This window comes from Neovison vison, chromosome 5 (genome assembly GCF_020171115.1).
Source record: "Neovison vison isolate M4711 chromosome 5, ASM_NN_V1, whole genome shotgun sequence".
Classification (NCBI taxonomy): Eukaryota; Metazoa; Chordata; class Mammalia; order Carnivora; family Mustelidae; genus Neogale; species Neogale vison.
Window position 1 is genome coordinate 103,651,103 of NC_058095.1, and position 127,010 is coordinate 103,778,112.

Here is a 127,010-nt window from a genome sequence, read left to right on the forward strand (position 1 = left end):
CTTTTGGAAGGCAGAAAGATGGCAAAGGTACTAAGGCCAAGAAATTTCATTTGGCCTTTGAGTTCACAGTGGACTGGGAGGCTGGGGTAGGGGAGAAGACTACATCCCGCCACCAATCAGTTAAGAAAAGTTGGCCCCAATCTCCTTTCCTGGAACAGACACATCTTCTCAGTGTGGAGCCTCCCCCTTCACAGCCATACTGTCAAAGCCAGGCGTCCGCACCACCAGCCACCTGTAGTAACTAGCAGTTCTCTTGAACTTCTGGATGCCTGTGCCACTTTGTACCTTCCTCCAAAGGACCCAGACACCTTCAGCTCACACCACAGCGGTCCTCATTTCACATCTGGTTTCCTCATGTATCACCCACTGCCAATGGGACTCCCTGCCTTCTTTCTTCTCTCACACCACCAAACATGATCTTCCTTTCCATTCCACAGAAATATCATTTTCCAGTTTAAGGAAATGGAAAAACATCCTAGATTCCATGTATGTAATTTATCACAGTGTAAACTTTTTAAAAAGATTTTATTTAGGGGCTCCTGGGTGGCTTAGTCAGGTAAGCAGCTGGCAGCCTATGGCTAAGGGTCATGATTCCAGGGTCCTGGGATCAAGCTCCAAGTCGGGGAGCCTGCTTTCTCCCATTCCCTCTGCCTGACACTCTGCTTACTTGTGCTATGTCAAATAAAATCTAAATAAATAAACAAGAACAAAGATTTTATTTAGAGAGAAAGAGAGCAGGGAGAAGAGTAGACGGGAAGGGTGAAGGAGGGGGAAAAGACTCTCCAGCAGACTCTGCCTTGAGTGCAGAGCCTGACCCCACGACCCTGAGATAATGACCTGAGCCGAAACCAAGAATCAGACGCTTCACTGACTGAGCCATCCAGGTGCCTCCATCAGTGTTCTACACCAAAATAATACAAGAGCAAATTGGAGTAAGGCACCTGGCATGACCACACCCTCATTGTGGAGGTCATGGCCCTACCGGGCTACAGGCTCCCAGCATAATGAGCACTGAAAGATCAAAGCTCAATGCGCATGCAATGCGTCTACTACGGAGACTGCCACTTAGTGCGATACAGGTCTCAGGGCCGTCCTCCGCCTACCCAACCGCTCCAACCAGCATGCCTTTAACGAGCCCATCACTGTTGAGGGCCAGCTCAAATACCAGACAAGAGCTGACACAGAGCCCTTCAGGGCGGCAGGTCCACTGGTCAGGAAACAATCCTAGGTACGCTTCCTGGTTCTACCGTCAGCAGTCTGCTCGCAGAGGGAACGGGGTACAGCCCAAGAAGTTTCTCCTTTCACCTTAAGCGCCAAGCTCCAGCCCTGGGCTGTCAGGAAAGCTTCCTGCTGCCCTGCATCCTCTCATTAAGTGATGTTAGAACTTGGGAACTGGTCTCCATAAATGACACAAGAGGCAGGATTCTGTGTATACGCACGGAGGGTTATGAGAGGAGCCTGCCGGCTTGAGTTCTGATGGTATGATCAGGGCACTTCTCTGCATTTGGGCTAAATCAGTTTTCAAAGTGATCTGTGTGTGAGCCCCAGGGTCTGGGAGTAAATGCTTTTTATCTGTTCTACATTCCGACCTTTCCGGCTATCATGTGTTTTGAAGGGTTCTATTTGCTAGAAGCAAGGAAAACCAACCAACCTGAAAGCTGGACTGACCTTCTGGTGCTAAAACATTATAAACATTAGAATAACCTATCTCCTTGTTGCTACTCTAACTCATTCATTCACTTGCCTTCTAAATGTGTCAGGAGCAAGGAGACAGCGCTTGGTCCTGGATTCAAAATTGTAACCGTATTAATCTAGCTCATTCCTCAGGCATTTTCTGAATAGAACAATCATATAAACCTCCAGTCTGTGGCCACTTCAAGGACACAATCCTCCGCCTTCAGCAAGGGGTGCGAAGTAGGGACAGGAGCCACATGTGGCCCCAGAAAGCCACTGCTCCCTCCTCACCAGCTAACGTCTGCTGGGTGCCCTCCCAGCCAGGACCCTTCTAACTTGCCCTTTCACCTTTAGCACACTCTGTTTCGACACGAGATTTAATATGCCTAGGAATTACTATACAAAATGTAGTTTCAGACATTCCAAAGACAAAGTACTCCCGGGCCTCTGATTATCAAGAATTTTTACTTGTTTGACTCTTGGGGCTTCAACTCTTAGGGGGACGATTTCCTGCTGGCATCCCCTCACCCCACCCCCCACACCAAGGAAATACCAGATTTGAAGATACCATGGCACTGGGGCTCACAAGGTTTAACTCAAGCAAAAAACCAAAAAACGAAAACAAACAAAAAAAACAACAAAAACCCACTAATAACAGAGCTTATTCTGCATAATTAGTAAAGAAAGACACCAAACCATTTAAACATAATTTATGTACATTTATGGCTTTATACAATAATAGCAAAGATTGTTCTTGTGTCTGTAAGTACATCAGCATCATCAGGCACTTCTCAGAGGGTCTCGGAACAGGAACACGGAATCCGCACTGTTACTGAACTCGAGTAGTGAAATGCGGGAGGGCGTGGCCGCATCCTGACGGACTCCTCTGGCCACCTGGCCACCATGCCAGGCTGTGCGCACCGCCCCTAGAGGAGGAGGCCAAGAGTAATGCAAGGCTGTTTTGTTTGCATAAACCACATAGCATTTTTTAATGAATGATTACTCCCAAACCAAAACCACAAGAGAAACTTCTCATTTAGAAGTCAGTTATAAATTAAGCACTCTTAAGAGCTGAATGTGAGAATTTCAAGTAAGTCTGGGGGAGGGAGAGGGGTGTTGGTGACATATACCCAGCAGTTGTTGAACAAGTCCAAATTGTATAACTTTTGGAAACTTTTTTTTCTTTCCCGTTTTAAGTGTCCTTCTCCTCTTCTTGGTACGTTCCATTGATTTACTGCCCACTGGGATACAACATCTGCTAATTAATTTAGACTGTCAGTTTGTTGAAGCAGAATTTTGCAAGTAATGCAATTATTACCTAAATATATTCCATACGTCTATATTACGGAAACAATACTTTATATTTAAAATATCAGAATAGCTCTATAATACAATATGCTTTTAATAACAGTACAAACCAGAGGAAATAAATCAAACAAGGCTGCATAGGTGATATCATTTGCACATTTCACAAAGCAATCATGTACAATAACTGATATACTAATTACTCCAGAAAGTCAGTATTCGTACAGAAAAAGAATTACCAGAGGTCACATGATGTATGTTTTCAAAATAGACAAGGTGCCTTTCACTGGACTTCACTGTACCCCAGAGAGATACCCAAGACTCATGTCAGAATCTCGACACAAAGAAAGAATTGGAAGGAAGGAAAAAAAAGATATTTACATAGACTCAGGAGGAAGAAACATCTTTTTAAAAGTTACTCTAGGATGTAGTAAGATTTTAAGAGTGATTTCAGCTGTAGTTGCCTCTTTAATGAACAAATGGGGGACTCTAAGGCTCGTTGTATGAGGGCACAAGAGGAGGAAAGAAGGTGGACACAGAAACAGGATTGGGAATCCAAGGACTCTGGCACCAACGAGTTCTATCACATATGCAGAAGGCACTGCTTAGAGGAACGATGGTTTCCAAAACCAGACATTTTGGAGTGGCCAACAGTGAAGATGGCTGGAGAGGAGGTTATTCAATGAATTTTCAAAATAGCAGAAGTCACAGTGGAAGCTTACAATAGAGCTGGCCTCGTATAGGAAATCTTTCAGGAACAATTGTGTTCTTGTTAAACATGTAGGAAAAACCAAGCCAACAGATCCGCAATTCACATGCAAGACAAAGCAAGTGAGATCCAGGCTAAGTACACAGAAAGAGATCAGAGCCCTCTCAAAAATGCAAGAGGAACACTTTTGTACACCTGCTCCTTTTATTGTGCTGATTAAGGGCATTCCACATGACTTGAAAATACTGCTGGGATGCAAAGCCAATTATCCTGGTCTGTCAGTTATAGGTAACTGCAAAATATTAAAACATAATGACACAGAATTATAGCTGAGGTTGCTAAAGGCTAAAGAAATCCCCCAATTTCTAACTTACACTAAGAGCTTTGAAAATAAATTCAAGAACAACTTACAGCTGGTTTGTCGGGTTTTCCAATTAACTGCCCCAATTTTTTTTAACAAGCTCTAGTCCCTTTGGTAGCCATCTGCACTCAGGGACACGAAGTGCTCTGCACATCAGTAAAGTCCTATTTTAAATTTTCCTCCTTCTACCTAAATTTCCACAGTGCACTACGTAATCTCCAGGACAGAAGGGAGGGAGGGATAAAAGTGTGTGAGTTTTAACATAATCCTTAAGAGGCAGAGCTACAAAACCAACCTCCACCTACACCAAAATAAAAGCACAGAAGGATGAGGGGAAACATGTGCTGAAGCTCAGCGCAGAAAGGTTAGGTTGACCCCAGCTCCCAGTTCTGAGAGAGGAGTATGGCATGGTTTTAGACGCAAGACTCCCTTTCTGAGCCACAGACAGCATCACGAGGCCCCTCGGGAGCAACTGAAGGAACACAGCACACAGGCATCTATCAGAGGACTCAATGCTCTGCATGCACTTAGTTCACGGGAAAACAGGAGCAGATGGGAGTATTTTCAAATACATACATAAAAAAAAAAGTATTAAGTTCTCCTAGACATGAAACGCAAAATGTCTGTAACTATACATCACTCTCCTGCCAAAACAGAGCCCGAAACGTTGAGTATGCAAGTACTAATTACAATGATTTTAAGATTAGTCAGAAACACCGCGTAGCATCCCAAAGTGTACAAACCAGTTAAACATGTATAAAATTAGTACTAATCCAGTTAGAAATACAAAATGAAAATTATGGATGCTGCCTCAAATATCTGGGATTCCACAAATTTACAAGCAGACTATGTAACAAAGTAGACTCTAGTTTTAAGAAAACATTACAGGTTCAATATCTATTCCAAAATGATCTCAAGTCCCAACGATAACATCAAAAATCATTTATCTGGAAATTAGAACCATTTAAATGTTTGTACAAATTTGCAAATAACAAAATAACAAACAAACAAACAAAAAAATAGAAAAGACCTGTACAAGGCTGGCATTTAATCTACCCCCCCCCAAAAAAAAACGTGTTTGACAAGTCCATGAATTCAGCAGACTGATAACAGGCTATCGGTTCTCATGTGAATTGTGTGGCTGTGTGAACAGGCCCAAAGCTATTCCACGGAGGCCCAGGATGGAGAGCTTGGTTCTCTGTGGTTCATCTGTTCAGCGGCACACCGGTAGTACAAACGGAAGTCTAACTTATCAAAGACATGAGACCATCACAGTATTACAAAAAGAGTATAAACTTTCCTTGGACCAAATGGATATATTAAAAAACAAAAACAAAACAAACAAACAAAAAAACCCAAAAAAACACACAAATACAATTCTGTAGCTACTGCTTATGTACAAAACTTGAAAGCACACCAGGATTCAAACGTCTTTTCTGCAGTTATATGGTGTAGTGAGTTTGGCACTTCATTGTAATGAAATTTCCAATGGCACAGTCCTTATCTACAGCAGCACAGAACCTGCAAACATCGGGCAGACATCCTGTACAGGAAAAGTGTCTTCGCTGCCAAGTCTGACGAAAGGAAAAAAGAAACTTTTTTTTTTTTTTTTTTAAATCAAGAAATGAAAAGGAGGGGTGAAGGACATCTTTGGACTGCTTCTCTCAGTTCCTGCTGTCAGACACTCTGAAGTACTTTTAAGTGTAGCCTAGAAAAAACACACAATGAAAATACAGCCAAATTAAAATCAATTCAATTTAACATATTAAAGTGACAGACATGCTTGGGGGTGAAGGGAAGCTACAGCTTTCTCAACAGCTCCAACATCATTGGGGGGGGCATTCAACTTAAGAAAAAACTGCAGTAGTTGATTTGTATCAAACATATTCACTTATGGAAGAGCTACTAAAAAGATGCGGCCATCTAACGGTCAGAAGAAAATCTTTAAAGCAGTCAAAGGAAGCTTCCTTATGCTTAAAAAAAAAAAAATAATAATGAACTGTAAAAAGGGCAGAGAGCGCATGCTAAAAGATGCCTCTCTGCAAGGAACAGCCAGCTGACATCAAAGGAGGCCCAAAGGAGATACACGGCAAGTTACTGTGTTCCTCTCTTTCAAGCTCTGGCTTCAGAAGGTCTTTTGATAGTGGGGTGATCTTACCTGTTCATAACTCACTCTTAGCCTGACACCCAGCTATGTGTCGTCGTCTTGACGCTGTGTGGGAAGCTTTGGTTGGGCAACACATTGTCAAAGTTAAAATCCAAAGTATCTCCATCCATGAGGTCATTCCGAATGATGGACTCCATGTCACAGTCCAGGCGCTCAATAAACATGCCGTCCAAGTCACTGGGGAGCTTCTCCTGGTGGAGAATGCCCATCCTGCCATAGCCATTGCAGCTGCTCATGGAGGAGTAGGCCCCCAGGGTGTTCATCTGCATGGGGTGGGACAGAGGCACTGGTAAAGCTGTCTTCACTGGGGCCAAACGGTTCATACCCGAGGTGTGGGGCATGGTGTTGACCGCGTGGGGCAAGGCACGCCCATTAACTGCAGATGTTGGCTGGCTATGTCCAGGGTGAGTGTGGGAGCTGGGGTTCATCATTTTGTTGTGAGAGGCCTGGCTGCCATAGGTTGACATGACCGAATTAGGGCCCATCAACACATTCTGACCAAGGACCCGGCTGTTGGGTTGGGCGACCCCAGGATCAACTGCTGTCATAATGTCATTATGAGGAGGAGAGTCAGAAGTAAGCAACTCCTTCAAGAGTCCCGGCGCACAGTTATACTGATTCATACCTCCATAGCTCGATTTGTTGTCCTGAAGTGTTTGCATAGGCATTTGGGGCAAAGGACTCATGCTGGACTGGCCATATGTGTATTTTTGGTAGTTTGGGCTGGGTGAATTCAGACTGGTGTTTGGCGGTGCGAATGAATAGCATGGTGTCTGCTGCATCATGGTGCCAGGTGAAGACTGGGTGGAAACAGTTAATGGCGTTGGTGATGAGAGAAGGTTGAGATTATCCAAAAGATTTTCCATATTTTCAGGATTGCTTATCTCAGACAGACTCGGTAGAGTAGACGCCATCTTTGCAGCAGATGGCGGGTACACCATAGAATGCACATCCCCATCTCCAAGATCATCCTGTTCGGTCATAATGGGAGAAAGTCTCCCACTAATAGTACTAGCATTTGAGCTAGTTCGAGGGCGAAATGTACTCCAGTTATCAAAGTCATCGTTGCTGTGAGAGCCAGGGCTCGCGGGCCACTTAGAAAACTGAGATCCTGGGCTGTCCCCAGCACCCTCCTGGCCAGACTGGAGGGATGCTTTCTTCTTAGCAGCCCGCCCCCGGCTCTTAGCAAATTTACTGTTGTTGTCCATGGAAGCAGCTCTTCTCCGGGGGGATTTTCCACTCTTGCCTCCCTCTGGATTGAGCATCCACCAAGAACTTTTTCCAGTTCCTTCATTCTGCACGCGAATGAACTTGCTGTGTAGGGACAGATTATGGCGAATTGAATTCTGTAAAGCAAAACATTATGTTAGAAACACAATACTTCTCCAGTTGGAATACCTACTATTCAGTATAGGTAGACAAGTAAAAAAAAAAAATTTAAGTGTGTGGTACAGATTTCAATCCATACAATCATATGGGTTCTGAACTTCACTATAAAAGAGCTCAAACCAGTACAAGAGAAACAGTATCTTATCTTAAAAACAGCATGTGCATCTTACTGTAATGAGGGGACAAAATTAAATAAGCACTATTATAGGCATCTTTTATATAGCTATATTTTATAAGGCAATTACACGAACTGGTTTTAAAGCCACTTAAGTTTCTGCTTGGCTACAATGCTAAGCAAACAGCACTCCGTAACTAAGTGCTATCAAAAACCCTTCCCGTTCTACCGCCCCTAAAACCACTGCCAGTTCTCTTCAGACTGCACATATGCCATTTACACAAGTGAGAAGTTTTATATTACTGGGCCCACATGATTATGGAAAAGAAAGAAGTGAAGCAGGGTATATTCTTAGTTAAGAATTAAAAGCCTGAAAACTAGTTAGACCTAAATTCCTTTCTATTTTTCAAATCCATTAGGCAAATATAGGTGAACATAAGACAAACAGGATCGTATTTCTTATTTTAGAAAGTTGAACTGCCAAAAAGGAGGAGAATTTAAATGCCAGTATTGTTCACCAGCCCCCCTCCTCCCCAAAACAACCAGTAGTACATGCCAACTAAATGAACGTCAGTCACTGCATCGGACGGAGGTCAAGCTCTGTCCAAAAAGACCCCCTGGGTCAGGAAGAAGAAGCGTCGGCAGTACAAAGTGCCATGCTTCAGCCTCTAAGTACAGGGGCTCCATGGTTAAATCGTGCCACGGGTATGCCTAACACAATTAGTAAAGAAAATCAACTTGACTTTAGGAGACTGCTTGGCCCCTAGATGACTTAGGCTTCCTTAGCTATAAAACAGAGATAAATAATAAACCCACTTAGGGTTTATGCGAGAGATTGAATGACAAGAGTTTATAAAATGTCCGATGGTGTCTGGCACATAGTAAGCAGTTCCCAAGAAGTAGGTACCAGATCCCAACTTTGGGGGCTCAAGGATATTGCCAATCTGAACCCTGCTCCCCTCTTCCAATTCACTGGGAGTGTGGGTTGGTGTTTAGCAGTAAGGCAAGCATACACCCCCACAACTCCAAACATATAGAAGGCCAGAGACCGTCTCAAGCTTGGGCAAAAGCAGCAAAGCTAGGCTGCAAACAATGAAGACCCAATCTGATTCCTCTAATGGATGCGTGGTGAGACTGCCAGCACCTGGGGAGCCCCTGGGACATACGGAAAAGAAACAATGAGCTCCAAAGGAAGGATTCCAAGGGTCTCCTGTCCCTTGTCTTGTAGCTTTTTGTTCCCCATATAAACAGGGCACACAGCAGACCCTTCCTAGCTGCTCATTCAGCAGCCTCTGTTATCAGGGCCCTGAGCCCAGGTCCAGGAGGATTCTGGGGGTCCTAGACACCTGGGAGCAGGGCCTGGTGCATGACTTCCAAGCCTTCCCTGGCACCCTCTGCCAACCGGGAACAAGGCTTAGCAGACTGAGCCCCCTGGACCTCTTCTGGCCCCTCTCCCCGACCACAAGAAAGCTCTGGCTGGATCGTGGTCAGCTGGGGATGCAGCCACAATGTCCACATCCTTCTGCCACCCATGTGGGATGTAGATGCTTGAGTACCTATCGCTGTGCCGGAAAGCCTTTGCACAGCAGGATGAGGCAAGGCTTCAACAAAAACGATGAATTCAAGTTCTTTCTTATTAAAAAGAAACTGGAAACAGAAAAGAAAAATAAATCTCCCTTTCTAAAAAGAGATGCGAAGTCTGAGTAGAGTAAGGCCAGACAGCCAGGGCTGAGATATCCCTATTTCAAAATGCCCTCTGACCCTCTGTACTACATTCCACCCAAGAATTGCAACAGCGCAGCGACATGACAAGCCCTTCTGCCAGTGCATACCGTCAGTGTGGGGCAGACACGGGGCTTTTGGGCTGGACGCCGCTGGGGTAGGTGTGCAAGTGGGTGGCAGCCAGTCTCTTTTGTTCTCTAAACTTTCCCCTTCCTTCCCATCTCCTGACCTATCCCCAACTCCAGACAAGCTCTGAGGAAGACTTTAAGTACATAAGAACCCCTAAGAGAGGCCGAGGACTACATTTCTACAATGGTCTATTTTATTCCCAAAGTGACTCCAAACCCTGCAGAGGTATCTTAAACACACACACCTATGTATGCTCCAAGAGCCACAGCCTCATCTCTGGGGCCCACTAACACCACCAGCACATCAAGTTCTAAATCCGTCCTGAAGGAAGCAGGGCCGGGGATGGGGGTGGGGGGGTGTAGACCTGGAAGGGAGCCAAGCGCTCCGCCCCTGTGACATGTTCTATAGAGTGGAAGTCTGGACGTTTGCACAATATTCCATCATGACTATCTTGTTCTTGGAACACAACAGACACACAGATAAGCCACACGAAATCTCTGGAGGAGAGGAAGCTTGACTCCTGTCCTTGTCACATTTAGTTAATGATAAAGGGGGAAGATCCTCCCAGATAACGGCTTCCTGGCTGTCTGCACTGCCTGAGAGGGTGGTGCAGCTCTCCAACACATGATAATTATATCAGGTCATTGGGACTGCAATTAGGGGACATTTTTAACAAGACTGCAGAATGCGTAATGATGAAATCTTTAGAAAGTTTAGAAAACCTTCAACTAACTCAGGTGGCACATACACTAACTCACTACTAAGACTCAGACCTACTTCCCCCCGCCAAAAAGGGGGTCCACAGCAATCCCTTACTTATCAAAACATCACGCTCCATATTTTTCTAAGAGGACATTTCAGGTCGCTCTTTGAGTAACAGAGCTGTCTTCTAACTTTGCCAACAATTAGAAAAAAATTTTTTTCCAAACAGGAAAAGGTTTGCTGTGCAGGGCTTGTTACAAAAATTCCTGTTTTTCATACAGCCAGCGGGGCTCTGGTGGAGGGGGCAGGGGCGGCCAATAGGTAAAGCTTGTAAAAATGTGTGCTGCTATTAACAGTAGTATGTCTGCGGATGCCTGTGGGACATGGCTGCGGGAACGACAGTGCTCCCATGAACCATGCAGCACAGCCACACATGACTGCCGGTGCTTGGAGCTACTCAGCTCTTGATGAACGAAACAGTACCCGAGGACCGAGGCAAGCTGTGGAGACAGAAAACTCGGGCACTGCAAGCCACTTACCCAAATCCTGAATTTTTACATGACGCCATTCAGTTTTTTCCCCCCACAAAAAGACACATCAGCAAATTTCCTCTCCACCAGCTGTATTTCCCTGCAGCCTGGGCTTTTTACTAATGCTGAGCTGGATTTCCTCTGCACATACCCTCTCCGCAGCCTGCTCCCCAGACTGTGCCCCCAAGCAAGGCAGCATGTTCTTCTTGGGAAGTCCCACCTGAGACCTGAGGAACCCAGTGGGTCGTGTTGGGGGCAGGAGCAGATGCACAAGGTATGTGTTCACTCTTCGGCCTGCTTCTAACTCCCAGGTGCTCGATTTCATGAGCTCTATGGATTCCAAGCTGCTTAAAGGCCAAGGGCTGAAGGACGATTTTATTTCCTAACCTGAAAGTTCCTAGAAGATGCTCCGTGCGCATGCACGCACAAATACACACGCTTTGCACACAAGACATGTCTGTTGACAGTTGTCCCAAACTCATCACAGGGAAGATGTAATGTCTTACACGTCTTTACCCATCTGTCCATGCACTGATTCATGGCAAATAACATTTGTTGGGACCTATGCTGTGCTAGGTGCAAGGAAGGGCAAGAGAAGGCATTAGGCAGAGTCTGCCCTCTAGGTGTTTTATGATCTATGATCTACCTGGGGCAAGAACAAGTCCACCTGAACAGCCACTTGGGACAAAAAATGATGCACAAAAAACTGTCCAGGTGCACTGACATTGTCCTGCCAATGGTCACCACCACCCAACCTCCTCCAACTGCTCTCTCAGCCCAAACGTCCCTCTCTTCTGGAACCATCCCATTCTGACACAGGACCTTGTTTACTCACCACAATTACGATTCTGCCATGTGTGGTCCCTTGAGGGAGGGCCTGGCTCCCCACTACACTGTAAGCTGCATGAGCTCGGGCCCTGGTCTGTCTTCTCATACACTGTATCCTCACAGCTCCAACACCAAGAGGGACCCAAGTATCTGTTGAATGGGTTATGTTAATGGGTTCTGCGTTTACAGGGTTGTTGTGGAGATGAAATGAGATAACACATGTAAAGTGCTTACCTCAATCAGTGTTAGCTGCCGTTATTATTAGGATGATGGTACCTACAAAATTACACTTCTGTGTTTTAAAGACTTATCTATATTATAACCATTGGTCTTATTTATGATCATACCTTGCACTGTTGCCACTAACATAAGACTTTTACATATAAGGTACTGGAAAAGAGTACTTGGGGTAAGAGCTAAGACGTTTTCTCTGCACTAGATAGTGTCTCGAGTGCTGTGGACAGGTGTTAATAAGGAAGGAATTCAGATACCAAAGCTGGTCAATTACTACCCTTGCCAGCAAGTGTCACGAGAACCCTGATCTTCTCAAAGGTGTGGACACCGAGCCTTACATGTGGGCATTACACACAGCTGTGGGCTTGCCACGCTCTGGGATAAGCCAGCGTGTGATGGGGAAGCAGTGGCAGGGATTACATGGGCCACAGGCCAGTCCACAGACCACAGTCTGGTATCTCCCTCAGGGGTGGTTACGACTGAGCCCTGCTGGTCCTCTGCTCCCTGGCTGGAATTAAGCTAGGCTCTGAGGCTGGCCCCTAGAGACCCTGAGGACACAGGACAGGAATTGCCCCTCTCTAGGATGCTCCCAACCCTCTGTCTAAAGCAGTGATCAGAGAGTCACTGAAGCACAAGCAGGAAGAAATCTTCACACTTTTCATTTACTTTTTTTTTTTTTAAGATTTTATTTATTTATTTGACAGACAGAAATCACAAGTAGGCAGAGAGAGAGGAGGAAGCAGGCTCCCTGCTGAGCAGAGAGCCCCCTGCGGGGCTCGATCCCAGGACCCGGAGATCATGACCTGAGCTGAATGCAGAGGCTTAACCCACTGAGCCACCCAGGTGCCCCACTTTTCATTTACTTTAAGTTTTTTATTCATTTTAAATCTATAATTGCAAATACGTTACATAATGTATGCAATGTATTGCTGTACTACAAATTAATAAATGGAACATCGGAGAGCGTATGTGATTTTTACAAAAACATTTAGACACTCCTAGTCTATTATAGTAGGCTTCTAGTCTACCAGAAGCCTGAATAAAGAAAATCTATGGAGCAGACCAGCCCCAGAGTCAAGTCTAGCAAACTGTTTGGCCCCCCAGACCTGGGTTGAAGAAACAGTCTAATCTAGCCCTTGGTCTACGTCCCCCCACCGCCCCTGCCCTGCCCCGGGCTCCTTCCTGACCACTTCTCTGTACCCTAGACCCTCATCATCCTGAATTCTGCTGTCTAACTTAGGCTGGCTCCATCTAGCCTCTCCACTGGTGTACATGGAGACCATCACCTCTTGGCCATGGCTCTTGCCATCACTCTACTTTTTTCCTGCTTGGCAGTTCTACGACTACTCTGGTCTTTGTGTTTAACCAAAAAATAAAACAAAACCATCAACTTAAGATGGCCTTCATACTTTATGTCTGAATTTTACTTTATACACAACTGCTTTTAAAACCTCATCTGGGGGCGGCTGGGTGTGGCTCAATGGGTTAAGCCTCTGCCTTCAGCTCAGGTCATGATCTCAGGGTCCTGGGATTCATCCGGCTCTCTGCTCAGCAGGGAGCCTGCTACTCACCCCCCCTGCCTGCCTCTCTGCCTACTTGTGTTCGCTCTCTCTTTTTCTCTCTGTCAAATAAATAAAATCTTAAAAAAAAAAAAAAAAGTCCTCATCTGATCCCACACTTGGAAGATCATCATAAAGCAGATATTACTGAACCTGTTTTAGAAATGGGAAAACTGAGGCTCAGAAAATGAACTGTCCAACCAGGATTCAGACCAAGGAAGGTTTCATGAGTCTGCCTGTAGCACTGCTGCCAGCTAGAAAACCCACCTCCCTGGCTCCTCCATCAGTAAGAAGAAGCAAAAGAACATATTTAAGACTAAGGTTATATGAATGCATCTTGAGGTAGTGGAAATAATTCTGCTTACAAAGACTAGTTTCCAAAACTAATTTTCTGCCTCACTGGATAATAAATTTATAAACTGTGATTTGCTTTAATTCTAATGGGTTACACTTTATGGCAGAAAAGCAGCTAAGTGTGAACTTCAGGTACCAGCAGCACCCTGGGGAAAGCGTGTGTAAAGAGGCTGTGGGGACCCAAAGGAAAATGGAAAGGCCCCAGGGGCCCCTGCAGCCTAGAACTGCCCATCACCCTGCCACAGGGTGGGTGTGAGCGACAGTCACCAAGTCAAACAAAAAGAACTTCAAACTGAGACACTGGAACACATGACTAAATGAACTTGTTGTTCTAGAAATTCTAGAAATTCTTTCAAAATGCTAGACAAACCAGATTTTTCCAAAAGCATTTTATCTAATTTCTGTGAACTCTGCCAATGCATGTAATTGTTCTGTAGACTCCCAGCATGGACTTGCCTCCCTCCTCCTGCTTCCTCTCTTTTACACCATCTCTTCCTGCACTTCTACGAGTGAAAACAAACTAAGGAGAAAGTCGGAATAATCTGTATTCAACAGAGTTCCCATTAGAGTTGCTAATAAAACAACTTTGTAAAATAATCCATTTTGCCTGCAAACAGAGGGAAAACATGTGACCGTTTGCCAACTGTTCTTTTTACAAGTGACGTCAATAGACACACTATCAATAGCCAGCATATAGATTCGACTTTGGAAAGTGTTGTAATAACAGATTTGCTGTGAATAGCTAATCTACATGCTCACACATTAGGCTCCACAGCATTCAGCTCTTCTTCCAAAAGGCTGATATCACTGCCCAGGAACCTATCCTTCTTGTCTGGACACCAATGCTCCCATAGGCCACTCTCCCCCCGGGGTCTGCACTGAGGAGGACTCAGGTGTCTCCAGTGAGCCCAGGGCTGTGAAGAAAGGACTCACAGCCTCATAGTATTTGCAAACTAGAAGGCACTGGGAAGGTCATCCGGCCTAACATCCCCATTTCACATTAGGGAAAAGAGAGTTCGGAAAGATTAAAATACAGATGAAAAATTTATGAATGTTCATTTACAAAAAGCAGAAGCACATGGGGCTTTACTCCGAGAAGAAATGTAGCACAAGTATGAAGAACGTGCACCGTTCTTCCCCTAGCCAAGCCAATTCTTAGCTATAGATTCTCAAATGGCTACAGATACACATTTAGCTCTAAACAGCTTTCTCTGACTCAAATCATTCCAAAGAAGGAAAATATGACTACATTAGAGAAGCTCCAGCAAAAAAAAAGCATGTGGGAGATTATGCTCTCATGTAAAACACCACCAAAAAGACAAATGTAAGAACTCATGAGCACCCTTAGAAGTTTCACGTTTGCGGGGAAGCACAGAGAGGCAGAACCCAGGGTCAGGCTGACTACCAGCCCACCCTGAGTGAGTGCCTTGATCTCGCTAAGCTTCAGTCTCAGTCTTGCCATTTGTGAAACAGTGATTACACAGGATTGTCACACAGGATGCTTAGGGACTGAACAGCAGCATGTGTATAGAAAGCACTTAGTGCACCCCTGGACACAAAGCTGAGGAAATAAAGGTTGGCTATTTTGTGATAGGAAGCAAAGGGATATATAAACAGGAATTTTAAAGCTATCGTGAATGGCTACAACTTGATTAAAAACCATTCATCACAAACTTCCTGTTTAACAGGCTGCCAGCCTTCCTCAGACTTGTTTCCATGTCCTCACAACTGAACTATAATCCTTCTCTTACAGAAAAATTGTTCTCGCCCCTTAAGATTTTAAATGCAAAAATGTGATTCTTTAACTAGTCTGTTCTGTTGGCTTTTTGGATAACCTATGTCATAACACATGTGTGCCCATGGGGCTGTTGAAGGAGACAGACCAGCTGATTGATGACAGATTATATTCAGGAGGGCAATTATTAGCTCTTTCTCGTTTCTTCTCACAGAGGTCACTCACCACCGTTTACTTTGCTGAGAAGAAACCCTATAACAGCCCTTCAGAGGTGGGGGATTTCACAAACACACTGCAGGACAAAATATCTGTAAAAAAAGGTAAGCTACATGTGAATGGGACCACAGTACTAGTAAACAATGAGGGAAGACAGGCACTCCCAGCCTTGAAGGAAGGACAAGAAGAAACCTTGCAATGCAGAAAACAGATGACCATCTGAGGATGTGAGACGATGCTTGCCTGATCTTTGACAAGCTCTCATATTAGTCAAAAGCCTAAATATTTCAGAATAACATGCCAGCCAATAACCTCAATGGTTTAGGATTTAAGAACAAATCTTCAGGGATAGAACAGAAAATTTACTTAATGATAACAAAACTCTCACAAGCTTTGATTTTTCAGAAGGTAATGATCAAAAAGAAGCAAGTGCTTCCCCTTGCTGTGTCCTACAGCAAAACCCCGTATCAAAGAAAGTTACTGTCTTAGGAAAAAAGGGTAAAGCCCTTAATTTTCAGAACATGAAAGGAAAGTCTTTCCTGTACCATTTAACGCCCATGTCTTATATACCATCAGAAACTAGGAACCCCAAAATACAAAACTCCAAAAAAATCCAGGTAAGATTGAAATCTTAGCTATAGCTATAGCTATAGATACAAGCATCTTTTCTCATGTTCCAGATCATGGGGTGTTTATCTTAATCACTCTCCTTCTAGGACTTCCATAAATGTTGCTAATGTGGACCCCTGTTTTAAGTCTAGAAAACAGAAATTACCTCGGGCTGTCATACACTTAGGCCAGATCACCACAAAATCCAACAAGGCCACTCTCCAGTGAATGTCATCAATCCTGGCTAATTAGGTTCCAGTGGTGGACAGAGAGAGACTAAATTTCATTTAGCTAGAATTCTCTTAAACGTGTGTGTGTGTGTGTGTGTGTGTGTGTCTGTCTGTCTGTCTTTAAGTGATCTATAGGCTAACTAAGGATTTCAACATAGAACTTGTTTCTCTCGGGATTAATTTCGTTTCTGTGCAGCGTGTAGGCATACCTGGCAAACCTTTAACCCACCTCCTTCCTCAGGGAGACATACAGACCAGGCTTTGGCAAGTGAGAGCTTCAACTCCCCACCCTGCCCATTTAGGTGACCTAAAGGAGCCCATCCTTTTCTGAAACTTTTATATTTTCAAGATTGGTCTCTGAGCGCAGTGTGGAGCCCAACCAGGGGCTCAGTCTAATGACCCTGAGATTATGACCTGAGCAGAAATCTAGAGTAAGATGCTTAACTGACTGAGCCATCCAGGTGCTCCTGAAACTCCAATTTAATTGTTCTGCTCAGAATATGGACTTCTTGCTGCTGCTGCCTATGACTGCCTCAGACACTTAAGGCTGTACCACAGCATAATGTTAAGAGGAAATTCATTTGTTGCTGAAGTGATCCTGCTGTTTCCTAATTAAACTTTTTGTCCACTTTGTAGGCTATACCATTTTTCTCATCCTCAAAGGCTCTACAAATGCTCTGCTTTACAACGCAATTAACTACCTCTGTATTTGGCTACCAGAGTAAGGTAAAATAAAAACAAAGAACAATTTAGAAGTTATTTTCTTCTGATGAGTAACACAGATTAGGCATAAAATGAAAACAGCACAAACAGTTTGATCAATTTTCAAGTTTTCTAAAGTTATTAAAGGACCAAAGTGAACATTAAAATATATTGTTGAGGTTAGTGATGAGTCCATCCAATCTGTTCATGTTAGGTGAAATGTTTATTCTGGTTATGTGCCCCAACTCTTGGCAAGAGCCGGTGAAAAACTTTATGAACTGAATATAAATTCAAAGGTAAGAACATCGAAACTTTGATGGATTAAAATCTCTAGAATAGGGGCACCTGGGTGGCTCAGTCAGTTAAGCGTCTGCCTTCAGCTCAGATCATGATCTCAGGGTCCTTGGATCGAGCCCCACATCGGGCTCCCTGCTCGGTGGGAAGCCCATTTCTCCCTCTTCCTGCCGCTCCCTCTGCTTCTGCTCTGTCAAATAAATAAATAAAATCTTCAAAATAAAATCAAATCTCTAGGACAATATCCCATCCATAGAATATATGATCTAGAATTATTTTTTACCCTAAATATGTTTACTGCCTGGAAAATCTAGGGGAAAATGAATCCACTGAATGCATAATCTATCTACCCAAGAACTGCTACTCTTAGTGCACAGAATTTAGAAGTATTAAGTCAAAGTGTCTTTTTTCTATTTTGGAACTCAAATATCACAAATCCAGATTACAAAAAGAATGGAAAGAAACTGCAAAAATAATATTCTGAATTATATATTATCTACAAAATAAAGTTTCCTTAGTTATACAGAATCTTGAAAATAACTTGCTTGCCCAATACTGTGGCTAAGGGGCCTAAAGCAACAATGAGTTATGAATGTTAAGCATACATTATTTTTTGTTTGGAGCCACCTCCCAAAAACTCTTGTCCCAAATCAAATAGCTATTAAAAAAAAAAAAAAAATCACTGGCTGACTTAATACCAAAACCTAACATAACAGCAAAACCATTTGGGCCCTTCTGCTTCATGATAAAATAAAATCTCCCCTGCCATGGGGGCCTGGGTCCAAGCCAGGGCTGTTTCCAAGCATGCTGTAGATACCCAGATCCAATTCAGCAAGCAGACCACATGCTGCATAACAGCCCTACTCTCCACACCTTCTTTCCAACCAACTGAGGCTCCTTCAGCACCACCAGCAGTCCAAAAGAACCCCAAATGTTTCAGAAATGCAGCCTTCATTTTTACCTAAAGGCCTCCAAATATCATAACCTTCAAGGCCTCCCACAGTGTGTCCACCCCAAAACCACACCTGCCCACCAGCACAGATCCTCTAACCACCTCTCAAACAGCATTTGTACAGAGGGCTCTCCGGGCAATACAGTACTGTGCTTACTTGTAACACTGGCTTTCTTCCCCATCGTAAGCACCCATGCTATGAGCAGCAGTTGCCTCACCCCTGCATAGTCATGGACACGCCACCAGAAGTTAAGTGCATTTAAGGTTAGTGGTGCCCACTGGATCTGGGCACCTGACCTGTCAGGTCTCGGGTCAAGATGAAGGTCAATCCTGGGAGAAGTCCTGGGAGAAAAGTCTTGGCCAAGTTCACCCTTGGGTTCAGGGGAAGACCCTAGCCTTCAAGTTGAGTCTGCCCTGGAAACAGATTTAGATGACCTGGGGACATCCCACTATGAATCCTTTGTGTTTCTTAGTTTTTGAGCTCAGCTGCAGGGCTAGGCAGGTCCATATTCCAGAGAGAGAGGAGAGAAATCCAGGCAAGACAAAAAGGATCCCAAACCACCTGAGGACTCCCACCTGAGCAATCAGCAAACCTTTACATCTGCAAAGTTTTCCTTGCATTAAATTTTTTACTCTAATGCTGCACTTTGAACTCATGTCCTCTTTGGAAACACGAACACTGCAGCTAAGAATTAAAAGTACAAGACTGTGTTTATAAATCACCAAAGATAAAAACCTCACAGCTACTTCTAGTAGTAATAAATAGTGTTTAGGAAGGCATTATCTTTTAAAATGTACTAACTACACATAATGCTCATTTGTTGTTTTTAGCTGAAAAAGCAAAGGAAGAATTTTGTTCAGTTAGCTCTATCTTAAACACTTAGAGAGAAACCAGCAAAGGGAAATGAATAAATGAACCACTTCCTAGGATGATTCAAACCAATGGAAAGTTAAAACTTCTCACCTGAGCCCAAAGTTGGTGATACACCTTAAACTTCTCTTTGGAACTCATTGCTCCCTGTTCTCGATCTCAACTCCCTCCAAAAGGGAACTGTGAATAGCAACCATCATGCCTGGAATCTTGCACACAGTACAAATGCTTTGCATCTCTCCCAAGCTACTGCACTTAAGGATACTGAACCACGGCTAGGATCTATACCACGATTTATTTATGTAGTATATATTCAGGGATGCCCTTTCCTCCACTTAATCTTTAAGAATTACGTATTTGCCAATAAGATTCAGTATTAAGGGTCTTCTCACAGGGCAGGTCCTGTAACTGGGTCCAAGTTAGGTCACGGACTCCAAAGGTTGACCTGACAGGACAGGTCAGATGGTGCCCCAGGGCCTCGCCACCATATCACCCAAAGGAGCATTGTGATGACTGAGCACATGTTTGAAAACCATGAAGACTATTCAAAATGTAAAAGATACTAACAACTTCCACCGCACAAGAGAATTCTTCTGTAACTTGATATTCCAGAACAGAAGTAATAAGGTTTTCTAGAAGTTGTCGCTCCTGTTATCACGGATATTTAACTACAAGCAGTGACATCTATCTAAGAGACAGCTTCAGCATGTCACCTCCTCTCAAAGTCATTCTTCTCTAAACCAATGGCAGTCTCTTGGTATTAATATTTTATTACTGAGAAAAGCAATTCAGTCAAATTCTCTTTTTTAAAATGTTTTATTTGTCAGAGAGAGAGAGACAGAGAGAAGAGTGCATGCGGGGGGACGGGGCAGAGGGAAAAGCAGGCCACCCACCAAGCAGGGAGCTTGATGCAGGACCCTGGGATCATGACCTGATCTAAAGGCAGACGCTTAACTGCCTGAGCCACCCAGCGTCCCAACTGAGTCAAATTCTGAAAACCTAGTTAAGATTGTAATGGATAGCTTAGAATTGTTACCGAATTGAACAAAGTTTGAAATAATCATTCTTCAGTGCAACCCTAGCCCCAGAAGATAAACATTTCATCTTAACCATTTTAAAGTCCACAATACATTTCTATTAAGGAATTCAAGGAGATAGACACCAATATATTGGATAACCATTTCAGTCCTCAAAGTAGCTATAAATTAAGCCAGAGTATCATACAATTTTAGAACAAAACCTAATTTTCTAGATTGGGTTATGTGTGTGTTTGCGCACAAACACACCTGACTGTTCTAAAAAGACCATAGGATGAATGAGGGTTGGAATAGAACATGCTCAGTCAATCCCAGCCCACTGTCAGGGGAGGAGGGGCACCGTGTACCAAGAAGGAAGGATCTCACAAGACCTGATGCCAGTCACTTTTATTTACCTTTGTTTTGAAGTTGGGAAATCCATCCAAAATTAATCAAGAAATTGAGCAAAGCCTAGTTGAAATCAGTCTAATGCAAAGCATTTAAATCTACTGACAATCTTACTAAAATAAGAAATTAATTTATTTACATTCATATTTCTGTTTGAAACTTGGCCAAACTAAAAAGCAACCAAGCATGAGCTTTCCTGTTTCCTGGTTCCTGTATATGTATACGCGTATGTATATGTATATGTATATGTGTATGTGTATAGTATGTTATGTGTATGTATATATGGGCAACAGCACAACAGAGGAGGATTCGGATTGCTGAATAAAAAGGGAAAGGGATTCTTAATGTGAGGGCAGAGTATGAATCAAAGTTGACAGCATACCGCGTGGTAGCTAAGAGCATGTGTTCTAAAACCAGAAACCTGGACTCGAGCCAGTTGCCACCATATACCGCATGTGGACTCCTATGCAAGTGACACACATTTTACAGTATTTATTTTATTGATTCACTGTACTGATTGTTCAGTATGTGCAAAGTGCCCAATAAATATCAGCTAAGTAATATTTTTGAGAAAAAAATATCTTAAAGCACTAACAGAACATGTCTGTAGAAGTCAGAAGAATGAGTTCAAACAGAGAAAGAGGGAAAAATGGTGGGAAATTACTTTTTAAAAAGACTAGGAGCAGGACACGATATGGTTCAGTTGTTAGGCGTCTGCCTTTGGCTCAGGTCACGATCCCAAGGTCCTCCGATGGAGCCCTACATCCAGCTCCCTGCTCAGAAAGGAAGCTTGCTTCACCCTCCCCTGCTTCTGTTCCTTCTCTCGCTGTGTCTCTCTGTCAAATAAGTAAGTAAAATCTTTAAAAAAACAAAAACAAAAAACTAGGAGCCAGGATCTTGCTGTATTGCATCCAACATGTAATAAAGAGCAGACAAAAGATCAGAATGAAGTATGACGTGGAACCTGGAGTAAAGTACCAACCCACCTCCCTATAAGATGGTGGGAGGGAAGAGTCTGTGTCCTGCTTGGAAAGTAGAGGCTTCTTTGTCCAAAAACGTAAATATGTGTGGGTGCCTGTATTTTAATATGCATATACACTTTTCTTGCTAAGCAGAAGCCTCTCAGGGAGGTGCTATTTCAGCACCATTCTTCCCCACCCCAAGAGGTGTCCTTGGTTCCACCCGCTAAGGGGACACGGCCACAGCTCTCGTGGAGAGACCCGTGCACAGAGCCGGCCTCACAGCTGTCATCCTTGGGACCCAATCTATCGGAAAATGATGAAGTTTTACACCCAAGCAGCTATGTGGCTTTTGTCTCATGACTTGAACAATACTTGGTTGTTCTAGAACTCATGGCATAATCTCTGATTTTTTTCCTAGTCACAGGAGGGCAGGATCCGGGGGGGCAGGAACATTTGTTTTCAAATCAAATTTTAAAACTCTCCCCTCCTGAAGTCCAGTGTGTTTTCATACTTTCATCCATCATTCACAACATTTGGCATTCAAATTCCATTCTCACTTTTTCAAAGATTTATTTTTGTTTCTTGAGGTCATTGTCTGGGCTCAACCATAACATCTTTCAGGTTGTTTTGAACTGCTAAAGGAAATTAAAGGAAATAATGCCCTACAATGTAACCACGAACTGTTTGACATAAACATGGATAAAACTACAACAAATTATTCACTAGTTAAGTCAGTATTCTGGTGCGGGTACATGAAATCCAGGGCCCAAAATGGCGTACTACAGCTGACCACAGTGATGGGACAGTAAGCCCAGATGGCATCTGGCTCCCCAACTGTCCCCCACACAAACACTCCCTCCCACCTTCATGGAAGGCACCACACACACACGCACAAAGGAAAGAGGTCTAAATTTGGGGAACTTATTATTTATTAGCTGATTATGCCATCAGAATTTGACTGTAAAAGCACATGATGGTGAGCATAAACCCTACCACCCTGGGCCAACCCCACAGACTTTTTCTTCTTCCACGACAAAGACGCCCAAGCCTTTACCTGCTTCCTGCCTCCTTTCCTTTCTGTCCCAAAGTAAATTAGTGCCACCCAATTTGCAATCAGGTTGACAAGTCACAACTTCACTAGCAAACAAAGAAACAACAGCAGACAGTGTAAATATTTTACAAAATGTAGGTCACATAGTGTCTTGTGTTCTCTCATCACTTTTCCAGAGGGACAGCTCAAGACCACTTGCTGGGAAGAAGGTCACGCCTTAGGTTGTTAACTTTCCCATCTACTTCACAGCGCCTTCTCCCAGTCCGGCCTCCCACTGGATCATTTTAATATCCACACCAAAACAAAACCAAACAAAACACTTGCAATTAATTCAGTTTCTATTTTCTGATTTAAAAATACTACTGAACTATAACTTTTGATCTACACTCAATTCCTGGAACAGTTTAGGATGAAAGTAGGTAGATTCTCTGCTATTAGGAAGGAAACAGAAAAGGTGGGGGGGGATCAGGGGCACGTAGAAGCTCAGTGTGTTAATGAGCCTCTGCCTTCAGCTCAGGTCATGATCTCAGGGTCCTGGGATAGAGTCCTGCATTCCCACGTTGGGCTCTCTGCTCAGCAGGGAACCTTCTTCCCACCCTCCCCGCCCTACCCCCCCCCCACCTCTCTGCCTACTTGTGATCTCTGTCAAATAAATGAATAAATAAAATATTTAAAGAAAAAAGTCAAGTGTGATATCCAAGATCAGTTCTAAGAAGCTGGACTTGCTTCCTTGGTCTGAGATTTCAATGCAAAATAATCCATCATTTCTCGCTGGCTGGAACAATTCACTTCAAAATAAAGGAGTTTTGTTAGAAGTTCTGCTTCTGCTGAAAGGAAGGAGCAAAGCTGATTAATGAGATGTCTGCAGAATCTGCCACTTGCACCTTTATCATCACCCCCAACATTATAGCCAATCTAGTAAGAGTAACAAGTGTAAAGTTGACTATTAAATATTAAAGAAAGCTGGGGGTAGGTGTGTTGATGCAGTTGGCTTCATACAGGGAATGTGCCTTGTCGAACGTGTGCCAAGATGCAGCAGCATGCTGTTCTGGTCCAGATTTCTTAAGTCCATCCTTGCCAACAGTGCAGCTGTCAGGTAGGTTACAGTTCATGGATCTTTACCTGACAACCCAGACAACTGGTCCCAGAATGCTGATCCCGTTGATTAAGAACCCTCCTCCGTGAAGCTCCTCCAGATCCCTGCAGATTAAATTTTCCTCTAACCACTGAGGTCTCCTGGCACACTTCTAAAGTAAGCCCAGGACTGAGAAGCACATTCACAGTACAGTGAAGCATCCTGAACATTAGCTCCGAACAACCATGATTCCTCTCAAGGTGGAAAGAGCTCATTGAGGACATACAGTCCGAACATGTGGTCACAAAAATTCTTCACACTAATACACAAAGTAAAGCAAAAAACACCCTCCAGTATACTTTTTGTTTGGTAGATGCAGTAACACATACCCTGCCCTACACATACCAACACTCACACACACACACACACACACCCCACCCCCACCCCAGTGATTCTTGACAGACTTTGCTGTGAAACCAATGTTTAGTGGCACACACTTTGAAAAATGCTGCCCCAGTGGCAAGACGATGGTGAAAAGGAATACCTAAGTCTAACTCTGTCTTTGTATGTAGCACTTTGAACACATTTTATATCCTGTGTCTCAGCTTTCTTGTCTACAAAGTGGAAAAAATAATGCTTTTCCTAACTGCCTTTCATAACTATCCATTATGAAAAGGCATAATGGATACCACTGCTTCAAAAAGCATAAACCAAGTACTATGCATTTGTGAGATTTTAGGATTGTGTCCAGGGCAGAAGGGGACACTAATATGAAGCTGGAGAGCTGCCCCCAAACTTCCTACCAAAGAACCAGCTCTCCCAGTTACCCTGGAAAGCCCAGGTGCACTGTGAACCATACCTCTTATTCTTGGAGGAATGAAGGAGACACTGACTGTCCCACCAGGTCAGATTGCTCTGTATGAAGCAGGTCTTCCATAGAACCCTCCCCCAAAATCACACAGTTAACAGTCAGCAACGGTGTCTTCAAAATTCACAAGGCAGGGGCGCCTGGGTGACTCAGTCGGTTGAGTGTCTGCCTTTGGCTCAGGCCATGGTCAGGTCAGGTCATACCCACGTTGGTATCCCTGCTCAGCAGGGAGTCGCCTCCCCTCCCCCTGCACATTCTCTCTCTCTCTCATAATTAAATCTTTAAAAAATACACAAGGCAGAGCTACCAGGGAAGAAGAATGGGCCCATTCTCATTTCATTTCCAAATCTCTTCCATCTCCCTAAATGCTTTTGTGAGAGGGAGACAGACAAGACACAGGAAGCAGAAGAGAAAGGAAGAGGAAACACAGGAGAACTGTAGCAGGCTGACTTGCTTGGAAGACAGCTGAATTAAACAAATAGCAAAGAATCCTGAGAGTTCTCCTGGGTCAGGAAAACACTCTTGGCTGTGACACCATTCCTCACACTGTAAGAACTCTGACGTGAGCAGAGGAGAACAGAACCTGCACACGGTCTCTCCTACGAGCACAGCGAGTAGCAGAACTAGTATTGAACCAGACTGGGCAAAAATAGTGATTAGAACTGGAAAGTCTGCATACAACATTTGACAAGGAATGTCAATTATGACGTCCCTGAAACCTCTAGTGCATGTTTTATTAGAATCTGTAGCTAATACAAATGGTGCTCTTTATTGCCAGTTACGTAAGATCTGCATTGTCAATTATTTCTTTTACAAGATATTTTAATGAATATAATGATGTTGTCTCTGGATGGGCAAGGTTATGGGGATTTTCACTTTCTAGTTTACCTTTACATGCTATCATTTTTGCCACTGTTAAAAGAAAGAGCCTGTATAACTTTTATAATCGGAATAAAGCTATTTCCTTTGGGGGGTGAAAGTGGAGGACAAATAAAATACTTAGGCCTATTCTTTCAGGCATACATTCAAAAAATAAAAATAACATGTTAACACTGATTTCCTATCAAGTGCCAGGACCTGTATCAATGTGATAAACACACACACACACACACACACACACACACTCTTACATAATCAAATAAAATGAAGTTCACAAACCATATCCTAAGATTTTTGTTTTTCCAGGAAACAATAGTTCTTTCCTTAAGCAGGAAGCGGAAAAAACAATACTGTTACACAAAACTGGTAGGGTACAGTGGTTGAGGAACATGGGCTTGTTATCAGATAAACCTGGATTCTAACCCAGTCTTGGGACTTAGCACATGTGTGACCTTGGCTGAGTCACTTAACCTCTCCATGCTTCAAAGGCCTCATCTGCAAAGTGGGCATAATACTTGCCACTACAACACAGGTTTTTTATAAGGATTAAAATTACATAATCGCACAAAGCACTTGTTAAGAACAAAATGTCAAGCAAATGTCTAGTCTCTGACTACAGGCAAAGGCTACACTTCATCTGACCTCACATTACCTCTCTGAACAAATTCAAAAAGCACCCAGTGCTGATTTGTTCTTTTAGGCAAAACACATCCAGGGTACTGGTTCTTAATGTTTATACAACCATTATTAGCAGTAGCAACAAAAGATGCTGCCATTTCAAGGTGAAAGTCATCCAGGGCACAATCAAGCAAAGTAAGTTCAGCCAGAAGCTCAAACACACATGGCTTCAAAACAGCCTCTCCTGCACCTCTTAGTGCTCCTGCACACAGAGCGAGTGCTTCAGTTAGGGAGACATGGGCCTTCCTGTGTTAAGGCCAGGAGAGCATATTGGAAGAAATAACAAGAATGACAACATTAAATCAAATGCTAGGGCACTTTCTTGGAGAATACAAGAATACAGAAGAGGATTTAGGCTTTCCACTGAAAAGTGTCGCAGGATTGGTGATCCCTTCCCTTATCTTAGACAAACCCTGAAGAGACACTGCTTGAAGGCAAAAAGGTGAACAAAAATAGAGCACAACAGCCTTCCCACTTGTTGCTGAAACGCATTCCTCCACCTTTGAAAAGATACTCATGACGGCTTGCAGAGGGCTGCCCTCAAAGGAGAGTACAAATTGCGTTTAAATTGGGAAACCAGCTGCTCCTTGATCAGTCATCCTTTTATCAACAACAGAACTTTAATTAGCCCCCATCTGCTTCCTGTTTTATGCCACAAATCTTAACTTTCACCTGTTTGGACCAAACTGCAGTAACTATACCCACAGTAAATAAAAGCAATTAAATTTTCATACAACATGCAATTAATTCTCATTAAGCTCATATTGGGTTATTCAAAATAGTGCATAATTCAAATCAACTATTTTCCCATAAATAACAATGTTCTATACTAAAAATTCAACAGAAACTCTCTCCCACCCACATCTTCTTGAATTTTTTCCATTAAGAAGATTTTCAAGCTGTCTGGCTTCAATTTCCTGATTTTACTGCTAAGTATGCGGTCATGTCAGGTCATGTAACAACAATGGATAAATCTTAAAAACATAATGCTGACTTTTAAAAATTAAGTTGCAGAATGATACCTATGTTAACTGACAACATTTATGTAAATGTTATGACAACATTTATGTAAAGGGAGGGGGAGGCAGCAGTGGCCATTCCTCTATAGGGCAGATGGACCTCCATGGATCAGCCCAGCCAGGAGGCAGACTTCTTGAAGGAAAGGGACCCTCCAACGCAAGAAGAAGTAGGCAAGATGACTGACATTTCTTAAAACCTGGCAGGGTCACGTGGGTGCTAATTATGTTAGCCTCTATGCTTCCCTATATGTTTAAAATAGTTCAGGGGTGCCTGGGTGGCTCAGGGGGTTAAAGCCTCTGCCTTCGGCTCAGGTCATGATCTCAGGGTCCTGGGATCAAGCCCCACATCTGGGCTCTCTGCTCAGCAGGGGAGCCTGCTTCCCTTCCTCTCTCTCTGCCTGCCTCTCTGCCTACCTGTGATCTCTGTCAAATAAATCAATAAAATCTTTAAAATAAATAAATAAATTAAATAGTTCATAGAGTTTTAAGATCAAGACAAATGGAGGATGGCCAGCAGCCAGCAAGGGAAGGAGAGCTAGCCCCTGTACTTTCTTGGCCCCACCACACAGGCACACACCCATCTGACTGCTGGGGTTTGAAAGGCTCCCCAAATGATTCTCATGCCATCCCCAAACTCATCCCTTGAGAAAGGCTGAGTAACAATCCACTCTCAAGGGCAGGGACGCTGCTCACTCATCTCGAAACTGCCCACACTCATCTATCTAGTCGGTACCTGAGATGTAAATATTATCTGAATAAATCAACAGATAAGCAGAAGAGGATTCTTCGTCCTATTATCTAGCTCAGTAACCAAGCACATTAAGTCAATTTTCCTCTCCTGAAGGAGTCTGAACAGAAGAGTAGTTATCACTCCAAACCAATAATCAGAATCTTCTAGAAAGCATGCTGAAAACAGAAACACTTAAACCTCTTGGCTCAGGGGCTGGGATTCAACAGGTAAAGAATGAAACAGGACCAGGAACCTGTATTAAAATATTCACCAGGTTTGAAAACAAATGGACTAGCTTAATGACCAACCTTCCTTTCAGTTCTGATATTCTAAGAAAATAACTCAACTGTGTTATTTCATATAAATTCTGATTCAATAGCAAGAGGATGAAATCCCAGATACTCTTATTAAGTATCTTGTATGATAGGCGAGTTTGAGAAATGTGGTGTTAGTGGTACTTTGGGTCACTAACACCAAATAATAAAAGGTTATTTATGAGTATGATGTTATTTAATAAATGATTAAGAAAATATGTTTAAAAGTATAATTATACAGTTATGGATAAAAGCCAGTTAATTCTGAGATCAATTTTTAAATCATCATTGTTTTCCAGAAAGAAAAACAGAAGCATCGTTAGTGAATGAGGACGTGTCAACCTCACCTTTCAACTTCCTGGAATTTTCCTCCCCCGCTTTCCCCTTTAATATTTCCCTTGGACACACACACAGCCAACTTCACAATGGAGTCCTTACAAGATCATTGCTCCAGATACCAGCAGGCCAGTCAGGGACTCGGTGGGAGGAACGTGACTGCAGCCTGACCACCCTGGTTTTAATAGCTCCTGCTTCGCAGAGAAAGGGTAATGATTTCTTATTAAACACTGATAACAGCTAAAATTCCTTTACATTGACAACAACCTGAGTGACTCCAGGGTGAAGGTGGACTTCACATGTGCTCTGAGGAAATGAAGAGTGGAACATACTTTTCATGGGATCAAAGGTTCTGCAGACAACTGAGCATCAGTCAAATAAGCCTGATTTAGGTTAATGCAGAAGAGGAGCACGAAACCCCATCCAGCCAAGTGGATCCAAACCAACTGCCAGTTTTCAAGGACTGAATGCAAAATCTAAATAATAAGGATATCCAGATAAGTATAAAACTATCCTGGTACATCAGGGCTCAAATCACATCAAACAGCTTCTGGGGTCTTTCAGTCAGTGCATCATTTTAACTAGTTCCACGTTTGAGACCAATTCAAAGAGGCACTACTTTCTTAGTGGAGCCCAAACCCTTTCCGTGTGCACCCAGTGAGTCATGAGCTCCCTCCTCCTTGCTTCATGCCTGTAGGCCAGTCTTCCACACACAGATGCACCCACCTCTTCTCCCCTAACTCCACCACTGCTGCCATGACATGAAGGTCTTAAAAGAATAAATGTGGGAAAGCCCTCAGGCCAAAAACTCTGGATCACAATCCATAAAGCAGTAAAATCAATTTTGAGGACTGAGGCCAGATTTTTTTTAAAATTAGTAAAACAGAGCATATCTCACACAAAAGGGCAAGTACAGTACTATTTTGTAAAACTCTTGTATCATATGTGTGCACATGTACACTGAGTCATAATATGAAGCGGATTTCTTACTACACATCGGGCTGGGGGAAAAACTTTGAGAAAGCCACAGAACAGAAAAAAAGTACTATTTTCTGGAGGACATGTTTTCCCGCTCTAGAGAAGGTTTATTGACAAAGCTCAGTCAAATGGTAGAATAGCTACGCCAGGGCTTCTGGCAATGTCCCATAACCTTCAGGGAGCTCCCACTCTGCACAGGCAACAGAAGGGTCCTCTACTCGTGGCCCAGAAGGCCAATGTGCTCCTTTCCCCCTGAAGCAAGGAAGGGTGTACAGTGGGAAAGGGCTGTATAGTACCATGCTGGGCAGTTTTTAAGCAAGTAACTTCTGAGCAAGTTATGTTCTTATCAACAGAAGGAACAGGGCATGTTAAACCTTCACAGAGTGCAATTTTAAAGTACTATTACTTAAGCCTTTCATCTCTCCCTCCATCTTTTCTCTGGGTAGGTGCAGCACAAGGAAACCATGGCTCAGGCAAGTGAGGAAAAAAATGAAATTTGGATTATGTTTACAGCCAAGGGAAGGAGGAAAGGAGACACGCTGAACAATCCTCTACTGGAAACATTGCTAAAGTGTTTTTAAACTGAAGATTATACCACCACTTAAGATATTTTTTTCTCCACTATTTTGCCCAGCATATTATAAAACTGCATCTAGGACTGAAATAGCAGATTGCCTCAAGAGCAAATGACAATATTTGTACCAGAAATGTTGGCAACCAGTGGCACAGATGGGTTTCTGCACAGCAATCTTCAAACTGGGGCTCCAAGAATAACTCCACCTACTGCACCAACGCTAAACTGCTGAATCCAAAGTCAGAAGGGCTCATTATTCCATATTTTCCCACCACCTCCCTCTGAAAGGCACGTGTACCTACCTGACCTCCTCTGCCTGGGAAAGGTACAAAACACAGAAGGAAAGAAAAGAGAAGACCAGTGGGAGAAGTTCCCCAGGCACCAACCATACTCCGATGGTCAATGATCCAAAAGAGGCAAGACACAAAAAGGATGATAAAACCCAGATAAGCCAGTTATTTACATGAATAGTTTTTATCTTCCCCTACAAATACAGAAATAATAAATAAATAAATAAATAAAGATTTATCCAAGTTTCATCTTCTCTCCAGGATTTGGTACCCTCGTAAAACAAAAAGTCATTTTTGTTAAAAGACAACACAAGAACTGAGGGAGAACCTGGCACCACCCATAATAATTACTAGGATGTTCCCAAAGGCTGTCAGTCAACACCCACAGCACAGCTCAGTAGATGAAAACCCAATCTCCTTCAAATGCTCGAAGGAAACAGACACCTTTAAACAAAGGAGCTGGCACTTCCACGTCTGCTCTTACCAACTGCCCACTGAGATGCACTGTTGTTCCCCTATTCCTCTGCAATTTCTACCAAACGGTCGAGAAAGGCAAATTAACAAAAGTCTTTACTTAAGGAGACATTAATTATGAAGCTTACCCAATTTAGAGTGTTGTCTTAGGCATGCACGGTATCCTTTGCCTGCTTTTGAAAACTGCTAGCAGTTTGGTAATGGAAATTGGTCTCCGCCTCTGCACAGACCACAGGGTTGTCCATTAGACAAGAGAATCAATGTACAAACTGTTTCATGATATAACAGTGCTTTCTAAACTACCTTCAAATTACATAATGCAGACTACAGAATACTACATTTATGCTCCATATCCCCACATCTCCTGTGGTATACACAGAAAGCCTATAATCTCACAGATTAAATTCAAGGAACAGAAGTTTAGGGGTTTGGGCAAACAGAATCCCACATTTAAATAATTTAACCCTAAAGAAGCTGAGAAAGGAGGATTAAGGTAGGCTGACCCCTCTCCTCCTCCCCAAACCTTTCCTCTCCAGCTGATCACAGTGTGTTCCTAGGACAGGCTCTGGCTGTAATTCCCTGAACTACACTTCTCAGCAAGGTCAGGTGAATCTGGAGAACAGAGCTCTTTCATTACCACCTCTGATTCACCTGATCTGAATAAGCCAAGTGATGTCACAAGTGAAACTAAATTCCCTACCAACCTGTCACCTTCCACTGAGTTAGCTAATTAAAACAAGGGTGTTAAACCCTCTACAATCGCCAAATGCTCACAGAATCCCAAAACCCAGATATCCCCCCAAACTACCCCGCCCCCGACAAACCACAGCCAACATTAACCTTTGGAATACATCTTCACCCTTCTATTTGAATGAGTGGATAAGACTGAGGTCAAGGGGGGAAAGGATTTACTCCCAAGCCAAAAAAAAAAAAAAAAAAAAAAAATTTCACTCTAAGACACCCCCCACACACTTAAAAAAGGGCTGGGAAGCAATATGATGATTTCCCTTTTATCCTCCTAATCTCCTAAGCCACACTGGTGGAAGGTACCAGCCTGATCACCCTGATGAACCAAATTGTCTCCAGAGAATTCAGAATGAGCAGCTATGGAAGCTTCCTTGGTAGAATAAAGGGCCGGTCCTTCAGAGTCAACAAGACGACAGTGACTCAGAAGTGCCATTGATGTATCCACAGGACAGTAAAGGTAGATCATCAAGCAATGACTGTTAGAGTGTGCGAAACCTCATACACTTCCATCTATTCTCACAAACCGTTCAATCTAATTCTCGTCAATTCTAAACAAAAAGAGACTGGCATGAAATTTACATTTTCTCCCCAATCAAGGCCTTCCCCACCAGTGACATGGAATTTCAAAAAGAAAAAAAAGAGAGAGAGAGAGAGAGAGAGAGAAAGAAAAACTCACATAAACACAACCAGCATTATTTTTAGAAAACTTTCATTTCCATTTCAATTTACTTAAAATGTGAAACTCCCCAATAAGAGAAATATTTAATTGTCCCTAAAACCGGAAGTTGCTGCAAAATAAAATATAGTATTATCAGAGCAAATCCAAGGATCTGTGTTATAAAATATTTGGTTTTGTTACTCTCTCAGCGTTCAGGTATAAAAAGAAAACATGTTCGGGACGCCTGGGTGGCGCAATTGGTTAAACGACTGCCTCCGGCTCAGGGCGTGATCCTGGAGTCCCGGGATCGAGTCCCACATCAGGCTCCCAGCTCCATGGGGAGTCTGCTTCTCCCTCTGACCTTCTCCTCGCTCATGCTCTCTCTCACTGTCTCTCTCTCTCAAATAAATAAAATAAAATCTTAAAAAAAATAAAAAGAAAACATGTTCTAGTTTGGTTAACTAACCACTAACATAAATAATGAATGTTCCTGCCTCCTAAATAAGTCAGAATAGGTTAACAGAGAACCCTTGGAAGTTCAGAAGAGGAAAAGTGCTTCTGTAGGTCAACAGCAGGAACGTCTTCAGGAGCCCCACTGTTCTGTGTGTGGGGAGCTCAGCTGTTCAGGGCTGCCGTGAGCTAAGACAGGAAGAGGTGTCAGACTTCTGGGGCTGGCCACTAGAGCATGACTGCACAAGGCCCGAAGCAGCAGATGTTTGAGGGGGGCTTGGAAACAGCAATGTGAGGACCTAAGGACTAGAATCTGAAGAGCTACGGAAGTCACACTCTTTTGCCATAACTTGCAATCAAGAAGTTTTAGCAGAAGTCTGCAATTTTGTCCTATAGCAGCCTGTCTCCTATCTCTCCGGAGTGTTTACGGCCTTAACCCAACTCCTCCCAGTAACAACAGTATTATCTTAGGACCCTTAAGGCATGCCTGAAAACATAACAGAGAGATTCAAAAGTCATCAATTCGGTCCAAGAATGACTATTCCAGCACACTGACAAAGACCACTTAGAGAAACAAAAAACCTATTTTCATAAAACAAGGAATTGGATTAGACCAGTAACATCTAACAATATCTAAGCCAAATGATGCAAACCAAACACCATGGGAGGAATTCATACCACAACTTAAATACCACGAACAGGGAAATCCTCTCCTTGCTGAGACTCTTGGGTCCCTTCTTACATAATGAATCCTGGCTGTTACCGTTCCTCAAATAGCTTTCTTTCCAAAATGCCCATTATCCAAAGGCCCACTCCTTCCAGAGTTAAACTAACTCAAGTTTTAGAGAAGTGTTCATCTGTCAAGGGTGCAAAATGGAAACAGAGATTTCCTTCAGCCTGCTTTCAAGGCGACACAGCTGGGAAGAAGTGTAGGAGAGGATACTGTGCAGGCAGCCAAGAAATCCTACTCTGCCTGGTGTCATTAACCAGCCTGGCAATCTTGGGCATAATGTGCCTTAGCCTCTCTGCTACTCAGTCTGTCCCTCGAGTAAATAGATGGCCTCCCAAGACCTTTCAACTCCTGTAAAAGTCAGTCTAAAAAAAATAGGACCCCACTTTAGTAATCCCACCCAGTCTGAGGAAACAGAGGGAGGTACCTAAGAACACTCTGCAGGACGGATTCTAACTATCCCCAGCGGTAGCCCAGCAAGAATTATGTCAACTTAGATCCAGAACCAGCGACATCAAAGATGAACCAAACACAGCACAAATCCAGAAAATGCAACAGATAAAGGTTAGCTTTCCATCTCCACAGCACAGGTCGTCCAGCAGTCTCAAAGTCCAGAACTTGCTCCGATGGTTCAGACTTGCTGGGAGCAGAGGCACGATGAGGAAGTAGAGATACGCTGAAATGTCATTCCAGCTTCAGTAACATACCAAGAGCTGCACTGATGCCTTCTGCACAGTCTTCTTCAAGAAAATCAAATTGCTTGGGAAAGGGAGTGAACTTAATTTAACTAAACATTTCACGTGGCACCTGACAATTTTTCATTTAACATTCCATTGTATATACTGGCCAGCAAAATCCTCTTCTATGTAATGTCTACAGTCCGCTTCCTTTCATCCCTTTCTGATTTTTAAGGTGGCAGGTATTGCCTAAAACACAAGGCATTGGTTTCTGCAAGACCTCTGGAGGTCCAGAGCATGACTAATGGATATAAAACGAGCAGAGGCCAAGAGGACTAGCAGTCTCAAACTGAAATGGCAAGATTCAACAGAAGCCCATCATTTCTGCTCTGCCAACTGAGAAATAAGGAGGTCCTTCTGCCAACAACTGAGGAGGAAGGGGGAGCTCTGAGAAATCCAAGAGGGAATGCACACTTCGGAAGAGGGAATGGTGGTACCTTGCTGCTGAAGGATGGCAGTGACTTAAGACTGTTTCCTCGTGCTTCCCTCCTTCCAGACACAGAGCACCAGAACTAGGTCCAGACATGGTCCAGACAGACAGTCGCTCATGGACAAGGAAAGCCCCACAAAAGAAACCATCATTGGCAAGGAGCTTCAGCCAAACAGCAATTCTGAGAAACTGAAGCTCCAGAGACAGCCGGTAATGGAGGGAGTGACTAGTAGGTTAGTGCGCAAGGTAGCCCAAGGCCCAGAACAGGAATCCCAGTGCTGTCCTTACCCAGCAGGCCAACCAGGTGCCGGAAAGGACAGAAAGCAGAGTGGAGGCTGCCAGAGGAAGCACCCAATGGGTCCCATGAACAGAGAAAGTGTAAAACCTTTCAAGGCCAGTCATTTTGTAATTTTTACTACTGTTTTATTTTTGCCAACTCTTATTTCCTCGTGGTGTATGCTGTATTTGATTGGATAAGTGGATGAAAAGTCAGGAAATAGTTTCTTCTCCTTCCTTGGGGCATAAGAAGAACTGTAACTCTCAAGGCCAACTGGCAGAGATACAGAGTCACTACTGAACGACATCACACAGGGGACAGACTCTTACGACGCCCTCAGGTTCTCCTCGTGATATTCAGGCCCTCTGTCATCTCCTCTCCTCCAGGCGCTCAGCTGAGCTAGGACCCAGATTCCTGACCACACAGAAACTGAAACAAAGACTGTGTTGCTTAGCTTTTCTAAGTTTCAGAATATTCTGTTATTCAGTAATTGATAGCAAAAATATCCCATTTCATTGAAGCCTTCAATATAAAATTAAGCAACTGAAATTAGTTTCCTTAAGAACAAAGCCAAACAACTCAATAGCAGCTACTCTCATCTTTGGGCTCAAAAACTTCATGAGGGTGCAGGATCCTGAGAGAATGACATCGCCCTCAAGAGCTGGTATACTATGTTTTTTTCTTTTCCTTTTTCTTTTCTTTTTTTTTTTTTTTTTACTATGTTTTTTCTTAATATTTACTTCTGATAGGGCACATGAATGGCACAGTCAGTTAAGCATCTGACTCTTGGTTTGGGCTTAGGTCATGATCTCAGTATCATGGGATGCAGCCCCATGCTGGGCTCTGCACTCAGCATGCAGTCTGCTTAAGACTCTCTCTCACAGGCACCTGGGTGACTCAGTAGGTTAAGCGTCCCCCTTAGGGTCCTGTCATGATCCCAGGGTCCTGGTATTGAGCCATGCGTTAGGCTCCCTGCTTAGTGGGGAGTCTAACTCTCTTCTCCCTCTGCTTCTCTCCAGCTCATGCTCTCTCTCTCTCTCAAATAAATTTTAAAAATCTTTAAAAAAAGACACACTCAAGGGGTGCCTGGATGGCTCAGCGGGTTAAAGCCTCTGCCTTCGGCTCGGGTCATGATCCCAGGGTCCTGGGATTCAGTCCCGCATCCAGCTCTCTGCTCAGCAGGGAGCCTGCTTCCTCCTCTCTCTCTCTGCCTGCTTCTCTGCCTACTTGTGATCTCTGTCAAATAAATAAATAAAATCTTTAAAAAAAAAAAAAAAAAGACGCTCTCTCCCTCTCTGCCCTTCCCCACCTCTCTCTCACTCACTCTCTCTCAAATAAATAAATCTTTAAAAATATATATTTGTGAAGAAGAAATCTATGTATGTGGTTCAAGATTTGAAAGAAGACCTCACCATTTCAGGTCTCTGCATAAATGTACCCCAATTAAGGCCATCCTCAAATCCAGGGTTGCCCCAAACCCCACTTTCCTTGCTTAACATTTTTTTTAGTAGGCTCCATGCCCACCGTGGAGCCCACCATGGGGCTTGAACTCACAACCATGAGATCAAGATATGAGCTGAGATCAAGAGACAGACACTTAACCAACTGAGCCACCCAGATGCCCGACTTGCATAATTTTTTCCAAAGCACTTACCACCATAATATACTTCACATTATACTTATCTAATCATTATCTATCTCTCCTGCTGGGACTGTAAACTCCACATGGGTATGAATTTTTTGAGTGCTGTGTACTGCTCGGTCACCAGCCCCCGGGCTATGTGTTATAGTACACAGTGACTCCATGAATAAGGAGGTATGGTGAGAAAAGTCTCTGCATATTCTTGACAAGGTCACTGATGTAGGAATTCATATATGATACTAAATTTAAAATACTTTTCATCTTGCATGTGTTACTTTTTACCTTTTCAAGAGCTCCAAGAGAAACAGGACTTTTCTACAAAAACACTGAATCTTGCCCTCGTATATCTCAGAAGGAAGACATGTGATAACGAAGGCCTTTTCCTTCAATGACTTCTGTGAAATTCTACTTCTGATAAGAAGTTCCAATGCATTATTTTATGTTATGTCAAAATCATTACAGATATTTCAAAGTGTGGCTGCATCATCTTTCCAATCACCGTATTGTTTAAATCTCATATGGGGGGAAAAAAAACTTTAAAATTTCAAGTAACAAGAGAGGTTACACTCTACTTGCTTCAGCAGTACATATACTAATAGTGGAACGATACAGAGAAGATTAACACGGCCCCTGTGCAAGGATAACACACAAATTCATGAAGTGTGCCCTATGGGAGAAGGTACAATTTATAGTAAATTAAATGCACAGATTTTTTTTTTTAAAGATTTTATTTATTTATTTGAGAGAGAGAGACAGTGAGAGAGAGCATGAGCGAGGAGAAGGTCAGAGGGAGAAGCAGACTCCCCCATGGAGCTGGGAGCCTGATGTGGGACTCGATCCTGGGACTCCAGGATCACGCCCTGAGCCGGAGGCAGTCGTCCAACCAACTGAGCCACCCAGGCGTCCCTAAATGCACAGATCTTAACAGACGATTGAGTTTGACAACTGCATACCCTGTGGCCCACCAGCCCAATCAAGAAAAAGGACACTTCTGTCACTCCTGAATGTTTCCTTGTGTTCTTTTCCTGTTGATTCAGCAGCATTCTGCAAACTCCACTCCTCCAACAATGGCACCCTCGATTATGATTTTATTCACCATAGCTTATTTTCACAGTTCTAGAATGGCACATAAATGGTCACATACTTTAAAAACAAAAACCAAAGCTGCACAAAAAGTTATAGTTTAAAAAAAAAACAAAAAAACAGGGTTAACACCACTAAAAAACAAAACCCAAGAGGTTGTGCACACCACTGTAATATGGCCGGTGTTACTCAATCTCTCTTCCTCCTCATCCCATCCCCACAAGCTGCTGGTTATGTATCTCCTGGGGGATGCACATAACTTAAAACTAGAGCAAAGACGATTCAAAATTCTTGGTTGCTATAGGTCAATAAATTAGTTAACCCTTTACAAGTAGATTAAATGAAATAAATGATGAGGCGTGCTGAATACTCAGAGACTGACGTCTTCATCCAACAACGCTATATACATCTTACTCTTCCAAGCTGGAGGCACCGTAATGTGCAATGCCCATCTTATTTAAATCTCATGCTATTTTCACCTCCTCCTCCAAAAGCTCTCAGATGACTCAACACCAAACAAATTAATTTGAGAACCTGTGTACCTAGTCCTCTGGGGGTGAGGGGTGGGAGACAGACCATCAATACTCAGGATACAGATAAAGTTCTTCCTGTCCACAATTTGCTTAGTGAATCAGGCCTACTCCCTAGCTTTCAGGGAGTTATCTTAAATTTTGAAAAGCAACAGATCAATCCATATTTCACAGATCCAGAACAAAGAACATATGCTTTCTGAACAGCAGTGAAAGCAAGACAGAAGAATGCCTGGATTTCTACATGCCTCATATTTTCTGAATAGCTCAAATCCAACAGCTAGAACTGTAACATCAACTGAGCTCTGCCTGGTTTGTGAGCTCCTGAAGGACTAAAACTCTGCCTTACCCTTGTTCGTCCTTCTGCAGGACTCAACAGTCAGGAAACCAAACCTTTCATCACCAGAAAGAATCTACAAGTTACTTTCTCATGTTTTCCAGTCTCGATAACCCCAATTCCCATTTCCCAGTTCCTTTTAATACATTACAGTGATGGTGCGCCCCTACTGTCCTGCCATGAAGTATTAAAGGAATACACAGGGGGCATTTCTGGGTCTCACACTATTAAACATAATTAAAAGGTACATAGCTTATAATATTACCAATCTAATAAGCAATAATTTCACAGCCTACACAACAATTATGTATATAAAACTGAACACTGCTAAAATATCAACTATGCCTCAAGAATAGAAGGAAGCATTTTGAATAAGACTATTTAAAAACCTAAGATCCAAGGAGGAGGAGTACGGAATCGAGTCACACATATAATACAGTAATTAGAAAACAGTTCACTTCCAGGGTCTTAAGTGCCAGTTTACAATCATTCCAAGATCTTACTGTTTTCTCCTTATGTAATGTTAAAAAAGGTTAGCAAGATAATTATACATGTTGTAAAGAAAAGCTTTTACCACTCTAGAATGTGCTTAAAAAATATTGTAAGTTTCAGGCACCTGGGTGGCTCAGTCGGTTAACTGTCCAACTCTTGATTTCAGCTCAGGTCATGATCTTAGGGTCCTTGGATCTAGCCCCGTAGAACTCCGTGCTGAGCATGGAGCCTGCTTAAGATCCTCTCTCTCTCTCTCCCTATTCCTCCCGTATCTTAAAAAATATTTCAAGTTCAAATTTGAACCTGGTAATAAGTAATACAAACTATTGGATATTCCCATCTATGAGCTGTTTCTGTTTACACCACAAGTAAAGAAAAGGGAAATTTTTTGTTATTTGCTTCTTTTTTTCCAGATTTATTATATAAAGAATCCTCTGGCTTCCAGTAAAATCTACCACAATATAACAAAAATGCAGGCCTTTGGATCCTTCTGACATCCTTCTCTGCTCCTTAATTAGATGTTTCATTGGCTTTCAAGTGAAACTCTACTACTGGCTCTGAGATCATTTACATTTGCTTAGACATTTTAAGCCGCCCTGTCACCATTATAGAGCACTGCCTAATGAGGTCCCCTTAGACAAGGGCTAGCTTGACAACAACCCACAGCTAACACTAAAATGATCCAAGATTTCCTACTTTCTCTGAATTTAAAAATCTTAAGTGAGACTCCTCCCTAAAAATAGGAGGGGGAGAGGCATTATTTCATAAAGGGGTGCTTCTGCCTGAAGCACTTCCGAGAGAACTGTACAATCATCAAGTGGAGACTTAATATGAATTCAAATAAATTCACAAGTTAACTCTGAGTCCTTGAACATGGAATCTCCCTCCTCCTTGACAGTACAAAAAAACCACATATTGATCACTTCTAGGCTATTCTGGAGTTTAAGGAGATGTGTGAGAGCAGAAGAGCCTAGCAGAAGGCAGGGCAGTAGGGGTAGAGAAGGAAGGTAAGAGAAGAAAGAAGAGGTGTCAGGAGCTCAGGCAGACGTGGCCACAGGTCATGGAAGAGCTGGCTGGAGAGGGCAAAAAATGGGCTGGTGAGGCTCTCCGGAGTGTAGGAATCCAACACCTTCATTGTGGGGGTGAGGAAACTGAGGCCCTGGTTACAAAGGCAGTAAGTGACAGGAGTCAGGTCCAGGTTACCTGCTAAGAGGGGAGGATGCATAGACAATAAACCAAGAGGTGGGAGCCCAGAGAAAAGATGTGCTGCTGGAGAAGCCAGCGGGATACGATGAGTGGTTACCAGCTTCCCTCTTGAGTGGGATGGACAGGAGATATGTCTGTAATTTGGTTGATATTTGTATACTCTCAAGAGGCCAAGATTAACTCTTCTCCCCCCAAATAAAGAAACACCCTACTAGCTTTACATTACAAACAGAATACAAAGACAGTATAGAAAAACTGAGATTAAGAGGTTTAATAAATAATTCAGACTATGTTAGAAATGGAAAGATGCCCCTTGATGCTAAACAGCCAAGCCTGACATTTCTATTCTTTAGGGCTCAAAATACAAAATTTTATCCTTGAAATGAACTTTGTAGAGAAGAAGAAAGCTTCCATTCAGTAAGCTTAACCCTTAACTTGGAGGGGGTTGTGTACCATAAAAACCAGTGCTTCTCATACTTGAACATGCATAGGAATCACCCAGGATCTTGTCAAAAGACAGGCTGATTCAGTATGCCTGGGATCAAGCCTTAGATTCTAACAAGCTCCCTGGTGATGCTGATGCCATCCATCCAATCCATGAACCATACCAAGTATCAAGGCATAAAAAACACAAAGTATGAAAGTTACATTTCAAGGTATATTTATTTCACAACTTGGTCTGCTAGCTACAAAACAGTGACATTTTTCTTTCCTTTTTTTTTTTTTTTTTTAAATCAACATATAGTGTATTATTAGCCCCAGGGGTACAGGTCTGTGAATCGCCAGGTTTATACTTCACAGCACTCACCAGAGCACATACCCTCCCCAATGTCCATAACCCCACCACCCTCTCCCTACCCCTCACCCCCAGACGACCCTCAGTTTGTTTTGTGAGATTAAGAGTCTCTTATGGTTTGTCTCCCTCCTGATCCCATCTTGTTTCATTTATTCTTTTCCTAACCCCCAAAACCCCCTACGTCACCTCTCAACTTCCTCATATCAGGGAGATCATATGATAATTGTCCTTCTCTGATTGACTTATTTCGCTTAGCATAATACCCTCTAGTTCCATCCACGTCGTCACAAATGGCAAGATTTTATTTCTTTTGATGGCTGCATAGTATTCCATTGTGTATATATGCCACTTCTTCTTTATCCATTCATCTGTTGATGGACATCTAGGTTCTTTCCATAGTTTGGCTATTGTGGACATTGCTGCTATAAACATTCGGGTGCACGTGCCCCTTCAGATCTACAAACTACATTTGTATCTTTAGGGTAAATAATTAGTAGTGCTATTGCTGGGTCATAGGATAGCTCTATTTTCAAGTTTTTGAGGAACCTCCATGCTGTTTTCCAGAGTGGTTGCACCAGCTTGCATTCTCACCACAGTGTAGGCAGGTTCCCCCAAAACACTGACATTTGAATTCTCCTTCTGGTGATTGACTGGGTCTGTAGAAATGTGAATAGAATTTTTCAGAGGGGAGGAAGGAGTTTCAGTCCAATTAAGTATAAAAGCAGTGTGATTATTTAGTACAACAGAATTTGCTCTGGGCTCAGCGGGGAATAACACAGTCTATGTGTTTTGTCATATAACAAAGAGACAGTAAAGGTTGATAGTTATGGAATCTGATTTAAGTCCTCTTGAGTGGCCAAATGGACCTACTATTCATTTGCATGAAAGCTCATCTTTCCTTACAGAAAAGAAAGTAACACTCATCTGCTCTCAAATGGGCACTGTGTTGTTTTCCAGGAGTCCTGAGGCTTTCATTCTGATAGCCCAGCTGCCTGGGCCAAGACAATGGAGCTGGGTTGTTCTAATCTAGGTACAAAATTATTAACAGTACTACCATTTCTGTCCCTGGTCTCATGGTGCCTTAGTGAAAACATAAGCCTTCTGAAGACTATCCTCAAGTCTTTGTGGGCTAATCCATATCTGAGGAATAAAATTTTAAAACCTAGCCTTAGGATGCAACGTGGCTTTCTTTAGAGATCTTTACTCAAATGCCTGCCAGTTGCAAGTTGTATGACCTTAGATAAATTATTTAACCCTTCTGTTTCTTCCACTATAAACTGAGGACAATAGATCATGTACTTGAGCTCCTTAGCAGCTCAGGGGCTGGCTCAGTGAGGTTCAAGGGCAGGATTATCACTGTTAGGGTCAGGGCCACCTTCTCCAACTGAACCAACCAATCCCAAATTCACATGGTGCTAAATACACACACACATCACTGGTGGGCTCTCTTGTCAGTTGGCTTACATTCTAAGCCAACAACACATGGAAGTCACACTCACTTCTTTCTTTCTTTCTTTTTTTAAGATTTTATTTAGCTATTTGACAGAGGGAGAACACAAGTAGTCAGAGAGGCAGGCAGAGAGGGAGAGGGAAGCAGGCTCCTGCTGAGCAGAGAGCCCGATGTGGGACTCGATCCCAGGACCCTGAGATCATGACCTGAGCCAAAGGCAGCGGCTTAACCCACTGAGCCACCCAGGCGCCCCAGTCACACTCACTTCTTAAATATCACATAGTTCTTGATTTCTTCATAATCTCCTAAGCACTATGGTATTTAGGAAGGAAAGTCTGCAATACACACAACCGTTCTCTTCACTGTCCCCAGTGCCATCTCACTAATCCTCTTCTGTCTTCCCTCATGTTAGCCTCATTCTGTCTGAAGACAGCACAGCATCCCAAAATACTCCATATCTCCACCAGCACTGTGTAAGCAGGAATGGGTTGCCTTTTTTCTCCCAATTTAGTACTGATCACATGGGGAGGACTAATTACACAAAGCAAAACCCTGGAAGATGATTATTTACAAATATGTGTGTGAGATTAAAACTTTAAGTTCCAGTCTTCTATACATTATTATCCCAATCAATCCTAACAATAACCCTGTGTATTTAGGATCACTATTCTTATTATTACAGAAAAATCTCACAGAGTTTAATGTAAGAGACAAGTTCATGGCCACCCAGTCTTTCTGTATGTTCTTGGTCTCTAAGACAGAGATCTCTCCAGTAAGGTGAAAGGGAGGTGAACCACCTTTGTTACTGGAACCATCTACATAATTCAATTACATCTGATTCTGACAGAGACCACTGGAGCCCACTTTTATCAGTGTGAGCTGCATCCCTCTAAGTTATCAGGGCCTGTAAACCACAGCCCACCACGTGGAGGCCCTTAATCATAGTTTAAACAAGGTCTCCTGGGCACCTTGGTGGCTCAGTCAGCTCAACATCTGCCTTCCACTCAAGTCATGATCCTGGAGTCCTGGGATCAAGCCCCCCTCATGCTCATCCGGTTCCCTGCTGGGTGGGGAGCCTGCTTCTCCCTCTACCCTCCCCCTGCTTGTGCTGTCTGTGTCAAGTAAGTAAATAAAATCTTCTTTAAAAAAAAAAACACACATTTTTAAAAAGGATTTTATTTATTCATTTGACAGACAGAGGTCACAAGTAGGCAGAGACGTAGGCAGAGAGAGAGGGGAAGCAGGCTCCCCGCTGAGCTGAGAGCCCAATGTGGGGCTCGATCCCAGGACCCTGAGATCATGACCTGACTTGAAGGCAGAGGCTTAAACCCAGGGAGCCACCCAGGCGCCCCCTTTAAAAAAAATTTTGAACAAAGTCTCCTGTGTCAGACTGTAAATGGCAACGCTGTATCAAGGTTGAAGCCAAAACCCTGGTAATGGGTCCTGCCCTCTAAAGAACCTTCCCTTGAGCATGCATCAGTCCCTTCTGCCAATTCAGGGATGAAAAGAAACAGCCGGCCTTGGAGCACTCACATGCATCCTGAGAATCCTGGAGGACCCCATTCACCAGTGTGAAATCTCCCCTCTCTCCTTCTCCTCTCAAGCCCTCTGCCCACACACCCTTCTTGTGCTGAGAAGGCCTCTCGAAAGTATTAGAGATGTGCTAGAAAATCTTCATTAAGTAATTTAATACTGTGTGCGTCTGGTACCTCAGTCCCAAACAGAAAGGAATGTGCCCAAGAGCCAGCAGGCAGAGCCGCGTTCTTCCTGTTACCCTGTAACAGCAGGCAGGCTAGCAGCAGCCTGGCAGGCGCTGCTCTGGGGACAAGTCCTCTCACAGCACTGCTCTCCCAACATCAAAGGGTTGGAGCTCATCGTCAATTTGTAACTTGGATTTTTCTCAAATCATAGCCTGACAGATGTTGAAGTCTGACAGGGTATAGAATCATCCTCTACTGAGTCAAGAATATGATAAGCAAGAGGGAACAACGGAATAAAAGAGGTCCCAATTCAGAGAAGGGGAATGGAAATTTACCCCGCCATAAGAGAGAAAACACAAAGTAGTGAAATTGGCTCTTTAAATGGCATACCGCAGAGTGGCGGTGATTTTGTCAAGTATTGTTCATGGAATATGGTGACAAATGGGGAAGGACTGTCTTGCCAGTGGTATTTAGTTCAGTTTTTCTGGGTTTTTAATTTTATTTTTAAGGAGGGGCAGTCACAAATGATTGCAAGTTATTTTTAAATTTCTTTCCCTAAAAGTTCTGATTGAATTCATGACCCTTTCAACTAATACAACATTATTTTCAAGAGGGAACAAAAACAAACTGATGAAATAAACCAGTCTAGCCCACTAGTATGAAAAAAAAATTCACTTGACATTAAAACTTTAAAAGAGTTAGTACTTTCTTGAATGGGTTCTTTCAGGAATATTTACACAAATATGGCTCACCCAGTCACTATCCACCCAAACTAGTGGGGCAGTTTTCATGAGCTAAGTTCTAAGTTGTTCTTGCTTTGCCCTCCATAATGTCACTCATTCCCTGCTACTCAAAGTGTGGTCCAGAGACCCGCAACAGCACCTGAAAGCTGGTTGCAAATGCACGACCTTAGGCTTCACCTCAGACCTAGTGAGTCAGAACCTACATTTGTACACGATCCCCAGGCAATTCATACACACCCTGAAGTTTGCTAACCACCATCCTGCAAGACATTTATTATTTAAAAATCATTTAAGCCCATTTTAACAGCTCTTCTAATAAAGTCTTCCCTACATTGAGCTATATAATATGCCTTCCCCTAAGTCCCATTTACGCTTCCCTAGTAATGAGAATACTCAGGGAAATAAAAGTTAAGTTTGCATAAAATACTTTTAAAACAAAACCAAAATTCTTCTTTTGATGTGCACAATGTTTTGGGGGTTAAAGAAACATTAAAACTATTGCAAGCATTCCATAACACACCACACTTGCCACTATTTCTACTGACCATCAAAAGTATATGCTAAAAAATACAAGCAGGTATCCACATTAAATCAACAATATCAACTAAGCAATAAACATGGCAATAAAAGATTCAAGTGAAGAAAAGAATACCAAAAAAAAAGGTCTTCAAGGTCAAATTATTTGCAAATTAGTCTTGTTGGAGAATAGCTGTTCCACACTTCAGAAGGAGAAAAACAACTGCAGCATGGGTAATTTTTCCCATGTGCGAGTCTCTATGCCTGGCATTTTAAACCCATTAACTAATTTAAGCCCATCACAGCCCACAGAAGGTGGGCACTGTTCTAGTCTGTTTCACTGAGGTTAATTTACATTAAGCCAAGAGCTGATACCTGCTGGGTACAGCTATACGAATTTTTACGTGTTTATCCCCATGCAACCCCCCCGCACCCCCGCAAGCAATTCCAGAACCCTAGCAGGAGGCTCTCTTACTCAGCAGCCCCTTCTCCAGTGTTCTGCCTTCTACCACACAAACCAGTTTTCTTTACTGAAATTCAAACACACGGAATCTTGCGGAATACACCTTCCTGAGCCTGACGTCTTCCAGTGAACAGTTCCAGACAGATCAGCATGGACAAGGAAAAGGGCATGTCTGGCTGGGAGTGGAGAATGAGTAACTGTAAAACTGTAGGGGACAGGGGAGTGTCTTACAGCATGCAAGGTGGGCTGGTAGAAGAGTCTATAGGAAAGGAAGCTGGAAAGCTGGGCCTTTCAGATGGTGAGTAGCCTGGAACGCCAGCAGAGTGTCTGAAGGTGTTTGAGATAAATGATATGATTAAAGTGACATGTAAAGAAATCTGTTCTGGTAGCCAGTCCAGGGTAGAGTGAAGAAGAAGGAAACTGGAGGCAGCAAGCCCAGTGTAGAGGTCCAGACAGGAGATGGTGAGCACCACTGGGAAGGAGAGACACAAAACTCCAAGAGAGTTCCATCCTGACACTTGACAGAGGGGCTGCAGGTGACGGGAGGAGTTGTTTTCCAGAGCTCCAGGATGAGACTTTTGAAAGAATGGTGGTAAGTGCGACTCAAAATATAATGTAGGCAGTAGGGGAAACTGGTTTTAAGGAGGAAGGTGAGTTCAACACCACGTGGTCACCAGCTGGATGAAAAATCAGTCTAAAGCTCGGGACAAAGATGGGAAGACGCAGATACAGAAGAATACAGGAGGTGAACAAGACAGCAAGAACTAAATGGATCTCCAGAAACCATGTGTTTGTTCTCACCTGGCTAACCCCAGTGAGGAGAGAAACCAAAGGACTGAACCCTGGGGAACGCTTACTCAGAATAAGGAAAAGGAGTCTTGCAAAAAAGGGTGGAGGACAGGGTAGGAACTAGATAAAAATGGAAAGATGGGAGCATAAATTTAGCAACAATTCCTGCAATAGGCATTCAATTTAAAGACATTTTTTCTCAAGTACAACCACTGTAAATGCTGAAGCAGGCTCTCCAAGAAAACCCTAGGTACTTCAGAAGCTTCATTAACTCTTTCTAGCATCTTCAAGGTATTACTTTGCAAATTACTGTCTGGGTATGCTAAACTTAGTAAATTACTGTTTGGGTAGACTAAACAGCAGCCTAGTACTCCGAAAGAGTTAATGGAGCTTCCAAACTGTCTAATTTACTCCTAAGGTACTGTTCATATTTAACACCGTAGCTCAATTTGCATATCACCAATGAGGATTAAAAGGCAATCCATGAAACCAAGCATTCAAATTTCTGACCAAATCAAATCTAACAGACCCAATATTTTATTTAGACTTCCTAATCATAACAAAGTCTAGATAATTTTTTAAATGATTTTATTTATTTATTTGAGAGAGTGTGACAGAGAGAGAGCACAAGCAGGGGGAGGGGCAGAGAGAGAGAGGGAGAAGCAGACAAGCAGACTCCCCGCTGAGCAGGAAGCCCTATTCGGGGCTTGATCCCAGGATCACAGGACCCCAAGACCTGGAGATCATGATCTGAGCTGAAGGCAGCCACTTAACCAAATGAGCTACCCAGGTGCCCCACAAATTCTAAATGATTAACAACCAATCAAACAGTGGCCCTTCTTCAAGAAATCCGCTACAAATAAAAACTAAAAAAGAAAATCCAAGATCAATGCCTGCACAGAAATAATGCCTGAAAACATGAGCCTGAGCCATATCCAGTCTGTGTATAAAATTATCCCACAGGCACTAACTATAACGCAACCCCCCCCCCCCCGTTTGCCTGCTCTGCACTCATCTCCCCCTTCACCAGACTCTTAACTTCTACCAAATGACAAATAATAAATTGGTTTGCTTAAAGTCCAGCATTTAGGAGATATTAAATATGAATCCCTACAATGAGGCATGCTTCTTTTCTGTTTATTTAGCTGCTGACTTGAAGCTAAGTTTTACTTGCTCAAGCCACTTCCAGTCACGCTGCCAATGATATTTTACATTATTCCCTCAGTGAACTTACTCTATTAATCAAAAGCAAGTTGGCAAGTTTTATACATGGCATTAAGCAGTGATTTTTAAAAGACAATGCACAGAAAGCAGAAGCAATAGCTAAAACATTCAGGTGTTTCATTAAAGAAATAAAGCAGACTCTTATTTTTCAAATTTTCTTTAAGTCATTTTTATAATTATAAACACAAATTTAAAGCCAAATTTGTTCTCATCAAGTCTCCAAGCAAATCTGAACAAATTAATCTTCTGAACTGCCCAATACACTAAACACAGACACTTCAATATAACTCCATTTCAGAATACTTATTAAAATTCTCAGTGGTTAAATGGCTCTTTTTGGTCAGACTGGCACTTTTTGGTGTATGTTTTATAAGATGTTACTCGTGCTATGTTATTCTTTTGAAAACGATAACGCAATAACTAACTATATCTTTGTACAAGCACAGTTTTTAACCATTAATATCTTGACTTGAGGGGTCCCTGGGAGACTCAGATGGTTAAATGTCTGCCTTCAGCTCAGGTCATGACCCCAAGTCCTGGGATAAAGCCCTGCATCCCCCTCCTGGGCTCCTTGCTCAGTGGGGAGTCCACTTCTCCCTCTCCCCCACCGCTCATGTGGGCACACTCTCAAGTGAGTAAAAAAATTTTTTTTAATCTTGACTAGATAAATACCTTGAAATGGACATATCATCAAAGATCCTCAGTCCAGACCTGTTAGGTAATCCAAAAACAAACAAACTGTAAGGTTTATGGTTAAAAAATAAGGTGGGTGCCTGGCTGGCTCAGCCCACACAGAATGCAACTCCTGATCTCAGGGTTATGAATTCAAGTCCCACATAAGGTGCAGAGATCACTTAAAAATAAAATCATTAAAAAAAAAAAAAAAAAGGTAACTGGAACTCTATGGAAGTCCATTTTTTTAAAGATTTTATTTATTTGTCAGAGAGAGAGAGAGAGAAAGCATGCACAAGTAGGGGGAGCAGCAGGCAGAAGGGGAAGCAGGTTCCCTATGGAGCAAGGAGCCCAATGCAGGGCTCAATCCTAGCACCCTGGGATCCTGACCTAAGCTGAAGTCAGACACTTAACCAACTGAGCCACCCAGACATCCCTGGAAGAATGTATGTTGTTAATGAAATTATTATATATATAAATTTTCAAGTGAACAGGCACTGGCTGAAATCACACACAGAAAAAAACTCATGTAAACTTTCACAAAAGACAAGCATTCTGGTTTTCTTTTTATTTTCAGTTCCATCATCATAGATACAAATTAAGTTAAAAAAAATTTTTTTAAACCAGCTTCAGATTTAATAATGAACTTACATCTAGGATTAGTGAAGGAACTGGGAAGTAAACAATCAAGGGACAGTGGATCTATTTTCAGGTATTTAAACTAGTCATCTGCAAAAAAAATTAGGCCTGCTGTGCAATTGAGAAATTCTCAAAAGAAATAGGTTCATAAGATTAAAAAAAAAGCTCTCAAAGGAAATATGAAAAACCCTCCTCCTTTTTCTCCCCAGTCTCTTATGAGGACAAGAAAAAAAGTTTAAGTTCAAAGCATAAAACTCATTAATACAGATCTCTTGGGGTTCAATGAGAAGAATATGGGAAGATGCATAATAAATGTACATGTTTAATGTAAGAGAGAATGAAATTCACAGAAGCAATATAAAAGATTATTTCAAATATCAACAGAGAGGTATTTACCTTCAATTGATACTAGTTTTTTTTAAAGCCCATGTTTTTCTAGACAAAATCATTTAGAGGGGCACCTGGCTGCCTCAGTTGATAAGAGTAAAAGACTCTTGATCTTGGGGTTGTAAATTCAAGCCCCACGTTGGTCCTACAGTTACTTTAAAAAAATATAAAAATAGGGCACCTGAGTGGCTCCGTCAGTTAAGCAACTGCCTTCCACTTAGGTCATGATCCTAGGGTCCAGGGACTGAGTCCTGACAGACTCCCAGCATACTAGGAAATCTTCTTCTCTCTCTCCCCTTCCCCCTGCTCGTGTGCTCATGTGCTCGCTCTCTGCCTCTCAAATAAAATCTTTCCAAAAAATAAAAATAAATATATTTTTTAAATCACAAAAAAATTAAAAAAAAAAAAAAACCTGTTACTTTAATTTCATCCCAACACAATGCATCCTATCTAGCAGGCATGATTTACCATCTCTGGCCAGTAACTGCCAATCATTTTAAGGCTTTTCCAGGATTTGTACCAGAGATTAACAACATATTCTTTTGAGCTGACACATGTAAGATAGTCCCAAATGCAATAAAAAACAGCATACTACCAACTATCAAACCATACTACCAAGCTTGTCGACTTGATGAGCACAATTTTCTGCATGTTACTCATACTACCATAAAATCGGCGCAGAGTTCAAGGTCCCAATCTAGAGGCAATTTTGTGTGGGATGAGTAAGGGATGAATGTGAACACAACACATTCAACTCACCCACTCACTGTCTTAGTCACTCAACAGCTACACCACTGTTAGGGCCATCTCCTTGGTCATTTAACTGAAGGCCCTGCTAATAATCTTTCAAGTCTCTTTCAATTTACTATGCCTATGCCTTTTATTTGTATGTTACTTCTCTCAGCAGATCTTAAAAGATAAATCTACCACTTCAATACATGGTGATAAGGTGAAACAAGACATATCACAAAGTAGGTGATGGGGCTTTTTAGTAGTTTGTGTTTTTTGTTTTTTTAAGATTTTTTAATGGGGGGGGCAAGAATACACAAGCAGGAGGATAGGCAGAGAGAGAACCTCAAGCAGACTCCCTGCAGAGTACAGAGCCAAACATGGGGCTTGATCTCATGACCCTAAGATCATGACCTGAGCTGAAACCACAAGTCAGACACTCAACCCAGTGATCCACTCAAGCATCCCAGTAGTTGATATTCTTAGTAACACTGACCCTTAGGTCAAAACAGGTCTGTTATCCAAATCAAATCCAAACTAGATCAAAACCCTCCTTGGTCAGACATTAACCCCCCCCACAAAAAAAAAAGTACAGAATTTTTTTAAAGGAATATAGGATTTAAACATTTAACTTAAAAATATACATGTAAAAGTGCTTGAGATAAAGTAAAAAAACAAAATAACAACAACAACAAAAAGTTTCTTTGAGGCAAGGTCCTCCGGTTGGATTTCTAGTCTTTCTTTATCAATCTATAATGCACTGTCACCAAATCCTTGCACTTTTTATTTCTCTAAAGTGGAGAAGGAATCTGCCCCTAGCATAGCAATCCAACTACAGCATTCTTCATGCTTTCCCCCCAATCTTTTATAGGGTCTGATCACACCTAACTTAATAGCAACTTAAGTCTTCCCAAAATGTTCAACGTAGTTTTCCTAAAAACCATTATTTCATTCGTATTTAATGGCTTCATTCAATAATTTTTATTAATTGGGAAAACACGTAAAACTGCACAAACATGTCTGAAAAAGCACAACGAAGTTTCAAAAGAAAATCAACTAAGGCAGAGGGTAGCTCAAGCAGTAAGGGGTTTTATGGGGAGGGAATGGAGAGCATGGGTTAACATGTGTGCTGAGGAAGTGAAAGCCAACTAGAGGAGCTTCTAACAGTAGATGCTGGTGTGGCCACCAAGACATACCCTAAACACTTTTGTGCCAAACGGGGATAAAAAGGTGTTTTGCTTTGTTTTTTTAATGTCTGATTTAGGTTTAAACTGATAGAATTAGCCTGAATTGTTTCCAGCTCGATTATAGGGGGAAAAAAACAAAAAACAAAAAACAAAGAACTTGCCACCCAAGAAGCACTTACTTTATATGAACACTTTTTAAGTGTGTAAGAGTTGCATGTTACTTGTTCCTGCAAGTCCACCTTCTGGAAAATCTGAACAGTGGTACTGTGTGTGTGTGTGTGTGTACGTGTGCACATGTGTTCATGTGCACCTATGACCACATGTAACTCCCAATATTTCATAATTACCTTGACAGGATAATTTTTTTTCTAATTCTCCTAAACTTTGGAATACATAGTTATTTTCCATATGTGGTTCTCTTCATATGTTCACCTTCCTAGGTGTTCTACATATCTCTACTACAACTGAGTCAGATGCTTTCAGCCCAGTATCAGAGCAGTACTAGGCAACGACACCAAGCCACCAGCATCAATGAAAGGGGAGATACACAACCCATATGCAGATGACTGAAAGGTGAGGCTAATCATCAGAGCGCTTTCCTGCAGAAAGGTTTCTCTGAAAATGTCCTAACAGGCAATATGGCTCTAAACCAAACAGCTCTCTATTTGTTCACATATTTGTAAATATTACTGCCATCCCTAAATACAGTTCTATGTGGAAGAATAAACCACAAGCCACTGGATTAAAACATTACCCCCCCCCCCGCAGACAGACACTGAAAGTGTATGTATTTAACATTATAGAGAGTTAACCAGCTCTATGTTTCATTCCTCCTAAAATCCAACTGGTTCCTCTTTGACAGAAATTCTTTCCTTCTAAACTGCTTCAGGAATGCAAATTTTGCTATGAATAATCACATTTGTTAAATGCCATAGAAACCTGAACTCTTTTTTGTTTCCAGAATTTAAAAACTGGTACATATTTTGTGATTCACTAAAAAACCAACAAATAATACTGGGTAGTGCTGTTCCTCATTGTTTACTCAAAAAAATATGATTTAACATTTTCTAAAACTTTGAAGTTTCTAACAGCAAAAGAAAGGGCATTCCTAGGAAAACTAATTATGCTTAGTTATATTAAAGTTCTTTAAAAAAAAAAAAAAAAAGATTTTATTTATTTATTTATTTGAGAGAGAGAGAGAGAAAAGGAGAACATGAGTGGAAGGGGAAGGTCAGGGTTCCCACTGAGTAGGGAACCCAAAGCAGGGCTCAATCCCAGCACCCTGAGATCAAGACTGAGCCAAAGCCAGATGCTTAACCGACTGAGCCACCCATGAGTCCTATGTTAAAGTCCTTTTAAGTGTGCTTTCAGATTAACAAAACTGCAACTTATTCAAAATGCATGCAAGCACACACACACACACTTTTGATTAACTGTAATCCAGTTCTTTTTCTCAGCCTGCAAAACCACATGCTGTAGAAAAAGTCAATATTAAAAGAAGTAACTAAAACAGAAAAATACTCTTAAAATCCACCACTTAATCATATCATTTTGTTCCCTTATTAAGGAATAAGTGAGTAACTTCCAGGATATTCTGAGGTAAATTTCAATCTGTCTATAGATGCTGCATTACAATTCTACAAAGTCCAGCGTGTCACAGCTGGTGCTTAAAGCTAATAGTAATTGAGCCATCTGCCTTCGGCTCAGGTCATGATCTCAGGGTCCTGGGATGGAGCCCTGTGTCCGGCTCCCTGCTTAGCAGGAAGCTGCTTCTCTCTCTGTCCCTCCCCCCTGCTTGTGCCCTCTCTCTCTCTCTCTCTTAAATAAATAAAGAAAAAATCTAGGGGTGCCTGGGTGGCTCAGTGGGTTAAGCCTCTACCTTCGGCTCAGGTCATGATCTCAGGGTCCTGGGATCAAGCTCTGCATCAGGCTCTCTGCTCAGCTAGGAGCCTGCTTCCACCTCTTTCTGCCTGCCTCTCTGCCTGCTTGTAAGCTCGCTCGCTCTCTCTCTCTCTCTCCATCAAATAAAAAATTAAATCTTTAAAATAAGAAGAAAAAAGAAAAAATCTAAAACTTTAACAGTATTATTGTCAACGATACACATACTCCCCAAGACGCCTTACTCTCAAATAAATATGATGGGGACATGGCCCTCACTTTTCCAGCTTCATCTCTAGTATACCCAATTCCAACTACAGTGCACTTCTCAATTACTTTATCACTCTCATCCTCTACCACAAGCATCCCTTTGGTCACACCTGCTCCTACTACCCAGTATTTCCTCCTTTCTGGCCCAAATACTGCCTCAGCCTGTTGAAATTCTACCCTTACTTCAGCACCCATTTAAGAGGGGGAGGGCAGTACTTTTCCTGGTGCTTCCACCCAACATGACCTTTCCAGTCCCTGAAGCCCCATGGCATTCCCTTTCACATTTCTCTCTAGTCACATGCCCACCATACCTGCAGGCCAGTAGCTACAGGAGCCCTGACCAGTGGTTAGCCTCTCATGGAAGAGGCTGTGTCATCAGTAACATCACAGAGGGAAGGGACACCACTGGTGATCAGTGAATACACAGGGCTAGCAATGCAATCAACTAATGTGGAAGGATACCACAAATTATACCAATAATACTGCCATCACTAACCACTAAAAGATGCCTCTTATATCAGCTGACAAGTGTTTAAAGCTAGTTAAGCATGAACCTAATAGTCTAGAAGAGATACATGATAAATAATAAAAATATCAATAATAAAAAATAAAAATATCAACAAATCTGCAACAGAAAAAAGATACCCTGGGCGCCTGGGTGGCTCAGTGGGTTAAGCCGCTGCCTTCGGCTCAGGTCATGATCTCAGGGTCCTGGGATCGAGTCCCGCATCGGGCTCTCTGCTCAGCAGGGAGCCTGCTTCCCTCTCTCTCTCTGCCTGCCTCTCCATCTACTTGTGATTTCTCTCTGTAAATAAATAAATAAAATCTTTTAAAAAAAAAAAAAAAGATACCCTGACACAATAATACGTGGAATTGACTGAAAGGCATCTCTACTTAACCAAAATACTACAAAAAGTCTTCCAAATGTCTGATAGCAAGATAAAGCAAAGTAAAAACTGAAGATCAAAAAAAAAAAAAAAATTCCATTACTCTAGTACCAAGGTGGTTTCAAATATACCAAGTTGACAATTTACCAAAGTGAGGTTTTAACATCCTTCAATACTGAGACTATACCACACCCATCCACTTAAAACAGACTATTTCAAGAACTAGTAATATTTCAGAACAGTACACTAGCTACTGTCAGCTTATGAAAAAGGGGTTTTAAATGACTGTACATTGTGTGTTCTGTTTTTTAGAAGGGCAGGGCTATGGAAGTGGCTGTTCATCCCGAACTACCTGCGTCAGGTGTCTACCCGGTCACTCCACTCTCCTCAGACATACTATCATCTGAGGGTCCTGTGTCAGGACCATCCAATTTCGCTGCTATTCCCCACTTTCTAAAATCTGATCACATCCTGACCCTGCTTAAAACCCCTTCGTGCCTTTCTTTTCCCAGATTAGAAAGGTGAACATCAAGGTACAGGTACCACCAGGTAAAGATCAAGTTCATGCAAGGTTCTCAGATCTGACCCTGCCTGCCTCTCTGCAGCCTTGTCTCACCCTCCTGACTTTGTATGGGCCACCAAAACATACTGTGAGATTTCGTGCTTCCCAGAAACTTTCCATAAACCCCTCAAGTTTCTTCTGAGTGAGGTCTCTTTGTTCCTCCTGACCAGAGGTCACTGCTGCCTCTGGCCATGTCTCTCCCTGTGCCTTGTCCAGGCCTCTGCTACAGAAAGAGGCACATGGTACAGAAAGTCTCAAAACCTGGGAAACTGCAGGACAGGGACTGCTCCCTTCTTCTGCATCCTCAGTACTTAACAAAATACTGCAGACACAGCAAGAAACCAAAGAGTGTATGTGTCCCCATCGGTGTTGCAATCTTGGACTACTGTAACACCACAAATCCCCAGAGATAAACAACTAAACAGGAACACCAGAAAACCCTGATTCTTCTTGGAAACACTTTTAAGATATAATTCCATTAATTTCCTATTTGGGGCTTCTTACAACCTTCATTTGCTCCAATGTGCTCTACTACATGTCAGGCACTGTACTAGGCACTGTGAATGAATGATAAAGTAAACAGCACTGTCTCCACTCTCAGGGAGTTTAGATCCTACTGGGGCCTTCTACAGCCCCAAATACAGCATACAGCAGTCACTATTCCACACTACTTAGTACAATACACACAAATGATCAATCCCCACACATTTAATGCTTTTATTCTTGTCCGCTACTGAACTTCCTTTGGCCATAAAATTGTAACTGTTGCTCTTGAGCATTTCCTAAAGCTTTACACCCTTCCAATACCTGGCAACAAGGGTGGACAGGAGGTGACAATAAATGAAACCTGCACGTACAGATAAAAGAATGGAATTTAAATCCTCCTGGTAGAAAAACTACAGAGACAGAATAGCCCAACATCTTCATTTTACAGAACAAACGGCCCAAGGCAGAGACAAATTTCAAGAACTGCCTAGGGTCCTCCAACAGGTAAATGGCTAAACCAGATTTAGAATCCAAATCTCTAAATCTCAGCTCACCCCTTACCTGATAGTAACATGTCCTCTGTGATGTGTTAAATTCAGTCCACAGTCACATGAAAACCTAACTGGTATTTCTTGGAGCATGGGACATGGTAAAAGCCAAAGACAACAAGGTAGCACCATATAATCTCATAACCAAATGCTTCCTCAGCTGCTAACATTTTTAGCATTTGTGGTAAATAGAATTGTTGATCCCAATTGTTCCCATGTGGCTATTTCTATGGCCTCTTGCTGGCTGAAGTACATTTCCCCGCTCCTTGATTTCAGACTTGGCCATGACTTATTTTGGCCAGTGGGGATGGTAGTGAACCTGGCACTAACAGGCTTGAGATGATTTGCCCAGTAAGGTTCCCTCTCTCTCCTGAGCATCTATCATCATCGTGAGAGGAACTTATCCCAGAGTTACTGACCTTCCAGTGTGGGCCTCAAAGTGAGAAACAGAGCAGCCCCAGGCAACTGCATACACATGAACAAGAAATAAATGCTTGGCAGGTGCGTGCCACAGAGATTTTGAGGTGGTTTGTTATGCAGAAAAAGATGCCTGATACACTGTCTTAACCATCAAGTAAAAAATGCATACTTACGGTAACCTGTCAGGGCTGTAACTCCTTAGAATATCAGCTTGCTGTTAAAGTAGCAATTACTCTACTCTTTTTTATTTCCATTTTACTAATTCCTCAGGGCCATCTTTTATTTGAATTACCTGCAGAAAGAACAGGTCTCCAAATTACAGTGTCATCTCCAGATGTTTTACGGATTCTTAAGGTAGGCATTGTGAGAGTGGGGAAAACATATTCTGTCAGTATCATCTCATAAAATGTCTTCTTTCCCCTTCAAAGCAGTAAGATTTGTCACCCTCACAGCTAATTTATTAAAAATAATTCTCAGCTCATATGATAGGAAGGGAGTACATGCATCTTTCAGCACAGGTACTTAAAGACTTTTAAAAGGCTGCTTTAAAACCCTCAACTACGATTAATGTTAAAATACACTGAATTAATTCTGGTATTTTAAAGGGCCTCCAAATCAGGGTAATATTAAACGATAAGGCCCATGTAAATGTCCTTCAATGTAGCCATCTCTTATTCCAGCACATAGTTCAATGTTGTTAAAACTACTACAGCTTAATTAATTATAGTTATCATCTGTAATTTTTGAAGCTGAGTAGACTTGAAATAAGACTACATCTCAACCCACAGAACACTCTATGTCATCTGGAGGGTAAAATACCAAACGAGAAACCTACTGCTGATTTCTCCTTCTGGTTGCCATGACAAGGTTAATGTGTCACCTCTCTTTGTTCTTCTGTATACAAAATGAGGACATACTTCCCTTCGAAAGGACGTAACTTCCAACTTCATCCAACAGTATACACTGTATTATATGCCTGGACTATGTACAGAATTACACATGAGTCCAGGCACCTGTGAGTCCATTCATGTAATAGCACAAAAAAATACAGGTTTTGGTGTGCCTGGGTGGCTCAGCGGGTTAAGCCTCTGGCTCAGGTCATGACCTCAGGGTCCTGGGACCAAGCTCCGCATTGAGGAGCCCGCTCCCCACCACCCGCCTGCCTCTCTGCCTACTTGTGACCTCTGTCTGTCAAATAAATAAATAAAATCTTTAAAAAAAAAAAAAAAAAAGAATACAAGTTTGAAGGCATCTTTTTTTTTTTTTTTTTTTTTAAAATGTCAAACGAATTGGTGCTCTCCTTTAAAAAAATGAAGTCCATTGTGGTCTACAGATGGTTCATTAAAATTTGGCCAGGAAAACCAAGTTAAACACTGCTCCCCATTTCTGAATCAAGACCAGGAAAATGGCACGGTCTTCATGAAAGACTATTTACTTACATATATTCAAACTGATAAAGATATTCTTCAGGGGGTGGGGGAAATCCCTCGAAGCCAAATTTCTTAACCCAGAGCAAAACTCAAGGGATGTAGTAACTGGGGGGCAAGAAAGAACATACACTTTCTTTCAAGCTAACCTCTCACTGAGATTTAGCATTACTTGCAATACAACATAGTATCAGCAGTTCCTGTGACTTTGGCACCAATGGAAGTTTGGTATCTCCACATTAGAATTGCTATCAAAAATTCAAAATATTTATTTGTAATGAGTTACCTCAGAATTACGATGACTCACCAAAAGATCCTGTTATTTTAATACACTGATAAAGAAACACATCTACTGCCCTACAATAAATGTACCCACTATAACTGGCTTTCTTCACAATCACTTGTGCTGCACCCTGGGCCCCAACTCTGACTCTCCAGTCCTTATTAACTGAGGATATCCTGAATGCGGAGAGAGATGAGCACACTGGAGGAAGGGAGAGGAGAGAACAACGTGTGTGTGTGTGTGTGTGTGTGTGTGTGTGTAAAACAGTGAAATTAAAAAAGGGTAATTATGATGAGGCATCTGTCTGTTTGGCACCATCTAAAATCAGCAAGCAATAATTGTACAACAAGGGGGTGTTTAGTGTGTGAGGTTTAGGACATTGTGCCAGAAAACCTAAAGCATCCAAGTTGTAAAACATTGTAATAAGCAGGTAATCCTAGGCCCAGCGTCCAAGTTTCTGCCCTAACCTGTTCCTTATGATTATGATTTTAAAACATCCCAGTGTCAGCAGGTTCACTGTGAGTCAGACCTGAAATAATAAATGGCTTATTTTCCATCCTGATGGAGGAAATACATCATGGCTCATTGTGGCTCACTTCACTGAGGCTGTTTTTACAGGAAAATATAAAAATAACTAAGTCATTCCGCCTTACCATTTTTATTTTAGTTTTATTAACAAAGCTCTATACTACAATTCACTTTAAAAAGAAAAAGCATGTTTTCCACATAAGCTATAAAAACAATACCTTGCAAACATCTAGAAGGAAAAATAATATAAACACCCAGAAAGAAAAATTAAATTTTTGACCAACAAACACCCTGGTGGGCCAAGATAACCAATCAAATGCATTCGCTTTTATCAAGATAAAGTGCTGCTTATTTAAACTGTCAACCACATGATAATACTGTTAAAAGATGACCAAAAAAATTCGCCACCACTTGTTAAGGTTGCCAGGTTTGATAAAACTACATTTATGTATACACAAATATATACATACATTCCAGAACCCAAAGTCTTGGCTACCACAACCTCCCAGCTAAAGTCAGGGGAAAAAGGACACCTCTGCCATAATAAATGCTTATCCAATGACATCTACAGTGCATACAAAACCGTTAAGACCATCATGGCTGCAGATAAAATAACCACAGTGAGTGAGAAGGGCATTCTAGGAACAATGAGTTTGTTCTGTCCTGCTACTTAAATTCATTCTATGGGAACCTTATGGGTTCTAGAGACCACTGATGATAACACTTCAGAATGCAATCTTGTTTGTTATCCAAAATGGTAGCCAATATTAGATACATATGAACTTCATATGACTAACAGAATTATATATGGCTCTCAGTGCATAATACATTTGAATACAAAGAATCCACAGCTCTGCTGAATGTTCACATTGAGAGACTTAAGCCATCATTCCATCTCCTCTTTTTTTTTTTATTTTAATGCTTTTTATTTGATAGAGAGATAGAGTGAGAGAAGGAACACAAGCAGGGGAGTGGGGCCATGGGGGGGTGCAGAGAGAGAAGCAGGCTTCCTGCTGAACAGGGAGCCCGATATGGGGGCTGGATTCCAGGACCCCAGGAGCACAACCCAAGCCGAAGGCACACGCTTAACGTCTGAGCCACCCAGATGTCCCTTGAAAGGTGCTAAGAGAGAGAAAAACCTGCCAATGTTCCTACTGCCTTACCCTTCTCACCTGACTCTCCTTATGTCCCTAACCATGAACGGGGGAATGAGGAAAGGCAAATAGCAGAAGGCACATTTTGGAGTGCTGTTCTCATTTTCAAGAGTTTTAAAAGGCACAAACTATGCTCTCTCATAAGCCCTGTTACCTCACTCCTTTCACAGCTAGTATTATCAATACAAAAATCAAGAACTAAGGGACTAAACTTTGCCCTGCCTCCCTGCAGGAATTACCAAGGACAGAGACAACAGATTCGTAGAGGCCTGGCCAAGAACTGCCCTGCAGAGTTCCCACTCTTCATCCTGCATTTTCTAGAAGTCACACTGTGGAGACCTCGAGTCTCTTCCACAAAATCTAGGCTTCACCACCTCTCGCATGTGGTTCTATAAAGATCAAAAGGGACAGAGCAGTGCAAGTGCACAGCACACGGCAGACACTGAAATATTAAGGGAACGTGCCATTAATGTTAAAGGCTGTCTGTGAGTCTGCGAAATTAAGTATGAGGATGACACCTCAGGGTTTCAACCTTAAAAAATAGAAGGGATTTTGATATATATGTGCGCGTGTTACACATACAAACACACACAAATACATACACAAGAGCAAGAATACCCAAGACTTCTTTTCAAAACAAAGCTCACCCCACAATTTCTGCGGCCAAGGTATTTTAAAGTCCTAGGCACAAAAATTTCTTGTTTTGTTAAAGTCAGTTCCATTACTGGTATCAAGTGGTCTAGAATTTTAATGGCAACGTCTTCAAAAGGAAATGATCCACAAACTCTGCTTTCCCATACTTCTTTCCTCAGCAACATGAAGTCAAAGAAGTAAACTTTTACCAGCCGCAATTTTAAGAAACTCGCCAGATTGATCCCAAGTACCTGAACCCTGGGATCTTTGTTAAAACAAACACCTAATGCATACAAACTCTTATGTCTCCATCAGGATGATCAGCAGGTCAGTGAAACACAGCAAAGTCCAAAGTGTCCTCCTTTTGGCAGGAAGGGGCCTGTGTGTTGGGGGCAGGGTGTGAGGAACAAATGGCTAGAAGCAGAAAGAGACAGTGAAAAGGTCAGTGGCCTGTCACCTCACTCTTCCTTAGGCACATAAGGATGTGACACAGTTACATGTGGTTTGCAAGAGGCCTCCTCCCTTTACAAGCTGCTTCGCCAACCCATCCCCAATCTAAATCAATTTTTATTTTCAGTTTGGTGTTTAAAAAAAAAAAAAAAGGATTACCACACACAGAAGGACTTTAAGTCTGAGACTTTAATCACATCAAAGTCTGGAACTTCAAAGTTGCAGTTCCCACAGCAACAGCAACTCTGCTCCCATCTGCAATTTGAGTGTTACTGTATATGGTAGTCTCTCTGATTTAAGACCTTGATATGTGTGTGGGCAATGCGGCCAAGTCACAGGCACTATGAATTTGAATTTCCTGGCTCTCACTTGGCTGAGTTTAGTGGGTGATTATGGGGTGTTAGCATCAGCATTTAAAGCAGGTCCCCAAAGAGGAAGCACATTCAGGTCACTTGAACAAACATGAGTGTAGGCCACACCAGAACCATCTGCCTGACCGCCTGGCAGCCCCCCTTTTTCAGTTCTGCAGTCTTCCTCAGAGCCCAGTGACCAGGACCGCCAGGATGGCGCTCACAGCATTTCAAGCTGCACCCTAATGGCTGGCACCATTAAATGGCTCATTTTTTAAAAAGTCTGTGAAGAGCTTTAGCAGACAGAAGAGAAAGCAAATCAAAGCCCCTCTCTGAAGTGGGGGGTGGGGGGGGTGGGGGGGGTGGGGAGAAGATGGACAAAAACAAAAAAGTCCTAGCATCCAACCCAGCATTTGACCAACTGGTAGTTACCTTTCCTCTACCATGTAACACAGTGGTTTCCAAAGGTATTTTCCAACAATCTAGTTCCTGATTTCAGTGGCCACTCTGTTTCAGGAATAAGAACAAAATTCAATACGGAGACAAATATTGGAAAAGTCCCCAGGAACTGACTTAGCTTCAGTGGTTCGTTACGTGCATGTGCGCCCAGCCATGCCAGGGTGCTTCTGAATACCAAACCGAGGGCTGTACACCTGGGCCCTACTGTCCCCACCTCCTCCAGTGGCTGAAATTCCGAGGCTACACATCTCTACCCATCAGAATATGTGCTGACCACCAGCTAAGGCTACTTTAGAAAGAGGAGAGCCCTGCTAGGAATGTGGCCTCCATTTCAAAACACAATGCTGAGGCATGACGGCAGCATGTGTAATTCATCTGAAAACGCCACCTACAGAGCGGCCTACGTGACTCAAGGTCACTGGAATTGTAAAAAAGACTTAAAAACACAGTCAGGTCCCCCTCACTTTTCTAAAACTAAGGCACAGACGGCTCCTGAGAGCAAATCTTCACGTAGAGGGTTTGGTTACTGAGAATGATGCTAGAGGAATTCCAGTGCAGTGCACTCAGTGGAAGACCCATGCCCTAGGCCCTGGAGAGGCAGACTACAAAGCACAACAGCCCCCTTCTCTGGAGGCAGCCTTCCAGCAGAAAACGTTTAGACTATTTGGACAAACATGAACCAGAAAGTCAGGACAGCAAGGAAAGAACAAAAACCGACTACTAACCTACAAAGCACAAAGACCCTCTCAGACCATCATCTGGAGCTTGCTTAAACTTTGTATAAAGTAAGCTCAGTTATTTAACACTATTTATACAGGTTCTCCTGAGAACCTCATTCCTTGCTAATTTGACGACCAGTTTTAAGGAGCGAGGGATCAATCAATGCACAAATGAAGAGGGGTTTCAAAAGCTCCAGAAAGCATTAGGACACAACACAAAACAAGTGGATGTTCCCAAAGACCACCCCAATCCTCCCCAGTAAGACAGAAGGCACAGTGAACTTGGAGGTACAGAAAAAGGTATATTCATGCAACAAACAGTTGCAAACACCTACTATGTGCCAGGTTCAAAGGAATGAGCATAACAGAAAATGCTTGTCTTCGTGGCATCTGGCTCTAGAGGGGAGACAGACAAGCAGAATACATGCAGTGGGTCAGGTGACAATACATGCCACCATGAAAAATAGAGTAGAGAGGAGAATGCTGGGGAATACCTGGAGAAGAGCATTACAAACAGAGGCAAAGGATGGTGCCAAAGGCCTAGGGGCAGGAAGATGCCAGCCTGCAAGGAGGTCAATGTGATCAGAAGGTTACCAAGGAGAGCAAAAGGACGTCAGAGAAATGACTGCCGGATCAGGCCACGGGAGGCTCACAGGCCACTGGAGGAATCTCAGCATTTACACTGAGAGGGCCAGGCTGACCAGAGGCAAAGGCACAGGCAGGAAACCAGTTAGGAGACACAGCAAGCAACCGGTGAGAAATCATACGGCTTGGACCAAGGGCCAGGGATAGAGGAGGTGAGACGTGGGAAGGAAATCTGAACACTCTGAAGTTAGAGAGAGCAGAATTTGCTGATAAAAATCACACATGGGATGGAGAGGAAAAAGAAAAAAGTCTTTCTGAATTCAAAAGTATTATCTGGAATATTTACTTGAATGGAACACAAATATCTTTAGTAGACCACACTGAGCTCTCTCAGAAGAGCTCTACAAAGACACTAATGTTTGAAGAAGTATGAAGGAGAGAGATGGAAATACTAATTGACAGAAATAAGAATCAAAACAGGTACCTCTAGAAAGTTCTTAAGAAGGAAATGAGTCTTGAGGATGAGACAATGTAGGTCTAATGAAGAAACAGGGAAACAGTATTTCAGATGAAGAGGCTCAAAGAGAGGGCAAAACACACGGGTTAGGACAAGAGGTCTATCAGTAAAATCGTAAACAGGAGTAGCAGAAAGGGCACTTCGTAATAGAGAGACACCTGATGTACGAAAAGCCTGTGATCAGGAATGTTACTCTGTAAGAGGTTAAGTGTTAAAAGCTACCACAGGAATGGAACCAACCTGAAATACAGAGGAGAGAGATGAAGCTTTGTTTCTGTGCTGAAGGACAGAAAAGACCAGTGAGTTAGGGTGGATGCAAAGGCAAAGAAGCACAATAAAATTAAGACCTAAAAGAGACCCAAGAATTCAAATAAACTGGCAGTACTTGGTAGTCTGGATGGGGGGGGGGCAGGTATGTGGGAAAAGTAGCAACTAACCCTCAGTTCAAACTGCAATTAACTGGTAGTGGTTGGTTGCTTGATACAGGAAACACAAGACAAATTCTGAGTTTTTCAGGTGTTCTTTTTCCAAGTTACATCCCTTCTGCTCTAGAACCCTAACACACAAATACATACAATGACATCCCTTACCCACCTTGCTGAATCCAAATAATTTTCAATTAAAAAGAAAAAACTAAACAGATTTTTAAAAATATTATACAAAAATATTCATCTTTACGTGGATACTTTAATTAGAATTTCTGCATGGAATCCAAATGGGATAATAGGAAGAGAAAGTGTATTTTAGGGAACCAACTATCCCTAATGAATAAGGGAACTGGAAAAGGTGAAAGGTTTTTAAAAACATTTACCACAAAAAGAAAGAAAGGTGACATCACCGCAGACCACAGAATCTTCTGACAGAAAAGAAGACCAAATAACATGTCCTCGGTATGCAAGGGCCAGGTGGGAAATACAGTCCAAGCTAGTAGAGACAAGGAGCCCCAGCACACAAGCCTCAAGAGGCCAGCATCTCTGCGATCCTAACTTGTATTTGGATGAAGGAACAAAAAAAAAAAATCTATCAAATAAGTTGTTAGGAGGAAAAGAAATCACAATCTGGGGGCACCTGGGTGGCTCAGTGGGTCTGCCTTCGGCTCAGGTCATGATCTCAGCATCCTGGGATCGATCCCTCCATCAGGCTCTCTGCCCGGCAGGAGCCTGCTTTCCCTTCTCTCTCTGCCTGCTGCTCTGCCTACTTGAGATCTCTCCCTCTTTGCCAAATAAATACATAAAATCTTTAAAAAAAAAAAAAAGAAAGAAAGAAAAGAAGAAAGAAAGAAATCACAATGTAAAAACAGAAAGAGACACATTAACAATGCTGAATAAGAAGAAAGCAAAACCAAAGAGTATTTAATGTTTAATTTCAGATTTTCTAAAGCAAGGAAAGCATGAGTAGACTACACCACACACGGCACAACATGGCACACGGTACGACAAAGGAGTGTACTATATGTGAAAATATCTGGAGAGAATGGAAACTAGAGTGTAAGGCTAAGATTATCATGAATAAGAAATGAAGAGGTCAAGTCCTCTCACACATTTTGGACCACTGAACAAGTAACTGCCACTTCAACCCCATTCTCTCATTGACAAAACAGAAACCAACAAGTAACAACACCTGTCAAAATGATATTATCCACATTTCCAAACATTCCTTCCAGACCAGTTCAAGATTTAAGAACTTTAAAAGTACACGTGTAAATACTAGTTCATAATAAACACTTCGTTTTTCTAAGCTCCCAAGAGCTGTGTTCCATGTTGCGGGATTATGTTATGGTGGATGATTCTGCTCAAATGGATGATAAAGGCAGAGAGAGGAGTACTTTCATTTTATCGAAGACCAGAACTACAAAACTGAAGGTAGTACAATACTAGAAACTAAGAGCCTTGGAGACCGACAGACCTGGATTTGATCCCAGTCTGTCCTTTCTATTAACTGCATTATTGCCTGAATTATCTAAGCCTTGATTTCCACTTTAAAGAAGGGGAATATCAACATCATCTACTTTGTATGGCTGGAGTAAGAATTAGAACTACTGATGCCCTTAGTACAAAAGAAGTATCAAATAAAAAGCAGCTATGTCATTAGCTCATCTATGGCTTAAGCTCCATTTTTTTTTTTAAGATTTTATTTATTTATTTGATAGAGACACAGTGAGAGAGGGAACACAAGCAGGGGGAGTGGGAGAGGGAGGAGCAGACTTCCCGCTGAGCAGGGAGCCGGATGTGGGGCTGGATCCCAGGACTCTGGGAGCATGACCCAAGTGGATGGCACGCTTAACAACTGAGCCACCCAGGTGCCCCATTAAGCTCAATTTTTATTTCCATCAGCATTCCAGCAGTAGAAAGCAGTACAAAACTGGGGTTCTTCCAAATCCTTAAAACCCTAAAGTACTCTGTATATGACTTGAGGTTCCTTAAAAGAGATCTGATGTATTAATATTATTCCTCAGTATTATGTAATTATTTATATACAGTTAATTTAAAAGATTTGTATCCTAGCTAACGAGCTTGACACTTCTCTCTTAGGTACAGACTATATTCCATTAAAGACTTCTTAAAACATTTTTTTTTAAAGATTTTTATTATTTATTTATTTGACAGACAGAGATCACAAGCAGGCAGAGAGGCAGGCAGAGAGAGAGGAGGAAGCAGGCTCCCTGCTGAGCAGAGAGCCTGATGTGGGGCTCGATCCCAGGACCCTGAGATCATGACCTGAGCCGAAGGCACCGGCTTAACCCACTGAGCCACCCAGGCGCCCCTCCATTAAAGACTTCTTCATTCTAAAATTAAAATCTCAAATTTCACAGTTGTGGAAAATGCTACACTTATAAAGGGGGTGTGTGGACTCCTGGGTGACTCAGTTGGTTGGGCAACTGCCTTCAGCTCAGGTTATGATCAAGTTCAAGTCCCAAGTCGGGTTCCCCCTGCTCTGCAGGGACCCTCCTTCTTCTCCTCCTCCCTCTGCCTGCCACTCCCCCTGCTTGTGGTCACGTGCGTGCGCACTCACTCTCTCTCTCTCTCTCTCTCTGTCAAATAAATAAATAAATAAAATATTTAAGAATAACTAAATACAAAATTAAAAAATAAAGGGGGGTTTTATTTAAAAAAAAAAAATCTCTGATTCAAATGACTAAGCCTCAACATGACACCATGAGATATCACTCCTGGATACCAGCTCACCCATGGAGTTTCTTTCTTTCTGGCAAAAGGCAATCTGCCTTTCTCAAATCAAGATTTATCTCCACAAAAGTAACCAAACTTTCTGCCAATTCCACATAATTCCACTATTCCCTAAGCCCATTTCCACAACTACAAAACAGGGTTAACAGCAGGTAGTTATTTCAGTGTTGTTTAATGATTAAATAAAATAATATACATGAAGTACCTAGTGACAGATAAAGCAATTAAAAAAAAAAAAGTTAGCTTGGGACGCCTGGGTAGCTCAGTCGGTTAGGTGTCTGCCTTCGGCTCAGGTCATGATGCCGGGGTTCTGGGATTGAGTCACATCAAGCAGGGAGCCTGCTTCTCCCTCTGCCTGCTCTGCCTGCTGCTCCCCCTGCTTGTGCTATCTCTCTGACAAATAAATAAATAAAATCTTTAAAAAAATGTTAGCTCTTTTATTATTTACTGAAATATTTCAATCCTTAAAAAAATATTTTTTAAGATTCTATTTATTTATTTGTCAGAGAAAAAGAGCACAAGCATGCGGACTGGCAGGTAGAGGGAGAAGCAGGCTCCCTGCAGAGCAAGGACGTGGGTAGGACTTGATCCCAGGACCCTGGGATCATAACCTGAACCCAAGGCAGACGCTTAACTAACTGAGCCACCCACCCAGGCATCTGAAAAATTCCAATCCTTTAAAACTTATTTCCCAATTTACTCCTATCCTGCCCATTTCCCAAGAATTACTAAAGCTGTTAACTAAGCATGGAAGAAGAGTGCTCTACTCATTACTAACCTTCACACAGGAGAAGACCCACTAGGGCACTCCCTGCTTCCAGGCTCAGACTTGGGAGATTTAAGCCTATGCCAATCATTTTATTTGGTTTTAAGTATGCTAATGGTTAACACATTCACACAAATTCTCAGCTGAAAGAATACCTTTTATCAAGAGTCCTACTAAATCAAAACAAACCTCATTTGCATTTATTCACCTTTCCTTTAATCCTCCAATGGTAAAGTTAAAAAAAAAACAATGAAATGTAGATAAAGGGAAAGAGAACAATGAAGATAGTAAACTGACTTCTGAAAAACTACACAATCGTATTGAAATACATTTCTCTATCAAAAACATGACCATAAAACATTAATCCATTGGTAGACCACTCTATAAACACAGGCTTTTTAACGTGACCCTGAGGAACACCTGGGGCATTAGTTCTTACTGCTGACTCTTATACTAATAAACCTTTCCTTATTCCATGTGTATACCTCTGTGTATCACATGATAACCTAGAAGACCAGCAAACTTGACAAGAAGTAAAATGAGACAAGCAAGAAAACCAACAACAGGGCGCCTGGGTGGCTCAGTGGGTTAAGCCGCTGCCTTCGGCTCAGGTCATGATCTCAGGGTCCTGGGATCGAGGCCCGCATCGGGCTCTCTGCTCAGCAGGGAGCCTGCTTCCTCCTCTCTCTCTCTGCCTGCCTCTCTGCCTGCTTGTGATCGCTCTCTGTCAAATAAATAAGTAAAATCTTTAAAAAAAAAAATAAAAAAAAAAATAAAACCAACAACAGAATTAAAATTACACTGACAAGTTAGAATGCTGGGTTAAAAATCAAGATGAAATTGAAAGTTCAACAGAATTATAAAACAAAGATGTGAGAAACAGAAACACTTGCTGACTGCAAGCTTCAACTGAACCATCAGTTAGGTTCTGTTAGGGTCTTAGGCTGCATTAATCAAAGGAAGATCACAGGAAATTAAAGTCCCACTGTGCTCAAAACCAACCACATCATAGCCAGAGGATAGGTGAGCTCTTGACTGGCACACCCCAAGAAGGACACTGGTAAATGAGAGTGCATCTCATAAAAGGAATGGAGGCCGAAAGTGCAAACTATGGTCAAAAAAGCCCTCATTTCTGCAGATAAACAGGGACTAAGTGACTTCTGCAGGAGAGGCTGAAAGGAGATATAACCTAGTCTCAATTCTAAGATGTCGTGCCCCTGGACTGTTACCACATCGCAGCCTGGTAGTGCCGTCAACAGAAAGCAGAACAGTAGTGTTATCAAAGCTACTGGCAACAAAATCAAAAACACAAGAAACAATAAGTGTTGGTGAAGATAGAGGGAAAAAAAAAAAAAAGAACCCCGCTGCACTGCTGGAGGGAGTGCACACCAGTGCAGCCACCATGGAAAACTGTACGGAGGATCCTCAGAAAGTTAAAAGTAGAACTACCCTATAATCCAGCAATCATACCACCAGGCATTTACCCCTAAAAATACAAAAACACTCATTCAAAAGGATACATACACCCTTATGTTTATTGCAGCATTATTTACAATAGCCAAACTATGGAAGCAGCCCAAGTGCCCACTGAAAGATGAATGGCTAAAGATGTAGTAAGTATATAATGGCATATTACTCAGCCATCAAAAAGAATGCTATCAGGACGCCTGTGTAGCTCAGTGGGTTAAACCTCTGCCTCCAGCTCAGGTCACGATTTCAGGGTCCTGGGATCAAGCCCTGCATCAGGCTCTCTGCTTGGTGGGGAGCCTGCTTCCCTTCCTCTCTCTCTCTCTGCCTTCCTCTTTGCCTACTTGTGTTCTCTCTCTGTCAAATAAATAAATAAAATCTAAAATATATATATATTTAAAGTGCAAATTAAAGGAAAATGTGGCTCATGGTAGGGATGTTACATAGATAGCAACCTTCCCTACTGCCACCTGAAGACATCACGTGTACTTTTAAGAGCAATCCGGGACAGTATGGATTATCAGCTCTATTTTATATATGCTGAAACTGAAACAAGAGAGTTTAAATGAGGGCACCTGGGATCTGGGTGGAAAGCTTTTTTCATCTTTACTACTCTCTATTTTAGAAAATACCTGTTAGGAAGGAAGGAAGGAAGGAAGGAAGGAAGGAAGGGGAGAGAAAAGAAAGAGCAAATACCTGTTCTAAGAAATATAAATCCTCCCCCAGCTTACGATGGGGTTACATCCTGATTAAACCTTCTGTAAATTGAAAATATCCTAAATTGAGGGATGCCTGGGTGGCTCAGTTGATAAGCATCTGCCTTTGGCTCAGGTCATGATCCCAGGATCCTGAGATCATATTGGGTTCCCTGCTCCATGGGGAGCCTGCTTCTCCCTCTCCCACTTCCCTTGCTTGTGTTCCCTCTCACTGTCTCTCTCTCTATGTGTCAAATAAAATCTTAAAAAAAAAAAAAAAGTAAAGTAAAGTAAATACCCTAAGCCGAAAATGCATTTATACACCCAGCTTACGAACATCACAGTTCAGCCTTGCCTACCTTAAATGCACTCAGAACATGGACATTAGGCTACAGTTGGGCAAAGTCATCTAACATAAAGCTTATCTTAAAACAGTGTTGAATATCTCGGGTAGTTTATTGAATACTGTACTGAAAGTGAAAAAGAGTGGTCATATGGGTACAGATGACTGTAAGTGTATCTATTGTTTACCCCCATCATCACGTGGCTGACTGGGAGGCGTTGCTGCCCAGCTGGGAAAGGATCCAAATTCAAAATTCAAAGTATGGGTTTCTACTGAATGTGTATGGCTTCTGCACCACTGTAAAGTTGGAAAATCGTTTAAGTCAAACCATTATGTATCAGGGGCAGTCTGTATTCAACTAATACCAAATAAAAGAGAAATCCCACCAACAGGCATTCTAGTAGCAACAGGATATATTTTTAACTAATCCCACTACTAAGATATTGTAAAAACTTTCAAAGATACTCCCAGTCTCCTGACAAAGGAACCAAATAAGTTCACTGATCTTAGATGGTTATAATGGTTCAATACAAAGCAATAAGCTTTTATAAAATTGGAAATGTAACACTGTTCTAAAGCTGTTCTATCACTTAGAGACCTGCCCCGAACCCCGCAAGGGTTTCTCAAGGGTTATAAAAATAATTCCTAGTCCGTTTAATACTTTCTTTTCTTTTTTTTTTTTTAAGTAATCTCTACTCCCAAAATGGGGCTTCAACTCATGACCCGGATTATCAAGAATCGCATGCTCTACCAATTGAGCCAGCCAGGTGCCTCCCATGTCAGTTTAGATTCCCAAATTTTCTTGACTCAACTATATTACACAGAAAACCCAGAGGTAACTCCTTACCCTTAGTGCAGTGTTAAATACCGAAAGGAAGTTAAAGTAGTCTATATAACAAAGTTGTAAACTCCACCTACACCTCTCTCCCTTCCAAATGTGTACTGAGTTGTGGTTTCACAGCTGACAAGGGGCTCATGAACTTCCCTAAAACTGGGTAGCCAGACTCTGCTACCCAAAATGACATTAGTTGTGATTCCTTAGAGTCAGAGGACCAACTTCCCTCCATCCAAAGCTGAAGGATGACCAGCTATCAACACACGCCCAAGGGAGACTTTGCTGACAGTTGCCCTTTGTGTAACAAACTTCTATCTATCTTGCCACAAGATCCAAAACTCCTAACATTTCACCACCTCTTTCTAAACAAAGTTAACACCGGCCAGAGGTGTCATGATGTCAAGAATTAAGAAACATATGTATATGACTCGGGGACATGAACCTGCCCTTGTCCAATTTTTCTTTACTCCTCCCTCCTCTTTATTGCTTCAATTTGCTAAATCATGAGCATTACTAGAACCCTGCAATCTCTTCTGCAATTCCCCAGTTCTACCCACAGCCAAGCAATTTTATCAGCACTTCCTCTAGCCTAACCTAGACCTCTCTGAATCTCAACAAGACCGTTGCCCCAGACCCTCTCTTTGCCCATCCCGACCCTGTTCAAGTTCCCTGGACCCAGAGGGATCACTTCAACCACCTGCTCAAAAGCCTGACACTCTTTAATCTAACTGCTATGTGTCCCTTCAACTGCCAACTGCATGAGAGATGAAACTGAGAAACTGTTCAAAGGCATTACTGAAGAAAGTAATGCTTCAGTGCACGGTGCAACCAGGCACTGGATCCTGTACCAGGAGAAAAAGCACACCACTAGTAAGGATGCTACTGGGAAGCTGACAAATGTGGAACAGGGAATTAAAAAATGGAATGAAGGGGCACCTGGGTGGCTCAGTCGTTAGGCGTCTGCCTTCGGCTCGGGTCATGATCTCAGGGTCCTGGGATCAAGCCCAGCATTGGGCTCTCTGCTCAGTGGGGAGCCTGCTTCTCCTTCTCCCACTCCCCCTGCTTGTGTTCCCTCTCTCGCTGTGTCTCTGTCAAATAATAAATAAAATCTTAAAAAAAAAAAAAAGGAATGAAAAGCACTGTATTAATGAGAAATTTGGGGGGCACCTGGCTTAATCTGTTAAGCATGAAACTCTTGATCCTGGGGTTGTGAGTTTAAATCCCACATTGGGGATAGAGATTACTCTTTGGAAAAATAAAAAGAAAGAAAGAAAGAAAGAAATCTAGGGTGGCTCTGTGGTTGAGCTTCCAGCTCTTGGTTTCAGCTGGGGTTGTGATCTCAGGGTGGTGAGACCAGCCCTGCATGGAACTGGCTCAGGGAGGCATCTGCTTGGGATTCTTGCTTTCTTCCGCTGTCTTTCCCTCTGCCCTGCCCCCCATACCCTCTAAAATAAATAAATAAAATGTTTAAAAAATGAATAAAGTCTATAGAAAATATTTTTTTTTAAGAATTGTTTTTAAGGTTTTAATTATTCATTTAACAGAAAGGGAGAGTACAAGCAGGGAGAGCAGCAGGCAGAGTGGGAGGGAGAAGCAGGCTCTCTGCTGAGTCAGGAGCCAGATGTGGGACTCGATCCCAGGACCCTGGGATCACGACCTTAGCCGAAAGCAGCTGCTTAACAAACTGAGCCACCCAGGCGTCCCAGAAAATAAAATTTTTAAATAGATGATTTATTTTTATTTTTTTTAAAGATTTTATTTGTTTATTTGAGAGAGTGTGCAAGCACAATCAGAGGGAGCTGCAGCTAGGAGGAGAAGACGGCTCCCCACTGAGCAAGGACTTGATCCCAGGATCCTGGGATCATGACCTGTGCCTCAGGCAGACACTTAAACTAAACCACTGAACCACCCAGGCATCCCCAAAACATAAATTTAAACATTTTTAAAAATAAAGTAGGAAGAAAAAGCAGTAAATTTCCTAAATGTGCCGGCTGCACCATGGATATATAGTAAATACTATATATTTGAAAATACACACTGAAACATTAAGAGATGAATGAAGCAATACCATTTTATGTAAGCTACTCCTGAATGGGTCAGGGAAAAATGTGTGCATATGTCTATATAAATTTACACACACATGTATATATACATAGGAATGCAAACAAATGTGGCAGATGTTAAAAACTGGTGAATCTGGATAAAGGGTGCACATAAATTCTTCATATTTTTAAGCTTACCTTTCAAAAATATTTTTTTTAAAGATTTTATTTATTTATTTGACACACAGAGAGAGATCACAAGTAGGCAGAGAGGCAGTCAGAGAGAGGGGGAAGCAGGCTCCCTGCTGAGCAGAGAGCCTGACATGGGGCTTGATCCCAGGACCCTGGGATCATGACCTGAGCCAAAGGCAAAGGCTTTAACCCACCGAGCCACCCAGGCGCCCCTCAAAAATATTTCTAAACAAAAGGTTGTTCTGTTTTTTAAAAAGCCCTTTGAGGGGGCATGAGTAAGCTTTTCAGTGATAGATATGTTCATTATCTTGACTGTGGTAATGTTTCGCATGTGCATCTGTACGTCAAAACTTATCAAGTTGTGTACTTAAAATATGTGCAGTTTATGTACTGAGTTACACCTCAAAAAGCGGTTTCTTAAAAACACACACACTCAAAGCCTGAGGGTTTCAGTCTTCCTGGGCTGACAACTTCTCTCACCGTACCTTATGATCACATGGGCCTCTGTTCCCTTTACTCTTCACCCCTCCTTTCCACAATCCTGAAGGACTCACTGTACTATCTGAGCTTGTCTTTCTTCTGCTGTTTTGCTCATTCTTCTACTACTTTCTGGAAAAGGAATAGTGGAATTTGGACTCGCGGCCAGATGCAAATCGAAGATGTGTCAAATGCTCAATGAGAAGCCCACTTTCTGATCTGTGAAATGGGGATTATGGCCACCTACTGACAAGATGCAGTTGGCAACTGGTAGAGTGGCTAAGGTCCAAGTAACTGAGGTTGAAAGTATGACAGTACTGTGTAAACTGAAATAATACAAAATAATGTTGAGCACCATTACCTCCACATATTGAAAGCCCAAAGTTTACCCCTGGCGCCTGCTTGGAAACAGACTCCCCTCTCCCCTGAATTAAAACAGAACTGTCCCTGATCCTTTGGTAGACCATCTGTGGTCTACCACATTCATCACAATACCACATGGGGGTGCCTGGGTGGCTCAGTTGGTCATGATCCCAGGGTCCTGCTCAGCAGGGAGCCTGCTTCTCCCTTACCCCTGCTTATGTTCCCTCTATATCTCATCTTCCTATGCTTCCTATGGCTTGTGCGCTTCCTAAGAGCTCCATGTCTAAATTCAGGAACATAATGAACTGCAGTGATCCAACTGTGGTCAGTTAACAGCCCCAGGCAGTTAAGTGGCAATGTGGTTAGAGGAGTAAGCTCTCAACTGCCTCAACTTCATTTGCAGTCTGTGGGTGTATAAAGTGGCTGAATGTGGGGCCCATGCACCACAGACCCTCCTTTCACATACTGGGCTGTGGGTGGGCCTGAAAAAAGACCACAGATCCAGTTGCCCTATGGGGCACTGGCCTCCACATGGCTCCCCGGGGGACACTGTGTTCTCAAGAGGAAGCTACCGATGACAGGATTCAGGACAATGAAATGAATGTGCATCATTCTGAAACCAGAGGACCTAGAAGGCAGATAGGAACTGGTGGTCACCAAGATTTTCTCATGCTCAGCAACTCAAGCCCATCATCATATGGTGCAATAAGAACCTTTAGTTAGGTTTCATTTAGTATTTTTAACTTACTAAAGAATGCTCACCATTTAAAAACTGGCTAATCTACCTCCAAAAACTAAGGGAAGGTTTTTGGCTTTCTGTGTTTGAGTTTTTGTTTTTGTTTTTAAGATTTTATTTATTTATTTGACAGAGAGAAAGAGAGCGAGCACAAGCAGGGGGAGTGGCAGGCAGAGGGAGAACCAGATTCCCAACTGAGCAGAACCTTGGGATCATGACCTGGGCTGAAGGAAGATGTTTAACTGACTGAGCCACCCAGGCACCCAGGGAAAGAGGTTTTAAAACATAATTAGCTAAAACCAGGAACCCCAGACCTCCCAAAATGCTAGGCACTTTGTTCTTGGAATTCAAGTACTATGCAAGGGGAACTGAAACCCTGAGAATCTCGGATTGTATAGAAAATCTGCATGTAGTTTATACACACACAAGCCAAGGGGAATCCTTCAAAAACAGTCCTGGGCTATTTTTGTTCCTACTGAAGAGCAAAACTTACTTGTCGACACTGGAAAAACCAGGAGAGGCTTGTCTGGTAAACAAGAAAAGGGCCTAAAACAATCTACTGAAATACTATAAAGGCTACATCCTTTGGCAACACCACTGTCATTTTATTTGTATTAAATTTCTTAAATGGGAGGGAGGGAAGCTGCCTTGAGGTACAACACTAAGATCCCTCTTAGCACACCACTATGCTGGAGTGTGGTCAGAAGAGAAAAGGGACGTGCATTCACATAGGTGGGACTTCAGAGTCCCAAAGAGGCTTACATGGAGGCGGGGGAAGTCTTCTACCTAACATAAAGTATGCTGTGGAGGTAAGTGAGAAAGAATGAAGCTATTATGCTGAATAAAGAAACATGAAGAGGGTGCAAAAATAAGTAACTGCCAAAGTCTCTGCTCCACACTTCTCAGTCCTCTAGGGCTAGGAGAGGGCGGTCTGGGGGTCCTGTAGCAGGTGGTGAAGAAGGGCCCCCGGCAGAAGTGTTTATGCTCCAAACTTGCAGCATAACCAAAGCAGAATGGACAACTGGAGAACACATTTAAAGTCAACAGTCCATAAAAATATGAATGGGAACTCATACTATATACTGAAATTAACTCAAAAGTATCGGACTTAAAGACTTAAATATAAGAACTAACGCTACTGAACTCTTAAAAGAAAATATAAGCAGAAATCTCTGTGACCTTGGATTAGGCAATGAGTTTCTTAGACACAGTATCAAAAGCATAAGCAACAACCACAAAAATATAGATAAATGGGCCTCCACCAAAAACTCTTAAAACCTCTTTTATTTCTGGGGTGCCTGGGTGGGTCAGTCATTAAGCATCTGCCTTCGGTTCTGGTCATGATTAGAGAGTCCTGGGATCAAGCCCCGCACAATGCTCCCTGATCAGCAGGAAGCCTGCTTCTCCCTCTCCTTCCCCCCGGCTTGTGTTTCCTCTCTCACTGTGTCTTTCTCAAATAAATAAATAAAATCTTAAAACAACAACAACCAAAAAAAACAAAAACAAAACCCCTTTTTTATTTCCAAGAACACCACCACATATTCTACATCCATGTTCATGGCAGCAGGAGCAAAACAATGGAAGGAACCCAAGTGTCCATTGGCAGATGAATGGAAATGTAGTATATGCAATGGAATATTATTTGGCATTTTAAAAGGACAGACATGCTATAGTATATGCTTGAATACCTTATGTTAAGTGAAATAAGCGTATTCAAATTCAGAAACAGTAGAATGCTGGTGGCCAGGGGCTGACAGTAGGTGGGTATGGGGAGTTACTGTTTAATGGGTAAAGAGTTTCACTTTTGCAAGATGAAAAGAACACTGGAGAAAGATGGTGATGGCTGCTCAACAATATGACACTACTGAACGCCATGGACTACACACTTAAACATGGTTACAATGGTGACTTTACCTGTAGTTTACCATAATTCAAAAAAAAAAAGATAAAAATACCAAGGAAGTGAAAAGACAATCCACAATGGGAGAAATTATTTACACTGCTCGCCCTGCAGCAACGGAGGTATGGAATGGCTGATAACATCAGTATAAATCCTCGCAGCAGTTCCACATGCCGAGCTCACCCTTGACCTGAGTCTTCCAAACTCAAAATATGTCAATGTCCTTCCTATTTTCTCCCTTCTATAATCTGTTCTATGCTAAAGTAATGATAATAGCTACCATTTATCAAACACTTCCTACATACCAAACACCTCACTAGAACATTCTACATTTTACTGAATTCTCACAACTTAGAGAATTACTATTCACATTTTTCAGATGAGAAGCTACAGCACAGTGAGGTGGCTTGCCCAAGTAACAAAGTACTAAAGGCAGAAGTTGAGCCAAGCAGTGTGACCAGCAGAAACCAAGATTTTGGCCACTCCAGTCCACCGACTTCTCAGCAACTAGTAACTTTATGAGAATAACTTAAATCTATGGTTTAGAGAGCCAATACTACAGAATTTCAGAACATTCTGTTTCTCTATAAATCAATTATAGGCAAAACTAAAATTTTTAAGCACTTTAGAGTTATTTCCAAGTTACAATACATATGTTTATCTAGAGTCTACCTGCTTCCTTAACAATGATATGTCTGCCTACTTTAACTGTACTTTTTAAAAAAAATTCTTGAAATTTCTTTTTCTACCAGCACAGTACAGTGGCAGAAAAGATTGAAATACTCTCTTCCTTTCTACATGTAAGAATCATATAGACTGGGTTAGGTTAGATTAGGTTAGGTTAGTCCAAGAGCAACAGTGGACCTGATAATTTAAATGGTTACTCTAGAAAAACATGTGAAGCCAGATGAGAACCTCTGATGACATCATCATTCTCATCATCATCATCATCATCATCATGTAACTTACAGAGGAACAGTAAAGAAATAGGAGGAAGACAGAACTTTAAAGAATAAAACAGTTTCACATCCTCATCAAGAAAAACATAAAGTGTTATTTTTTAAATGTCTGTTTCACGGCCATTATGTGTGAGGAACTAAACTCAGGTGTTTCCAGAACCAGGAAAGAAAAGGAAGAGTAGTGCCCTACAGAGCTCAGAGCCTAATGAGACACAGGAAGCAAGAGACAAATCCAGGAGAATCTCCATGAGAAAGCACACCTGTTATGAGGAATCCAAGGGAAGAAATTCCATTGAGGAAATCAAAAAAAGCTTATAAAGGAGGTGGTAAAAGAGGTTGTGTGGGAGGAGGAAGGAAGCACAGTGAGAGCAATGCCCATTCTGTGAAGAACCAGGCCTGGGATGAGCATTTTGCTAACACACACCTGGGGGACCCAAGGTCTCAGAAGGCAGCAAGGGTCCTGAATGATCTACTGACCTCTTAGGACGATGAGGAGAAGAACTGAAGCAAACTCTATATCCATGCCATTCTGAGTTTGGCAGACACTTAATGATCAATAAATAAAGGGATTTTAGTGTAGGGAAAATATGTAGGTTAATTTTGCACAGAGCAAGGTTTCTCAATCTCAGCAGTATTAGCCATTTGAGACCAGATCATTCTTTGTTGAGGGGCTGTCCAGAGCACTGCTGGATGTTTTGATGTTTAGCAATAACTCTGGCCTTTTGCCTTTAGATACGCCAGTAGTGACCCCCTCCTGCCCCATTTCCACAACCAAAAGTCTTTCCCCAATTGCCAAATGTGCCCTGGAGAGCAAAATCCTTCCCAGTTGAGAACAACCAGCCTAGGCTTTTATACAACAAGAATCCAGAAATACTTAGAATTTTTTCCTTTCTCCCTCTACCTGAAAAAAATCTCTGTGGATAAAATGGATAGAGGACAGGGGAGACAGCAACCTCTGCCTCCTTATGTGGCAACCCTAATCTCAGCCCTCACAACAATCCCAGGAAGTATTATTCTCATTTCAGAGATGAAGAAACCCATACTTAATGAATAAGTTCGGCTAAGTTCAACAACCTTGAATAAATTTAGTGACAATACTCAAGGTTCTAAACACTACTTACTGCCCCAAGGAGCCCTTTTACATAGGTAAATAGAAATTCTATCACTTTGGGGCGCCTGGGTGGCTCAGAGGGTCTGCTCAGTGGGGAGCCAGCTTCCCTCTCTTTCTGCTTGCCTCTCTACCTACTTGTCATCTCGCTCTCTGTGTCAAATAAATAAAATCTTGTTAAAAAAGAAGAGATTTTTTTTAATAAAACAAGTATTACGGAGCACCTGGGTGGCTCAGTGGATTATGCCTCTGCCTTCGGATCAGGTCATGATCTCAGGGTCCTGGGATAGAGCCCTGCATCCCGCTCTCTGCTCAGTGGGGAGCCTGCTTCCCCCTCTCTCTTTGCCTACTTGTGATCTCTCTGTCAAATTAATAAACAATAAAATCTTTAAAAAACAAATATTAATAACCTACATAATCTCATGCTACACTGGCACAAATCCTGTCCATCTATTATGAACTACTTGTTTAGGAACATCTAAAATACCACCTCTTCATACAAGCAACATACAGAAGCAGTGAAAAGAAAGAACCACTGTTAAGCTAACACTTTAAAGTTATATGGGAATGAACATTATTTGGAAGCAAGATCCAAAGGCAAGTAGTACCTACCTGTGAAGCCCAGGCTATCACTGCCTCTGAACCACACAACTCTCTTCATACATATTGCAAAGCAACACCGAAACAATTTCTCTAAACAAGGGAAATCCCAGTAGTTATACAGGCCAACTGATGAGCTAGTAAGAAGGCTTGGCAATCCACAACTCCTACGAGTTGCCAGGAGGGTGGTCTGGAGCAAGCCCCAAGACCTCCCTTGGCCTCAGTTTCCTATCCATGCATTGGAGACACTGCCAAATGGTAAGGAAGACTGACTAGCACTTAGCGAAGTTTGGTTAATAGCTTAATTGAGAATTTTACCTCATCCTTGCCCTTCAAATGAGGACTCAGTAAGCTTTTTGAAGCTTAAGCTCACCCCAAGAACAAAGTCTTTTCTGTCCAAATGGGTCAGTACTTGTTCTATTTGTCAACCATAGAGCATCAGCAAGCCAAGTCCATCTGTGAAAGGAACTCCTTTCCTTCTTTTAAGCAGTATGTGGAGGGAATGACAGAGTCCACAGCACAAAGAAGTCAAGTCCACCCATTCACCTACAAAGGAAAACACTGGGCAACTCCTTCTGGCCACACTGTGAGCCATGTGGGGTCACCTGGTCATCTATTCCCAACCACTCATTAATCATCACCACAAATGCACTCTTTCCTCTCCTCAGAAGAGGAAAAAAACCACTAACCCAAAGGTTCTTTCCATCAAAGTACTTTGTCATCCTCAAGAGTTAACCAGCTTGAGGCGCCTGGGTGGCTCAGTCATTAAGCAGCTGCCTTCAGCTCAGGTCATGATCCCAGGGTCCTGGGATCAAGCCCAGCATCAGGATCCCTGCTCTGCAGGGAGCCTGCTTCTCCCCCTCTCACTGTGTCTCTCTCTGCCAATAAAATAAATAAAATTAAAAAAAAAAAATTAACCAACTGGAAGAGTCAACAAAAATTTGTCTTGGGATTACCAGTTTCTGCATTAACAGTTTAGATTCTGTTAATTAACTGATTATTATCCATTAATATTATTTTACCCTTATATTTCCAATTTTAAATTTAAGTTCTAGTTCTGTTTTTTGTGTTTTTTTTTTAAAGATTTTTATTTATTTATTTGACAGAGAGATCACAAGTAGGCAGAGAGGCAGGCAGAGAGAGAGGGGGAAGCAGGCTCCCCACTGAACAGAGAGCCCGATGTAGGGCTCTATCCCAGGACCCTGAGATCATGACTTGAGCTGAAGACAGAGGCTTTTCCCACTGAGCCACCCAGGTACCCCTTGAGTTCTAGTTTTGTTCTCCAAGAGTCCAAAGATAATCATTCTCTCTGATGTAGCACAGTGAAGTGATTGAAAGCCTGAGTTTTATGATAAATAACCAATGACATCTTGCTTGGTTCCATTACTTACTACGTAACATTGGGCAATTCATTTTGTGCCTCAGTTTCCTCAACTAAAAACTGGGGATAGAGGGCACCTGGCTGGCTCAGTCAGAGAAGCATGAGACTCTTGATCTTGGGGTCATGAGTACAAGCCCCTTGGGTGTAGAAATTGCTTAAACGGGGCGCATGGGTGGCTCAGTTGGTTAAGCGGCTGCCTTCGGCTCAGGTCGTGATCCTAGCGTCCTGGGATCCAGTCCCGCGTCAGGCTCCTTGCTCAGCAGGGAGCCTGCTTCTCCCTCTGCCTGCCACTCTGTCTGTCTATGCTCATTCACTCTGACAAATAAATAAATAAAATCTTTAAAAAAAAAAAAAAAGAAATTGCTTAAAGGAATAAATAAAAACTTAAAAAAATAGTAAAAACAAAAGGAAAAATAATTAAAAACGGGGATAGTAACAATATCTACCTGGTATGCTTATGCAATTGAATAATAAATATGCAGTCAGTCTAATTCCCATCCTCTTCTCCTTCCTTTAACAGTAAAACTAATCAACACTTGCTTGAATCCAATATACTCTCTCAAAGAGGAATGGAAAACCATAAACTTAATTTTCATTTCAAAAAGCTTACATGCTTCTAATGTGTTTGGTGCTTAAAATGTGAAAAGGCAGTCAAAATATAAAGGAAAAATAAATTACCCATATTTATACAATCCAAATACTTTCCACCATTAATATCTGGGTATTACTTCCTTCAGATTTTTGACACAACTGGAAATTAAAAGGTATTTCATACAGTCAGATCAGTTTATATACCATTTTATATTCTGCTTTTTCATGTTGCTAGGTATTTTCCCATGCCATCAGAAGCTCTTCCAAAATACAAAACAAGTCTTCCAGAATGTCCCTATCAAACTCAATGCTGTACTATTAGGAAAGATAGCTAGGTATTTTGGCTCTTTCTTTGGTTCTGATCTGTGCTTTTTACCTGAAAATATTCCATAGAAGGGACCCAGATGGCTCAGTCAGTGGGAGCCAGGGGGAGAGCCTGCTTCTCCCTCTGCCTGCAACTCCCCCTGCTTATACATGCTCTCTCTGTCAAATAAATTTTTTAAAAATATATATAAATTTAAATAAATAAATATAAATATCCCAGGGCATCTGGATGGCTCAATTGGTTGGGTGTCTGCCTTAGGGCTCACATCATGATCCAAGGGTCCTGGGATCAAGTCCCACATTGGGCTCCCTGCCCTGCAGGGAGACTGCTTCTCCCTTTGCCTCTGCCTATCTCCATCTCTCATGAATAAATAATTAAATAAAACCTATTTAATAAATAAACAAGAATATTCCATATAATCCAGAAGCCCATAAATGGAAAAATGAAAGCCCCAAACTCTTAGCTACTCTGAATTTTAAGTCCAACTGTTCTGACTAATGCTGAAGTGTGTAATATGGCGTAATTCTACAGCTCCTGCTCTAAACACTTCCATTTGTCCTACCAAGTTCCTCCCCGTGGAATTGTTAACCCCATTTTACAGATCAAGAAACTAGTACAGCAGTGATGTGATTTATCTAAATATAAATTATCTGGTTACCAATCTGAAAACAGAATCCAGGACTCCTAATATTTACCGCAATATTACAGATCTGGGTGAGGCTCTTGAGGTCATTTGATAAAACGCAAATGTTAGGAATTCTGATGGCTTTGCAATGGTCCCAACATCAGTTCAGGAACACCTTGGTAATCTAGGGACATCCTTCCAGAGGTGTAAGAAAACTGATCTGACTAAAGACCTCCTGAGCATGTTTTGCAGGCGCTGGCCCTGGCCAGCCAATTAGACTGTCTAAAATCACAGATGGGAAAATGGAGACAGAAGGAAATTAAAAAACACAATCCCAACAACCTCTGATTAAGACTAGTATTCCTCTCCCACCTCAGCTCACCTCAAATGAAGCCAAGTAGGCAAAATTTCCACATCGACTAACAGAGAAACGTGGGAACTTCACCGCTTCTAACAGAAAGGGAACTATTAGGAGGGGTAGGGAGATGATGATGAAGGCAGAGACGAAATGAACACCCAATCCAATGCAGCTGAAGAAATATTCATAGCACAGTATCTGTACATGGGTCATCCCAAGGCATGTAACAGGTCACACATGCAATGCTGGCTCAGGCACTTCCCAAGCAGTTTACAGGAGCTTGGAGCCCTTAGCACTGGAGATGCCAACTCCATAAAGCCTGCCTGGTTTGATACGGTCAAATCTCTGTAATCAACAGACAAAAATGTCCATGCCAAGTATTAAAGCAAAACAGGGACAGCATTCTTGCTCATACTCATTAAAGCACAAAAACCATACAACCCTGCGATTTTTAACTCCTTTTACTAATGTACAGACTATGGTAACACAGAGATATATCAGAATGTGAAGTCAGCCAACACCACCCATCTCCAAATTAATAATTTCTGGATTTAACACAGATGGGACAGGAAAGCTGCAAAGTCTGCTAAACCAGATTATGGCGCCACAGTTTAGGAGTCACCAATGCACAGAATGAAGATACACTTTTAACTCCACGAGGACAAGTAGTAACAGTATGCACCTAAAGGGACAGCTGGCTGGCTCCATCAGAAGAGCATGTGACTCTTTTGGGGTTGTGAGTTCAAGCCCCACAATGGTAGAGGTTACTTTAAGATCTTTTAAAAAAAAAAAAAAATGCACCCAGAATTAACACTGATACAGCTGTATTTACTTATTATCTTGCACCTTTGTTGGTTCTCCCTTTCCAAAGGTCAAATATAGGTTAACTACACATCACATAACAGGATGGATTTGATAGTGCAGATTCAATGGAAATTGACATCTATACAACCAGACTATCTGATGCCGGAAAAGCTGTTCCCTTCCCTTCCCTGCCTATCTACCGGTACAAGCTGAATTTTAGTAAAACTATCTTTCGGGGCACCTGGGTGGCTCAGTTGGTTAAGCATCTGCCTTTAGCTCAGGTCAGTCCTGGGATAGAGCCCCACGTTGGGCTCTCTGCTCATCGGGCTCTCTGCTCAGCAAGAGCCTGCTTCTCCCTCTCCCTGCTTGTACTCCCTCTCTATCAAATACATAAAATAAAAATATTTAAAAGGGGGGGCACCTGGGTGGCTCAGTCATTCAGTGTCTGCCTTTGGCTCAGGTCATGATCCTGGCGTCCTGGGATAGAGCCCCACATCAGGCTCCCTACCCCACAAGAAGCCCGCTTTTCCCTCTCCCACTCCCCCTGCTTGTGTTCCTTGACTCACTGTGTCTCTGCTAAATAAATAAATAAATGTCTTTTGGCGGGGGGGAACCTCTTTAAAAAATATATGTATTTTCAAGACAGGTAAACACACAATTACAGATTTTTTTAGCTTAAAGACTACAATACACGGAGTTTTTTCCATTTAGCTTACCCCTCTCAGTTACTCTCCTCTTTATGGGCCTTCCTTAATGTGGAACTTGCTCTGATGAGGCACCGTACTACCACCCTCCAAACACAGGTTAGAAGCACAGGTCCCTACGCCTCTACAGTCTACTACAGTTCTTCTATGTCAAATGGTGACGGCATATAAAAACTAGCACAGGCTCAAGCCACCCTCGCAGAAGCATGGTGCCCCAACCAGCAACCCCGCTGTGTACTTCACTGGTCATTCCCCACCCACAACAGAAGACTAGGTTTGGGATTCTGTTTTGTCAACACATAGAAATCTAAGTCTTCTGAAAGCCTTATTAAAGAGTTAGAACTAGTTAGCTGGGAAAAGAATAATTATAGGAACTGGCTTCCTGTTCCAGAGGGAAAATAAATTAAGCTAATTCAAGGTGGCTCCCAAATCCAGAACCAGAAGCAAGCCAGGGGTAGGGGAGGGAGGAATTAGAGGCAAACACCTAGGCTTATAGCAGTGTGGGAAGTAAAAGATTCTCAAAATCCGCAAAGGTCGAAGAGAGGCTTCTGTTTCAGATGGGTAGTTCTAAAATTTGTTCAAAATGAAACTTCAGGGGCACCTGGCTGGCCCCATCAGCAGAGCATGCAACTCTTGATCTCGGGGTTGGGAGTCTGAACCCCACATCAGATATAGAGATTACTTAAAAAAAATAGTCTCCATGATTCTTCATACCTTCATTACACAAAGTTTAAGGAACTTGAAAGCCCAAGCCAAAATTCAAGAACTAGGAAATAAATGAGAATCCAAACACTTTAACCTAACTCCTATACAATTTGTCAGACATTAAATATTCTACTTATAAATACTTTTGAATGGGATTAGATAATTTAGTGACTATTTCCCATGGCAGTAATTGATACAATAGGGTTGTTTTAACGAAGTAAAAATGTACCAGTAACCAGCAATAACCTTGGAATAAATGTTTCACCTGATTTACATTAATAGGTTGGAGAAATTTATTCAAATTAAATAAATTAGGGGGCTGAAAATAACGCAAAGAGGAAATGAAAATGTAAGGAGGGGAGAAGTAGGAGATGATCAAAAAGACCCTTTTAATATAAGCCATTTAGATCTATATCCTCAAAAGCTCAGAAGATTATGTGGCATTCTTCATTTAGTGAATTAAATGAGACCAGATCAGACAGATTCCCTACATCCCACATTTTTAACTCATCTACCCCAGGTATCAGCCTTAGATGGGCCACGAGAAAATTAATGAACAAAAAGCCTTTTAATGCAGGGGCTGGGGGGTGGGAGGGGAGTAGCCAGGAAGGGTGTCATAAACAGAGTGTCATGATTTTCTGTTTAAAGCACTTAAGGCAAAAGTGGAATTTTGTGACTTCTAAAAAGGGAATACTGCAAAAGTCTGGCTTCAACATTTCTCTTTACCTCAACAAATTTTAGGTAGTGAATTTTATGACAATTCGGAAGGAATAATTTTTGATGGAGGTTCTAACAGTGGTTCAGGAAAACAATCACACATGTAAACTTAGTAACAGCAAAACGCTCTCCTGCTCAGGGGAGAGGAGTGATATTGTTCCCTTTTGCAGCTTTCTCTGCTATTGATAGCATACTTAAGACATAAAAGCATCACAAAAAGAGATTTTCTTTCTTCCTTTCTCCTTTTTTAAAGATTGTATTTATTTATTTGAAAGAAAGAGATCACAAGGAGGCAAAGAGGGAAGAAAGGAAGCAGACTCCCTGCTGAGCAGGGAGCCCGATTTGGGGCTCGATCCCAGGACCCTGGGATCATGACCTGAGCCCAAGGCAGAGGCTTTAACCCACTGAGCCACCCAGGTACCCCAAGACTATATAATATAGTATAGTATAATATAATATATATAATATATATTATATATACAGTATATATAATATACTATATAGTAGTTTATATACTACTATAAATACAAGATTTCAAAGACCCTAAAATATCTAGTCAAAAAATTAAACCCAGATCAAAAAAATAAATAAAACTAAATATCATTATAATATTTTCCTAATATTCTGCACTAAATAATTTTGTAGGCTCAAACTCCTGTAAAGAGCACGCTTGTTTTTGAACCACACCCAGCAGAAATAATTAAGACCCTCTTTGTGTGGTTCAATTTTTATTTTTTTCCTGTCTTCCTCCACCACTGGTTGAAAGAGCCAAAATGTGTATTCCCCACACTATCACAGGAAACAAAGCAAGGGAATTCCATCTAAACTGAAGGATGTTAAATTCCCAGGCACAGCCAAGCAGGATGTCAAAGGTCATACCCCATATTTGGCCAAAGAAAAATACTATTAATATATTTATAGCTAGAACGAATAACTAAAATTCAAAAGCTATAACCTGATTAAAGATGGAAGAGGCATTAAATTCAGAAGTTTTTAAGCCTACACGCACGTGCGGTCCTGGCGACCTCCAAGCTCATCTGCAAAATAAATACGGTCTAACAAGTCATTATGCTCTTATCAGTGTGCCCCTGACAGGACAAGCCCTGCGAAGGTCTGCAGGAAAGCCGCTGCTCACTTGTTTCAAGCCAGAGTAACAAAATAGCCTGAGGGAGCAGGCCAACCTCACCAGGAGAGATGCGCTTTGCGCAAAAGGCAAGTCACAAGACTCCCAAGTTTGCTTAATAAAATTCAATGTCATTTTTTTTTTTAATTTAAGTGAGTCCCTAAAACAGTCTCAGCTTAAAAAGGCATGTAACTAAAGGAGGGCTCTCCATTTCAAATTCCAGATGTAATATTCACAGTTAAGGATCACAAAAAGAATTTTATCGGGAAAGGAATCCCTCTGATGCAGTACCTTAAAATCTGAGATGTTTAAAGTTTTCACTTTATGCCTCTGACACCTTTACTCTTTCTCCCGGTCCTCTTTAAAAGTTATCTGAAACACAAATGCGGGTGGGAAGTGTGAAAGAGCTTAACTGGAGGCCCTGAGCTGTCAATCGAAGGAGAATGACCTCAGCTCTTGACTTCCGTGACTACATGTGTTTTCCTTTTTTCTCTTCTTTCCTTTTATACAAACACAGGCGGAAGTCATGGTTAGTCTAAAAACCATAGCCTTCAACAGCTTGTCTTTGATTAAAATGTCTCCAAAATTTCATCGCAAAAAAAATTAAAAAGGGTCTTTCTACGAATGCATTCAGCAAATGATATAACCCAAGATCATTTACACTGTTCAACAGAATCACATGGCACAACAGCCATTATTTTAGTGTTTTTAAAGAAAATATAGTTTTATATTTCTTAGAAATATAATTTATAAACCATGTAATCCAATGGTAATGAATTCTGAAACTGACTCACAAACGTGCACCTTCCCTTAGTTTGCGGAGCAGAATGAACAAGTAATGTGAGCTACATATGTATCAATATAATATTCTCTCCATTTTATCCTGTATCTCTCTCCCACATCCTCTACCTTTAGCTCAAAATAAAGCGAAAGTAAAGCAATCACACTAAGGAATGCAATGACAATATTCAAACTACTTATTAAATGGCTTGAAACTCAACTAACCTAGAAAGAGGATTCCAGAATATTTACTTCTGAGTTAAACACCACAGGCTAAAAGGATCATACAGAAGGTCTGTCTCTGAAAAAGTGAAAACAGACAGTGTGGGGACTAGCCCCCAAATACACAGGACCCATCTAAACACCAAAGTGTAAGCTTATGAAAGCTGTTACAACCATGCAACCATGATTCTAAATTTCTTTTTTGGTAATTCTAAATCTGCTTTCTTGTGTTCTGGGGGTTCTGTGGGGGGGTTTGTTTGTTTGTTTGTTTTTAGAATGTCCTCTATGTAACTATTCAAAGATATCAAACAGCATTTCAAGAAATACAAAGCACCTTAAGGAAATATCCAGGAATACTAGGATATAGTATTACAGTGCTACTAGAAAGCACTGCGATCACAGCTGGGGAAGTACCCATTACAGAACCAAAAAATATGATGTAAATCACATCAAAACACAACTACAGAACCAAAAAATATGATGTAAATCACATCAAAACACAACTAATTACCGGAATTTTTAACCCTTACACCTTTCCTTAGTGTTTATTTTTTTAACTTTCCCCAATACTTCAGAAAATAGCAATAAAAACCATTTGGTGATCTCTTCTAAAATGTAAAGCCATCAAATACTGTGTTTGAAATCAGTGTCATATACATACCATCCCCCCCCCCGCCAAATATACAAATTTGCCGCCTGTTAATGCAAATATATATAATAGACATAAATCTAGGCTCTATATAATCAATTATATTTTATGAATTCTAAGAGGTTTAAGAAACCATTTAAGACATACGAGTAACAGAGGTGTAGGATCTTTCACATTCAGTATATGCAAATGTTATAATGGGACATTAAAAAGAAAGGAGAAACCAATTCAGCCCCACAGATTACATAAAAATCAGCAGGATGGTCCACAGGAAGCTTTCACATTCACTGCATGTAAATTTCAAGATGGCATGCATATCTACCCATCCAGAGAAAAAAGGTTTACATTCAAATTTAGAGAGATGCAACCAGCTTGGTACCCAGTACACAAACAACCTTAGGTAGTATTTACAAGTTTGGCAAGTTCTCCTCCCCCCACTTCAGAGCTGGCCCCTCAGACTGAGAGACAGAGAGGTTCCAGATGCAGACAGGTGATGTAACAGTTGCCTTAAGGTAGGTGGGTTTCTCCTACATTCAAATCACAGTATGGTGGGCTGAACCTGACACTGAAACTTCACTGGTGTGACAAATTGATGATTCTGCAAATTACAAGTCACAAATTCAAGAAACTACATCATCTCTGAAAAAAAATTAGAGTGATTTATCCTGATGCAACCCTACATTTAAGGTCATATGAGAACAACAGGAAAAAAAATTCCTTTCATGTCAAAATAGTACAATAACATCCACACTTTGACTTATCACTACCTCAAGAATCTGCCAAAATAAGAGCCTCTAGCTAAACCATATGCAAACCATTTCCTTTGACCTTGCTTCCAAGCAACCAAACTGTCTAAGGTATTTGATATTTACTTGTACAGACCATTCCCAAATACATATGTGGCTATTTTGTTTTCAAGCTTTGAAGGGCACAATATTTACAACCCTAGGAATTATGCAATTCATTTTAATTTCTCTCTTCAAATTGGATTTGAAATCCATTCTGTATGCAGGATGTATGTATTCTCCCATTCTGTATGCAGGGATTTCTCACCTAGACAACAAGATGGGTCCTCTCTAAAGACACCTGCATGGCAGGCTTTCTGCAGCATGAAACTGGTAGAGGAAAAGCACTAATTTTCTAGATTAAAAAAAGGAAAACTGGGGGCGCCTATATGGCTCAGTCAGTAGAGCATGCGACTCTTGAACTAGGGTTTGTGAGCCCAAGCCCCATCCATGGTGGGCACAGAGACTACAAAAAAAAAAAAAAGAAAGAAAGAAAACTTGTAGGGTGGAGGGTGTTGCACAGGGAGGAACACGGGAAGCAAAGCTAAAAGGTAAGTGCCTCCTGGCCTCAGATAACCATTTGCGAGATACTGAAATGAAAAGATCTTTATCTGCCCAAACAATCCATGCTGGTTCTCCTCTTCCTCCTTCCTTCATTAGGCCTCTCTCTTAGCTGGAGTTTAAGTAAAACTGAGAGGGTTAATCCTGCTCTTCAAGACTTTTCTCCTGCAGTTATAAAATGCAACCACTGAGGTCCCCTCCCCTTCCTGAAGTCAGGTTCCTTTAGCTACTTTCAGACTGTTAACTCAGCAAACCAGTAATTGGAGGCCTCTCACCAGCAGTGCACAGGCAGCTCTGTAACAACTTCGGGATCCCCGTTATAAGGAGAAAAACATTTTTTCTCAACTCTGATGTTTATCAGAGTTGGTACAATAAAAAGAAGAGATTCAGTAAACTATGACCCATTTTCTAGATTCATGAGGAATGGCAATTGAGAAAACTCTGTTTATCCAAGAAATGTGTTTAATCCAACAAAAGAATACAGGCCACCCCTTCTTCCCACCCTCCGCATAACAGCTCTCCTTTAATCAGAAGAGGTAAGCAGCATCTCCACAGCCATTAAGGTCACAGGATTTAGCATCAGGATCAGTTCCTAACTTAAGCCACACAAAGTGACACACTGTAATTAAAACCAGCATCATCTAGGGGGAGAAGGTAATCAAGGCTGAAAAAGATTCTGTTTTCAGGTCTCAAAAATCCATACAGAGATGTGGGAACCAGCCACACTCAAAAAGGTGGCAACCTGGGGACTCCCACGTACGCGGCCAACAGGACAGTGTACAAGGAGCATGGGTTGTAGGAGATAAGAGCACACATCCCAGGTCACAGGCACAGTGCACACCAATGCATCACAGGCTTTAGAAGTGGAATTCTCTTCTGGAGAAATGTGCCATCCACCATCCCTAAGAATTCAAGAACTCCTGTGACTTAGCGTCAGTAGGGATAAGCTACCTTGGAAAAAAATGACCTGCCCTCCCACAGATCTACAAATTGACTCTGCCTCTCCTCTTAGGAGCTAAGACCCCACATTGCTGTCCTTCATGATCACAACTAAGATAAGACACAAGTTAAAGGATGAAGATAATTTACATCTCTCTCAACTTACAGAATGAAAAGACCAAAGATGAGCTACAATTCTGAACCTCTCTTGATCTCACAAGTGCATCCTGGTGTGCTATGAAAGCTATTTTGTCCACATGGAATGTAACTTACACATTTAATAAAACCTCATAGTAGTGAGCTCTTTGTTTTTGATTCCATGTCCCTCACTCCCCAAAGCAAGGTACCTTTTAAATGATATGCTGTCTGCTACTACAGGTATGTATATAATACTAAAATAGCTTTCTACATTTCTTCAACACTTGTTATTTCTAACATGGCTAATAAGTTCTAATAGGTGTGAATTTGTGCCTTTTGCTATACCCGAGTACATTTTATATTGCATAGATCTTTAAGTTCTCCATGAGCTAGCCAGGCTCACTCACACAAGGATTCAGGATGCACTCAGTTCCATGTCTGTCTGCCTGATACCACTTTTAGGTTTAGCACATCAAAATTTAACTCCCTTTGGATCCACTGAAGTATCTCATGATTACCTTCATCCTACACTAAGGTCAGTGGGTAAAGACGTATTTTTTTTTAAGATTTTATTTATTTATTTGACAGAGATCACAAGTAGGCAGAGAGGCAGGCAGAGAGAGCAGAGGAAGCAGTCTCCCTGCTGAGCAGAGAGCCCGGATTCCTGGCTCCATCCCAGGACCCTGGGATCACTACCTGAGCCAAACGCAGAGGCTTTAATCCACTGAGCCACCCAGGCCCCCCGGGTAAAAACATATTAAAATGAGAAAGCTCTCAAGAATTTCTAGTATTTCGCTAATGCAATACTTAGAACTGATGTAAATTTTAAGGCATCTTTTTAAGCCAATATAACTTTGCCTCACAATTGCCCTAGGTATATTTTGAGATTGCTAACTCCAGCTTTAGGATTTCTCATTTAAAAAAAAAAATAATAATAATGTATAACAATGAGCTTTCTGGGGCACCTGGGTGGCTCAGTGGTTGGGCATCTGCCTTCAGCTCAGATCATTATCTCTGGGTCCTGGGATCAGGGCGGGGTGAGGACTGAGGCCTGTGTTGGGCTTCCTGCTCAGCACAAGGTGGGGGGTGGGGGTGTATGGTTCTCTCTCTCTCTACCCCTTCCCCCCCTCCTCATTCTTGCTCTCTCTGAAATGGATGAGTAAAATCTTTAAAAAAGGGGTGGGGGGGTGCGGTATGCCTAGTTGGCTCAATCAGCTGGGCATCTGCCTTTGGCTCCAGTCATGATCCCATGACCTGGGAATCTGCTCCCTCTGCCTTTGCCACCGCTCGTCTTCTCTCTCTCACTCTCTCTAATAATAAAATATTTTAAAAAGATAAAACCAACAACAATGAGCTCTCCTTGTTTAAATCACTCTCCCAGGACACAAATTATGAAGTTCAGGTTTTTGTTTTTTTTGTTTTAAATAAACTCTACCCCCAAGGTGGGGCGCAAATTCACCACCATGAGATCAGGAATTACACGCTCCACCATACTGAGACAGCCAGGCAGCCCCTAAATATTAGTTTTAAAGAGCAGACCAAACAAAAAGCTAAATATTATGTAAATGCCTACTGTTCATATACTTTTCTTATTTTTTTAGTGGGGGGCACAGGGAAGGGGTACAGAAGAAGAGAATCCCAAACAGACTCTGCCCTGAGCACAGAGCCAGACAGACACGATCCTGAGAGCCTAAGATTTCTCCTCAGATTATGAACCCTGCTGAAATCAAGAGTCTGTTTCAAGAGTCAGACACTTGGGGCACCTGGGTGGCTCAGTTGTTAAACATCTGTCTTGCCTCAGGTTGTGATCCAAGATCCTGGGATTGAGCCTGGCACTGAGCTCCCTGCTCCACTGTGAGTCTGCTTCTCCCTTACCCTCACCCCCTGCTTGTGTTCCCCCTCTCGAGGTCTCTCTCTCTGTCAAATAAATAAATAAAATATTAAACAAACAAACAAACAAACAAAAACCAAGAGTCAGACACTTAACTGACTGTACCACCCAGGAGCCCCATGCCTACTATTCATATTAAATTAATTATATAATGTGTTCCATCACCAAATTCTATGTATGAATTTTAAAGCAAATGTAGTACCTTGTCTTTATTTGCATTCCATGGGTTTCTATATTTATATGAGCATCTCTAAGAAATTGGATTTTTTAAAAGTTTTTATTTATTTATTTGACAGAGACAGACACAGCAAGAGAAGGAACACAAAACAGCAGGAGCGGGAGAGGAAGAAGCAGGCTTCCTTCTATGCAGGGAGCCAGATGCAGGGCTCCATAGCAGGACTCTGGAATCATGACACCCAAGCTGAAGCAGACACTTAACGACTGAGCCGCCCAGGTGTCCCCGAAGAAATTGAATTTTAAGAACTAAAACTGTGACCATATTTTCATAATTTCTTATTTTATTAAAAAATATAATTTCATAGAAAAATTTAATCTATAACTTTTTTAAGAGGATTTTTTTAAAGATTCTATTTATTTATTTGACAGATCACAAATAGGCAGAGAGGCAGGCAAAGAGAGAGAGGAGGAAGCAGGCTCCCTGATGAGCAGAGAGCCCAATGCAGGGCTCAATCCCAAGACCCTGAGATCATGACCTGAGCCAAAGGCTGAGGCCTTAACCCACTGAGCCACCCAGGGGCCCCAAGAGGATTTCTTTTTAAGATTTTATTTATTTATTTGATAGAAGACACGGTGAGAGAGGGAACACAAGCAGAAGAGTGGGAGAGAAAGAAGCAGGCTTCCTGCTGAGCAGGGAGCCCAATGCGGGGCTCCGATGTGGGGCTCTATCCCAGGACTCTGGGGTCACGACCTGAGCCAAAGGCAGACACTTAATGACTGAGCCACCCAGGCACTTCTGTAACGTTATTTTCATACTATATACCAAGTCCAATTTCAATATGACAATAGTCTACCTATACTTTTTCAAACTTCCTAGGTTTTACGGATCACTCAGAGAAACTGATGCTCCCCTATTTGCATGCCTTTATGAATGCCAAACCATCATTTAGAAAATCAATTTAAAAAATAATCTGATGGGAGGCACCCAGGTGGCTCCGTCAGCTAAGTGTCTGACTTCAGCTGAGGTCATGGTCCCAGAGACCTGGGACTGAGCCCCACATCGGGCTCCCCACTCACTGGCAAGCCTGCTTCTCCCTCTTCTTGTGCTCTCTCTAATAAATAAATGGAATCTTTAAAAGCATAATAACATGATGGATAGAAGAATGGCTGTGCCAACAACAGATACACAGTGAAGCAAGTACAATAAAATGTTAGTCATAGAAACTAAATGGCAGGTATACAGGTGTTCAATGTAGAATTCTTTCAACTTTTGCTTAACATTTGAAAATTTTATAATGAAATCATGGGAGACTAACATCCCATTTTCAAGGTCCATCTCAATAGCCAACACAGAACTCAATTTTTCTTGAAGGCACATAACCCTTTCTACAGTGTATTATACAGTTATTTACTTGTCATACCTCATATATCCCTACAGGATCCATGTTTGAATCATTTTTCTATCATTCAGATACATCTAATACAACATCCTGTAAACATTCGTTACACCAATAATCCAATAATCATACAACAAATGGAGAAAAAATAAGATACTGTGACCATCTCCAGAAAATAAAACCATCACAGAACTTTATAGTTATACAAATATAAACATTATCACATTGTGAAAACACAGAAAGCTAAAATAGAAAAGATCCGTAGTTCAAGAAAAACTTTTTCCCAACCATATATTTACAATATAACTGCAGGCATTAAAGTTAAGTTATAATACAAAGCAGCATGAAATCAAGAGATCACCAGGCATTCACTATGAGAAGGCAAAAATGCCTTCAGGCAGGAACCAAGACTGGAAGTTGGCAAACAGATGTGTGAGCTTTGCATACTAAGCAAAATTTTCAAAACCTCCAGTAAAGGCACAAGATGATCCAAGTCCTGGGGACAGGATGGTTTTTTAGAACTTAAAGAAGAGACCTAACCTGTAACAGGTAGGGGTCAGGAAGTCAATGTCTCAGCAGACTGAGAATGAAGAGGGGAGAGACTCCGGGCACTGAACAGCATGAAAAGAGTGTGCGGAAGAGGACGTCCAAGTCTGAAAACTAGGTAAATGGTTAACTAACTAGACCACTAACCAAATCAGGAAACTCAAGATGGGAACCTCATCTCAGAGTAAGAGGAAATACAGCATGCTTGGGTTTAAATGTGTTCAATTTGAGGTGAAAGTGGGACATTTATGGCCTTTAAGTAACTGGAGACCAGGACAATAGAGGGGTTAACTTATCTAGGGGGGGAAAAAATGAGAAAAAGTCTGCAACTTGTCCTGCGGTATCTTTAGGTTTGAGCATAGAAGAAAAAAATGATAAATAAGTGAACTAACTGGAGGAGAAGCCAGGCTATCCATATAACTGAGTGCCCAGTCAGAATGGACTGGGTGGTCAACGGAAAACTGCAAAAGGGGAAGACCTGGACACTCCCCTGTCAGCCTTAGTGACCTCCTACCATAAAGATGGCAAGCTTCAGCAATCATCAGAAACCAAAGACTGGGGGCTACAGAAGCTCATCACACAGCTCTACCTCACTTTTTTTTTTTCCTGTAATAAATACAGCCTGAAATAAAGGACACTTGTTGAATTTCTGTCCTTATTTAAAGTAATGCATTAAGGTGAAAATTCACTACATAATAAACTGGAAAGGGACTGCAAATTTAGCTTTCTGATCTTATTTGGCATAATATCAAAACTAGTTCGCTCTTCTTAAGAGCTTATGTCAAAGCTATACAAGGATGAATAAAAAAGAAAAAGAGGGGGGAGGAAAGCATCCCCCCAAAAAAGCCTTCCAAGTGGCAAGAATAATTCAAACCAAGTCTCAGTAATTACAGTGCTTACCCCACAAGTTTATAAACCATACGTAGACTGAGTGGAATAAAGTGGGATGCCATGAAGAGGGTGGTTTATTAAAAACCTGAACCATGTGAAACCACTAATATATAAAAATCCATTTTCACATTTCATATGTTTCTTAGAAGACCACAGATAACAAGCAGTAATTCTCTGCAAAGAATTTCTGCACCACTGACATGAGTTCTGTTAGTCCTTATCAGGAATTTAGCAAAAAGGGTGAATTCTTCCAAACTTTAGTGCACTTATATATAGCATATTCATTGGAACACAAGCCCTCACCCCTTAGACAACAAAATAAAAACTTTCCAAGTTCATCCAATCCTCTGACAACTGAGAAGGAACCCATACTAACTTCAGAATCTTGTACACAGCAAGAAAAGGTAGTTATCTGACCCAAAGGAGGTCCTCGAGGCTGGGCCAAGGGCAGGTCTCTACAAGTTGTTATTATGAAGGCCAAGGCAAATGTTGAAAGAACCAAGGCTAGATCCACTCTACTCAATGTTCCAATGCTCTGTACAACTAAACACTCCTTTGCTCTCGCCAATCACCACTGGGTTTATAGTGCTTCTCCAAAAGGATTCCAGGAAGCCCCAAAGTTATGGCACATACAGGGGGGAGGAAAAAAAAAACAGCTGATTAAATTCCCATGATGCCAGTTTACTGGGTAGTTTCCAAGGGCAGAGTGTTCTAGAAAAATGCAAATAATTCAGGCTCTCCAAAGAAATTCCAGGCAAATACAGACAGCTGCTGTCTTAAAAAATCATACAGAATAGTAGTTTAGGGAGCTCAGATGGAAAGGCACAGAAACAGGCAAAACACTTTCAAGCTATCAGGGAGTCTAACTAACTCACCACTGAGTATTCCATCCCCACCCCCCAGTTTATATGTCCCTTAAAAGATTCTCTGTGCAGTATATGGTATCTAGCCGTATTTGTGCCCATTGCTAATGTAATAGCTTCTAAGTTATTGTGGGGCAGGGGGAAAAAGGTCTCAATGTACTTTAACTTTTTTAAAAAATATATATGAGAATTAAAAATGTCTTCTTTCCAGTATCCAAATATTTGCCACTCTGAGAAAATAAAATCTGGGGGGGGGAAAAAACAAACAATAGAAGTCGCCACTCTGGCCACATCTCTCCCAAGGACCTGCCATAAAAACATAGGTAAAATAAAAATAAAATTCTGATAATCACCAATGAAGGGATTCACACTTGACACCGACACCGATTTTGGAATTTCTGGAAAGAAAGTACCAGCCGTAAGAACTGTCCCATTAGTCCCACACACCTTTTTCAGTCTTCAGCAAATATGCTTATCAATTTTGCTGCATTAATTCCCCTACTCATTTTTAATTCTCTTACCTCATGCTCCCTTCCCCAAATATATATACGGAAATTGTCACTCCACTGTAAAACAAGATTTTCTTTAAGGTAATTTCAGTAACAAACTGAAATTAGCCTCACCAAGAGGCCATTCTTTAAGTCAAATGTGAGTATGCAGCAAGAAAACATCTGTCATCCCTGCGCCAAGGACTCTTTAGGATTTAAATCACTCCCCTCCAAAAAGTGAATTTTAAAATAAAAAATTTTTTAAAAAGTACTGTCAGTTCATAGGCCAAATTAAGAAAAGTCATTCCAAACCAAATATCTGAGATATATAAAACAATTTAAAATTTTCTTTAGGTATCAAGTCTTACTGTTGAAGCATTCTTTTAACCCAGGTGTTCCAAATAATGTCAAAACAAAAAACAAGAATCAACTTAAAACTGCCATTAAAAGGGGGGAGGGGAAGTGGAACCAGAGCTCACAATACTACTTCCCAAGCTCTAGAAAGCTTTCTGCGGGTGGGAGGGTGGGGGAGGGGGACAGGTCATGGAAATGAAGTTTCACTATTTATAAATACTGTACATGCTTTAAAAGATCCCGGGTTTTCCAAAAGTTTTAGCTTCCACTTTGAGTGAAACCTTATGACACTTATGGCCAATAACAAAGCAAGTGTAAACAGATGTAACATACCATTCCTACAAACATAAAATGCACATCCCACAAATACAACTAGTGTCTAAGGAACTAGAAGTTTATGAACTCTTTATCAGCTTTTCAACTATTCTGTCCTATGCAAATGGCTTTCAAAATCTCTGGCAGGCCCCAGGAAGTTAAAGCACAAGAAACTGCATTTAATTAAAGATTCAGTCTAATTCCCCGTAGTAAATCACAGGAAATATTTAGTTCCAAACCAGCCTCTCCTCAGTTCTAAAAGTTAGGTTTGGGTTGATTTGCATTTTAGAATTCGATTTCTTTTTTAAGCTAAAAGTCATAGTAAAATGTGTCCCTTTTATGAATCTTTAAAAACAGATGAGTCTTTCAAATCTGAGAAACTTGGTTTTAACAAGTAACTCATTTTTATGAAAACTCTAACCAGAAGACGAGTTATGAGTTAGAATACTTAAGGTTGTTTCTTTTCTTCTTAAAATATCCTTTTACTCAAAGTGAAAATGCACTTGCTGTAATCTGACTTGCACCAACGGACTCTCACTACACCTGAAACATTTACTCACTTGAGAACAGCAGCCTGCTCCCTCCCAAGGCCCCACTTGGTTTCCACCAGGAGCTGTCACTGGGCCTCCAATTCTGAACAGATAGTAACAATTCTTACTATCACTTAATGGATCTTCTACCTACAATAAGTATATTTTTAAAGAAAAAATTATAATTCCATTTAGGTAAAAAAAAAATTATAACAAGAAAGAACCTAATAAAAAAAAGTTTGGGGCTTTGATTTGGCCTTAATATCTTTTTTTTTAAAAAGCACTTAATCTTAAAAGTCTAGGTTATACTCCTAGTTTAAGAAGAATACTCTGATTTAAGACCCTATGAGAGGCAAAACTAAATATAATCCCCTAACACCGCCCTTCTCCATCTTTGAAGAAAAGCACTCCAGCAAACTGAAGTAGATTGTATCCATTTCCAAGGACATAAAAGAATGGTGTAAGTACACACGGTACTTTCAATGTCCCCTCCCCCCAAAAAAAAATTTTTTTTAAGGGCAAATACTTTATAATAAATAGCTCAAGCAGGGTTGCCAGATGAGCAAGTCAAATACTTAAACTCAAATGTTAAGTAAAACTGGATCTGGATTTTGTGACTTGAAAGAATACATACCAAGCTTTTTGAAACAGTAAAACTGCACGTAATGCCTAGGAATGAGATTGTAAGTGGTTACTTTTACTCTAAAACACACGTTGGAAAAAATAAAATCCTGGCTCCTCCTCCAGAAACTTCAATAAGATATGAGTAAGTTAACCTTTTTGACACACATTAACCACAAACATGACAGCGTATGTAAAACCACCGTGGTGTAACCAACTGCGCAGCAAAGATCAGTCTTGATTATGCTACACAGTCAGGATAAGGGATGAGGAAGAAGTTCTCAACTTAACTTTCGTATCGATCCCTCCACCTGCGACAGTGAGAAACCGTCAGCTTCAGAAGGCCACAAGGCGAACGGACCCCCGTTAAGCCTGCCCACAGCCTGTCCTGAGAGCCCCCGGGTCTTTTCGACCCGCAAGTAGGGAAGTACCTGTCCCGGCCCTGAGAACCTCTGAGTCTCCTCTCTCTGAAAACCAAAAAAGAACCAGAAGCGCCTCACCTATAGTCCTCTATTGAAGCAGGACGTCCCCACACATTCCTTTCACGCGCACCTCCACTCCCACTCCCCCGAAACACTTGTCACAAAGACCCCTGCCACCTCTGTACTTCCACGCTCGGTAAAGCGAGAGAGAAGGTACACACATCTCCAACTCTCGTCACCCAGAGCAGCCTCTCCATGACTAATTAAAGGCCTCGGACCTTGGGCGAGGCCAAGTTTGGGGGCATTTCCTCGCGCAGAGCAGCGCTGGCCACGCAGCCCCGCGGCCGGGCCGGGAGCTGCGCACCGCCCCGGGGCGCGCGCTGGCCCTTTAAAGGCGCTCTCTTCCTACGCCTGCGGCCCCTCCCTCTCCGTCGCAGCTCCGGCTCCTGCCCCCGCCCCCGCCCCCGCCGAGGGTCACACTTGAACTTTAGCTCTCCCAGCGCGGCCCAGCGCCCGCGCTCCGCAAGCGGTGGCCGCCTCTTCGCACGTGTCGGATGCACTACCTCCAGCTCGGCTCGCCCGGCCCCCTGCACTCCCGGCCACTTCGGATAAAATAAAAACAAGGCAAAATGCACACCGCCTCCAAAAACTGCGCTGCCTGCCCCCAGGGGCCGGCTGGCGACCTGTCTGTCCCCTCCACCTACAGCTCGGTGCTTGGGCGGCGGGGCCCCGAAGAGCCCCGCCGCGCCCTCCTCCGCCCAGCGCGGCGGAAACTGCTCTGCTGCGTAGCCCAAAGCTGGTGGGACGCGCACCGCAGGAGACCGAGAGGAGCCGCCCTCACCCCCCAAGGTCCTGGAGGAAAAGGAGTAGTGGCACGAGTCCCCTCCAGTCGTGGGGGAGCAGACCCCAGTGAACCCCTTCCTCCCCCCCACCGGCGAACTTTTCTGCCTTCTCTGATGTCCACTTCTTACCGTACTTTTTTCACTCCTAATTCCCAAGTGAGCCCCCTTCCTCGTCCCGCTCGAACTCTCACTTGAGCGCGCTCACACGCACTTATTCCTGTCCCCCGACGGGTCCCGGGCAAGCCCACCACTCACGTCTGCCACTTCTCGCGCTCTCTCTGCACGCGCCGCCCGCATGCCCTGCACTTTGAGGGCAAGCAAACTTCCACAGTCGCCCCGTCATGTGCCCCACCACGACCTCGGGTGGAGGCAGGGCTCCCCGCGCCCCCTCGCTCCCTGTCCAGCCTTGCGCCCCGAGGCCACTCACCTTCCAGCCCGCCGAGCTGTTGCTGTCACCCTTATCCTTGAAGTAGGGCACGCTCTTGACCATCCACTCGTAGATCTGCGACAGCGTGAGCCGCTTCTCCGCTGAGCTCTCGATGGCCTTGGTGATGAGGTCGGCGTAGGACAGGTTGCCCCACGCGTTGCGGCGGGACGAGCTGCTCTTTCGCGGCTGCCCGGCAAGCGGCCCGGCGGCGGCTGGGGGCACCGGCGGGTGCTGAGACAACGGCCCAGGCGGCGGAGGCTGCGGCGGCGCCGGGTGCAGGCAACCCGCCTCCGGGCTCTGGAAGTCCCCGCAAAGACCCCCGGTGGCAGCAGCAGCGGCCGCCGCCGCCGCCACCGCTGCGGCCGCCGCTGCGGCCGCCGCCACGGAGCCGGGCGCCTGCGGGAAGTCCCCGGGCTCCTCCAGCAGGCTCAGGTTGCTCATGAAGTCAGCGTTGACAGCGGCCGCCGAGGCCGAGGGCAGGCCCGCGGCGGCGTCGGGGTTCGCGGCCGCGCCGCCCGACGGCGCCGGGCTGGAGGTGGCCGAGTTGGACTGGCTAAACTCCGGCCTGGGCAGCGGCCAGGTGCACGAGCGCGGCCGCGGCAGCGGCTCGAAGTCCGGGTCGATCTCCACCACCTGGGGCGCTTCGGCCATGGTGACCCCCACCCCTCCCCCAGCCGCGGGAGAGCCAAGGGGGTCGAGCGCACCACACGGGGCCGAAGGGGAGGGGGTGCGAAGAGCCGGTCAGAGATTTGGGGGGGCGAGGTCCGTGCCTCGAGCCGACGAAAACCGGGAGGAAGGCGCGGCGGAGTGGAAGCGCGAGCCCAGAACTTAACTTCGCGGGTCCATCAACATCTAGGCTCTTCCAGGTCCGCTGCACCCGCAGGACTGCAGGCCAGAGTCACTGGGCCGGACAGCGGTCGGCGTCGTACTCCTGCTGACAGGGCCCGTAGACAGGAGGACGGACGGACGCAGCGGGCCGCTCGCTCTCCCCGCGGCGCGACCGCGGCGCTGCTGCCTGTTGAATGTGGCGGCGGCGGCGGCGGCGGCTGCAGCGACTACGCTGCCGCCCGACTTACGGGATCTGCCGCCGCCCCCCGCCCGCGGCGGCGCGCGCGCCGGCCCGCCCCTGACGGACAGCGCGCGCTACCAATGAGCGCGCGGCGCCGCCGCCCAGGCAGCCAATAGTCGCCCGCCTGGGCGGGGGCTGGTTTTCCACCGGGAGGCGGCAGTGGTTTGGTGGGGGGTAGTGGGGTGTTTTTCTCTTTCACTCTCTCTCTCTCTCTTTCTCTCTCTCTTTCTCTGTCTCTCCTTTTTCTTTTTTTTGGATCTCTGTTTTTATTTTCTGCTAATTCTCAAGTGTTTCTGTGAGTCTCTCGCCCTCTCAGTGTTTTGATTGCTAGGAGGCAAACCAGCGTGGAGGCGGCGGCGACACTTTGTTTACTACTGAGGAGCAAAGCCGAGTACTCGGGAAGCTCGAGTGGAACGAGTCTCTTGCTTCGCCTCGACCTCCTCTCGGGGCCCAGAGTGGGGCGGGGCGGGGGCCGGGGGAACGCTCCTCGCTCCGCCAGGCGCTAGGTGGGCGGCGGAGGTGGCCTCGCGGAATTCTACTCAATCGCCCCCTTTTTCGGCTCCACCCACGATTCTTTTGCAGAGAAACGTGGGGAAATCGGTGGGTTTTGTGTTTGTTTTTTGTTCTCTTTCCCTGCGACCTGTCAAATTCTCCAGCCCCCACGCGGGCTGCACTGCAAACCTCCCCCCCCACCACCCCGCACCTGGGTCCCGGCGGTGGAGTCCGCGCGGCGGCCGCCCTCCCCACGCCTCCGAGCCCGGAACCCACCTGTCCGCACCCGCGAGCTGAGCCTCTGCGGTTCCCTCTGGCCGGGGGCCAGGCGTCCAGCCCACCAGCCGCCAGCTGGGTTCACTCCATTCTTGACCTAAAAGGCTAGAAATGAGGGAAAGGGGACTCAGCGCGGCCGAAGACAATCCTATTTCACATGCACACCCAGACTCAAGCATCCTAGACCTCTTTCCCTCTGTGGGAACATCTTCCCCTCGGCGGGAACCTCAGACTCTAAAAATCCAGGGGCGGCGGGGGAGGGTTCAGAGAAGAGCATGTAGACAGAACCTCGTCACTTTATTACTTATCCCTAATACACTTCCACTATTTGCTTGTTATTGCCTTGCTGTGGAGGATGGAAGTGGCAAGGTGTCGGTCGAGAAGTAAAAGCGCCCAAAGGGTAAGACGAAAGCCTTGGGGCTCAGCCCTGCCCCAAACCCAGTTTCCTCTAAACTGTTTGCCTCGAGTGTCAGTAAGCCCATCACTCACCCAACCCCACGTTTTTCCATCTGGGCTCCAGGTCCTGTGGAGATCAGTGGGGCCAAAGGTAGGAAGACAATGATCCTTGTGTGCTAGGGAGCAAAAGAAGCAGTTTTCAAGAAACAGGGTTTTTTATTGTTATTGTTTTGGTTTGGTTTTTTAGGAAGAATATGGAAGGCATATTCCATATTCGGGATGGGATCCCTCAGGTTGGAAGATTGACAGAGTCTTAAATATCTTGTGCAAAATGAGGGCTCAGTGGATTAAGCCTCTGCCTTCCGCTGGGGTCATGGTCTTAGGGTCATGGGATGAGTCCGATTTGGGGCTCTCTGCTAGGCAGGGAGCCTGCTTCCCGCTCTGCCTCTGCCTGCCTCTTTGCCTACTTGTGATCTCTCTCTGTCAAATAAATAAATAAAATCTTAAAAAGAAAGAAAGAAAGAAAAGCAAAATGACAGCTCCAAATTACTTTTAAAATCCCCTTTTCCTTACAGGTTTAATTCTTCAATTAAAAAAGTCGTGTCTAAAAAAACTTGGGCCTCCTTTACAAAAGTTTGAAAGAACTTAGAGATTTATTTCTTCCTTTACCTTCTCACTATCATCTCCCTAGTTCAGACCCCTATTTCTTCATAATCCACTTATCGCAAGAGCTTCCCACGGATAATGGGGGGCTGGGGGAGAAGGTAGTGAGCCTGATGGATGAAGGATCCGGTTAGTTCCCACCCTCCTCCACCTGTGGTCTCTGTATCTACTATCAAACTTGGACAGTTTGGGCCTCCTCTGCCAACCGCTAGGGGACCTCAGTAACCCAGATGATGAGCTCAGAGGAAGGAGGTTAATGTGGAACTGTTGATACCCTCAACCTCGCCAATCAAGCTCTGCAGAGGCAGCCCCCATTCAGATGGCCGCACCCTGCAAATAGGCGGTGCCCTAGTGGATCATTCTTGGCAAAGGAAACCAGCTGCAAATTTGGCTTTGCCTTCCTTTCAATTCCGGTTTTTCATGGCTTCAATGAGAGGACAGTACTTGGTGAAGGAAGTTTTCTTACAGACTTTCCTCAGGCCCTTGAAATCTGAACTGTCCTGCCTAATTGTTTTAAGTGTTGTAGTTTGCTTTTCTTTGGCCTTGTTATGAAATTTGACTTGAAGTAGGCACAGAGTACCTAGAGGGCCAACGTCCCTGACAGAACAGTTCCAAAAACACTGAACGTATGTTTAAGGTGTTTCTAGCTTCCAGCTGCCTACTCTACTTACTGAACCTTAGGGTGCTGGTGAACATTTGGCCTGTTTCCAATCTTCAGCTTGCACAAGCTATTCTGTAATGAATAACCATACATAACTCATTTTGCATCTGTGTAAGTATATACACAGGAGGAATTTCCAGAAAAGAGATCACTGGGTCAGCAGTTAAATGCATTTGCAATTTTGAGACACACTGTCAAATTGCATTCCATAAGAGTTGTATCAAGCTAATCCCTAAAGGTTCTTTTCAGCTAGATCCACAGAATGTTAGTGTTAAAATTGATGTTAAATTTGTTAAATTAATGTTAAAATTGTTAAAATTGAAAGTAGACAGAGATCACCTTGGTGGCCTCCTTTAATTTCTCCATAAGGAAATTGGAGCACAGAGAGGCTGATTTGCCCAACGTCACACAGAAGTGAGTGCTGCTGCCATGGCTGGAATTTTCTGCTTTCCCATCAATAATCGCTTCAAAACACAAACAGAAAATGAGAAATATCTGCTATTCCTATATAGTGATAACCACTCTAAAACTTGATCGTATATTTCCTTCCAGTCCACCACACGGATTTTAGTAATTTTAGCTGGATGAACTCCACTGAACTAATCGAAGTTTGGATTTGGGAGACTGAAAAAGCAGACATAAAAAAGATGAGAGTGACAGTAAGAAAATGAAAGAAAAAAGATTACAAAAGAAGTGATTTGGGGTTTTTTAGTCAAAAATACAAATGTTTTCTCTCTTTAAAGATTGCCAAAGTATTTAGATTGGCACTCGCTCTGCTTAAGAGAAAAAAGTTCATTTCTTTAGTATTTTTTGTGGTAGCTGTTTGCTTGGAAGGCAGATTCTAATGATTATCACTTACTAGCTGGTGCATATATCCCAACTGCGAAGAAAAATGTTTCATGTCAGGTAAGAACAATTAAACTGAAAGAGGAAATTTATCTTCCCAGAGTCCATCTCACAAACCTATATGGTGTTCTTTCCTCTGCCTGTTTTTTGGAGTAGTTATCACACCACCCTTGACAGGAAGACTGAGCGATGGTTCCTTTCCATCAGTTCCTTGGCAGAAACTTCTGCATTTGCCCCTCACTACCAGCATACTGATCTCTGGTTTAAATTCTTACTTGTCAAAATAGGTAACTTAAGTCCAATTTATTTATTTTATTATTATTTTTTAAGATTTTACCCATTTATTTGACAGACAGAGATCACAAGTAGGCAGAGAGGAGGAAGCAGGCCCTGTGCCAAGCAGAGAGCCCCACATGGGGCTCCATCCCAGGACCCAGGGATCATGACCTGAACCAAAAGCAGAGGCTTTAACCCACTGAGCCACCCAGGCACCCCCTTAAGTCCAATTTAATGAGTAAGTAAAAAATGTGGACATCTATTTTTTAGTTATGATATTTCACTTCATACTTTGCCTTCCCTTTCCCCAAGAACTGCCCAATTCTGATATTCTGTCTGAATTATTATGGGTACTGCTATCAGCCTAAATTGGCCTTTCTTTACTTTGCCCCTAGAAAATAATCTGAAAAATCACAGCTTCAGGTTCTTAAGCCAATATCCGGAAACCTGACGTGTTAAGTGGTAGCTCTAACAATAGTGAAAGGAGTCACTCATTTTTCTTGAGGGATAAATTCCTTTGGATTTGGTTATGCTTTCAACAAAAATGTATAGAGCACCTGTTATACATATGCCAGGTATTGTGCTTCTCAGGGTACTAAGTTTTGATGGCAAATTGCTTGAGTTCACAAATGACTTTTTTTTTTTTTTTTTTTTTACTTTCCTTTATATGATTTTGATGTCAGAGTTAGGATGATGATACTCTTATTTTTTATTCATTTATTTATTTATCTGACAGAAAGACAGAGGCAGGGAGAGAGGAAACACAAGCAGGGAGAGTGGGAGAGGGAGAAGCAGGCTTCCCAGTGAGTAGAGAGCCAAATGTAGGACTTGATCCCAGGACCCCGGGATCATGACATGAGCCGAGGGCAGACACCCAAGGACTGAACCACCCTGGCGCCCCGGGGCCAATGATACTCTTAAATAACCAATGCATATTAACAATATTTATGTGGAGGAATCACACACACACACACACACACACACACAGCATTTGGTACAAAGAATGCTAAGTCAGGGAGAAACTAGAATATTACCGATTTTGAAGAAAAATGATAAGGTGAAGTAGAAAAGCTAAATAAATGTGCAATTCACAGGCATTGGGAGTATGAGCTCTGGTTACCAGCCCTTGGAGTTTAGATGATCTTACTTCAGATGGACAAAAGACACAAACTACATTAGTCTATTTGCCTATCGCAAAGAAAGACAATGCTTACTAACCTGTAAATGGAGAGAGAGGCATTGGGCCAGTCTTGAACCAGGTGATCAATATTTTCAGTTACAAAGAGCCAATTTTTTTTTAAAGATTTTATTTATATACTTACAGAGAGAGATCACAGGTAGGCAGAGAGGCAGGCAGAGAGAAGCGGGGGAAGCAGGCTCCCCACTAAGGAGAGAGCCTGATGTGGGGCTTCATCCCAGGACCCTGAGATCATGACCTGAGCCAAAGGCAGAGGCTTAACCCATTGAGCCACCCAGACGCCCCAGCAAAGAGCCAATGTTTGTCTCCTTCCACATATTCTGTTCCCTCACTTGAAGTGTTAGTAAGAGACTGCTTGTGGGTCTCTACAGGAATACTGAAATATATTTGAAGGTAATTTAAATGACCAATTATAGAGAATGGTTAAATAAATAATGACTTATCTGTAGGGTAGAAACTTAGGGGATCATTTCAAATAAAGTGGACAAAGCATTTGTAGTGACATTGCAACAATGCTGATGATAACAATACTTAAAAGATTAGAAGGCACTCCTGTCAGCTAAAAATGTTAGCAGTGGTTGTATCTGGGTGATGGATTTATAGGTGATCATTATTGGTCTAACACAAACTCTTCCTTTTACAGGTCAGAAAACAGAGACACTAAGAACTTAAATGACTGGCCCAAGGCTGTATAGTTAGTGAAGCACTGGGACCAGAATGTGGACATATTAACATTCGGGCCATAACTGAGGTCTATTGCATTGCTTCTCATGGCAGGACCTTTCCTAACTGGGATTTTCAGACTATTTGATGACACATTCAACCTACTTTATTTTATTTATTTATTTACAATCAACTTTTTTTTTTTTTTTTTAAGTAAGCTCTACACCCAATGTGGGGCTTGACCTGACCACCCAGAGATCAAGAGTTGCATGCTTTACCAACTGAGCCAACTGCCCCTCAAATTAAACCTATTTTAAACACTAGGTCTTTATCTTTGAGACGATAAAATAACTCTCCCAAACTCCAAACTGTACAAATGTTACCATTAAATTTTTTTCTGACATTAAGAACTCATGGAATTGCCATACGATTCATGGATGGCACATGAAATCCCAAATTCTTTGAATGTCACAAATCTGAATTTTGCATCCCTGCTTAAACACAATGTGTTTTCACTATTTTATTTCTGTTTCATGTCATATTAAAACTCTTAACATGCTTCCCAAAAAGGGGGGACATATGTATTAAATAAGAAAATGCTGCCATGTAGAACACAGATGGCAGTACATTTTTGGCAGAAAAGAAGTTTAACGAGGCATTTTACTTATTTACTTGGAAAACTAATATGTATGAATGTTCAAGTTAAGCAGTAAGAATTAATTGCTGTTTTACGACAAATTTTTTTTCCAAATCCAATCGCCCTATTTCCATACCATTAGTAAGGAAAGGGAGTCAAATGTGATTGGAAAGCAACCCCCAAGAGAGTTGTGACAGCAATAAAAGAATGAAGAAGAAACTGTTTGTGTTTTATGGTAAATAACCATGTTGCTTGTCATTGGTTGATAAAAATCAGTAACAAGAGGTAATGACTGTGTAGAGTACATGTGCTTTTAATGATACATATAGTCACCGACTGTGTCAGTTACGGTGTGAAAACAGGAGGTAAGAGTTTTATCAAATTTCAGATTTGGCTGACTCACAGGGCCCACCCATCTGCAAAGTCGGCTGTGCCAAAGAGTAAACATAGATGGATAGTGAGTATTTCTGCAGGAAATCAGGTTTCTATTTGGTGGTAAATACAGCCTTTTAAAACACACTGAAATATTCTATATTCTAAGGTTTAACATTTAAAAATGGAATTTCTAATTAGCTGATCGCTGATATCATGCTGGAGGAAAAATTTATTTGTCTCATAGGATGCCAGTGTGCTTTAAATAAATTTGTGTTTGAACAACAAACTAAAAACAGAACATTTGACAGCTATATTGCATGCCTGCACTCTGGAAGAACCCAACCTGGAAAAACTCTTTTCACAGTCCAAGACTAGGCTTGGTGAAATCCCTTCCTCCTGTTTTTCAGATTTATGTATGATCTGAAACAAGATGTTACATAAATTGACAGATGTAAGTATATACTTCTTATTTCAAAATGTTTTCAGTTATAAACCACAGATCACTATTTACCCAGAATCAAACATATACATGAAAGTTATTTTCTTTGTGCCCCAGGATTAATAAAAACAACTATTTTTTCAACTATTATGGACTAAGCATTTTATGGCTGTCATCTGAATTAGCCCTCAAACCACCCAAATAAGGTGGGAGATAGTATGATTCGCATTTTACAGAAATTGAAACTGAGGTACAAAGACCTAAACAATTGACCCAAGAGCTTACCTTACAAGTTTATCTACTTATGGGCAGACTTGAGCCTACCATTATCAAAATCCAGAGTTTGTCTCCTGTTTAACACTAACTTTCTGCCTCCATAAAATGTTGAAGATTTTAAAAAGAGAAATAGAAATTAGCCAGAGATTAATTCAATGATACCATTTTTTTTCCCCCAGAAAATTGACTTTTGGACTTTTTCTGGTGGTTCTGGGGGGGGAGGGGGGGAGGGGGTGGGGGTGGTTACTTGCAGCCAGCTCTGCCTGAAACCAGTTTAGTTTATGTTAAAGAAGAAGCCTAGAGATAGACCATAAATAACAATAATAATGCTGATATTTGCATTTGTATAACGCAAATGATGTGGGGGATGTCAAGCCATTAACACTTGCTTATTTGAACCAACCATATACAGTAAGAGCAACCTGCCCTTCCGGAATGGTTGGCTTATCTGGAACTCTTTCCACAGCTTGTCCTATGCTGAAGAAAAGCACATGAAGACAAATTGAACAGCTAGTTCTAGCTCGAGCTCTCTCCCCACCAAAGAAGGTTATTTGCATTGGATTTTTACCTTAAAGCCTTCCTTCATATGAGTTTCAGAAGCTTGGGTTTAGATGAGAACACATGAACAGTTCAAGGAGGCCTTACTCCTATAGTATTTAAAACCCAGCTCTATTGCTCAACCTGCTGGGGGCTGGTGAGAGCCTTCAGGTCTCCTTTCTGAAGACAATAAACAGAATTACAAGTCAAACAAATAAAATCCTGTATTCCCTTCTATTTTTAAGTCAACCTCAAAAGGAATCGGAAGGTGCTACCTCTGCTATCAGAAACATTTTTAAAGCACCTTTAGAAAACAACTGTGGAGGGGCACCTGGGTGGCTCAGAGGGTTAAGCCTCTGCCTTCAGCTCCGGTCATGATCCCAGGGTCCTAGGATGGAGTCCCGCATCAGTCATGATCAGGTCATGATCTCAGGGTCCTGGCATCAAGCCCCACATCAGGCTCTCTGCTCAGCAGGGAGTCTGCGTCCTTCTCTCTCTCTCTCTCTCTCTCTGCCTGCTTCTCTGCCTACTTGTGATTTCTGTCTGTCAAATAAATAAAATCTTAAAAAAAGAAAAGAAAATGACTGTGGAAATGTACGGGGGCATATCTTCATCTCCCCAGTTCTCTTCAGCTAAGGGTTTAGGGTGTGTTCTCTTGCCTTTTGCCTCACAACCCAAGGAAGTATAGGCAACCTCTACACATCACAGACTACTGGTCAGTATTAGTCGGAAGAACTTATCTGTGGCTACCTTCCTTTCAGCCAGGAATCATTTCAATTGCCAATGAATCACAAAAAGGAAAATCACTCCTCAGTGCTTTCTAATCTCCAGGAGATGGCCTCATTTTAGTCACCCACTGAACTGTCCCCAATCCATCCAGTTGCTGTAGGAGTCTGCATATTTGTGTGATAATTAAGTTAGGTCAGTCAATCATCCAAATATATCATCTCTTTTCTTTAATAGCCGTATATACGAGTTTTGGTCTGAGTTTTCACTTTTCATTATAGATAGGGCTGTATAAGAAAGCTGACAGGGCCTGGGGAAACATTTCAGGGGGAGCAAGGAACAGAATGCCTCCTCTTGAATCTGAAAGCCCTCCAGGCTGTGTCCCTGGGGTTGTTTCCAGCCAGGGCCTGAGGGAGTAGGAAACCGCAGAGACATGGATTTGACAGCCTTTTTATCAAGAATGCCACCCTGATGTTTGTTGGCCCTACATGCAAAATATGATAAAGGGAAATCACCAATGGATCTTCCAAGAAAAGCTGAAAATCAACAAGGCATGATCAACAAGGAGCTCTTTTCTTCCCTATGTAACGTTCAATTTATTCTGCATTATGAATTTTTATTTCGGTATGACTTGCCACCTACATACCTCAATAAGGTATTATAAGGATTAAAATAATGTCTTAAAACGCTTTGAAGCAGGGATGAAATGTTTGTTCTTTGACATTGGTACAACCTCGTGGGTAGGTTTTTGTTACACTATGAATTACTTTAAGGAAGGTAAACATATGATTTCTAAATCACTAAATCCTACCATGGCTCCTTCGTATTCAAGCATTATGAACATGGCTTGCTAATTCTAGCTGATTCTTTGTGAATTCAGAAGTAATGTGTGTAATATCCATGGAATATCATAGCAAGCATTTAGGAGAAGTCTCAAATTAGGGATCTTTACTACCTATCAATGGCCCACAGCTGAGGTTAAAAAGAAAGCAGTACATAAAAAGGACTTGAGAATTCTAAACCTTCATATGGTCTGATAATATCAAAACTTTGCTATAAAGACCTTAAAAATCCTATTATTCTTGACAGTCTCAGTAGACTATTAAAAAGCGTTAAAAATAAAGTTAGCTGACTCATTTGCGGAGTGTAGTTGATGATGTTACTGGCAGCTTCAACTTCAACAGATAATGTTATCACAGAAGGCAGCCCAACTTAACAATAGAGAAAATTTCTCTAAAATAATTTCAACAGAGAACTGATACAATTTATTCTCTGGTTTTCGGTGGTTCTTTAGGGTAAAATTCTTTTTTTTTTTTTTAAGATTTTATTTATTTATTTGACAGACAGAGATCACAAGTAGGCAGAGAGGCAGGTAGAGAGAGAGGGGGAGGAAGCAGGCTCCCCGCCGAGCAGAGAGCCAGATGTGGGGCTTGATGCCAGGACCCTGAGATCATGACCTGAGCCAAAGGCAGAGGCTTAACCCACTGAGCCACCCAGGCACCTAAAGGTAAAACTCTTAAAAATGAAACCCACTCAGACATTCCAACATATTTTATAACAGGTAGATGTGCTTCTAAGAAACATAGAAACTGAAGACCAGTGACTTTCTCATGAAGAAAAACAAACAAAATAGCTCTCTCAAAATACCTCTCTTAAAAAAAGAAAAGGAATCCTACAGAACAAGAGTGACAATAAGTATTCTACTTAAATGGAAATAGAATATAGCTGCTTCTAAGTCCTGGATTTTTTTTTTTAAGGTATAATTTTTTTTTAACTATTTTTATAGTTTATTGAGGAAGGAGTCAGTAGCTTAACTCTAATATTCACTTTTAAAATTAAAAAGGACTCATGTCTGCTCACGTAGACAAATTATTTCTAACAAGAAACACCACCTGTATTATGAGATTTTGCAGTCATTCCTAGATAAGTTATTCTTGGCAGCTGTGCTGTAAAATCACGTGTCAATGTGTGTGTGTGTATGCTAGTGTGTGTGCGCACGCACATTCCTATGTGTACACACCAGGATTCTATTAAAAGATCACAAATCGCCACCTTATTTTTTTTTTTTAAGATTTTATTTATTTATTTATTTATTTGACAGAGAGAAATCACAAGTAGGCAGAGAGGCAGGCAGAGAGAGAGGGGGAAAGCAGGCTCCCCGCTGAGCAGAGAGCCCGATGCGGGACTCGATCCCAGGACTCCGAGATCATGACCTGAGCCGAAGGCAGCGGCTTAACCCACTGAGCCACCCAGGCGCCACCTTATTTTTACAGTCAAATGAAAACATACAGCAAATTTAGTCACTAATAAAAGTTGGTGAGAACCATGGAAACCTCCTAATTTAGAAATCAGGTGGACCTGAAAGACAAAAAAAAATTTTTTTTGAGAAAATTAAGCAGTCAAGGTAAGAATGTTACCCCAAAACATTTAAAGATATGGACGTTTTTTATTATTTGCTAATAAATTCTTAAAGATCATGATGGAAAAATTATTTTTAAATGGGTCATGATGGAGAAATTATTAAAATAATAATTTTAATACCCCAGGTAGGGGTGCCTGTCTGGCTCAGTGGTTAAACTGTGCAATTCTTGGGGCTCCAGGGTGGCTCAGTGGGATAAGCCTCTGCTTTGGCTCAGATCATGATCTCAGGGTCCTGGGATCAAGTCCCGTATCGGGCTCTCTGCTTGGCAGGGTGCCTGCTTCTCTCTCTCTCTCTCTCTGCCTGCCTCTCTGCCTACTTGTGATCTCTCTCTGTCAAATAAATAAAATCTTTAAAAAAAAAAATAAAAATAAAGTGTGCAATTCTTAACCTTGGGATTGTGAGTTTGAGCCCTATGTTAGGTGTAGAGATTGCTTAAAAATAAATCTTTTAAAAAATAGTAATAATGGGTAAAGCACTCTCCCTTATCTCTCAGTAAGTCCCAGGCCTTTCTTGAGTAGGACAGGTGTGTGTGCATGGGGGCAGGTGATGACACGGACGGGACGTCAGTTTTCCTGAAGTAGCTCTGCTCAGTCATCACTAATTTCCCTCTGCTATCCCCGACCACTTTGCTTCTGGTGGCTAGCTGAGAGAGAGAGAAGAGAGAAGCTAGGGAAAAATTCTAAATCATGATATCCTACCTAGTCCACAATCTGGAGTCTACTTTGATGCCTGAACATTCTCCTGGTCATGGGACGGTACTCCTGCTAGCATTCACCAGCCATCAGATACCAAGCTCTCAACTTCTCCCTTTAGATGGCACCTATCTCCTTCTTTGATTGATGTTAACACATCTGGATTTCTTTTTTATTTTTTTGCTCGAGGAATCTATTATGGACTGAATTGAGCCCCCCTCTCCCATGTATTGAAGCCCCCAGAACCTCAGAATGTGACTGCATTTGGAGATAGTGTCTTTAAAGAGGCAATAAAGTTAAATCCAGTCATTAGGGCGGGTCCAGATCCAATCTGATTAGTTTTCTTCTAAGAATTGGAAATCTGGACACAGGAGAGACTCCAGAGGCATATGATATGAGGACACGGAGAGAAGCAGGCCTTCTGCCAGCACAGAAAAGAGGCCTTAAAACAAAAACACAGGGGCGCCTGGGTGGCTCAGTGGGTTAAGCCGCTGCCTTCGGCTCAGGTCATGATCTCAGGGTCCTGGGATCGAGTCCCGCATCGGGCTCTCTGCTTAGCAGGGAGCCTGCTTCCTCCTCTCTCTCTCTGCCTGCCTCTCTGTCTACTTGTGATTTCTCTCTGTCAAATAAATAAATAAAATCTTTAAAAAAAAAAAAACCACACACAAACACAAACAAACATGCAAACAATCCTGCTGGCACCTTGATCATCTTGGACTTCCAGCCTCCAGATCTATGAGAAAATTAAAGCTGTTGAAGCCCTCCCCAGGCCCTCCCTAGGACCTATTCACCCACACACCCCTCACACCCGCACCGCCATCTGTGCTATGGAAGCCCAAGCAAACGAATACACTGACTAAATGATCAGCTATGTTTTTGCAAAGCATAAGTTAGATTTTTAATATTCCATTGAGGAACTAAAGGCCCTAACCCAGAAAGACAGTTAAGCAAATAAAACACTTTAATTTGAGAGCCAGAGTCTCATCCGAACCCACCTGCTCATGCTGGGGTTATTATCAAGTGGCACAGCCAGCATTAGAGGGAAATCAAGCCCCAGGCGTTGTTCTAAGCACTGGACTGTACAAACTCATTTCATCTTCGGGGAGGTCTGACTGTCTTACAGGTGAGTCCAGAAGGTAGAGTCACTTGCACAAGGCCACGTGCTAGCAAGTATGAGAGCTGGGATACTAACTGAGGGAGTCCAGAGTCTTTGCCCTTGACCATTAAGCCATGTGGCACCCTTAATTAGTAAGTCTACTACTTGGGACGCCTGAATGGCTCAGTCGGTTGGGTGTCTGCCTTTGGCTCAGGTCATGATCCTAGGGTCCTGGGATCAGGTCCCACATGGGACTCCCTGCTCAGCAGGGAAGCTGCTTTCTCCCTCTCCCTTTGCCGCTCCTCCTGCTTGTGCTCACATGTGCTCTCTCTGACAAATAAATAAAATATTAAAAAAAAAAAATTAAATCTACTATTTATTACCCTTCCTCATCAACTCAACTCTAGAGGGGAAGTTAAAAGACCCGAATTCAAGGGGCGCCTGAGTGGCTCGGTTGGTTAAACATCTGCCTTCAGTACAGGTCCTGATCCCAGGGTCCCGGGAGAGCTGCCCGCTTCTCCCTCACCCTTTGCCTGCCACTCTGCCTACTTGTGATCTCTCTTTTTGTCAAATAAATAAAATTTTTTAAATCTTTAAAAAAAAAAAAAAAAAGACCTGAATTCAAATTCTCACTCTACCCCTTAGCCCTCTAGGTAGCTTCCTTATCTGAATGATAATGGTACCCCTTATGGGCCTGATAATGCCTATCCACTGTGGGGGCCAACTGAGACAATCATAGAAAGGTGCTTTGCATGCGGGGGATTAGCCCCAGGCATTGTAGGCATGATTAAAGGGGCTGAGATTCCTTCTGGAAGTTTTTTTTTATAGTCCTTTTTTTTTTTTAAAGGATTTTATTTGTTTATTTGATACACAGAGAGAGATCACAAGTAGGCAGAGAGACAAACAGAGAGAGAGGAGGAAGCAGCCTTCCCGCTGAGCAGGGAGCCCAATGCGGGGCTCCATCCCAAGACCCTGAGACTGTGACCTGAGCCAAAGGCAGAGGCTTAACCCCCTGAGCCACCCAGGCGCCCCCCCTTCTGGAAACATTTAAAGGGGTTCTCAGAAGAGTGGGAATCTACCACGGCCTTAGTTCCATCAGGGACGTATATTCCCCACTGATCGTTCCTTTTTTTTTTTTTTAAGTTTATTTATATTTTAATAATCTCTATAACCAACGTGGGGCTCGAACTCAGGACCCCAAGATCAAGAGTCCTCCAACTGGGCCAGCCAGGTGCCCCCAGTCAGTCTTGTATCTACAGTCGGTGAGGGCTCTTCAATGCCATCCACACAGCTCCCACCCTGCCTTCTGTAAACCATTCTGTGGACAAGTAAGCATGGGAGAAAAGAGAGATCCCCACTCACTTCCCCTAGCCTCTGGAGCCTTCTCTCCTGCCTTCCGAGTTTTCCCAGAGCCCTTAGAAACACCGTGTTTAGGACATGCAGAGTCTTTAGATGAAAAACACATATGAGTGGGGCTCTGGACTAAAGGGAAGGCCAGGCCCCTGGCTGGCTCAGTCAGTACAGCATGGGACTCTTGATCTCGGGGTTGTGAGCTCGGGCCCCACCTTGGGTGTAGAATTTATTTAAAAATAAAATATTGGGGTGCCTGGGTGACTCATTCAGTTGAGTGTCTGCCTTTGGCTCAGGTCGTGATCCTGGGACCCTGGGATCGAGCCCAGGGTTGATCTCCCTGCTCAGCAGGGGATCTGCTTCTTCCTCTCCCCCTACCCGCTGCTCCCCTTGCTTGTGTTCTCTCTCTCTTTCATTCTCTAAAATATAAATAAATAAAATTTTAAAAACAAATAAATAAATAAATTCTTTAAAAAATAAAAAAGAAAGAAAGGGAAAGCCAGCCTATGGAATAAGGCAAACACAAGACCAGCTCTGACCACAGCCCCCTGCAGGCCCGCGGGAAACCTCCTCCCTCCCACCGCCAGCCGCCCTCAGTGCGCTCACACTCCTTGCCCGCTATGGTCCCTGGGGCTGTGAGGCATGGGAAGGCCACCAGTCTTCCCTGGGACAGGCCTCAGATGTCAGTGTTAGACCCAGTTCACCCCAATTGTAAACCCTGGCCCTCCAGGTTAACACCTGTCGCTTCCTCCCAGGCCCCCCCACAGCTTGGGCCTTCTGGAATCACACTTCATAAGTTGTCAGTCACCCCCATCCCTGACACTCGGCCTCGGCAGTGTTGTCCATGCCTTGCCATGCACCTGTTGGGGTGCAATAATTAATTAAATGACAACATTTAATTAATTCCCTGCCTACTCTTGATCTTAGCACAAGCCTCACCATGGGAAGAGAAAGACTTTCAAGAACCGGCTGTTGAAATCGACACTCCCCACTGAAGCTTGCATTCCCCTCAGAAGCTTGCATTCCCCTCAGCTCCATTCCTGCTGCTGCTCCCATGTCAGGATCCAAATCCAGCTCATCCCATGTGTGGAGCAGCTAATTTACCTTTCAGAGAAAGCTCTGTACATCTTGGCAGGGACAGAGCATCAAGCTTACCCCACAAGAGACTAGCTGGGCTGGGGCCCATATTGAAGATAAATCTTCACATATTCAGAGCCATAGGAATTTTTTTCCTGTGCTGTTGGCTTCTTTCTATACTATAAAAATTTGCAAAACAAAGGACAAAAATGCCACAGGTTGGGCTAAATGCTGTGCACATTCTCTAGCTCTGTGGCACAGCCAAAGGGAAGTGCATGGGCTTACTTTTCCCTCTGTTCTCATGGAAATAAACACTCCAAGAAACTAAGTGTTTCACTCACTGTTTAAAGATCTAATGGTCATTTACTTCCCACTGTTGGTTGTCCAAGCCAGTAGTCAAGGCCCCCAGCAGCCCAGCCTTCCCAGGTGAATATAATGCACCACCCAAGAAGGCCATCTGGCCATTCTTCACCATGGACTCTTGCTACACTTCAAGCGGACAGCTAAATGTTCCAAGCCTAAACTATCATTTATCTGAAGGTTACTACAATCTAGTATTTTCCAAAGTGGCTTATTCTAGACCACCAAAATGTGCAACAAGCCATGTGCAATTCAGTTTTGCCATTTGTTTCTGTTTGGGGGATCCTCATACATAATTTTCTATGTTCATGGTGAGGCGTCTGGGATGAGCATGAAGTTTTATGTTCATGAGCCCCTAATACTGAACATATTAAAGTGGGCTGTCACGCTGCTTTTTACACAGAAGATGATTCTCTACAAATTTAGTCATGGTTATTTGTTAGTTTTCATCTTCTCCTTGAACCACATTTCTCTCCCTTGCCAGTGTCCTCCATCATCTTCTGATGAATGAGAAGAGGCAAAGAAGTTGCCAACAAGTCCTTTTTCACTTTGATGAAAGTACCTTTAATAACGTTTAAAAGCAGTGTTTTAATGCCCCCTACTGGTATACAATATTAGTAGTCCGTCTGCCAAAAAAGGTTCCCTTTTTAAAGAAAAGACAATAAACTCATGGAAAAGTAAAAAAAAAAAAAAAAAAAAAAAAAAAAAAAGAAAAGAAAAGAAAAGTCTTTTATAAGAAATTTAGAAATTGGGGCGCCTGGGTGGCTCAGTGGGTTAAGCCGCTGCCTTCGGCTCGGGTCGTGATCTCAGGGTCCTGGGGTCGAGTCCCTCATCGCATCGGGCTCTCTGCTCAGCAGGGAACCTGCTTCCTCCTCTCTCTCTCTGCCTGCCTCTCTGCCTACTTGTGATCTCTCTCTGTCAAATGAATAAATAAAATCTTTAAAAAAAAAAAAAGAAATTTAGAAATTGTTTGATTTTTAAAATATCTTCATAGTAGGGGCGCCTGGGTGGCTCAGTGAGTTAAAACCTCTGCCTTGGGCTCAGGTCATGATCCTGGGATCAAGCCCTGCATCGGCTCTCGGCGGGGAGCCTGCTTCCTCCCCTCTCTCTCTGCCTGCCTCTCCGCCTACTTGTGATCTCTGTCTGTCAAATAAATAAATAAAATCTTTAAAAATAAATAAATAAATACAATAAAATATCTTCAGAGTAACTTCAGAGTAACTCCACCATTTTCACTATTGGACATTATTTAGGCGCACTAACATGAAATGTCTTGAATTCTCTATCAGCTCTTTTCTTCCATCTAATATTTAGTTTTGGCTGGGAGGAAAACTTTATCAGTTGTACTTTTTTTTAAAATTTTATTTATTTTTAAAAATATTTTATCTATTTATTTGACAGAGAGAGACACAGCAGGAGAGGGAATACAAGCAGTGGGAGAGGGAGAAGCCGGCTTCCCACCTAGCAGAGAGCCGGACACAAGGGCTCCAGTCCCAGGGTCCTGGGATCAGGGCCCCCGTGGAAGCAGACGCCCAGCAACTGAGCCACCTGGGCGCCCTTCAGGTGCCCTTTTAGAAACTGTGTCATTTTTACTCAATAAGTAAATATACTTACTAAGAGAGAATTTTCCTTAGATCTTCACACCCTCTCTGAAACATCATTTTTGTTAATCTAAAAATAGCAATGTTCCACTTGAGGAAAAGGGAGGAAGTAGGCTTTGGGAATGAATCAATCTTTAAAGCAAATTGATGCCTTAGATTCTCATGAACGATGATAATTCTGAAAGTAGATCGATGATAGCCATTAGGATAAAACCCCCAACCCCTACAAGAATACTAGAAGAATACGTCGTGCCACATGAGAGACTGGATAAAAGGGCCACTGATGTGGAGAGGAACTGAGGCAAATGGGTAGGTTGTGGGGTGGGCGGTGAGTTCGAACTAGAATGACTTTTAATTAAATGCAGAGGAAGAAGGGCGCCTGGGTGGCTCAGTGGGTTAAGTTTCTGCTTCGGCTCAGGTCATGATCTCAGGGTTCTGGGATCGAGTCCCGTATCGAGCTCTCTGCTTGGCAGGGAGCCTGCTTCTCTCTCTCTCTCTCTGCCTGCCTCTCTGCCTACTTGTGATCTCTCTCTGTCAAATAAATAAATAAAATCTAAAAAAAAAAAATGCAGAGAAAGATTTTTGTCCTTAATAAAACAAGCCCTGCTTTGAATAGTAAAATAATTTCGCAACATTGATTTGCACACAGAAACTACTTTTTCTCCTTGCATTTGGGTGGAATGCCAGCCAACTAGGGCAAGAAGGACCCCATATGGCCTAGAGCTCTCTGTGCACTCTTAGTCAGAAGGAAGAGGAGAAAATACAAGGGAGCGTCCAAGCAGCAGGCCACAGCCAAATGACGCCTTATCTGCAGTGATGGCTCCCATGGGCCCATGGGGAGTGGGGGGCGGGGGGAGATGCATTAGAACAGGGGTTTCCAATTCAGCCATTGATGGGCAGGCCTGTTTTGGCAAAACCAGAGGGAAACTAGCCATAGATTCCTGTCAAAAATATGCCAAGTGAAACTATTTCAGTGCCAAATTTGAATGATTAGCCCTGACATGAAAAATGCTCTCAAAAGGGGCGCCTGGGTGGCTCAGTGGGTTAAAGCCTCTGCCTTCTGCTCGGGTCCTGATCCCAGGGTCCTGGGATGGAGCCCCGCATCGGGCTCTCTGCTCAGCAGGGGGCCTGCTTCCTCCTCTTTCTCTCTCTCTGCCTGCCTCTCTGCCTACTTGTGATCTCTCTCTGTCGAAGAAATAAATAAAATCTTTAAAAAAAAAAATGCTCTCAAAGTATTATATTCTCAAGTGAGCAAAGCTTCCCAGGAAATTTAAATTGCCTGAAACATTCTTCTGCTACTTCCTCAGGGATTTTCTAAGCTGTTTGCAAATCTTTTAGACCTGATCTTCTCAGATTTTTTTTTTTATCCTTATCCTAATTTTAATTTTAAAATTCAGTGGAGAAGATCATTTGAGGTACATTTGTCATATTACTTTTATTTCTGTCACTTATTTCCACCTCTTGCTTTTAAAATCTCTTAAGCAAGAAGTGAACATTTCATCAAGGCATATACTTAAATGTCCAAAACTATGGAATGTCTCAGTGTGTTCTGCCAAAATCTTAATTCTAGGTATTTTGGCTTCAATGTTAATAACTACCATTATTAGTCATACCGAAGCGGGGGAAAGCGCCTTAACTGACAGTTCTCCTGAAACCTAACCTACCCATTAAAATTTCACAGGAACTAGACAACTTGGAAATCTACGTTTGTCTCCAGGGTTTATTTCTCATAAGGTCAGAAACGCATTATAAATTTGACACAACTGTACATCTCAGCTCATGTTCCAGGGGAAGGGAAGGGACAGGATGAAAGCTGGATTTTTGTTTGTTTGTTTGTTTGTTTGTTTAAATAAGCAAGCCTATTAACACATAGATCATTCTCATGAAGAAGCTCACATTCATCTGTAATCCATAGTTTGACTAAAATACCTAGCTTGGAGAAAGAGTAAAAATAGACTGTCACCCACAAACACATTATGGCTTATGCAGTCTCAAACGTGCTTTAAAAGTACAACTTCTGGTGGGTGCCTGGGTGGCTCGGTGGGTTACACCTCTGCCTTCGGCTCATGTCATGATCTCAGGTTCCTGGGAAGGAGCCCTGCATCCCGCTCTCTGCTCATCCCTTTTCTCTGCCTGCCTCTCTGCCTACTTGTGATCCCTCTCTCTCTCTCAAATAAATAAATAAAATCTTAAAAAAAAAAGTTCAACTCCTGGGGTGCCCAGGTGTCTCAGTGGTTAAGCGTCTGCCTTCAGCTTGGGTCAGATCCCAGGGTGCAGGGATCTAGTCTGGCATCTGGCTCCCTGCTCCGCAGGAAGCCTGCTTCTCCCTCTGCCTCTGCCTGCTGCTCCCCCTGCTTGTGCTCTGTGTGTGTGTCAAGTAAGTAAGTAAGTAAGTAAATAAATAAATAAATAAACAAGCACAACTCCTACATGTAAGGAAAGTTGGAAACCCTGATATAAAAAACAATTGTCCTGATTTTCTTTTGCTTTTCCTTTTCTGTCTTCTTCTTTAATCTGAGTAGAGCTGACACAAAATGTTACATTAGCTATAGCGTACAACATAATGATTTGACAAATTTACACATATGCTCTGCTCACCACCAGTGAAGCTACCTTCTGCCCTGATTTTCTTTTCTTTCTTCCTTTCTTTTCTTTTCTTTTCTTTTCTTTCTTTCTTTCTTTCTTTTTTTTCTTAAGATTTTATTTATTTATTTGACAGAGAGAGTGAGAGAACACAAGCAGGGGGAGCAGTAGAGGCAGAGGGAGAAGCAGGCCCCCAGCCCAGCAGGGAGCCCAATGCAGGGCTTGACCTGAGCCCAAGGCAGCCACTTAACCATCTAAGCCACCCAGGCGCCCCTGCTCTGATTTTCTTTACGCTGAATTCCACCATGAACTTAGAGAAAACCTAGGATTACATAGGGGTTCAACAAGAAATTCACTGAAGCCTACTTACGCAATGTTTAAGGCTACATAAAAGAGAGATGTATGCATAAGCATTTAGTTCATGTTTAGTATGTGCATTTATTCATCTTGTACAACATATTGCAACAATCCTATGGGCTGGGGAAAAGTTTTGCAATCCTTGTCAAATGAGGAAACGAAGGCACAAGGTAGTAAACAATTTATGCACAAAGACACAGTTGATCACGGAACCAGGGATTCAGGGTCCTGGGGGTCGGCAAGCCCAGCAACAACAGGGAGCCCACCTCTCCCTCTCCCTCTGCCCCTGCTCATGAGCTCTCTCTGTCCGACTTATTCTCTTGCAAGTAAATAAATAAAATACTTTTTAAAAATGACTTATCAACACTGCTTTTAAAAAACCAATCACTCTGGAGAAATTGTGTGATCTATTTGGGGCTCTTTTAGTTATGCACATAGAAGCAAATTCATCCTCATTGTTCTCAGGGACCATAGGACTGTGATGCTTCAGGAAGGGATGCAAAGTGTTCTGTTATTATCTTCTTATAGGACCATGCTCCGGTAAATCATGTTTCTATTAGGGGAGCCCTTCCTACCCAAATCTGGATTTAGCCCACTCGATGCTTACAGATTATAGAATGATTTTACAGACTTGCGTCTGCTGAGCTGGTGTTTGCAAAGGTGATGAGGACTGAAAGAGAGAGAGAGAGAGAGAAAGAGATCAGGGGTCAGATCTTTCCTCCTCCTGAGCTGGATGCAAGACTGGGAAAGGAGGCTGAGCAGCCCAGTACCTGAGGTTGAGCTGTCAGTGTCCACCAAATGAGGAAATCAAGAAGAAGAACCTGAGGGACACCTGGCTGGCTCAGTCTGTAGAGCTTGTGACTCTCAATCTTGGGGTCATGAGTTCTAGCCCCATGTTGGGCTTCGAGTTTACTTAAGAAAAATAAATAAAAATTGAAAATTGAAAAAAAAAAAAAAAAGAGATATGCTACCACTGTACCTAGGCAGGGGCAATATTAGCATTTAGGGCAATTCTTCAACAATACTGGACTCTTGTGTGTATGACAAGGTGTTGACTTAGCAGTTGTGACCCTAGCAACACCACTGTCCTCTGCAAGTCATGGGGACAACCACAAAGCAAAGACCATCCTCCTGTCACATACATTTCCAAATACCCTCTAAGTGGGGTGGTTACCTTCCATAATGAGTTTAGAGGGAATTTCAAGTAAATATCCTGATATTTCCATATATCACCTGTAGTTAAATAGAATTAATCAAGTGATTTCCCCTCAAACAGAGGACACAACATCAGAACCAGAAATCACGATTCAGACTGCTTTGCAATTAAACCACCACCGCCACCCCCCAAAAAGAAAAAAAAAAAAAAAAGCTCATGTCCCCAGAACTCATACCTGGATTTGGAGGAGTGTGCTAGGTACACAGTACCTAGCACAAAAAATGGGCACACAATAAATTACACGTGGTTCTTGGGTTAAAATATACCGACTTCTGATTTGCATTGACTTCTAGCTAATCGTTTTATGCCTGTCTTTCACCCCAGACCCAAGCTGTTGTAGCTAGCGATGATGACTTAGTCATCTTTACCTCCCACAGTAGATCTGCAAATAACAGGAAGTATCTTGAACATCGTAAAGGTCAATATCGATGGAAAGCGATGAAAGATATCAGTAGTTGGATTAACTGGTAGCACCGTCGGCTCATGCACTGGTCCCTGGCTCCTGGCTGCATTTCAGAATCACCTTGGGGAGGGAGAATTGTTAAAACTTCAGATTCCCAAGACTCATCTCACACCCTCTGAAATCAGAATCTCTGGGGTGGAATCAGCAGCATTTGCATTTTTTTTCTTTTCAGCAGCATTTGGGTTTTTGTCAAACTTCCCAGGTGACTCCTCTATACCTACCCGGGACACATCCAAAGACTTGGGTTTATGGAACCACCTTTCACAGGAGTGTCTCTCATACTTCCCAGATGGCAGAATTTATTAAATAAATTTCCAGGTTCCTACCTCAGAGGTTCTCATCAGAAAATCTGGGCTGGGGGGCACCTGGGTGGCTCAGTGGGTTAAAGCCTCTGCCTTTTGGCTCAGGTCATGATCTCAGGATCCCAGGATCCTAGGATGGAGCCCCACATCGGGCTCTCTGCTCAGTAGGAAGCCTGCTTCCTCCTCTCTCTCTGCCTACTTGTGATCTCTGTCTGTCAAATAAATAAAATCTTAAAAAAAAAAAGAAAAGAAAAGAAAATCTGGGCTAGGTCTCAGGAGGCGAGGTTTTTTTTTTTTTTTTTTTAAGATTTTATTTATTTATCACAGAGAGAGGGAGAGAGAGCACGAGCACAGGCAGACAGAGGCAGAGGGAGAAGCAGGCTCCCCGCCGAGCAAGGAGCCCGATGTGGGACTCGATCCCAGGACACTGGGATCATGACCTGAGCCGAAGGCAGCTGCTTAACCAACTGAACCACCCAGGCGTCCCGGAGGACGCATCCCAGGTGATTCTCATAACCACTCAGGATCACTAGCTTAAGGATTACGGCTGAATCTAGTCCCCATGGTGAAGGCTGGTGCCCACACAAGGTTTTGTGGTTGGTTGGTATAGAGCATGTGATAGCAAGAACTAACCAATACTTTCTTCCTCAGAAAGCTATTAGAGGATGTGCTTCAGTAAAAGAAGAGGTCAACTAAGAAAGAGGAAGAACTATAGGAGATACAGGAAGAACTATAAGCAAGTTCTTCTATAGGACTTATAGGAGATATAGAACTATAGGAGATATAGGAAGAACTATAAGCAACACGGGAGAGAGGACCCCTTAGGAAGAGGTGAGGAGAGGTCCTGGGGTGCCAGGTAATCACCATGTGCAGTGGACAGCCAGCCCAGAGCAGGAGAAGAGCCCCCAGGCAAGACGTCTTCGGGAAGGTGAACTGGATAACACAAGAGGCATCTCAGTATCTTCAGAGGAGAGATCTAGACCTTTTGAGTTTCCATTTAATCTCTCTGTTATTAGTGCAGAGCCTGGTATCCCCCAACCCCATCCTTCTGTTTTACCCTCTCTGGAACACATCTCCAGTGTTTTATGAGTAGGGTAGGCGAGACAGGTATCTGTCTCAGAGGCTTAGGTGTGTGTTTTCTAAGTAAATTCCACCTCCAACTCGGGGCTCAAACTCAGGACTCCAAGATCAAGAATCACATGCTTCACCAACTGAGCCGGCCAGGTGCCCCACCTGACTTCTTCTTAACCAATTTTTCCACCAGTGTGTTTTATTTTACCTATTTCCTTCTATCCTCACCTCCAGAGGAATCTGGTACAATCGATGGCCAACTGGGGGGAGGGGGTAGATTCTGTAGCATACAACAGGTTGGTCCCATTTCCTTGGTCGGCTCCCCCTTTATCACTCACCCATTGGCTACCCAGCCTCCAAAATGGTTTCATCTTTTCTTCTTTTCTGTCCAATTTTATGTACTTGGGCCTCTTTTATTTATTTATTTTTTTTTTAAAGGAAAGATCCCTTTACAGCCATTTTAATGAGGGTTCAGCAAGGAAGATAGATGGCATGTGTTCAGTTTGATATCTTTAATCAATCAATTTATGTATTTATTAAAGGTTTTATTTATTTATTTGACAGACAGAGACACAGCAAAAGAGAGAACACAAGCAGGGGGAGTGGGAGAGGGAGAAGCAGGCTTCCTGCTGAGCAGGGAGCCCGATCCCAGACCTGGGATCATGACCCAAGCAGAAGGCAGACACTTAACTGACTGAGCCATCCAGGTGCCCCAGCTTGTTATCTTTAGACAGAAACTCTTAGAGATTGCAATTTTCATGTACTTCAAAAGTTTTTATTACGGAAAGTTTCAAATATATATAAGATGCCTGTAATGTTAATGAACCATCATGAGTTTCAACAACTACCAATCCAAAGTCAATCTTGTTTCAGTCCACATCCCTATTTGGCCCTCCTCCTGGATTATTTTGAAGCAAATCCCAGGCATCGTATCATTTCATTTGTAAATCAATAATGGATTTGAAATGCTTGTGTAACTACCTCAAGGAATGAATTTCTGATTAGGGCACATCAAATGCTAACTAATCCCTCCCCTAGAGTGTGGGTTTCTAATTAGGGCACTTCAAATGTGCACAGCATCTAGGGTGTAGCTTAATTTATACACACATACAACATACTGTTAATATTAAAGTATTTGAAAGTAAATCATCCTACAGACAATTGGACACTGTGAAACTCAGAGGTCTAGGAGCATTAAAGTGCTTTGCTGTCCAACCAGCAGAAACTTAAGAGACAGAGCACTCAAAGCTGACACATTTTGTATGCAAAAATCCCAAGGCGCATTTTGCTCTTGAGAGAATTAGAGAGGAGAAATCTAAGGAAAAAGAGATAATTTGTGGAGAAAAATGGAGAACTGGAGATAATGTTGGGTGCCCCAAGAAATACAAACAATTGATACTCCATGATTAGGGCTCAGAGAGAGGTCAGACTGGATATTTATATTTAATAACCAGTCTTTTGAAGCAAGAATCAAAAGCATGTGAACAAGGGGTTTGTCCAATTGAAGAGACTGGAAAGAGACCAGAATGCCCCCAGTTGGGGGATGGGGAGAGTAAAAGTGGTACCTGTTTGTGACTCAGTTGGTTAAACACTGGGCTCTTGGTGTCAGCTCAGGTTATGATCGCAAGGTCATAGGTCAAGCCTCACATTGGCCCCATGCTCAGCGGGGGGTCTGCCAAAGATTCTCTCCCCATCCCTCTCCTTTCCCGCTGCTCATGCTTGCACACACACGTGCACGCTGTCTCTCAAACAAACAAATAAATAAATAAATAAAATCTTAATAAGAAGTGGTACCTGTTTGACAGAAAGGGATTTGGATGTGACACTTGCAATTTCCATTACAATATGCTATCATGGAGAGTGTGGTATAAATTTTGTATATGCTATGCTCTCAGAGTAGGGTTCTTTTTTCTTTAAAAGATTTTATTTATTTATTCATGAAAGACAGAGAGAAAGACAGAGGCAGAGGGATAAGCAGGTTCCCTGCTGAGCAGCGAGCCCGATGTGGGACTGGATCCCAGGACCCCGGGATCGTGACCTGAGCTGAATGGCAGACGCTTAACCTAATAAGCCACCCAGGTGCCCTTGAATAATGTTTTTAAATGCATAAAATAAACTATATGGGAGTATAAGAGAGCTAATTATGTTGAAATACAGTTATCAAAATATTTTTGAAATGTGATATAATAATAAGAGTTATTACTTTATTGATACATTAAATAACAAGATCTAGTGGCAGGTC

At 42.5% G+C, this 127,010-nt stretch overlaps 1 protein-coding gene and 1 non-coding gene across 2 annotated transcripts; one reads left to right on the forward strand and one right to left on the reverse strand.

Annotated features, from left to right (window-relative positions):
- Positions 1–2,368: 2,368 nt before the first annotated feature.
- FOXO1 (forkhead box O1) lies at positions 2,369–101,695 on the reverse strand. Its single transcript, XM_044249639.1, has 3 exons — positions 100,649–101,695; positions 6,208–7,562; positions 2,369–5,757 (listed from the first exon to the last, which is right to left on the reverse strand). Exons 1-2 carry the CDS (start codon positions 101,297–101,299, stop codon positions 6,225–6,227), a joined length of 1,989 nt encoding a protein of 662 aa, XP_044105574.1. The 5' UTR covers positions 101,300–101,695; the 3' UTR covers positions 2,369–5,757; positions 6,208–6,224.
- On the forward strand, positions 37,279–37,385 carry LOC122908051. The gene has a single exon (XR_006384854.1). It is a non-coding gene; the product is annotated as a U6 spliceosomal RNA (small nuclear RNA).
- Positions 101,696–127,010: the final 25,315 nt, after the last annotated feature.

Excerpts from the sequence above, each read along its gene's own strand:
- FOXO1 (XM_044249639.1), bottom strand. The coding sequence starts at position 101,299 with ATGGCCGAAGCGCCCCAGGTGGTGGAGATCGACCCGGACTTCGAGCCG. Across the intron at positions 7,563-100,648 it reads ACAGCTCGGCGGGCTGGAAG|AATTCAATTCGCCATAATCT; the intron begins GTGAGTGGCCTC and ends TTTGCTTTACAG.